Source organism: Mugil cephalus, chromosome 19 (genome assembly GCF_022458985.1).
Source record: "Mugil cephalus isolate CIBA_MC_2020 chromosome 19, CIBA_Mcephalus_1.1, whole genome shotgun sequence".
Classification (NCBI taxonomy): Eukaryota; Metazoa; Chordata; class Actinopteri; order Mugiliformes; family Mugilidae; genus Mugil; species Mugil cephalus.
In genome coordinates, this window is record NC_061788.1 from 18,997,328 (window position 1) to 19,116,662 (window position 119,335).

General features: G+C 41.1%; 2 protein-coding genes and 2 non-coding genes across 6 annotated transcripts; all 4 read right to left on the reverse strand.

Annotated features, from left to right (window-relative positions):
• Nucleotides 1-2,090: 2,090 nt before the first annotated feature.
• On the reverse strand, nucleotides 2,091-20,178 carry man1b1a (mannosidase, alpha, class 1B, member 1a). Of its 2 annotated transcripts, none has more exons than XM_047570482.1 (14): nucleotides 19,919-20,178; nucleotides 19,017-19,154; nucleotides 15,365-15,473; nucleotides 14,862-15,019; nucleotides 14,142-14,287; nucleotides 13,834-13,952; nucleotides 13,243-13,434; nucleotides 12,112-12,260; nucleotides 11,638-11,826; nucleotides 10,938-11,128; nucleotides 9,940-10,060; nucleotides 9,478-9,672; nucleotides 7,637-7,768; nucleotides 2,091-7,414 (listed from the first exon to the last, which is right to left on the reverse strand). In XM_047570482.1, the coding sequence occupies exons 2-14, from the start codon at nucleotides 19,116-19,118 to the stop codon at nucleotides 7,205-7,207; spliced, it is 2,013 nt and encodes a 670-aa protein (XP_047426438.1). In that variant the 5' UTR covers nucleotides 19,119-19,154; nucleotides 19,919-20,178; the 3' UTR covers nucleotides 2,091-7,204. The 2 variants fall into 2 exon arrangements, with proteins under 2 accessions (XP_047426438.1, XP_047426437.1); XM_047570481.1 differs by having other exon boundaries at nucleotides 13,789-13,952.
• Nucleotides 20,179-20,609: 431 nt separating this feature from the next.
• On the reverse strand, nucleotides 20,610-116,497 carry si:ch211-196i2.1 (collagen alpha-1(I) chain). 2 transcript variants are annotated; one of them, XM_047568935.1, is made up of 68 exons: nucleotides 116,097-116,497; nucleotides 89,294-89,441; nucleotides 88,903-89,061; nucleotides 86,829-87,021; nucleotides 83,715-83,846; nucleotides 83,253-83,333; nucleotides 68,029-68,718; nucleotides 66,646-66,690; nucleotides 66,225-66,344; nucleotides 64,232-64,270; nucleotides 64,081-64,134; nucleotides 63,947-64,000; nucleotides 60,540-60,647; nucleotides 60,361-60,414; nucleotides 59,170-59,223; nucleotides 58,752-58,796; nucleotides 58,250-58,303; nucleotides 57,787-57,831; nucleotides 57,648-57,701; nucleotides 57,375-57,419; nucleotides 57,215-57,268; nucleotides 57,091-57,135; nucleotides 56,596-56,649; nucleotides 55,997-56,041; nucleotides 55,851-55,904; nucleotides 54,686-54,793; nucleotides 54,272-54,325; nucleotides 53,011-53,064; nucleotides 52,619-52,663; nucleotides 52,192-52,245; nucleotides 50,631-50,675; nucleotides 49,512-49,565; nucleotides 48,694-48,747; nucleotides 48,554-48,607; nucleotides 47,691-47,744; nucleotides 46,560-46,613; nucleotides 41,928-41,972; nucleotides 41,408-41,452; nucleotides 40,413-40,520; nucleotides 40,182-40,235; nucleotides 40,018-40,071; nucleotides 38,921-38,974; nucleotides 38,447-38,554; nucleotides 37,746-37,799; nucleotides 37,545-37,652; nucleotides 37,358-37,411; nucleotides 37,153-37,206; nucleotides 36,143-36,196; nucleotides 35,992-36,045; nucleotides 34,294-34,401; nucleotides 34,083-34,136; nucleotides 33,916-33,969; nucleotides 33,676-33,729; nucleotides 31,870-31,923; nucleotides 31,490-31,543; nucleotides 31,350-31,403; nucleotides 31,150-31,203; nucleotides 30,753-30,806; nucleotides 30,278-30,331; nucleotides 30,110-30,163; nucleotides 28,279-28,296; nucleotides 27,981-28,034; nucleotides 27,288-27,350; nucleotides 26,954-27,119; nucleotides 25,751-25,860; nucleotides 24,892-24,972; nucleotides 23,911-24,093; nucleotides 20,610-23,563 (listed from the first exon to the last, which is right to left on the reverse strand). In XM_047568935.1, the coding sequence occupies exons 1-68, from the start codon at nucleotides 116,221-116,223 to the stop codon at nucleotides 23,414-23,416; spliced, it is 5,502 nt and encodes a 1,833-aa protein (XP_047424891.1). In that variant the 5' UTR covers nucleotides 116,224-116,497; the 3' UTR covers nucleotides 20,610-23,413. The 2 variants fall into 2 exon arrangements, with proteins under 2 accessions (XP_047424891.1, XP_047424892.1); XM_047568936.1 differs by lacking the exons at nucleotides 83,253-83,333; nucleotides 83,715-83,846; nucleotides 86,829-87,021; ... (1 more) ...; nucleotides 89,294-89,441; nucleotides 116,097-116,497 and adding an exon at nucleotides 76,617-76,756.
• On the reverse strand, nucleotides 65,185-65,257 carry trnav-aac. Its single transcript has one exon. It is a non-coding gene; the product is annotated as a tRNA-Val (tRNA).
• On the reverse strand, nucleotides 65,713-65,785 carry trnav-aac. The gene has a single exon. It is a non-coding gene; the product is annotated as a tRNA-Val (tRNA).
• Nucleotides 116,498-119,335: the final 2,838 nt, after the last annotated feature.

A 119,335-nucleotide genomic window follows, 5' to 3' on the forward strand; every position in this document is an offset into this window, starting at 1 on the left:
TCGTGCTGCTATAGGTCGAGGCCACCGGGGCGCCTCCCATGATGCACTTACTGTACAGCATGTCATGAGATGTGTGTCCATCTCCGCATCTCGTCTCCCTCCATCTTCTTGTGAGTGTCTCTGGCCTGGAGCTGTGTGTTTCTGACCTGTGGAGCTCCATGCTAATCATCCATAGTCATGGTCTCAGTGTCCACAAAGCCCTGCAGCTACCCACTCCTACCTGAACGCGTCATAGTCATGCATTACCGGCCAACTCAGCTGTAATAGACCCACCATCAGCACTGACGGTTTAATGTCCCTGAGCTCTTGTTCATTCCCATCACATGAACGCTCCCGCTATCCATTCAGCTGTATTCATTATCCATCTCAGCCGTACCTTGCGCTCGTGTATGTTTCGAGGGTGCGTGTGCCCTTTAGTCAGATGCACGAGTGACAGCTGTGCGCTCATCCCGTTCCTCCTGCCGCTCTCCTCGTTTTTTCCTCTCTCCGTGAGCCGAGTCCTGCTCAAGGTTTTTTTTTTTTTTTTTTCTCCTACAAGGAAGTTCAGTTGTTTTGGGGAGTTTCTTGATTGTGCAAAGCATCTCGACACAGTCTGAATTTTTTATCGACGCCACAGAAATAAAATTGAACTGATTTGAATTAAATTAACATCCCAAGGCCAATGGGGTTGCAGAGGGGCGTAAAACGGTTCCTCCATTACCCTAAAAGCGCTAACCTGAATCTGCCACGAGTTTGCGTGTTCTCCCTGTTCCTGCGTGGGTTCTCTCCAGGTACTCCAGCTTCCTCCCACAGACTGAAGACTCGTTCGTTAGGTTAGGTTAATTGGTGACTCTAAATCGGAGTGAATGCCTGTGAGCCGAGGCTTGTTTGTCTCTGTGTTTGGGTGCACTCCACTGTCACGATTGCTGCTTTTAACACAGATTAAACTGGTCTCTGATGCAGGAACGCCTCGACATTTCAATTGCGCTAAAATATTATTTTAACGACGCGTCGAGAATCGTCCACGCTGCACTACAACACGTCATTCGTCACTCAGTCAATACTCATTTTCTGTAACACAGAGCATGATTTCTAATTTTGATGCCATCGTGTCTAAGAACATTTCTATGAGTTTAGAATCAGTAATCTGATCCAGTCGTGTTACATTTAATATGCGTCACTGGCCCACGTTCTCCGTGGCCCTGCTGCAAAACAGGAATCTCACAGACGCGTCTGTGTGTGCAGTAAGTGCCAGTTGTGCACTTATTGCTGTCGCAGACTTCTAAAATGTCACCCATGTTGTCGTGGAGGTTGTCAAGAGAGGGAGCGCTGTAGTAGGTGCCACGAAGGCTGGGAATTACTCATGTGAGGTTGCGCGACAGGAGTGGAGGGGAGGGGGGTGGGGCTGTCAGGTTTCATATTTGTTCGAGGGCAGTGGCGGCTTTTTTTTCAGTTCATTTAAGGTTGATACGTCAAGAAGGATGGGAAGTCATCATGGATATCATTGAAGAAAAATACAAATAGCAATCAGTGATTTTTTTGTTTTGAAAGAGGGACAAAATGTTAATTATTTTAATAAAGGAACACGTTTCATCTGTGAAGTTTTGTGTCTTTTACCAGCTTCATACATGAGGCCCCTATTTCCATTACCCTCCCTTAGTACCTGCCGTCAGACGTCATGTGTGCAGACGCTGCCATTTCAACATGAAAAACATTTCCGCGCACAGTGCTGCTTTGTGCATTAATGCGCCACTGCAAGCCTTTGCATTCATTAGCATCATTAGGAAGCGTAAACAGTGATGGATGTATTCTTTTGCCCTCTGGTGCTGCAGAGCTGACGCCATCTTTATTGGCAGCTGGAGTCTCTGCTTCAGGAAGATTGCTAAATGTGTTAATCCACAGTTTTAAATCTAGTATTCCCGGCAGACCCTCCCAGGCACCCACTGTAACGATTCAGCGCATACGCAACAGCGTGAAACTAGTGGGCTTTGACTTTGTTTCACAAGGTTATTTCCATTATGTCATTTCACACAAGTACCGCTGCGGGAGAGGAGGCACCTTATCAACGCGAAGAGACGCACGGCGAAAAAAGACTGAGGCAGAACGAGGGAGACCTTCGCTGAAAATCTTTATTGAAAAATCCCGTGAGCATGAAAAAAGTTCAGTGAACATTGAGATAAGCCACAATTTCAGCTGCAAAGTGCTGAATCAGTTGTACAAACAACGCACCATGAAATAAAATAAAGTAAAATAAAATAAAATAAAATAAAAATCTGCTAAATCTGCGTCAATCCTTAAAAATCACTAGTTTCTGAAAAAAGTGAAATATGCAGATGAGTTATTGACCTAAAGGTTTGTTTTGTCATAATTGAGAAAAGTGGCCACAGTATTTTTTTTTTCTGCCTAGCGTGGCTCAATTACTCCATTCATCCAGCTAAAATAATATCGATCGGCGTCTCCGGGCCGCGATGAGGGGTCGGAGCCGGAGAAGCGGGCCTCTGCGGGCAGGACATATAGTCGAGCTGTCACTTTTCTATGGCTTCATTTCACCAATAATCATCATCACAGGATGGAGATTCAGCCAAACGGCCAACAAAAGGTCAGTTTAACAATTAAACCCTCAAAAAAAAGAAAAAAAGAATCCCTATACCATAATATAATAGCACAGCTTCAGCAGAACCGTCTTTTACTACGGAGACCATTTGATTCAAAAAGGGGGATGAGGCCGCCCACTATGCTTCCTGTGGGGGAACCAGCCGTGAAAATGAATTTGCAGTGGCAAGGCGGGGGGATTTTAAAAAGCCTCGATTGGATTTTGGCCATCAGCTTATTGAGTCACTTCTGGTCTTTTTTTTTTTCTTTCTTTCTTGTCTGTGCCGTTTCCATCATCAACACAGAAATCACAATTTTGTCATCTTAAGGCAGGGTTTTGAGTATCTTATCATCCTGACATTTGTGGATTCTCATGCCAGCAGTAACATCATGTGAGTCTTTCAGATCTCTATGCGGATACATGTCATATTACATCTCCTGTTCAGGACTGGTTCTCTAAGGAGGAAAAACCGGACTCAGTCTTGCGACACAGATATCACTGCATTAGTAAATTCTGAGAAGTGTTTCTCTCATGTATTCATAGCCTGGTGGGCTACAGAGCTCCGCTAATTTCCAAAAACTATTGAGCTTTATGAGACTATTAGAGACTATTATGAGTGAGCCATGCTGTTTGTTGCACTGGGTGACACATGTTCCCTCCTCACAGTGAGAGCACCGTACTTTATTTTCACTAAAATAGTCCCTTAAAAAGCCCCCGAGGTACATGGAGTGACAGTACCCGGCTTTTATTTTTAGAAAATGGACGCGCTTTTTACATAATTACCAAACTATCGCCGGTAGTGGCTGAGAGAGGCACAATTAGGAAGATATACACTCGCTTGCCAGTTCATTAGGCACACTAGTGAAAGGTAAATGCATTCTAATATTAAGTGCTGCATTAAAGTTACATTCATGATGGTCCGGTTTATGTTCAAGCAGCATCAGGAAGATAGTAATTTAACTATGGGAACACTGTGGAGGATGTAGTTGTTTGTGGTGCTGTTAAACTTGGTTGTTAGATTAGAATGCATTCCTTTTTTTGCTACTGTACCTAGTGGATTAGCCAGTGCGTTTACTTTACCTACAATGTCTGAATTACGCAGTTCTTCCATGAAAGTTTGAACCTCGTATAAAATCGCAGGCTGGATACGGCCGGCTGGGATGAAGACTTCTCACCCAGTCATCCCGGCTCAAACGAGATCACATTAACACTCAAGGTTAATAGAGAAACACATAAAAGTGCATGTCTCATTCTACATACTTAAGAGAGCGCGGAAATAAAGGTCCGATTTAATCATCATTCCTTACGCATCACAAATTAAAAATGTTTTAATAAACCATAAAACCCTGCGAATGGCACATTCTCAGCCGTGGAACAGATGTTGGCGTATTCAAGTTGTCCCCTTTGCCGCGCGAAAGAGATTAAACCGCTCAATCCGTCTCCATAAACGTTGCAATGTGATTAATTTGTGATTAATTCCGGCTGCTTGCTTTCTCTGGCGGTCGGCAACAACTAGTTTATGGATTGCAGTGAATGTGTCTGACTTTGGTGAGCTCATGACTTCTTCCCTCGGACCATAATGAGGCGACATTAGATTTTTAATTTTTACCATGAATCAGAAGACCGGTCCTACGACAAAATGGAATAAACTGATTGAAAATAATGTTTTAAATTAGCCTGGAAACTAGGGCTGGGTGCATCGATCTAAATAGACAGTACTGATATCAAGGTGAGTATCGGTATTGCATTAATATGAGATCGATAATTTTGTTCTCTTCTATATGTCCAGCAAATTACTGGAAACTATTTTTTTCTCCGCACCCAAAGCTAGGGATAGCTGGACTCAACCGTAACAACTGTTATGGACATGATGGCACAGAATGTAAAGACCAGAAAGGGCTCAATAATCAGCAGACACACACACACACATTAGAATCAGTAGACAAGATACAAAGAATTCACCCAACATATTTACAGCCATATTGTTTCGTCACCCATCCATCTGGTAAGAACATAATCCAGAAACCACTGAAAAATAAACACCACTGACGCAGCAGTAATTCAAAAAGAGAGCGACCATAGCACGGTAGATAGGCACAGCAGAGCACTGGCGAACGTAGTGCACATTCAACGACGCGGGTCAGTATGGCTCCATGGAGGGTGGCGTTTATTAACAGGTGGAAACGTCTAAAAGTGATCACGCGGAAAAGCTTCCAGTGTTACATATGGATGCAGGGCGTCCCATCGGGCTCGACATCAACGTTTGACAGGGAGCCAGGGGGCTGACAGACAGCCGTGAGTCAACGCTCCCGCACGCATTAAACAACTCAACAAAATGCGACTTCATAAACGAGCTGCCTGTGATAAGAGGACAGACGAACGGCTGCGAGTAGTGAATCAGCCACGGCGACCCATCACCACCACCACCACCCATTTCCAACATTTGCTTCTGACAGTTTGACACTCTTCCTGGTGGTGAAGGTTCCCTGAGATACCACGGCGCTCAAGACTGAAGTCTCTCGTGCACAGGAACAGAAACATCAAGCCATAATTTTCTCACAGCGATTTCTTGGCTGCTTCACGGACTCTCGCCCCGGTTCTCCTGTGCAATAAAAACGCCAGGAGATGCTATGAACTCGTTTTCGGCAAAGCACGTGTCTTCAGAAACTCCTGGTCTAACTAAACGCGACGATCGCAGACTGACGGAGGGACTTCAAAGCACCTGGTACAACAACGCAGCCTTTACGGTGACGGCAGAACCACACACGTTTACACCAACCTTGAAAGCAGGTCTATTTGGGTTATTTGTAGTCAGCTTTGCATCCTCCAGCAGACTGTGTTATTCATGGGGTCACTAGTGAGTCACCACCGCAGTAATGGAGGACATACCAACCTCCCCTTTGACCTGGATTCGTCTCTGAAACCACTGGTCAGCCTTATTAATAGCAGTAATATTAAGGCTACAGACAACCCATAATTCAACACTCTCTGTAGAAGACAGTGTGTTACACCTGTGCTCTCTCCATTTAAAATTCATCATCATCATCACATGTGGTAATCTCGTCCCTGAATAAAACATGATCCTAACCTCTTTAGCCCAATTTCCAGAATAAAATATCATTTCTACTGCTGCCAGTGACGCAGGCTGATACAGGGAAAGGTAATGTCAGTTTGCTAGTTATTTTATCTTCATAGCATCGGCTGATTTACGACTGCACGGCAGCCTTAATTATCCTTCATGTAAAAACACTGAGAAGATTAATGTCCTGGGCGGTCCGGCTTTAGGTACCTGTGGTCACACCTGGTAGTAAAATGCATCTCCACACGCCCCACCAGCCACCGCATGAAATAAACAATGACATACTTTGAGGCACAGCAGAATATTACCTACTGTTGTATCTGAATCACAAAAAAAGTTGTGTGTGCATCATGACTTGGGGACCTGATAGATATTTTGGAACAAGCTGAGAAGTCTCTTTCACCTACTGATTCATTCATTTTTCTCCACCCTGACGTTTATTTATTTTAGAACGCTGCACAGAGCAGAGATTATAGCTGAAAGCCTCCATATGTACCGTAATTTCAAAACTGAATTGCACAATAATAAAGACACTAGTCATTACTTAAGAAATACATAACTTAACCCAATCACATCTATAATTAACCACGTATCAATGTGCTTTTTAAATGAAAGTGCACTGAATATTTAGTATGTTAATTCTGTAATCCATTTGTAGATGAAGTGTGATTCTGTCTGGCACAGTCCTCCCACGATCTGTCTCATGTCGACGTCAACGAGCGACAGAGCTATTGTTCTACTCTGGTGGCATAAAGAAGACATCTAACATCTGGCATGGACGTCTATCTGCCTGAAGATACATGCCTGCAAAACACTGAATGAGGATGAACTGAGGTCAACACCTGGACAGAGTGAAGAAGGATTACCTGGGTGCAAACAACTACACTTCCCATCTTATGTTAAACTACAAATAAGAGTTTAAATTAGTTTAGCTAGCCATAACCATCCTAATACTTGATGTCTTTAACGAATCAAAGACATTCATATTGGAAATACTTCACTTTTCCTTTAGGCACTGATGTGAGACCTGGAACTGATCCACTACAGAAGCTCACAGTTGCTAAACATTTAGGATTTGGACTCACATGGAAATAATGTATAGAGTTTTTACTTCATTTTTTATGCGAGCAACTCCCAATGTAAAGATCAATAAAACGTGACTTAATCACCATAGCAGTCTGCTTACATATGCGTTTCGCTGAACAATGAATTTACTGACTCCTTCGCAGCCATGACACCTGACGACGCAGGGCTGATGAGGCTGTTCACCTCGCATGGCAAATTAACAGACTACAGACATAAACGATCCCACTCACCCAAGAAATGAAGTGGCCAGCTAGCCTGATTTGATTTTTAAAAAATGTTGTCGTTTTTTTTTTTAACATTAGAGACCAGCTCTGTCACAAACGTTTTCCTTAGGAAAAATAAAGAAAAAAGTGGACAGCACAGTTCCGCTTCACTGTTTCACACAGCAGTCCAGCCTGGACGGTAGCTTTAAATTGCACTCGACTGTGTGGCCTTGATTTTTTACAGATGCCTCCCGGAGAGAGACGTCACTTGGGAGGAGAGGGCCATATAGGCAGAGGATGGGCCTCTGTGTTGAAGACATACTTGTCGAGACTGAGCAGCTCAGAGTTGTCAGAGAAGAGAAGATAGAAGTACTTCAGTGTCTCGCCCAGGAAGAAACTCTCCATCTTGTCACGGGGGCCGGGGTTAACGGGGTCACGGACGTTGTTTATGGACGTGTAGCCACCTCCAGAGACCTGCAGGAGAGGATGCATCTGGTCAAGGAATTAATGGGTCTACTGTGAAGCAAGCAAAACTGACACTTGCTCAAAATGTATGATGTCGTATATTAAAACTCCCATCACACAAAGATAGATATTTCTAAAATATTGACTCGGCTGAATGAAGTATGTAGATTTTTTTCATGTAGTCACTTCATAAGTCTTGTAGAGTTAACTTAGATTATTCATATACTGTACCTTGGTGTACTTATTGAAGCTCTGCAGTATTTCCCATCCCCAGTCTCTGTACTTGGAATCCTTGGTGAATCTGTACATGTAGAACAGACTTTCCACTGTTTCAGGTCTGAGCAGGTTGTGCCGGTCTGCAGGCTGGAGGACACAGGAGGAGCGTTGAGTCAATAAAAAAAATAATCAAGAGGATTAGGTGGCGATCATCTTTTCAGTCCGACCCTTCATTTAACAGGGCGGCCCCACTAAAACTGAAAATGGGATGATTTGAAGACCTCATGGGGTAATATCTGACTCTTAAACTTCTCCTTTACACTGTGGCTTCTGGGCGAGCTGTGTGTGTCTACACAGGAATAAACCGTAAATGGTCTTGTATTTATGTGGTGTTTTTCTACCTACTGGTACTCAAAGAGCTACACAGACACAATGAAGGATTCAAGGACACTTGTGCATGAACTCTATGTACTAACCCTCTTCTTGGACAACCCACTCTACGTACATACAGAGCCGCAGCCATCCCAACACAAGAGGCATTCAGGTACGGCGTTAAACGCTGGTTATGCGCATTTTAGAAACACTCAGGGTTCAAAAAGTTACGCTATGAAGGTACAGTGCATGTGAATCTGAAAATAAATAATAAATAAAGGGAAAAAAACACAAACAGTCTTGAAGCCTAAAAATATGAAAATGTCTTTCAGATCATGTCTACACATGATCTACACATGTGATATTTGAGCTGTTATGCTTGCACTGTAGATGGCTTAATTATTATAGAATGACATAAGTAGTTTGACACAAGTAACACAAGCACTTAAGAGAATAAATGCATACCAATCATCTTTTAACCCTTTTTTGTGATATAACTTTCCTTTTTATACTTTTTATTTAGTTTTACTTGATTTTGTTGTATCAAACCTTCTATTACCTGCAAATTGAATCAACAATTATTATTGCTGAACTGCAGCGTTATGAGAAGCACTTGAGTGTTGAAAACTAAAGTGCTCTACAAATAAAGATAGTCCATGTAATTCCCTCTCTATTTATAATAATAGGAGCCTGAGCACTGAAAACAGCGCTTAGTGCAATGCAGTAAAATCCAGCAGCAGCACAAACCGCAGACTTCAAAATAAATTAAGATCTTTGTTTAAACAAATGCTAAACAGTGTTATCTTTATAAAGGCAGAATTCATTGCGCTGGCACTGGATCAGGCAGCATTAGTTTTATCTCGGAGGAAACAATAAATTTAGAACGCGCAGCTGCCGAAAGTCTACAGTCAAACCGCAGCGAAGTGTTGTAATATAATATAAAATAAACCCATTTCCATGAGGTGGGTGCGTAACAGTGGTCTGAGCACTTAAATTAAAAGAAACCTAGAATGTGAATGAGCTCCTAAAATGTCGGAAACGTTTTATAATTATATTTGAGGTTAATGAAGGCAGCAGCGGAGAGATGTGGAGCTGTTAATGAAAAATGGAATGAGCCCCGAGGAGAGGGAGATTAGGCAGGCTATGGTCACAACTCTCACAACACAAGTATTACGGTTTTATTCAGCGGCCTCACTCAGTGTTTTATAGGATCGCTCAGGAGCTCACAGAGGGCTCTGCGAGAGAGGAGCTATTACTGGTTGCGTTCATTTTCACTAAAATGAGGAAAATTAAATCAGAGAATTTCATTTTCACGATTAATTCTCAAAAGCACATTTAGCATCATATTTATTAATTAGGTTAGAACTTGGAAAAAGTCAGCCGACTGTCCATTTTTTGCTGTTCCATTTCATACGTTTAACGTTTACAGTAGCAGACACAAGAAGATGAAGAAGAAGAAACAGAAGCAGACCACTCAGCCTCACCTTCACAACAACATCGCCCCCGTCGCCGGCCTGCAGGTTGAAGTGCGCGATCTCCGGACTGAGCCCGGTCTCCATCTGTTTGTACATTTGGTGACAAGTTTCCATCAGCTGCACAGCCAGCTCCATGTGGTCCTCTGGGAGCCCGTTGTGGACTCCCAGAGCAAGAGTTCCTGGCAGGAAGCAAACCAGGTGGTCCTGTATTGGAGCGCCAGAGGGACAGACACACTCAGCAAGGAAGAGACTAAGAAATGATGAAAGATATTTATGAGAGTTAGAACGGACTGGGCTGAGTGACAAAGACTCAGACCGACTGCTACAAATTTAATAAACGGCTGATTGACTTAACAAGGCAGTCATTGTCTGTGGAGGATTGCTTTTGGCAGAAAACACCCAATCACAGTAGTGTAAGGGGTTTGAGATTTCCCCCAAAATTTTGTCATGACTCTAAAAGAGCATCGGTACCATTTTAGCGTTGAAGCGGTTGTGCGACAACTCTCCGACAAACGTCAACCTGCTGGGACCCGTCTCTCTCACGAGGTGCTTTTTCACGCCCTCTATGGCCTGAAGGTAGTCCTCCAGCAACCTGGACACACACACGAAGAAGAAGAAGTATTAGTTGCACAAATATTATGTTAGTGTTATATCACAGATGTTAGTCTGAAGTAACTTGGAGTGCTATCACAGCAATCACAACTTCACAATCACATCATATTTCTTAATAATGACATATAGTACAAACATACAAAACTGTTCACAAACAACCAAAACACACACAAAACCAGACAAAATTATGAACTGATATTTGATTAGTAGCAGTTGAAGCACAAAAAAATCAAACTGCAACACCCACAACAACTGTCGACTAACATCGACATCTGGATGACGCCATGTGGTTCCCAGCTCTTTCTAAAGGAGCACGTTCTCTGCTCTTTAGAAGGAGGCTCATTCAGCGCGCACGCGTACTCATGCACGTTGGTTCGGTTTCAACCCGAGCATTAAAAAGGAATTAGAACAACAGCCAAATTGCTCCCAAACCAGCCCAAATTTGGTTCACCTGCCAACATCTATTTTTCCCCACAAAATTGAATTCAAAAGCGCTCAATAAGACGTGAAACTGCCCGATCAGGCAACACTGGGCACATTAGACGTTTTCGTTTCGCTCTTATATTTAATCACAACAGGAGACACCGAGTCACGGCCTAAATCCACTAAAGAATTTAGGCGAGACACTTTGATCAAACTAACTGACCAGAAACTTGAAGAAGAAGACACCAATACAACATTTACAAGTACTTCTTGTCATGTCATGTCAGACAAACCTAGACCAGTTCTTTTACGGCTGATATTTTGCTTTTTGTCTGTTAAAGGATTTTGATTTAGTGAATGCAAACGACATTTGTGTCAATTGTGTCATTTCTTTTCATAATCACATGGCAGAAAAGCTGAAAAGCTGTAATTACGCTTCTTCTGTTTTGCCTCCTTGGATCCACTGCTTGAGGAGGTATTCATAGTAGCTGTCCGCCCTGGCACCAAGCGTGAAGATTCCTTTGTGGGTGAACTGGCCGCTGTTGGTGTTGATGAACATGGGAACGAGGCCGTCATGTTTTCCAGGCAGCTTGTGAACCAGCCTCATCACCTCATTTACAACCTCCTGGAAAGTTAAAAAAAGAAAAGAAGAAAAAAAAAAAGAGATGACATCAAAGACTAGACATGAGATAATGATCCCTTGCCGCTGGTGTTTGGGCTAATATGTTTAAAAAATACTGTTGTCGGCGATTTATCATTGAAAAATGATTAGCAATTTCACACTATGACAGCGCCGGGCTCATCAGAAGCTACGTGCTAGCGGGGCTGGCTCTGGTTATGACAGAAATCATGTGTCACACTGGGCTGAACATCTTCAGGCACCGGTTCTGATTCCTGGAATAGCTCATAAACTGACGACATGATGGATCGAAAACAAATCTGGGCCCGTGCCTGTCACTGACTCACGCAATTTTAAAAGACGTGAAAGTCTTCATCTTAAATATTAAAGCGGCTCCAATATTATTTCACTCCATCTCAACAAACATAAAAAAACAAAAAACAAAAAAAAAAACAAATTATGTGACACACACTATAGCAGATTTTATGTAACGCAGCGCCTCCTGGTGTCCTAACCTGGTATTGCGGGTCCTGCGTGAGGTGGCTAAGCTCTCTGAATTCCAGCTGAATGCTGGTTACTTCGGCCAGCGTGCTGTCGGACGTCCATCTTGGAGGGTGCGCTGTTCCCTTTCCGATGTTGACGTCAGAGAACGGGATCTTGGAGGGGGTTTTGAAGGCAGGCATCAACCTGGACCCAAGGTCTTTCTTTAAGTGTAGAGAGGAAAACCCAAATGGGAGGGGAAACACCATTTATGTTATGAATAAAGTCTCACTGAATTTATTCTTTTTAAATGCAACACACAACAAATAGTGAACCTTGTGTTTTTATTGCTAAAAGTGCTCTTAAATTTCTACACATTTCCAAAATCATCCCATCTAAACTGTGTATTAGACCTGGTATTCTGAATGTAAATGTTGCAACAACACAAGAACATTATTTCCATAATCAAATTAACAGTAAAAAAAAAAAAAAAAAAAAAAAAAACTCACAGCTTTTTCTAGGAAGAGGTCGTCTCCTGTTAGGTGGTAGGTGCTCAGCAGACCCCCCAGGACGCGGATTGTTGTTTCAAAGAGATTCACGTCCACATTCTTGTCGAAGGTTAGCTCCTTTTCTACCCAGTTCCTTGCTTCTGCAAATTCTGTGTCAAGTGAGGTGAATAACAACCACGTCAGAGGGAGAATCAGAGGACAAGAAACAATTACATGTGCGTGGGCGACTTTTGCCCAAAGTGACAAGATCAAGTGGTCTAGTAACAAACTCACGAGGCTCCCACTACAAATTTGAAGACACAGACGCGGCAGATGGAGAGTTGTTGTTTTTTTATTCGAGACATTGTTCTTGCGCAATGTAACTAAGTCGCTGTTTGACACTAGTGGCAGCTAACGTAGCTACTGCAAAAGGAAGCCTATGTTACTTGTTCCTTTTTCAAGCTTTGAAGCTCTAGGAGACACACCGAACACTGCTGCCTGTGCATCAACAAAATGCTTTATGCATCAGGTTTAAAGTGTGCAGTAGCACTCCTGCAAACAGATCTATACATGAGTTTTGTCAGGATGAAATGCAAGAGCCAACTTTCTGGGATGATTAAAAAAAATGTGTGAGGATGTAAAGAGATGCATCATTATAGACAGAGAGATGACAATATATATCTATAATGATACGTGTGATATATACTATCACTTTCCATGGTCTAGGTGGTGTGTTCTACACCTGTGTGTAACATAACGTCTGCCTCACAAAGATAGTATTCATGAGTCCTACGCAGGAATCAGAAAGTAAAGTGACCTGCAGCAGTGTGTCTACTTCTAAAAAAAAAATAGTCCAACTTTCTGAGTAATACGATATGTGAAACATTGGTGACGTAAGCTACTCTACTGGGTTCATATATTCGTAAATCTGAATCTCTGAAAGGCTCAGTGCCTCACAAGCCACGTAAGTAAGAGGAGCCTTAAGCATGTCAGGTTTTTACTTTGTAGTCTGTGTTGTCCACGACTAAAAACAGGGCTTGTGTGTCTTTACTTTGGCTGTTGTAAACCACCAGAAGAAAATCTACAACATGACTCTCTGGACCACATATCACATTTCAAATTTAGAAAAAGGGAATAATGGAAACACGATACCTTCTTTTAGCCCCAGTATCCACATGGTGTCCAGAGAATCGATCAGTGTCAAGCCGAGTCCAAACCATTCACCGAAAGACTTGGAGATGGGCTTGAGCTCATCGTGACCCCAGGCGTAGTCCTTATAACCTTTCCACGCATGTCTGAAGGCTTCACGTACTGCCTCCAGTCTGTCTATTGTTCCAGTGGAAACTACCAAGAAAGTCACAAAGTGAATGAATAACTAACTAAATAAATATATAAGGAAAGTGTAATCTTAGGTGTGTATTTCTTCGAGGAAGCTCTTTCAAAAATTGATGTGGCCTTTTCTGATAGCAGGGCTCAGCATATCTGTTCTACTGCTAGCCATGAGCACAGCAGGGCTTCATCCTGCGAGCTAGAAATGTTCAGACTTTAAGACCAACAAAGTTGCTGCCCTTTAAAGAGCACATATCTGTGGAGCTGGTCAAGGCATAAAAGAATCTGTTTGAGGGGGAATTTTCAAACTTTCGCAGTGCACTTAAAAAGTTATGAAAACTTTGCACTCTTGGCTGTGCCGTTTATTACCCTCGGTGAGAATTACAGCTACATTTGAAGGCGTTCTGTGCTGACCTTCCAGCGGGACGGTGTCGGCGGGGTTGACGGGTGCCGGAGGCGCCGCGCCTTCTTTCTCATTTGCCGAGGGTGGAGGCTCAGTGGCCTGGTCAGCTTCAATCATTGCTCCTCTCCAGCTGCGTGACAAAATAAACACCCGTCTGAATTATTTACATCTGCCTCGTTCAAACGTGTCACACAACAGCGGGGAACGTGCAGAAGGAAAGGATTCGCTGAGCACTGTCTCTCTTCTTAACATTCCATATGTTTTACTGGAAGTCAAATCCAAAACCTTCTGAACAAAGTGTAGAGAAAGAACAGATCACCTGACAATTTTCTTTTCTTTGCCCTCCTGCTCGCCTTCGTCCTCTTGAACCACCTCTTGCGCTTGCTTTTCCTCAACGATCGTGTCTGAAACATTTCCACTTTTCTGTAGGCTCGGTGGACCTCTTCTGTTGAGAAAGTGCTTTTTCTGTGGATTAAAAAATTGCTAGAGCTAGGAACAAGGAGGATATCATGATATCACAATAATTATTCAAACAGGTTGTCAGTATAGAAAAAAAAACATTTTAAATTTCACTCCATAACTCCAAATCTTTGGACTGATAAAAGACCAAATCTTATTCTAACATCTTTTGATGAATGATCTGAAAAGACGTGAGACCAGCGGCAGGTTCTTGGAGTCACCTGAGATGTCTGCACCTCTTCACTGTGTCTACCATCAACAACAACTTAGCAGCTTCACGTCTCGTAAACGTATTTGCGAACCCTCAGAATGATCCGTCTACACACACACTTCCACAATCATGTGTTGTAGAGATCAGACTGTGACCGATGCCTTAATGGGGGCCCTGAAGAGTCTCACTCCATTGATTGGGAGCACATCTTGAAATTAACTTGCAATCCTATAAGTGCACTTTTGCAACTCGCAGACACGTTTATGCATAAATAAAGACTAGTTATAAAGACTCTTGCAATAAACACGTATAAACTACATGGCATTAACTTATTTTCCTGAAATAAACAAATACGGATACAACTCTGACCTTGCTGGGCGGTTTGGCCAGGATGGGGATATTTGGTCCTCTGGGTTCTGCCACAGGAGCTGGAGCTTCACCTGCACCTGCACCCAACCGAGGCTTCACAACACCAGCGGGGATGTTTTTTAACCGCACCTCCATCCAGGCCTCCTTCTCAGACATCCCTACACACACACACAAGGATTGAGAAAACACGACTGTGTCAGTTACATTATTTTACTACTTTACGGTTCAAAAATGTCTGACAAAACACTAAACAAGTTTAACTTAACTAAAACACAACCACTGTGCAGCAGTGTCTAGTCAGTTCTAGCTAGTTCTAGTCACCAGAAGCTCAATTTCAGATGTATCTACTGCAGCTGTCTCCGGTGATTCATCGCAATCAGCCATTACCACAAACAGCAAATACGCAATCCAACTCAGGTTTGAACTGGTCGACCAGCGACACCATTAGAATTAATGATAGACTTTTGTGAATGTGAGTTTAGCACTTTGTGGGAACCGTGTACCTCTCCACGGCTTGGTGATGCTGGGATAGGAAAGCAGCCCTAATATGAGCAGCAGAGCCAGCAGGAACAGGATGAGGCTTCGCTGGAGCCGAGACAGCTGCTTCCATTTCTGCGGGCAGATAAACAAACCATGCAAACAGCACTGAGTGAGAGAAACCTAACAGCTTTGAATTGCAATCGCACATACCTCAAAATCAGAATCTATTTCCCCCTCTTAAAATAGCTTCCAAATCTGTTGGCGTTTCATTTAAAACAGCAGAAGAAAAAAGTAGAGACGCGTGGCCCTGCTTACCCTGTAAAAACTCCACATCTCTCCACCTGATGTGACTGTACGCGCACTGACGGCTCACAAATAAATCATCTAACTGGTTCAACCCCAGCAGAGCAGAGGGAGGGACGTGCCCAGGCTCTCTTGGGAGAGAAGACTAACAGGCAGGCTGGTACCACTCTGTTGCCTGCTCTAATTAACACCTGTGCAACACCATGAAACTGTTGAGCCATCATATGCGACCTATGGTGAACACACGACGTCACCTCAGGGGATGTGTTCGTTCTGCTATAGCTCTTTCAACCTCAAAGCAGGTAATGCAAGCGTGAGGACATTTTGTACAGTCGTCTGCTGCTGCTTCAAACAGGTTGCATGTGGCTTTGTTTTGTCCAGTTTAAAAATGAAATGAATGAAATGTAGAGGTTTTGCAAGTCAAAACGGAAAAACTTGCGGACTTCTGAATATTTTCTATTTAAAAATGAAAAATGAAAGCACGATTTAAAACCTGAGCAGATGATGAGGACTGAAAATAGTTCCTGTGTTACGCAAATTACATCAATGCAACCCAGATAAATAGAGCTAGATAAATGGGTCACTTTTAATTAAGTATAAAATCAGCACTTGCCCCGAGATACAATCTTCCCAGTTCCAGTTCGGGAGCTCACAGTGTTTGCTCCAAGTCTGATGCTGCTGCTGAAACTCAACAAAAAAAGCACTGCGTGCCCACTCCACTGTCACAACAGTCTCCCTCTGCATAGCATCTCCTGACAGGCTGCAAGCGGACACCAACACTCCCAGCTGGGGCGTTGGCGTCCGGCTACCAGTTGTTGAGAGCTGTTACAGTTGATTTATGGCATTTTTATCAGGCTTTTTGTGAAGAACAGAATTCAATTTTTTGTGAGACTTTTTAAGACCTGCAATACATGCTCTTTGTGTATTGTGTAGATGTTATATTTCCTTTTCGTAGGTTGATATTGTACCACAAACAAGAGCCAGTTATTCATTTTGAGGACGTGCACTGAGCTAGAGGCAGGGAAACTCCCTCAGCAGCTGCGCTGTATAGCAGGTGAAAGTCATTACTTTAACCTGATTTGCCTGCATTTGGAAATGCAAAGCATTGTAAATAGAGGACAAAATGGAGAGGACGGAGGTCCAGCATGGAGGTTTTTTTGCATTGTGTGAGAAGCAAACACTGAGCCAACAAGCCACTCAAAGGAAGAGGATTTACAGAGCGTGGTTTTCACGTGAACAATAAACCGTCATCAAATTTAACGAACCACAGGTACAGGGCTGTACCAAGGTGGTTGGTATGAAAAGGTTTTATAGAAGTAATGCTGTTGATAAACTGCAGAAATAAAACGTAACAGATCAGTCGATGAGAGCATGTGATTGCCTCTTGAATTCAGCAAAATAATCCATTTAAGAGACACACATGCAGATAAAATGTGACATAATAATGTTGAATTGATGATTTTAAAAAAAAGTTTTTTTTGCCCATTATGAGGGGTTTTGTAGATTGTCTGAAAGCCACATTACGAGCATCTTTTTTTAAAACTAGTACTTTCTGTCTTAGCGGCAACATATTTCCACTTCACACGAAAGCAGAAGTTTTATCACACTTTATCCGCAGAACAGCGAGTCCTGCCTACTCCCTTCTGCTTCTGAAACTCGTAGTACTGCTCCTGTTGCCAATGACCCTGGGCAGTTATTTTGGGCGACCAATACAGGTTAATCTTCTACCACGAACGGGCAAGGTTTTTACACCAACTCCTTTATGGCTCATCAGTCGGGATTACAAATGCCTTTGCCAATTGTGACTGAGCACCTGAACAAATGCCGTGCTAATTTGTGCTATAGTCAGTATGTCAAGAGATTTGTATGCTGTCTGGTCCTTTCACCACATGACCGTACCGTCGCACAACCTCCATTTAGGGTTCCTGAAATTTCCTCTTGTCATATTTAACAATGATAGCTGTGAACCTAGAGCAAACATCAGGTGTAAACAGTACACAGCCAGGGCAGTCTTGTGAGACGGCTGTAGGACCAGTTGCACAAGGATGTAAAAGGAAACCTTGGACCAAAGCACTGAAATTTTAAACTCCTCACTGATCAAGGAAAAACAAAGCTAAGCACTAAACGTGGAATAACAGGATATTCCCGGACATCATATCCTAAATATCGAGACCAGCAATAGACCAAGAGGAGACTGTCTGAATGCACAACGATGTGAGAGAAAGAAAAAATAAAGAAGATTAAAGATTGGGGAGTAAAGGTACAAGGATTAAAGAAAATGTTCAGGGAGCCAGAATAGAGGCAGTGAGATGAACTGAATATGTTATCTGACTGTAGTGATCAGACACATTATGTGCCCAGGGAATGCTTTTATCTGTGGGGTTTGAAAGTTCAAGCTCCTCCACAACAAAAGAGACAAGAGAAAGGACGAGTGAAGCACAGGAAGTAATTTGACATGAAAACAGATACAGCTCATGAAGATGGTGTTAATCCATCTCGACAGACACACAACCGAGCAATCGTTAGCAGAGTCCACTGTTAGTCCAAATTAAAAAGCCCATCAACTGGGACTGAGCCATGTGACATGACGGTTTACTCTTTAAATATAGCTATTAGCCCCTATTCATCATTCATAGGGTGTCAATAACAATCCAACATGCTTTCCAGGACCCAGAGCCTGAGCCCCCAGAGATGTCAAAGAAACAACTTTAAACAGTAAGAAACCTTAAGCAGAATCCAAATCATGTGGAGGAAGAGGCAATCTAATTGAGGCCGGCCAGGTAGACACAAAACAAAGAGGGAGCTGAGCCCGAATAGAAGGTAGGAGAGGAGAAGCGAGCACATTAATTCATACATGTATCTTGATTATGCATGCATGCAGCATATAAAAAGATATAAAAAGACTGCATGCTGCTAGGTGATGTATGATATATGAGAGCTTGTTAGGAGCCAGGATTCAAATTATTGAATCAGTCAGCTTTGACAGTGCAATGATAAAGTCATTGTCACAAGAGTAATCAGGAGCACAGAAGCAAAAAACTATACTGACAATATCATAGACAATATGAATCAGAGCAGCTCCAGTGCTCCTTTTCAATTCAATTAGATTAAATCAAGTTTATTTACCATATATATTATAGTATATAGTATATACTATACTATATACTATAACTCAACGCTAGTTTAGGAACATATCCAGACAGATACACAAAGAACATGCGAAAGGAGACGATCCCTAACAGCAGCCTGGTGTGAAGCACATATTTGAACACAAACTCATTATCTTATGTCAATCAAAGGATTTGTGTGTGAAAGCAGCAGAACCCCATTCCTACAGCTACGATCTGCATACTGGATTACCAGACCACTTACCCTCCAGCAGGACTGTCTCCGGTGTTTGCCATTGTTGTAGTTGTGACTATGCGGGTCGCTGAGTGTCAGAGAGATGAAATCCTTTCTGGACGGTGGATACATCGTCTGGTCGGGGGAGGCAGTTGTGGGTCATAGAACCTGCACCCGGAAAAAGAAATAGCACATGTTGTTTAACCATGGCTATTTCCTGAAAGCTAATGTGGAATCTGAATGTAATGTCCATCCCAGCATTGGGCTGAAAGGCCGAGCTGAAGAATCCATCAACACTGGAAAGTTCCAGTCCTTAGCTATCACATTTGATCTAATAAACTTCCTGGGAACCTAATTAATTTCAATCCATTTTTGATGTTTTGTTTTTTCATAATGTAAAATATGTTTGCATTTATTCGCTTGTTTGCATTTCCTCTGTTCATGTAAGTCGCATTTGCCTTACAGGATTTCCTTGTATCTATATGATTAAATGTATTCCACGTCATCAACCAGCACCATAGACAGTTCATTATACATGCGCGTGCATTTCCTTGAGAGACGTTTAAGGACTTATAACAATATCGTTTGTAAATACAAAGCAAGATATACTGCTGTCCCTTGAAGTCGTCATAGACAGAGGTTTTGTAGGTTTTAAAAATGGTGAAACTGAACATGCAATTCATTTGACAGTTCAACTGGTCTACTGCCAACATAGAATTGACTTCTCCTAGCTGCTTTAAAATGTCAATATATAAGTTTCTGTGCACAAATAAACGAAATACACAGTTGTCAGTTAAAGAAACGAGCATTTTGAGCTAAATAAGCTCGCAGCCCATCCATCTCCCTCGCATCACTGACAGGGCTCTGTAAACACACGAGAAACACACACACACAAAAACAAATCGTAAGTGAATCACTAAGCTCCCCCTTACCTTTGTGCCTGCTTGGCTGAAGCACAGCGACGCTCTTCTCCTCAATCCAAACAGCTAGCCTATAGCTAGCTACGGTTAGCTAGCTTGCCTCTCCTGCTCCTTTCTGAATGGAAAGTGTCACTATTACGATGCCAGGAGAAGAAAAAAATGGAGAACGGACTGTCAGACGAAACGACCGGCTCCTACATGAAATATCCGACAAGTTAAACTGGGAGAAACGTGGCTAGAGTTGTGGGAATGGGCAACTTGACAGGAAGGCGGAAGAGGTCTGACAAGAGGCGACGCTCAACGTCATGTGACTTACGCACGTGCTATCCCATTGAGGAATTAACCCTTAACAACCCAATTATTATTATTATTATTATTATTATTATTATTATTATTATTATGTAGGAATCATTAAGTCATCTAAAAAGTCTACTGTGCTTTGGCGAATTTATGTAACAGTAGACAAAGTTGACAATGCTCCATCCAGTACAATGTAACGATAAAAAAATATATATATACTATAGTATATTGAGGATTCTAAAGTGTGTAATCTAAAAAATGTTTAGCTTGATAAAAAGATTTGTATTAAACTGTCCCACCCATGCTTCTCTCCTCTGTTGAATTTTTACCTCCACATACACAATTACAGTTTCTAAACAAAAAAATACAAAACACACATATAAACACACACATACAGTCCACATCCGATTATGTTTGTTTCTTTTAATTCAGTTGACACAATTATTTGAACAGGCTGATGGAGGGATCACACAAGTCAGATGTCCAGCATGTCGTTTCTTATTTTATGAAGTAATAATTTGTACAAAACAAGGAGCAATGATCAGTCTCAGCCAGCTAAGGCAATCATAGGAAATGCTACAATGAATCTAAATGTGAAAAGAAAATGTAATATTTTAAACACCAGGCTAGAATTGCAGACACGTGGCTAAGATGTTTCAATCAAATTCATCATCAAGTACATTTCCTCACTGTTCCTCTCTGCCATTGATCAGATCAGTGGCAAAATTTTTTTATTACAAATAAATGGAAGAAAATGAAAGTTCTCCAGCTACAGAGCCTCAGGTTTGGCTGTAGACTACCTCCTCACCGCAAACTCCCTGAGATCTTCCTCAAATGCACCTTTAGACTGTACTCCACACTAATCATCAGTCTCTGCTGTCCGGCTCCAGGAAACAAACAATAAAAATACCAATACTGCTGAGGAGCTACAAGGTTTGCTTCTTTTCACTGGACCTAATCACTTCTCTGACTGAATGAAGCAGAAATCCAGGGTGGTAGCAAATGCCAAAAGCTGAGTGGTTAGTAACCAGAACAGTTTTTTTTTTTTTTTTTTTGGCGGGGGCCAAAACAGCTCAGCAGGGACTCAACTTACAATCAAACTAACGCACATCTTTACAGTATGTTGGAATATGTAACCATAATTGTCAGGCATGAAGTGGGGGGGATTACATGATTTACATGAGAATAACTCTTCTGGCACTCACCAATCAAGCATTACATTTAGCATTTATAGTATCAAAGAAAACTGACTAAATGTAAACCTGTAGAGTCAGTATTGTGAATTGGTTAATTACAAAGATGCTGAACATTGTATTAATGTTGCAAACCTGGACAAAACTGTATCTAATAACTTTTGAGATGCAAATGTGCATAAGGTTACGGCTTTGTGGTGTTTTTATGTAATTACCCAGCCAAGAGAGGGAGCATGTAAGCATGTCGTCATGGCAAATTGTGGTCCTGGAGACATTAAACTACTACAAAGTAGATTCTTTGGCTACTGTCTGTCTATCTGAGGACTGAAAAGGACTGTGTCAACATAACAGAATGGCGATGGTGCAAGATGTTCTCACCCAACTTGTTTGCTGTGTACTATCAAAATGAAGGTGAAATTTGAAGACGGGTGTGGACCCAGAACTAAGTGGCAGGACGGTGTCTTGTTTACGTACTGTCACCAAGTGGCAATCTATGGTTATTAATGCTTTGCCAGTTGCGCCACCACTTAGATGTGTGAGGTCCAGTTGAGGATCTGAAGGTTAACAGGCTCTAGTCGTGAATTTCAAATGGGCAGTACCTGCAGATGTATCAACTAAAAACCTAAAATACTCACCAGACATTAAGAACTGAAGAAGCCAATTAGATGAGTGGTGAAACATTGAAAAGGAAACTGATATAAGTCCAGTTCTTTGTTTGTTTTAGTTATTTTTAATTCCACAACTTTAAACATCCCCTTTAAATGCACTATTTTATATGGAAAAAGGTCTGAAATTTCTTTAGGGATGAGTAGGTTTGTTTACCTTGCAAGGAAGCTGAATTCTAGTGAGACTGCAAGACGTTCCCCTACTATGGTTGTAGTTAAACCATGATGGATGGTGATGGTTCGTCCAATCACCTCCCACGCATTTGATTTTTTGAAAAGCGCCAGCCCTCTTCAAACTGTCTCCCAGACGGTTAGGTTGCAAACCATCTGGTGCCTGAGATGATGGGTAGCGACCACGAATCAATCACGGTTTGGAGGTAACAGTCGATTTGTTTTGGGACTATTTTCAGCTGCAGAGAAACACAGATTTCGTGAACGAGGGATTAAGATGAAGATGAATGTGGGATTAAATCTCAGGAAGCTACAGTTTGTGTTTACATGTTAACCACTGGCAACGAAACGACAATTAACTCATATGCCACTGAGGAACATTGAAATATTTGTAAGTAAATCAGTTCATTATTGGATTCTGGACTTTTTATGGATTTGTCCATATTTTTCCCCCATCTTAACACGTCTTATATTATCAAAGTGGAACCTGAGATGTAAAAAAAAAAAAAAAAAAGGCATACATTTATATGAAACCATAACAACAAAAACGACGCTGTATCTCAACACAATGAGGAACTCTGGTCCTGCTGACAACAGACAGCAACAAAGTAAGCATCGGATAATGTGACTGTCCCTTTCTGTTGGTTGTGGGATTATATCAACAGTCTTGATCAGCACCTTGAATAAAAGGGACACATCTGGGTTCCCTTACAGTACTAAAATAGTGGATTTACAGTGAGACTTTTCCAGCCTGGTAACATGCGGCCAATGGGACGATAGAAGCTGTGTACCTGCGCAGAACACATTGTTGAGAGGTCAGTTAAGGCTTCTATAGACACAGTGAGCAGGCTATAACAGAGCCCCTAACAAAAAAAAAATCAACATTACAAAACATTTGTGTATGAAGGGTAAAAAAAAAAAAAGATACATTTTTAAATTATTTAATATAAGATAAATGTCTCTGTAAACAATATTGACTTCTCCATGAAGAAACAGACACTTGTGCCCTCTACAATTCATGGAGTCACTTATCCTGGGAGATCCCCCCGATACAAGAGGGAAAAAAAGTGACATCTTCACAAATTGGAAGAGATGTTCCAGTTGTCCTCTTGGTGTCCGTGTTTTAAACAGAGGTCGGAGCCTTGGACCTGTGAGTCTGCCCAGCCGTTTTCCCACCTCTAGCTGAAACACACCGGCCCGACGGTGAGGCCAAACTGGTGCGTGAAGTTCCCGCCGCCCATTATCGCGACGTCTCTCAGGGGAAGCAGCTGCAGGTCCTCGAACTCCAGCACAGACTCCCGAGGACCAGAAGCGGTCTCCTCTCCAGGCTGATACACAGGACAGAGTACATTTACTGTAACTGTTAGGAGCCATAATCAGGATATCTGATGCTAGGTTTTGTAACAAGGTGGTTGTGGAGGACTCGAACTGCCATAACAAAAAATCTTTTTTAATTTGGATCTAGAATTTTTTTAGACTTACAACAAAGAGTCTCACACATCAGGCCACTACCAGAGTTTCAGTTCCTTATATAACTAGGTCCTCAAGTACCTCTACTAAAATTTCTATTAGTATTTCAAGCATACAAAAAAGCCAAGAACTTAAATAGCAACATGATTTTTTCCTCTTCTACTAAGTAATAAAAATAATTAAAAAGAAACATATTCTTACATACCATACAATCTTTAAGTGTTGCAAGGTAGCTTTGCCTCCTTGTGTCGGTGAGGAATTTGGCTTCTCTGTCAGCCTGGCCCAGTCTGTGTCCTGGGTGGCAGGTGTACGCCACCTTCTGTATAGCAGTGCTACTGTGCAACTTCAGAAAGCGCATCTGGACCACAGTAGCACCTGGATAGTAAAACTAATAAAATGGAAAAAGAAAAAAAATCCATTAAATAAAACATCAATCATGTAAGGCAAAAACTGAAACAAGTAAAATAAAATAAAACCGTATGCCCTGCTGTGACAAATATCCACCCTGGTTTATTCTAATGTGAAACAGGATGTTTGCAGCTGTTTAGCCTCTTTTAGCTCATTGTTTTGGTTCCAAGACACCTTGTTACAAGCTGTGGCAGGCAGCAAAAAAAAAAAAATAAACTGATAACCTCACTGATTGTGCGGACCCAGATAGGACAATAGATGAAAATACGAGTCAGTTAATCAGCAGATTGCCTGATGAGCAGACAACTGTTTGAGGATTCATCAAATGTAAGTCTCCAAATTATATAATTACAAAGCTATTAGTTTTGGAGTCTTGGACTGATAGATGGGATTGGCCAAAAAGGAAAAAGATAATAACAATTTGAGTACATCATACATCTTTAGGATCAGGGATACTGTTATCCATTTGCCATATTTAAGAAGACTGAAGTTGCAGCAAAAATGAGCAGCTAAATAGTAAATGGTGAAAAAATATATATAGCAGCTTAAGTGAGATATCTTCTCTAAATGAAAGCCTGTTGTCATGTTCTTCCTATTCCGTGTTTGTAGTATGCCCTCTAGGCTTTTAATGGACTTCCTCTGTTCCTCCCTGACTAAATTAGTCCACTTCTGGTGGAGTGACATCCAAATTGAGCTCTATCTGTCATCCGTAACTAAGTTAAACACTTTTGCCTCCGTTGTTTAATTGAGGTAGTTTCACTGAGAGGTAGTCACACACCTGAAATCCCCGATCCAGCTTGCTGAGCCACTGAAAAGATCCTTCTTCAGAAAACTCATCCATCCACGCTTTCATGGGCAGCTTCGGGTAGAAAGAAATGAGGCAGACATTTTCAAATATGAACGCATTTGATTTAAGATGGCGAAGGTCAACATTATTCAGGCAGCTTAGAATAAACCCCGGATTGGCATGCAGCTCCAGCACAGACCAGAGGTAAGAGATGCATTCTTTCCTTTCCCACTTGATGCTAATGCGGACCAATTCAGGTCGCTCTTTGGTTGAGCGAGTCAATTTTTTCTGTTGGACTGACTGTATGAGACTGGAGGGTTGGGGGTTGGCGCGTGTGTCGCATATTTCTGCAGACTTAAGCACAGAAAAGGGCAACAGAATAACAACATTCAGTGCCTTTAAGATGAATAGCCTTTCATTTAGTCGTGCTGTGCTCCACTTCATCGTATAAATAGGCGACATTTTTCATTATCGCTTCTGAATTTGTTGTTAAACATGAAGGTCATCAGATAACTTGGAACTCCAATGTCTGCTTTTGTGATTTGTACGTTTATTGAGTTTAAAGGGCCAAGGAAATGTGTTCATTATTACCCCAGCACCACTCACAACTGTGTAACGACAAAATGTTAAAATGGAAAAAAAAACAAAAAACTGGAAGGTTATAGACACACAGGTTCAAGACTAAGGTAACGCACCAGTAGTCTCAGTTACGACTAATAAACTGAGAGCTGACTGAGAATTTCTCAAATTGAGATTCAGGTCCTGCAGCGCAGCAACGTTAGGTCAGTGGCCACATCCTTGATCTACAGGTGCAATTTCCTACAGCCTCCTTCTGGTGATGTCCTCATACCTGGGAGTCCTGAGGATGAAGGCAGGTCTGTTTTGTTGTGGGAGAGAAGCTGCAGTAGGCCAGCAGTGAGTCTGCCGGGCTGCCCTGGTTGGGGTCGATGTAATACATTCCTGTGGAGGAAGAAAAGAGTGTGAGCTCAGTGGGCTCTGCACAATGTAGGGAACACAACTGCTCCACCATACACCCCCACCATAAGAATTTACAGCTAAATAAGAGGAAATCATATTCATGTCTCCTAGACTGAGTTCATCGGTGTGATATAAGATGCTGCTGAGAATAAAAACCATCCAGTATCAGCGGATCCGTTACTTGAGACCTTGGGAAAGACAGATTTTTACGCTCGCTCTCGGTGGCCGTAAACAAAGTGGCATTAAACTGGCACAGCACCCCCAAGACAGCATGAGCATGCAAGACTATCATCTATGTTTATTGGAGAGGCATGGTAAAACCCAGCATTCAGGAGGGATCTTACTCCTCATACTTGAGTGGTTGGTGAAGGAGTGGTGTTAAAAATGAAAGTGTGTGAACATCTAAATAAATGGAATCAGGAAATATGATCATTATTAAATAATTTAGTGGCCATATCTTTATTATAATAGATTGGTTAGGTTAACAAATGTTGCAATATAAATGGAAAAGTGGCCTAGTTACATTATGTACATGATGTAAATAGGTCGCTTTTCCATGCAACATATTTTACTTAAGCTATATATATATGTGTGTGTGTACTATGTACGTACACTTACAGAGTAACAAAACAGAGTAAGTGTACGTACATAGTACACACAGAGTAATATATACGGTTGGGATGTAATGGTACAGGGTATTCATGGTTCTGTATGGTAGACAAACCCGTAAAATTGGATAGTCCTATGAGGCAGAGCCGGTTAATTCTTCTCAGCATATGAGACTGGTAACACACTATTAGGATTTCATTATGGAGCATGTCGCAACTCATAGAGAAAAAAATCCTCAGCACAGCATTGGATAAGTTTACAACCAATAACAAACTATGCAGCATTAAATAAATAACAATGATTAATGCAACTTCAAACATAGCCGACCCGAAAAAGTTGTAGGTGGTTAAGTTGGTCTGGTTGATGGACACACAGCTAAAAGGACTCCAAAACTCCAGTTAGCACAGTTTTTTCCACAACGATTACAATGCGGCTTTACAAGAACGTCAATGTTTGTGGAACTGACCGCTGCTGTATTCAGGGTGACAGAGCCACAGCTCCAGACAGGTGGTGGCAGGGTGCTCCTTGCTGCCGTCGGGGGGATCCACCAGCAGACGAATCTCCTGCTGCAGAGAGTCCAGCAGCGTCTGGATCAGGGGGTAGTTGGGTTTATCCGACACGTACATCAGGTCCTGGACACGGGAAAAGTATGAAACAAAAAACACAAGCAGTTACTCTGAGAGATGAGTGAATGTGAATATGTCTTTGACTTGTAAGCTGTTTTATTTCCTATTCTACACTCACACACACTCACAATCCTTGTTAGGTAACCAAAATAGTGGAGTATAAAAACTACTCGCCTTGAGCTGAGTCAAGGTTAAGTTCAGTGACTGTCCTGGAGGTCCGGGTATCCCAGGTGGACCCTAAAACACAAGGCATCCATCACAAAGGGGCAGACAACAGTATTTCATGTGGATTTTAAGTGAATTATTAACACAAACACAGTTAGCATGTGAAAGTTTAGTTTGCATACTTTTACTTTGCTAGGATTAATAGTAAGAAACTCAAAATGTGTGTTTTCTCCAGTCAGGCACTTTAAAGTGAAGTTCACATAGTTTTATTAGATTGTCACTAATTATTAGATTGTCACTAAGTGCTTAAAGCTCAGGTTAAAGAGATTGCCAGAGAAATTAGTTTGGGATCTAGAGTATTTGGAGGCCAGGTCAATGCCTATTTTTCATGTTTTTTTTTTGTTTAGTTGTTCCTAAATCGTGCGTGTGTGTGTGTGTGTGAGGCTGCATCCTGCTGGGGATGGCTGCTGCCATGAAGCAGTGTCTGTGCTATGGGGTGAGGAGGTCTTATATTGTGACAAAATTATCACTTTTCCTGTCAGTGGTTTTAATGTTGTGGCTGATCACTAGGTAAACTGTTAAATGCTAATGTGATATTATCAATGTAGACATCTTCTTATGTATGTTTTTGGTGAACGGTATCTAATGCACTTAAATGCTTCATTGATTCATAATGTGCACATTCCTCTGTTTTAAACTTACTGGGAGCCCCCGTCTGCCAGGCAGCCCAGGCAGACCTTGGTAGCCTTTCAAACCCTGCAAAGAGAATTCAATACATTCAGCATATAATACCTACGACTCTGCGGATACCGCGCTGTTAAAATACAGTCATGTGGAAATGCAGATTGCTGCAAGATCCAATTACATTCTGTGTGACAGCTTTATGATTATATGTGTCATCAACATGAAAAAAATCCTCCAGGCCGTTTCCTGCAGATAGCGGTGCGCAAGAGTGGATGAGTGTCTGATGTGAGGGGTGCTTGAGTTGATTATATCATACCTTTAATCCAAATAAACCCTGCAACGGAGGCGAGAAAAGAGGGGAAAAAAAGAGGTATTAGTATAATTTTACACTTTGAAAAAAATTTATCAACAAAGGTCTTCCGAGTGTTTTTTTATCAGCTGCATTAAGAACCCGTCTCCACAGCGTCAAAGAATTCATAACCCGAGTCAGTACTTTTTCCTTTTTTTGTTCTTCCAAAGACACTGTCGCAATGTGTAGCTGAGCTCTGAATGATTCAAAAGACTGACAGTTGAGCAAAAGAGTCACTGGCTGACAGATAACAATCTGCACATTACAGGAGTGACAGGGTTATTATGAAACATTAACATTCCCGTCACATGTTCCACGTCACTGCCATCTCGCCATCTTTCAGGAAATCTGATAACAAAAAAAAAAATACCTAAGAGACACTTGAACTGCTTGAAATCTTCCAGACAAAAAAAAAAAACAGAAAAGTAGGAGGTGTATATCCTGTATAAGCTTTGTGTAGCTAGAAGGGAAAAAAGCCAAACAGAGAAGCAATAAAAAATTAATGCACGTAGTTAAAATTAATGCCTCTCAGTTGTGAGCCTCCACCAAGCTGTAAAGTTGGAGTTAAAATGCATTTCTGTCCAGGCTCATATATGCAGTGAAGACTCTGAGTGAATTTAATAGGTATAAATTGTATTTTCTTGGTGAAAGCTATCACCTGAGTGATGTGTGATTCCGGTGAATAATTTCCAGAATTTCAGAAACATGCTGTCTCCACTCAGACTCACGGGAAGCCTCTTCACATAGTGTAGTAACAATCCCCTGAAACTCGATATCAGCAAAAGCAATGAGTTTGTGGTGGACCGCCACAGCAACAGAAGGGTGTTAACCCAGGCTGTAGTGTGAAATTTAATTGAATTTTCAATAAACGCTGTATCCTTGTACACTTCAAACCCCCAAACACACTGAGGCAGAATGAATGTAGCCCGGAAGCCACACCAACTTGGTCCGGCATCTGGGAGCCAGGCCAGTCAGATTGTTCGGGTGAGCTTTATGTGGTGGTGGATAGAAGAGTAACAGTGACGTTGTCATACATGTCATCTCAACACAGGGGAGCTAAATTTGTTAAAAACAAAAGAGAAGTGAGATGTTTGGATTCTGTTTCCGTGGTTGTAGAGTGATCGAGTTGTGTGCAGAGGTATTTTCACTTGCCCACTAATGAAATCCGAATGACTGTTACCAGATTCACATTGTGATAAGATTTGAATCTGGCTACACCAGGCTAGAGAGGAATGTGGAGACTGAGCATCACCTTCACAAAGCGCATTGGCTCAACACAGAAGAGCCAGCTCTTCCTGCCAGGACTGAAGGCTGGAGAAGACAAATGGTGTGAAAGAGGAGTGTAGGAAGCTATGTCAAATTATAAAGTCCCTCTCTGAACATAGGAGGTCAACTGTTCGGTCCTCAATTCACAACACCAGTGTAATGTCTGGCCCCCAAAAGCTGAGACCGAAGTCTGAAGTCTCAGTTCAACCCATTGGTACAACGTTTTCAAGAAAACCTAAAAGTGCAGTTGATGTTGTTCCAGTGTATTTTTTGGATGTACAATAACCTGGATAACTCAGAACCTTCACAGACATATTGGCCATAACTGGCATATGTGTTTTTGAGACATGGCCAGACAGGGATCACAGAGACATTTCAGTGACACGTTCTAAATCTCTTTGGGTCAAAGTGAAAGTTTGTGCCAAATGTCAAGAAATTCCCTCCAGGGGTTTCTGAGATGACGCATACTTGGGAACGGGCACAGCTCTCACCAGCACGTTTACTGTAAACATTTAAATCAGATTACACTTACAGGCAGTCCAGGCATCCCTGGTGTGCCCCTCCGTCCTGGTGGACCAATGTTACCCTAAAAAACCAAACCCATCTGTTAATGTTGAACACCGTAAAAACATTTCTACATATTGTAAGAATCTACTGTATAGCACAACAGACAACAAGCTCTGATCTGAATTCTGTGTACCTGCTCTCCCTTTTGGCCCACTGGACCTGGCAATCCAACAGGACCACGGATACCCTGAAAAACATAATTACAGGGCAGCTATGATGTAATGTCTCCAGTGCTTCTAACGGCTTCAATAACCACGTGGATGTTGCTGTTTAAAATAAATAATTACTCTGATGTCTATGTGAAATACACTACCTTATTAGGTTCACCAGACACTTTGTGTATTTACACAAACTATCAGTATCAGATCTGTATCGCCGATACCAGCCTGAATTTTTACTTAGTATTGGCAAGGAAAGGAAACCGATGGTATCGAACATCACTATTTAACACACTTCTTAACAGAACCAGGGAGATAAGCCTCAAGATGTCGTGGACTTTTTTTTTTCTTAGTCATGAGGACAAAACTATGATTCAAATCTCATTCTTTGCTCTGCTCTACTTCATGTTCATGACATTTTACAGCGCATCAAATCATGACAGCTCCCACCTTCTTGCCATCGACTCCAGGTGGTCCAGGCAGGCCCATGTCTCCTTTCTCACCCTGAGGACCCAAAGGCTGCAGTTAAACATCGATGCCATAATGTAACCTAGCCTAGCTACACCAAGCATGCACATTTCCCTCATTATCCGAATTGCTCTAGCCTACTGTGCTCTTTTATTTGCCATGTGTGCAGCCTTAAATATTCTCATAAATTAATTTTAGGGCTGGATCTTTTTATTACCTCAATGAATACTACTAAATCTAAAAAGTTGATATAGCTATCTTGAGTTAGAAACTAAATTAGAAGTGATCTTTTCAACTGAATCTAAAATAAAATACACTGCTGTCTATTATATTACCACAACAGAACAACAACAATTTGCATTTGTTAATTCTTGTTTACCTCTTTCCCCTTTTCCCCTTGATCTCCCGGATCTCCGCGTAAGCCTTGGATTCCCTTGGTGGCAAAAAATAAAAAAAAATAAAATATGCTGATATCAGTTCACTGGCTGACAACATGGACTCTATTACTGAATTGGGTTACTTTATAGATCCTTTCTCTTTAAACCTTTGAACGGGACAGACCAAAATAAAGTGACTTACGATGAGCCCTGACCATCCAGGGAGACCTTTTGAGCCTACATCTCCCTTATCTCCCTGAGAGACAAGACACAATCTCCTGTCAGATCATACATCGTAACTGCAGCACACAAAGCCTGCGGTCGTGCTTCCACACAGCTCACCTTTGGTCCTCTTTCTCCCCTGGTCCCTCTGGCCCCGGCCTTGCCCCTTTTCCCCTGAGGACGAGTTCGCCATGTTTTACAATGAGGCAAAAGAAAGCAAGAGGGAACACACACAAAACCATCTGATGTTTTATACATGAATGTGTTCATGCGGTGGCTGCGCTTGTGTTTGGCCCTTTCTGATTTTATGCAAACAAGCAAAGATTCTTGTTTTAAACACTGAACGAAAGCTTTGTCTTCGCGAAGGTGCACAAGTACTGCAAACAGAGATAAACGTTCAATATTGACCCTTTTGCTTCAATGCAACTGATTTTCTGCTTCACCTTTACAGTATTTATACCTGCCTTCCTCCTGTAAAAAAAAACACTGGCTGGTCTTACCCTCCTTCCAACTGGACCCGTCTTCCCTGGTGATCCCATCATTCCGTCATCTCCCTGAGAAGGTAAAGAGTAATCACTGAAAAAAGGAATGAGCATCTTTCTGGGCAAATTCTAATTGGACTAGTAGATGATTGGCAGCTTGAATCTTGTTCATGTGTATCCAATCAGAAAACAAATATCTGATATAAAATATATCAGATAAATGATAGTAGAACTAACATCTCCTGTTAACGACTTCAAACTTCCTTCTTAAAACATGACAATGCCCCAAAAAAGAGACATGTTCAGTTTAATAAAGAAGAATTCATGTATGTTGTAGATGGAGCTAGACCATAGGTCTTCAACAGTGGGTACTTGGCCCCTAGGGGGTCCATGGAGGTACTGCAGGAGCGTCGCAAAATCTTTGGTTGATTAGACATTTTACATATTTTTCCCCCCACAAATTTAAATTTCTTTAAATTCACATTAACATGAATCCAACACATTTTAGTAAAGGGATAAGGGATAGCTCAATATAGAATGCAAATTGATAATGATAATATATATTCATTTAGAACACGTATAGTAGGTTTGGGGGTTCTTGGCCTGAAAAACGTTGAAGACCCCTGAGCTGGAGCCCAAACTGAAACTAAAACCATGTGTCATCTTCCGGCAGTCAAACCCAAATGCTGCTGGGAAAATAACTGACCTATTTGATGTTGACATGTAGAGTTAGTCTGACATCAGTGGTGTAACTCTACAGTATAGATGTCAAACGTACGGTCCAGAAATGGCCTGCCAGATTGTCTAATCTGACCCACGGGATGAATTTGCAAAAAACTGCAAAAACTACATTGCAGACGTTAACTGCAATCTTTCCAGTTAAAGTAACTGCTATTTCAAGGTTTCACACAGTTTTAATAAGAGTTGTGGACATAACACAACACTGAGACACAGAACTGTACAGATATATATGCTTCTTTTTCTTAAGAAATGTGCAGTTGTCAACTAAATCTTTGCAATACTGCAGTTCATTAAATATAAACACTTTTATAATGTTCTTCTTTGCAGTAAAATGAAATATTTGTGGTACTGGTCCGGCACCCTTGAGGTCAAACAGGGCAGAACGTGGCCCCTAAACTAAAATGATTTTGACACCTTTAATCTACAGTATTTACACAACAAGGCAGCTCAGCTCCATGTGATCTTCACGGTATTAGTAAGGCAGCTGGATAACCTAGCCCTCCACCGTTCTTTGGATAATCAGATATTTGAAAGTGGCAATGTTGATGATTTTCACTTAGATAAATGTCTGCTAAGCCACCATGTATCATCAGAAGACACACAAATGTGATGCTAGCACTGAAACCTTTATACATTTGCATAATCAGGAATCGTGCGTCTGTGGAGACATTCCTGAAAAAAAAAAAACTTTTGTACTGAGATACTGCTAATGCTTCATAGATTGCTGCTAATGCAGAAATGATCATTTCTCCAGCAGCTTCACATTAAAAACTTTAAACTGGCAACATGACTGATATTACTGAGTTGTCAGAGGAGAAATAATGCGTTTGGTTGTCAGTGAGCTTAGCGCTTGCAATATATCCACAGGAAAAAAGTGTACCCCGCTGTTTGCCTGCTCATGCTACGAGCAGTATAAAAACACATCACACTAGAGCTTTACTCTAGATCATCTTAGACTATATATTTGAAGAGCATTCTTCATGCTAAGGTCAGATAAGGTCAGACGCCTGTCTATATTTAAATATATATCTTTCTTTCAAAAAACAAAACAAAAAAAAAGTCAGGTTAATTTGAGGATCTTACCTTCTCTCCTTTTATACCCTGATTTCCTTCAGGTCCTGGTTTACCGTGCGCTCCCTACAAAACAAAATTGTTGACGTTTTTTCTTCTTGCTTTCAGACGTGCAAGGCAGGCACTGGTTTGTAATGAATGATTTACCACTGCCTATGGCTGCAACACTGCATTTTAAACTCAGCTGCTGAAGACATCACAATCATTTCATTATCTGCTGTATTTGTGTGCTGTACACATCCAAATACTTACCGGAGCTCCTGTAGGACCCTTTGGACCCTGAGGCCCCATGTCTCCAGGAGGCCCCTAAAAAGAAAAGGAAGAGACACGACGAGTGACAAAGTTAGAGAAACATAGAATGAAAAAAACAAAAGATAAAAACATTGTCACTGATAATACATATAGTCTTCAGTTTTCACCTCAAGCCCTGGCAGACCTGGAGGACCTTGGATTCCTGGAAGACCCTCTTCTCCCTGCACAAGTAATCAATATTAACTTTGATGGTTTATTGCACACAACCAAACAATAGAAATACATTTGGAACTTTGTTAGTGGTGCATTGCACCATTCATCTAGGTGCGATAATATTTAGCTATTCAGCAAATGCATATGACACTAATCCACAATAACCTGTTCTCCTGGTGGGCCTGGAGCTCCTGGATCTCCTTTCAGTCCCTGTGTCCCAGGTTCCCCTTTGGCTCCCTGGTCTCCCTGAGCTCCACCTGGTCCGACTGCACCCTGCCATTCAGACATCATAAAAATATGATACAGGCGCCCTGTCAACATTTTTGTGTTTGTTTTTCACTAGTGCTTTTGCAACTTCACCTGAACTTTCAAACCTTTCAGCGCTGTGAACATCAGGTCAAATAAAGAGCCACACTCACAGTTATCCTGTTTATGATGACTAAAGTTGAGCGGAGAATCGCTGACAACGTGAGAAAAACAGGATTACCACCTGATGTGGCCTTAACTCAGTATCTATTTTTGTGCATCACCTACCCATGATACATAATTACTACTAAAACTCAAAGGAACAGTACAGAACTTTTTTCTCTCTCTTCTTTTCTTTAATTCTCTCCAACAAGGACAAGCTGAATTTTGGTAATCTGCCCTGTCCTTGTTAATCATCCCTTTCTATTTGAGACAATAAGTCTTCCTTTAAACACAGAGATTCTTTTTTGTACGTACCATCAGAAACATTTCTTGGGACGCTTACTTGGTTTTCCTTAATTATATCCAACCACCCGAGATGGCTGAACTTATAATAAATAATAATTACTTTCATGACACTTTTTACCCATTATTGAGTACAATGTACTCCCAGTTGCTGGAGACTAATCCATCTCCGTTGCTATGGTTACTACCCATACAGTCTATGTTACTATCCTCTTCAGCTCTCACATAAAATACTTAAAATAAAATACTGCTACCAGTGCCCCAGTGCAGGTACGTCACCAGAAATACCAGATTTCTCACGCTACCACACTGCTAATACAGAAAAGAGTTACCTGGCACCACAGGTGGGTAGGAATGAGTTACATTACTCCTTTTCATTTAGACTACTGGATTAACTTTAATAAAAATAAAAAAAAAATTAAAAAAAAACATGCTGCACCATATTTTTAAATTTTACTTGACTAGATTTATGAAGAAGATTCATTCATTAGATATTTTTTTTCCAAAGAAATGCCCCTACTAGATCTACCACTGTGTTTCACCAATCAGAAGTAGCCGTGCAGTCACATGACATGACATGAGTATTTTATTCTTTTGTCTGCCTGATCATCATTTCTAAAAAAATTTTTTTTTTTTAAATCACCCATGACAATCAAGCAGTTACTCAGTACTTGAGTAGTTTTTCCACCAAATCATGTTTTATTCTTACTTGAGTATTTTTTTGGATGACTACTTTTTACTTGTACCTGAGTAATATTACTTTGAAGTAATGCTACTCTTACTGGAGTAACCCTGAAACCCCTATGGTTGGAATGGACTGCCGCACCAATCAAATCACCTGTAACAATGGACAGAAGAGTAACAGCCACCTAGTCATTCCCATCATGTGATATCTATGGAGCAGAATTTTTATCCAGTAAAATGGCTCTGACTGGCTGTAGGACTGTAGAGGTATTTGTGTCTATGTATCGGCAGAACTCATTTGTAAAGGACGTGAGTATAACGGACGTTCACCTATAGCTTTAGAACTGCAGATATCTGTCAATCTAAATCATTTCATCGTGCAGGTGTGAGAATAACTGGGAATGATTTATTAATATCCATTCCAAATACCAAAGAAAATGATCAAGTTCCTGATACTAGGACACTTACAGGTGGTCCCAGTCTCCCAGAGTCTCCTCTGGCACCACGTAGTCCTCTTATTCCCTGTGAAAGAAGCAAGCAGCACAATTGATGAGTTCTTCTCACATAGCTGTACAGCACGGCGTGTTGAACAACACCTCAGACAGAATAAAATATTTACCTGAGGTCCTCCTGCCCCTGGAGGTCCAGTAATTCCTACAAGCCCAGACTCCCCCTAGAGAGACGTGTGAAGACCTTAAGATACAATTCATTTAAAGTTTCTTATAATACAACTGATTAGGTTCAATCAGAGTCCTGTAGGGGCTAAAAAAACATGGCGTATTAGAGATGAGCCAGACTGTGGCTGCTGAGGCGGGGGTCCTCTCAGTCAGGTTATTACTGAGAAGCTGCACTGATTGAAACCAGGAGCAGTTCACAAAATGACCTTGAACAGATAGTTGTCTTCTGGGGTTGAATGATTTTCTTAATCAAGGAAACTTTACGATGTTCCCTTTTTGCCCTTCATCAAAGAGCAAACTAAATGTCCTATCATTAAAAATTTACAGCAGTCACCTCTTAATCAAACATGGAACGAAGTCTTTTCACAATAACAGAGTAATTATTCAGATATGTACCTGTGATTGTGCTTCCTAAACATTAACACAAACTGAAAGATTATGAATAAATAAAAAATGCTGTAGGCAGCACATCAGTTCAACATAATTTAAAGAATCTTTTTTTTTTTTTTTTTTTTTTTCCCAAAATCCTTACATTTACTAAAGTTTATGTGTCTACTTATAGGTAACTATGAGCATGTACAGCACTGTTTGAAGTAAAGCACCAGGCAAAAGTTGGATACACCTTTTCGTGCACAGCTTAAAAATAAAAACACAAAAAACAATGAAGGAACACATATGGGATCAGGAAGTTAACCCAAACGTGTTAAACAAACCATGTTTTATATTTTAGTATAATATTTAGTAATATTTTAATGATCCTCAAGGGAAATTTCTTGGTTACAGTATCTTAGTTGCACATAAAATAAACACTCTTAAGAACTGCAAGTAAAACGAAAGATATAATAAAATAAAATAATCTTATTTTGGCTTGGGTTATTTTTACATCTCCTTTCAAATCCTTTATTTTTTTTTGTTATTTTTTTTTTTTAACGAAACTTTGATTGTGCATTACCTTCTCTCCCTGTGGTCCATCGGGCCCTGGAGGCCCCCGAGAACCTGCGATTCCCTAAAATAAGCAAACAAATAACAGCACAAACATAACTACACATCAATACATATATGAACAGCGTTTCAGTGAGATTGATAAAGGTTAATACAAAAAGGGGTCTGATAAGCACATGATCAATATCATCAATACAGTGTGAAAATAAACTCACCTGTAACCCTGCCAGACCTACAGGCCCCACGTCGCCCATCGGTCCCGGCTCACCCTGTTCAAGAGGACGAACATGACATAAGGGACAATGTAATCGATGGACTATTGTTTTAATGTAAGTAAAGAAATTGGTTTAGAGTCGCACTTCTTACATGGCTGCTGAAAATCTATCAAGGAGTATGACTTACCATCAGTCCAATGTGGCCTTTCTCTCCTTTTGGGCCTCTGTTACCATTGTCTCCAAGGGCTCCCCAGGAGCCCTCCCGACCGGACAAACCAAGAGGTCCCACCTCACCCTGTCCACAACAACAACCACAGTCTGATCAGGAACACCACACAATGTCCACGATGTCAAACTTCAACCTCCGTTTCCAAGAGGTAATGTTTACCTTCTCCCCTTTAGGTCCTGGATCTCCAGCTTCGCCTGGAAGCCCGACCTCACCCTGCAGAAGAAACGTTAGGTTAGAAGTTGAGCAGTTTCACCAGAACACCTCATTCATTTTTACGCTGCTGGGACATTAAACTAAATTTGATCGATTTTGTTTGCGCGTCTTAAAGTCCATCATCCCTGAGCCCAGGAGAAGGAAAAACCAAACCCACGTTTTATTTTTTTCTCAATACAACAGTTAAAACTTTAATGAAGCCGGGAAGTCGTTTAAAAAGCAATCGCTTCTTCTGCTAGTGTCATGAATAATTTGAGACTCGAGCGACGGTGTTTTGTTTTCAGATGCTTCCGAGGTGGATTATAAATTTACAGATTGCACAAACATTTCATGAAGCTGAGTAAAGACAGTGAGTGCTGAAATGATACCAAGATTTCAAAACCCTCCAAGGACCCTGGAATAAGTATTGTCATCATTACAGTAAAGATGTTTGAATGCCTTTCAATCCATTTTCTACGTGTATTTCAAAAGGCACCAGACTTATGATAGATTGTTTGTGTGATGCCACGAAGAAAACAGAGCGAAGGTAAATTCAGTCACCTCCTGTAGAGGTGCTATATCAACAATGAGATAGCAGCTAAACACAGTGTCTGTTGTCATTTAAGGCGATGCTCATCTCTCAGTAAACAGCAGCTACGTACACCTACCTCTGAGCCGATTGGTCCAGGTGGTCCCTGTAGGCCTTTTGTGCCTACAAGCCCTCTCTCTCCTGAGGGCCCCTGAGGACCAGGTTTTCCGCAAGAACCTAAGTCTCCCTGTCAAACGTGATGCAAAAGAAGACAGGAAATTAGAAATAGCTATTGGTAACAGGGTTTTGGTTAGATGTATCAACTTGCAGACTGTTCCACATCCATAAAATGGATTCAGCATTTCTTGTGCTTCGTATTGTACTTCAAACTTCTCTCAAGTGTCTCTTATCCATAGATGATTAGGTTGATCAATTTGGCAAAAAAAAAAAAAAAAAAAGTTTGAAATGAATGTGGAGATAGGAAAGTAAAAACTACAACTGGCCTCCTGTAACCACTTGGATGAATGTGAAGGATAGACTAATTACCTAAAGTAACTCGTGGACTGAATAAACAGTACTGCAAGGACTTATGAGTGATGCTGTTTTCACTGACCTGGTCTCCTTTCCTTCCAGGGGGGCCCTCAGTTCCTGTTGGTCCAGGCTGACCCTAATGAGACAAAACATTAAAAATTTACACTGATCAGACATAACATTATGACCACCTTCCAAATATTGTGTAGGTCTCCCTTGTGCCTGCAAAACAGTCGTGACTCATCAGAGAATGGACGTGGTCCTTGTGAGGGTGTCCTGTTGTGTGGGTCTGTGTACTTGCTCAGTTTGGGATCTAGTGAATTTGGAGGCCAGGTCAACGCCTTATGCTGTTCTTCATCTTTTTTTTTTAGTTGTTCCTAAACCATATTTATGTGTGTGTCTGTGTCAGGCTGCATCCTGCTGGGGATGGCTGCTGCCATCAATGAGTGTCATTACTATGGGTTGGGGGTGTCTAGTCAGGTCTGGTCTAAGTGGGTGGCACATCTACTAACATCCACATGAATGCCATGTCCAAATGTTTCCTAGCAGAACACTGAATTGTTACAAGGTGGTCAATGGTTTTTAGTGGTCATAATTTTATGACTGAGCGGTGTAGAATGACCAGTTAATCTAACCAGCATGTGTTTTGTATGTTAGAAAAGGGAGAGCACCCAGAAAAAAAACCCAATGCAGGTACATACAGGGAAACATGCAAACTACAAAAAAGCTGGAGCTGGAGAGTTGGAACCCAGAGTGTTCTTTAAGTCAGGAACAGTGCATCACTATGCAAAGGACTTATTATAAAATAGTAAGTTTTTAAAAATGAAATCTAATTTACTATTCATGACTTACCTACCGAGGGAAATTTCAGACTAGAATGTGATGCAACCAAGTGCATTGTCTCATCTTAGTGCAAGAGGGATATTATTATTATCATTATCTTGTTGCTTTGCTGTTTTGCTCTAACAAGGGCTGCATTATCAATTTCAATGTATGTGTAATTATTATTAATTGTTGTATTAATGTTGTTCATTTTGCAATTAAAATTGTTCCATATTAATAATGTGGTAATATTTTTGCTGCCCTATAAAATATTATTTTCAGTTTAGAAATAGTTTACTATTACTTCATAATGTCAACAATAAGACAAAGCCTTAAATAGATCAGCACTATACCAACCTGTTGTCCATCTCTTCCTTGTGGTCCTTCATTGCCAGGTGGTCCAGCTAAGCCCTGGAAGTTTGGTGTCAGTTCAGTAATTGAACATACATGCACGTTTCATGGACAACGATCTCACACTGAAACAAACGTATTGCATCACTGTTATGTGAAGTGTTGTTTACCTGGTGTCCTCTTTCCCCTGCTGCACCTAATAATCCATCATCACCCTGTGGGCCCTGAGGAGACCCAACAAAACACGCTTGTCAGATGTGCCGTTCCATTGTAATGGATCAGTGAAGGATTCCAATGCTTATATTGAAATCAAGGTAAAGATGTATTTTATCTTTCCAGGCTACAAGAAGTGGCATGAACACAAAGAAAAAAAAAACAGTCGATGGTAGGTACCCACTCACTGGGATTCCTGCTGGCCCCTGTGGCCCCTGAGCTCCTGGGGGCCCTTTGCTTCCCCTGGGTCCAGGTTTTCCAGTTGCGCCGTTAGAACCTGGGAGACCTGGAGGCCCCTAAAAATCACATTTGTTTTTTATCAATAACAATCAGTCAGTGTTGACTTCTGTCAATCAATGGTTCGTCAATGTCAATTTAAAAAGACATTGGACAAATATTAGACATGCACATACAAGCACACATGCAAACAACAAACACACACACTGTACACAAACTAGTAGCAGGTTTCAAAACTATTCTACTTCTGTTTTTATGCATCCGTAGAGAGAACGACTGCTGACACTTTTCAGATGTGTTATAAACTGTGGATGATGTAATACCTGCTTGTGTTATGGGGACATAATGAATTAATTTAACATTTTATGTAAGATCAGCACACATTATCTATCACCACAACTGTACACTCGTTATTCATTATAGCTTGAGCCACTCCCAGCTGTAGAGAGGCAGGTTACACCTCTGGACAGGTCTGGACAGTCTACCGCAGGGCTAAGACAGAGAGACAAACATCCACTTACTGCACACATGTCTTTGGACTGTGGGAGAAAACCCACGCAGGCACAGGGAGATTAGAAAGGCCCCAGCCAACTGGTGGGTTCAAACCCAGGACCTTCTTGTGGTGAGACGTCAGTGCTGTACCACTGTGTTGCCCACACAAATGTACACTATTTTATCTAATTCATTAGTACTGATATTTAATCGTGACCTTAGGGTTTTGCTCTAAAGTGATCTGAAGTGATTTGCTTGAGTGAAACAGAGGTAACATTTATAACTAGAAGTATGAGAAAATAGTGCTGCCAAAATACTGGAATAACCCTTTAGGTGTGATTTGTTGACAAAGTAATATAAAAAACTTTAAAGCACCACAGGCTTCTTACTCTGGATAGGTGGTACCATTCAAATCCTGCCTTAGTAATAATACAGTCCTATAAACTTCACTTACTGGCGGACCCTGGAACCCTTTGAGTCCTTCATCTCCATGGCGACCCTGTAGGAAACAACAGAGGATATGCCATGGTTACGCCGGTGAGTTTATCAGTTTGTGCTTGATGGGTTATTTTATGCCTCGTATGGATGTTTGGGATGTTCAGCATGCTAGTGAAATACTAAAACAACAAAAACAGTAACTGTAAGTTGCATTTAGAAATGATAAATATTTATCATTTTATTAATGTATTAATTCATTTTCCACAAAAGGTGCCTTTAATTGCTTCATTCACCTTCTTTCTGAGCACTCACTAACCTGTAAATGATGTTCGTTGCCGAATTGTGTCATGCATTATATTTTCTGATTCACAAATGGATATTATAAGGGACAATACGTAATTATCTTCTTCATTATCTTAATAATTGAATCATCACATCTGACATCCCAGTTCTACTGCACCAGTAACATGTGAGGGAAGCTAAACATTGAGCTCTCTCCGATTTAGAGCACAAACGCTCCTGTTAAATGTTCTCACCTGAGGTCCCCGGGGTCCCTTCTCTCCTAGAGGACCTCGTAGACCCTGAGAAAGAACAACAAGTCAGGGCATGTTGTGTCTGAGCAGTGTTAGAGGAGGAGTGAGTAAAAGAGATTCAAGGCTATTGCGTGGGCTCAAAAATTGCAAGATTTTTTTCTTATTCTTTTAATTATATGTAAGTCCTCTATGGATTGGTTTTGTTGTAATGTACAATACAGAGATCCATGTTTAACCATTCAGGATATTTTTCCAGTATTTAACAGTATTGATATACAAACTTTTCCCTATCCCTCCCACAAGGAGCTTCACAAATTCAAGGCTTCAGTTCTGCCGCTGAGTCCAAACAATGCTGATGTTTTTTTGAAGTGCATTCTTGCAGGCAAACATTGCAAACCATTAATTATGCATACTTTGATTGTTTTCAGGTTAGGCTCATCGTGAATGTACTAGGTAGCTGACTTGCCTTCATTGCTGCTTTTAAAACCAACATCAGGCTGCAGGAAGTTGGAAGTGGAAGTAGTGACTGACTCATCAAAACACATTGCGTGAATAACAGAGCTCAATCAAACGTGTTCCTTTCCTCTGAAGTAATTCCCCCCACTCGTTGAGTTTTTTTTTTTTTTGCATTTGTCAACACTGTATGAGGTTGATGCAGTTATTCTTATTCTTGCAGCTGAATATTTTATTATTTCAGTACGTGTGTGTGGCCATCACCGGCCCTCCCTGGAAGCTACTTTGTTCATCTTCATTGAGTGGAAAGACCTGTGAGGCAGTGAGGACAGTGCTACATCTCAGTAAATAGAGGGGGGAATAAAGGACACAGAGGACGTGGAAGGATGGAGAAGGGAAGCATGTGGTCCTTGTAGGAACTGGTGGAGTGAAGGACCCTGTGCTGTTCCTGTCACCTCACTCAGGATTAAAAGAATCCAGAGGGTTTGTGTGTAGATCTCTGGAGAGATGGGAATCCAGGTAGATGAATGTGTCCCATTAAAGGAGCCGAGTCACAGATAGGGCACAGACTGAAGGAATGAAAGAACAGCTTGGCCCATTTTGGGGAGGATTCATGCCCACCCCCATAGTGCGGGAGCACATGAGGTACCTAGCCCAGAGAGCCACCAGTGTTCCAGGCAGGTGAGGTGAGGTGAACACCACTGAACTGCCCAAGCAAGCGCATGCAAGAGCAGGGGGACGTTTTAAAGCTAAATCCTATGGATGTATAACCTAGCAGCTGTATTTGAGTCAGCAGCTGTGGGCTAATGGGTAGGTGAGCTGCTTTAGGAGTGTAAGGTCACTGTTAGGTACTCACCTTTATGTCCTACACGCCTGCAAGTACACAAGTCTGCAGTAAGTGTACTTGGTTTTAATACATGCCCCAGATAAACTAGTCATATTTGGGTTTTCACTTTTTCCTCTCATCTCATCTCATGTCACTAGGGTCACAGGGGTTGCCAGAGCCTAACCCAGCTGTTATCAGGCGATAGGCCGGGTACACCCTGGACAGGACGCTAGCCTATCACAAAGACAAACAACCATTCACACTCACACTCAATTTAGGGTCATCAATTAGCCTAAAGAGCATGTCTCTGGAGGTGGGAGGAAACCCCACGCAAACACAGTGAGAACATGCAAACTGAAACCTAGAAAGGCCCGAGCTGAACAGGAACCCGGACCTTCTCGCTGGGAGGCGTCAGTGCTAACCACTGAGCCTCTTTTTAAAACAAGATGCAGACCTCTGTCACCTGCTGCTATGTAGATTTCATCTCATGCAGGCTCACAAAGTACAAGCTAGAAGGCCGTTGCTTGCAGTCTGTCCTATGTGTTCTAGTGTAACTGGAATGACCCAGACATAGTCAGCCTACACCATCAGGTGTTTTGGTGTCTGAACCTTTATGTAACTGTATTGTCATAGCTTTAAGGACAGCGTACAGAATGATTATATTTACTATGTATCTGAGATTTTAATTTCTTCTATTTCTTTTATGAGTGTGGCTTCTAAAGCATTCGAGAACCAAAGTCCTGAGTGTCACTCTGTATTTAGTGTTCAGACTCACATTGGTTAAATTCAGCCACTCTGTACTGTATGACTTCAGTCCATGACAGATTGATGGATTTCGCCACAGCAGTGGGCAGCCACGCGAGTGAGCAAAGACTGTGAGCAATGACACTGCACGGAGGACTGCGACCGTCAGAAAATGGTCCCACGTCCATTACCGAAACTAACTTTCGGGATTCTCTTATTCCTAAACTTAACCAACCACATAAGTGAGTAGAAGACTGATTTATTTGGTGGAGAGACTTTTGACATGATTCCAGTTTCTGTGGATAGAGTACGTATTTGCAGGGAGGAGCAAATTCACAAGTCTTAAAATGACAGTGTTAGGCCAAGCTGGAGTGAAGAGTTGACAATCCTGGACTTGATTTTAACAGAATGAGTTCTGTGCTGCTGTTAAATCCTCTGCCGGAGGAGTAAAATCTCAGAGTTGACCGTATCTAACACCACCGTCTCTTGTGTATCGTTAACACTAACACCACTGTGCGCTCACTGGACATCTTTTTCCACAACCAGACAACATTCATGATTCATTATCCCGAATAAACATTTTGTTTACTAACACCATCAGTTGCTTTGTGCAGCAGCAGGTTGCAGTTGTGGAAATATTGTCATTTTGTAGATACACACATCTGTGTATTGCTCTTCAAATTGTGTTAGTGAATTAACTGTCCCATGTGAGCTAAGGCTTGTTATGGTGTTTAAAATATGAACTTCACATGTCAGATTGTCACAATGAAAACGTAAGGCAAAGTGTGATATGTATATACATATATACAGGCAAGTAGTGAAAAAAAAAGTATATATGTATATACATTTGCTTATTGTTTTTGTGCACAGGGTGTAGGGAGGGCATGTTATAGGAGCCTGTTGGGTGAAGACAACACCTCATCCACGGTCCCGATGAATCACACAACATAATCTACTCTGTGTTTCTAAGGCTGCTGGACACTAAAGGCCTGGTACATATTTACTGTTCCTGTAAAAAAGATGCAATGACACATGCATCCAAAAACAAATAAGGGAAGGTGCTGGGTTGAAAGCAAGCATAACTGAATAAATGACTTTTTTCTTGTCTGTTCCTGAGCAGTGGTGCACATCCTATAGAGGAAATGTGCACAAACGCTCAAGAGTTTGCTGAAGTCTGCTAGGAATCAGGACTATTATGAATCATCACAGGTGTTTGATTAAAGGTTGAATGCGACAAAATAGATGCTAAATTGTAAATTGAGATCATACCTACAACTTACCTATAGTAAGTAATGTGACTAAAAGGAAAACAATGAAGATCATTGCAGCCCGGGCCATGGACCACATAGTTGTGTTTTACAAGGTATGTTAAGGTGTATATTATTTATTTTTTGCTGAAGAATGGACATGAACTATCATGCAGGAGCATAGAAGAACACTTAATAAACCGGGAGGGACAATACTGCCTTGCTGTGTTGTGATGGATAGGAAGCTCATTTCCATGCCAGCGAATCATGTCATTGGCAGCTTTGTTTGTATTCACCCAAGAAATTAAGAAATGGAGGCTGTACTGCTTACTTTAAGGCCTCTGATGTCCAAATGTCTTATGGTACAAACTCATTCATGTTGCGCCAGACAGCTGCACTGTACAAAGCAAGCAACACTTATAAGCTGACTCAGTTTTTTATGGGTATTGTCGTACAAGGCCTCATGTAGAGTCTGTTAAACGTAATGTGAAGCTCTTTAAATGGGAAAATTAAAGCTTTTAAATTGAAGTACTTTTTGGTGTGAATATTGAACATAATGGGACGGTTATATTAACAGTGTACATCTTAAATCTTACTAGAATGTAATTTAAGGACACCAGTGATGCTAACCAGTTATTGTCACCCACTGACCGATGTCCATCCATTGTGTTAATATTTTACTCTGTAAGAGTTTGTTATTTAACTTTAAATGTTTCAGATGTATTAAATGAACTCTTTATCTGTTTATCCCATATAAACACTGAGCAAGTGTTAATTTTAAATATGAGGGTGTTAAATTTGTGGTTTCAAGTTTGCACTTTGCTCACTACCTTCCAAAACACCACATCTCAAACCCTTTCTTGCATTCCCCTGTTTATAAGTAAGTCTACAAGTGATCATCCTTAATTAACAATGATATGAGACACAGTAGTGTCAGGAAGTATCCCTACATGAATATATATTATTAAAAAGATGTTGGTATTGAATGGTGACATCGACTGTATCTAGGGCAAATGCAAACTGTAGATCTGAAGTGTCCACCTGGCACTCGATCTGAACTGCAGGGGCCGAGCTAGAGGAGCAGTCTATTCGTCTTTTATCACCGTAAACTGCCGTCTCACTCATTTCACCATTAGGTTTCCTACCTGAAGCCCCAGCAAAATCAATCACTGCCACCTGTTTGCCTCCATAAACTTGCAGTCCATCTCTAGTCTATTTTTATTTACCAAGCCCTCCTTGGTGTGACCCCATCATAGCTGCTGTCTTAATCCAATCTGCTGTAAATTACTCAATCCTCATCTCACATACCCCAAAGAGTTCCCAGAGGTCGGAAGTTAAGAAATAGAATAATATAAAGACACTTACTGCGGGGCCTGGTTTCCCAACGGGTCCAGGTAAACCTCGTAAACCTGGCTCACCCTGGTGAAGAGGAAAAGAATAAAACATTATTGGGATTGTTTGTCATAGTTAATGTTGTAGCCCTGTTTGCTTAAAGGCAGATCTTCACTCCTTTAACAGGAAGACAACACGACAAGAGGAGAAAAATTGCGTTGTTGTTAATCGAGCTATGCTTGAAATTTCTGAATGCAGTTATTGTCCCAGTTTACAAACAGTGGAGAAAAACGAATAACTGACGGGAACGTGTCCTCCTCCCACTGGATTTCTTGGATGTTTTTGTTCCGGGGTCATACATAAGCGCAGCAGTTTTGGTGCATGCGCACACGTGTTATCCAGTTAAAAGTCTGATTGAGCGGATACATGTCGGAAAAATTATCTGCATTATCTGGCTTAATCGGATAAAGAGAACTCCGATTTCAGTTGGAGTAACATGTATACCTGCACTTAAATGGTCCAGTTGAAGTCGGCTTATGGCAATAATTCACTTTTTTCATGTGCATGTAAATGTAATGAACTGGAATATCAGAGAACACCAGGGGAATATTTAATAAAGAGCACGTCCTTGTTCAGGATTTAGTTGTCCACCTGCACCTTAAGGACAAAGGACCACAAACAACTTCCACATTTTCTATGTTAAATTGAAAATAGACTGGGATACTTGAGACTGCCCCACAATAAATCATTAGAGTACCATTTATTGGGGAAAGAAAGCCAGATCAAAACTAAATTCACCAATTACAAATATTGGGTCGTTACAGACATTACAAACCACTTTCAGGTTGGCGACGTCCCAAAGTGTTCCCATTAAAACCCCAACTCCTCACGGGTCATTTAGAACTGAAGAAGATACTCAGACGAAAGTCCCTTGTTTCAGCTTTGTTTTTTGGATATACCATGGCCCAGATGACCGACAACCTTCACAGACGACTCTAACATTTACAAAGTCTGCACTCACCTACACTGTCAAAATGTTAATGAGAAACCATTTCACCACAGACAGTAACATCAGTGACTGTGCTCATTTAAAATAACATCTGGGAAACATTCGTCTTGTCCAAATTAGATGAGGTGTGATAGGCGACAGAAGGAAGAACTTACCCTTTCTCCTATGAAACCTGGAGGTCCACGCATGCCTATAGTCCCCTGGATACCCTAAAGGGTAGTAGGGAATATTAACTATCAAACAATGCCACAAACGGTTATGCAGCACTACACAGCATTTGACTGTAGCATTGGGCTGAAGAGACACTGTTAGCTAATTCTAAAATGGTAAACAACACCTTTGTGGAATATTCCTGCCTTACAGAGTACGGGCAGTCTTTTTACAATAGGTAATAAGTGGTTTGAGTAGTGAGAGATGGGAACAATTACAATCGTATTAATGGTGCTCAGCTGTCTGGGAATTGTGCTTAATGGTTTACTTGCAAACAATTACACGAGCTGTTAGCTTTGCATAAAGTTTGAAAACAGAAAGAGAAGGCTCAATAAAAGGCTTGCCTGGGCAGTAACAGCATCGGACACCCAATAAAATTACAAATGATAATTTCTATATGTTGATCTTTGTATAAATAAAGCATGTGAGATATATTCTGATTTTAACCTAGGAGGTTTTTAATGTTGGAGAACCAGGCTACCTGCTAACAGCCTTTACCCTAAATTAAGCTGGCTCCTTCTGGCTCAAGCTTTTTAATGAGGTCACATAATTATATATAGCAATTATTATGTTACTGAACAAAAGAACAACAGGGGGGAAAAAATAATAGGAAGGCATATGCCTGTTTTTATGAGTTACTCAGATAAAAGTGAAATTAACTATAGTGAACTCACTCTCCACCAGCCTATCCAGAGTCTTGATGTGCAATAACATAGCATGTTGTTCATGTATTGGCATACAGTATGTAATGCAGTGAAAAGTAGTGCAGGTGCATTCCTTGTATCCACCCAGCTGAAGAATCACTTACATACATGCCTACTGGGCCCTGGGGTCCCTCCATGCCTGGCTTCCCTGTAAAACCCTGAGACAAATACATACAGATGAAATATATACGTCTATACACAGGATGAAAAAATACATATGTGAAACCAATTCATTTAAGTGTACCTTTTCTCCAGTGGGTCCTGGTGAGCCTGGAGGCCCTGTCTTCCCCGGTGGCCCCTGTCAGGTAAAAACATACCATGACCAAAGAGCGCAAGTACTTGTCAATACTGTTACCAGGCAACCTGTATGCATTACATCAGCCCATACAGCCCACTGAAAGTGAGGATGAATGAAGACATACCTTTTAAGGAGTTGTTTTGCAAATACTATCATTTATGATTTCAATTGGATTAAGACAACTTCAGTGTGTCTTATTTAGCTTAGCTAGCCTCGCTTGCTTAACACAAAATGTGGCATATGCGCTTTCCTGTTTCTTCTGTCTGCCTTTGTTTCAGTTGCCTCACGGGTAGGGCTGGGACTGGGCCCTGTGTTTGCAATCCATAAAACTTTGACTGCTGCTGGCACGATTTCCTATCCGTGCAGCTGTGTGGTTTCACTGATTTAGCTTTTAATTCTGTTTGCCTGGCCGAGGTAATCTTTTATTTTTATTTTTCTTAGTTAATCACTGTGCTCCAATGTTTAAATAAAGTAGAGTGCGGCCGTGCCATTAGCTCAAACATTGGAGCTAGTCACTGGCCAACAATAGCTGGCAACATCCAACATTACAGATCTCACTCTGTGACATCTTGTCACCAAGGAAAAGTGTCTTCGCTCTGAATAAAACCTGTTGACTTAAGTATATTTGCCTCACACGTGCAGCAAAATTACACTAACTTCAGCTCATGTCTGGCTACTACACCACCGAAAAACTATGTTTCATACTGTTTGTGCAGCCTTTAGTCTTTCAAAAGGCACAACCGTAGAATGATAACGAAGCTTACCAGAGAACCGGGTGGCCCGTCTGGTCCTCTTTCTCCAGCAATTCCTTGAAAACCCTGGAAAAGTTGCAGCAGAGGAAATGAAAGATGCAACCAGAAAAAAAAAAAAAAAAAAAGCAAATCTGTTTAATATAAGTGAAAAAATTTTGTTTTGTTTCCTCTAATTAACAGACATACAATGAGCTGTTGAATTGAATTGAATTATTAGTTTAATTTAGTGGGTTTAGTATTTTACTAATAGTGGTTTAATTGGGTATTTAATAGTTTCCACGTTATTAAACCAGATTTATGAGGCTAAATTTAAGTATGCATAAAGAATTGGTCATTAGGAGTTTTATTTAAGACTCTTTTAACTGTTAACTTGGGCGATCAATAAACTGGTGACTCTGAAAGCTTCTTAGTCAACAGCACTTAATCTGGAGCTCTCCAAGATTAAATCTAGTTTTCTCAGGAGATCAAGAGAATTAACATAAAACAGTTGGTCTGCGTGTGGTTTTCATTGAATTACCAAAAAACGCAGTTCTAACTTTGCAGTAAACGCTTGGTAGAGACCCGTTTGCTGGTCTCACAACACTCCATCTGTGCAGAAGAGCAGGTGCGGTAAAGAAGATTTCCCTGTGGCTGCAACCGGAAAAACAATTCATTTCCCAACATCAGAGCTCGGCTGATCCTGCAACTGAATGGGAGCAAAAATTTTCAGCCAGCTTTTCCAGCTTTTGCAGAAAAATCTGTCACCGCAGCAGATTAATGCTTCGTAATTTGATCGACAACGTCATATTGGCTCAGCGTGTCGGGAATGATTGGATTAATTATGCGTAAGCATCAGTCACAGCCATGACTCAAACGCTGAGTAAACACACCTGATATGTTTCACTGGCTGGTAGCAGGCTCTGCTCTATCTTGTAAAACTTTTTTTTTTTTAAGTGTTTGTTGCCTCATTTATTGCCTGCTCACGCACCTATAAAGTCCTCCATAATTTCATCCCGGGCTCTCTTGTAAAACTGTAACAATGTGATTTTATTCTGTTAAACCCTGCAGGCCGTGGCGAGAAGCCAAAAAAGAGAGGAGTTGAAGGAATGATGTCATGAGCTGCTGAGGTCGTTCTGCGGCTAACCGTCTTACCGGCGCTCCGTTACTGCCTGCGCTGCCAGGTGCTCCAGAGGGACCCTGCAACAGAGACAGACAAAACAAAGACAATGCAATCTTTCCTAGCAGCAGAGGTCGATAAGAGTGCGAGCTCATCTAATTGATTTATTTATTTATTTATTGAGGTTAATCATTATTACTGCGCGCTTTCTTAAAAAATAATGACACGACTAAACAGAGAAGCATAAAAATACACTCTAGACGACAATGATTTCAACTTGTTAGGATTAAACCGACATCACAGTCAGGTCAAACACATTCTTTGAATATACATCAGACTAGCATCATCTAGCACAGACTGTTGGGCACAAGTTTCATTTAAATTGCCAAAGAGTTGCTGTGTAGTTCATTGCCAGGATCGCACAGTTTTTCATCCGACTTGGAGGCTTTCGAATGCCTTTTTGGGCTGGGAACCATCGGCTGTGCCCGGCGACACCGTCGGTTGCACCAGCTCATCTCGAAAAGGCAGAGAAGAGCCAGATAATGAGAGATCTTTACGCCCCCAAGCTTTCTTGGCATCTGCGCCTCTCGTTCACAAGTGTGTAAAACCAGTCCCCTGTGTTACACTACCCCATTAGTTTAATTTAGGTTATAGAGACGCAATGGAAAAACAGTTTTAACACTTTAAACGTCGACACCTGCAGGTCATTTTCTCACTGAGGGGTAAATTGAAGGATTATTTTAAAAGGATTGTCTTATTTTATCTTCTGTCATCTTAATGTAAGTAGTGCATATGTCTGCCAGCCATAGCATATATAGCAAGCTGCAGGACAGTGGCACCAAGCATGTGTAGCTCATCTTCTTTAATAACTAAAAGAAATATTCTAAATAGTCTAAAGTTAAGCCTAGGTTGAGCAGGGGTTGGGCTACTAATGGAGGATGGAACTAGAACATTTCTGCATATTGAGTGAGATCACTGCACCATGTCGGGAGACTGAAGAAACGTGGCCGAAGGTAGGTCAAATTCAGCTTTTCTATGTACCTTGAGAGTTCTATAGCAGGTTGAGAGGCATGTAATTACTAGACATAGTGCCTTTGGTTCATATAAACTAAATTATTTGGTTTTTGTTCTGCTATTTTACATAAAACGCTACCACGACATTGTGCCGGTCTGATGTATAGTATAAAATACAGCGATGCCCTAAATTGGAGAGAAAAAGCATGAGCTCCACACAGTTTATCGAACAGGTTACCACAGGAGCACTGTACTGAATAAACAGTGCCTCCTGCTGTCTGAGCCCACAACGATCACACAAGAGTACCTCTCGCTCCACCTGGGACTCACTGTTGCTGACAGATTTAGGGCATTTCCATCTCAGCAGTCCTTCAGAATGTTACGTTTTAAAATTTGCATTCAGCAGACATATAATATTAAAGAAGGCTAGAGTTTTCATTTTAGCGTCGCTGGAGAACACAAAACTGGGACAAAACCTGTGTCATAAAATGTATGAGACAGGACAACACAAACATAGACACACACACACATAGATACAGTGTTTTCAGGTGATGGGATTGAAATATGATAGAGAATGGGAACCTGTGTACCAGGCTTTCCTTCTGCTCCCCCTGGTCCAGGTGGCCCCGACAAACCCTAAATGGAAACAACAAAAAAACAGACACACACAAAGACACACATGCAAACTGTTCATCCCATAGAAATCTTTCTGAAGTGCAGTACATCTGAAAATTACTTTTTCTCCTGGCAGGTCAGTATGACATATGAGTACCAAGGTACTCACAACAGTTCCCCAACAACATGTATCAGGAAAGAATGAGCCTTAAACACAGACCAATAAAACCAGACCTGATCTGCTGGGATGTGCTGATAAAAAGTACTGGTAAAAGTATGGAGATTTGCTTATATAGATGATATACATTTCAATTGTAATACAAAGTGATAAATGATTGCAGTATTTTTAGCATTTTGAACCAAAGCTACGACAAGTCATAGACTTTAAGTTTACCGATGGGCCCGGTAGGCCAGGCGGGCCCCTTTGTCCAGTCAAACCCTGGAAAAAATAAGAGAAGAAGAGATCAGTATGAAATACTGTAACTGATACTGCAATGCCCATAAACTTTACTCTGGAGGAACATAACTGCCTTAATAAAAATAAACAAAGTATGCCATTAAAGACAACGATAATAACATTAAAAACAAACGTAGGGATAAATAAATGTGATATGCTACAGCCCAGCTCGAGGGCCACAACATAAAGTAGAGTTACAAAATGAAAGGGCTGAATCCGTTTAGAAAAGATGACTGGTGGGACATGGTGAACCACGGTGAGTGTATCCGCACATATAATTTGTAATGGAGCGCTCCTTTAATGACTGTAGGTTATGCATTGTGTTGTACCTTGTTCCCCCTGTGTCCTGGTTTGCCGTTACGTCCATCTGATCCTCTGTTCCCCTTCAAAGAAAAATATATTATTTACTGAGACTGAGCAGCACGTTATATGTCTTACATTTACATATCTTATATATCTCACTATATGCTGTATGCAATATTCATACATCTACAGTACATTAGAACATAAAATCATATCTATATCATTGCATTTACATGTATATATTATAGTATATATACTTTGTATTTTTTATTTTAATTTCATTTTATGTATATTTTTGTATATCTATCTATCTAAGCATCAAAGTCCATCTTAAACTATCCCATTTTGTTTGACAAATGCATTTTCAAATACACAGAGATGTCCAGATTGCCTCATATTATACTATACTTGCGCAGATGCATGATTACAGTGCTTCAATCATAGTCCAAACACAAAGTCTGGATACATTGGCCTCTGCTGCATCAGTCCTGATACACCAGTTTTATTGAAACATAATATTAAATTGCTGTGTTTTAACAGACCATCCATTAACTTCATTTTAGAGGGAAACATAGCAGTGATCCCTAAAAATGTCAACATAACACACATCATAAAAACAAACATACCGCTGTCATTCACAAATGGCTAAAACAGCTTGGAGTCACTAGCGAAACAAGATAATGGATTTACAGGATGGGTTTTAAAATTGTTTCATCAAAATCCCATCATCGAAATCTGTTCAAGATTCTACATTCCCTGTGATCAATGTAGTTGTTATTTTCTGTCTAAATTGATTAAACCAGACTTTATGAATACAGTGTATATATATATTTACGCATGATATATACAGTGTATATATGCAAATACCAAAAAGCGTTCCTAAAATAAATAAATAAAAAAAATAAAAAATTTGATGTGTATTTTAGTGTTTTAGTTTGGCCTGAGTCCCATCCACTAACATGGAGGAGGTGGAGTTTATGACCTATACTACAGTTAGTCACCAGGGGGAGCTCTACTTGCTTTGGCTTCAATGGCTCAATGTTATACAGTTTAAATTTCTTTCACTTGACTATTCACATTGGCTTGAATGCTTCAGAATAACCGTTTCATAAATTACTGGTGGGGTTTTTTCAATTAAATATTTATATGAAATGACCGTTGCTTTGTTAACTCTCCATTCAGGAGGCCACTGAAGCTCTAATGTTTCACAGCTAAACCCAGCGTTTGGATTAACATATGAAGTCATCTGACATGTCTTAGTGTTCAGGCACACAAATCCCCACTGACCTTTAACCCACGGCTGCCTTCTTTTCCCCGAGGGCCAGTTTCACCATTTGTGCCCTGAATGAAGAAATATAAAACCAGTCAAGCTTATCTTGTGTTTCACTCTCACCAGGCACCCTCTTTCCCCAGGGTACAAGTACATGTAATACAACATTAAACTGCAAATGCTGTCGATGATTTAGTTTTCCATGGCCTTCCAGCCTGTTATGCAAAGCTAAAATACATTTCAACAAGCGGTTACAGGTTAGGAATTTCTACATTTACAGTTCAAGATTTAAAAAGCACAGTGATCATCAATAAAAGCATTGCTATTGTCCATTTGTGACCCTGGAAATAGACAATTCATAACACATAAAAAATAAGCCTTTGCATGCAGCTTCTAATGTACATTGTAATCGGTATTTCTGTAGACTGTACCTCGGTGCCACTGGGGCCAGCCTGGCCCTTGGCTCCGGGGAAACCTGGGAGGCCGATGGGGCCCCTGTCTCCCTGAGGACCACTAATGCCTGCTGCCCCCTGAATACCCTGAAACATAAACAGAGCAACTTACTTCAAACTTAAATATTTTCTAACTTGTTAAGAAAAGGCCTTTGTGAGAAATGCATTTGCTTGTTTATTCATTTATTTACATGTAATGTTCTGTAAGAGGGAACATTATGACTAAAAATTATTTAGTATCACATGTTAACCTACTGCTGCTGGGTTGCTATTAGCAACCATCCAATCCTAATATCCGGTACAACCAAGAAGTGTGCGTCACAAATAAATAAGTAAATGAAGTAAAGAAATAAGTGGGTGATCTTCATCAAGCTCCTCAATGAGAAGGAAGCATTGTGATAATATAAATGCATCACTTGCCTTGTTTTAGCACACACTGATCAGCCACAACATTAAAACCACTGACAGGAGAAGTAAATAACATTTGTCAATCTAATATTCTGCTGGGAAACTTTTTGGACCTGGCATCCATGTGGATTTTACTGACACTTCTAAGTATGCTTCTTGTCCACACATCTTCCTTACCAATGACAACAAGAATCATCCAACGGCATGCAAACTACATAGGTAGCTACAATAATGGCTTTCTTTCTTTCAAGGCTGCTGTGAGATTGCAGGTTGTGTTTAACGCATCACTGGGGAGAGAGAAATGGTTCCTCCAATCATCAAGGAAGTTTAAATTCCAGCTATTCCACAGTTATCTGATGGTCCTATGTAACAAACTGGCATGTCAAGATTCCCACCAGTTATTTCTATATAGTCTATATTTATACTATTTATGTGTTGAACACCAGTGTCTAAAGATGACGTCTGTAATAGCTAGAACCACATATTAATACAGCCACTAATACTCACATGAGCAAACTTCACAGACAAAAGTAAGTGAAGTTTAGGATAAGACTTTAAAAATCTTCAAAAGGGCCAAATTATAACCATTTATAACAAATAAATGATAATATGTTAGCTACTGAGTTGTAGAAGCTGCTGTCTTCCACATAAAGAAATGAGAGTGGTATCAGTCTCCTGACATAAAGGAGTAATTCCTATGAATACAGTCTGTTCTTTCAGCGTTACTGCTTCCTACTTTGTCTCCTTTAGGTCCTGGATCTCCCTTATCCCCATCTGGTCCTCTGTGACCCTGTTAAGAAGGAACTCATTAGCAAGTCGTCTTTTTTTTTTCTCTCTTTTAAAAATATACGCAGTGACTATAAATCTATCACGAACACCTACCGTTATTCCAGGGAAACCCATGTGACCCTGTGTCCCTGGTGGACCCTGTACAAAATATGACATTGTACGGTTTTAAATTAGCAGTGAAGGTTAAGTAATTACTAACAATAAAACCAAAGATTAAGAAATCAACTACTGAAGTAAGAATAATGACGAAAACAGTATTAGATTGCTGTGTATTAGTTGCCCACACAGAACTAACCCAAACAATATATTGAGTCAGAAGATGTTTGTACATATCATATCTCTAAACGAATAAAAGATTAATCTATGGTTTGACTAAAGCCCCGTAAACTATGTAACACACAGCATCCTGTTATGAGACAAGCCAACCAGCAGATGGCATCGTGGGGCTGTAACCTCACAGCATTGTGCTTTTAGATCCCAGTGTGAAAATAAAGTGATGTATATTTTACAGTCTGCATGAAAAGCTGCTGCGGAGACAGAAGTTACAGCACCACTTAAAAACCCTGCAGACCACTGGGACTCTCTGTAACATTCATACATAAATCACACCTTATCTAAAGCTGCGATCATATGTAACGTAATGTGTCTCAACATACTGTAAAACCCTGGAGTAGCATTTAAGTGGAACTCACCATGGGCCCTTCAAAGCCAGGTTCCCCTCGGGCGCCCATGGGCCCCAGAGGCCCCTGGCATAAAAACAAAGGAAGCAAAACAGATGGAAAAACAACAATAAGATAGTGTTTGAGCCTTTACTGTACATGTTTATATCCACCAGCATGCCCATTAAGCTTATAAAAGTTGATTTAGTATAAAATGCAAATCAAATGCATAGAATAACATGTGTTCTAAGTTAAAAACACTTAGTTTTGAACTTCTCAAAAGGGAAGGAGAAGAGTCTATAAAATCTTTAAGTGCCTAATGTGGGTCAGACTCAATAACATCTTTAAGTAGACACTGTCTCTTCAGTCACGTTGTTCAACATTTTTCAGATTTTGCAGCATTCCCTTACATGATTCTTATACTAAACCAGTCCAACATTTAATTTATTCATTTTTCTCAAATCTAATTTTTGTGTATTTGAGGTGTGAAAATAAGGGACAAAATGAAACACCTGGCAACAAACTTACAGGATCTCCCTTAGGCCCGGGAGCACCCATCAGTCCTTGATGTCCCTGTGGAAAAGTACAGATTAACCTCCGTGATTTACTGATAGCAAAGCTCCTATGCGGTCTTGCCTTGAACTGCACTCACTTGGGTTCCTCTGAGCCCCGGAGGCCCCACCTGTCCCTCTAAGCCTGGAGGTCCCTAGCCAAAACAAAAGGAAGTTAACTCATTTCATGTCAAACACAGCCTCTAAGCATTTCCAAAAGGAAAAATAAAAAGCGCATAAATAACCAAACAAAATGCATACCTGTGGGCCTTTGGGGCCAACACTGCCAGCGGCGCCCGTGTCCCCCTGAAAGAAACAACAACAGTGATGTATACACTGTGGAGGTATCGTGTAAACTCTATCTGGACATTCAGTTTGAAGGAACTGAAACTTTCCAGCGAACATCAAACTAAAACATCAAATGAATAAACTCCTTTCTTCTTATTTTAAGTTATTCCAAGAAAACACATTAATGACTGAAGAAAAATCACATTTAACTTGCAGATTATAATCAGTACTTAAGTGTAATCGTACCCTTGAACCATTTACTCCCTGAGCGCCAACTCGTCCTGTAAGGCCTGCTGCACCCTGGGACACAAAAACCGAACATGTGTCATACACGCAGTCAGAGCAGACGCACATTTTGCCTGACTTAATCTGTCCATCTGCTTACCGGCGGCCCTGGCAGACCTGGTGGGCCGTCCAGTCCGCTCTCCCCCTGACGACAAGAGCAAAATTCCATCAGATCGTCATCCATCGGATTAGAGTTTCTCAAAAAGTAAACAGTTCTGGACATTAATCACTTGCTAAAAATTTGTTCTTAGTATATTGAAGTCTGTATAAAAGTGTGTTGTTTATTGTGTGTTTGGTATTTAGCAACACGCGCAACTGTTTCAGTTGACACGTTCAAATAATCTATTAAGCACATTACAAATCTATCATAAAGCAGTAAAATAGCAGCAAGTTTTTAAAAAAAGATAACCAAACTAAAGACTGAAATACTACCATTTGTACTGACAAAGGTAGGTTGTAATAGTGAAAGGTGCAAACAAAAAAAAAAAAAAAAAGACTGCTTTTCATATAAGAGCCTAATTTAAACTTCTTGTCGAACTACATTTGTACAGCACATCACTCACATCAGGGCCGGGGGGCCCCTCTGGCCCAGTGCCGCCACGGATCCCCTGAGGTCCCTGCAGATAAGATTAAACATGTCGGTGACATAGTAATGTCTTTAAAATACACTGCATTCAAAGTGAGACGATTAACAGAGATTACTGCGTGATGGTGAGGGAGCCTGCGCTAACGCTCAAGTAAAATCAAAGTAAAACCGAGAAAAGAGCAGCAGTAAAATAGGTCAAAGCTGGAGAACTGTAAATTCAAAGGCGGACTGGATTAAGGATTAACATCAATTGGATGGATTAGAATTGGATCACACAAGAACAGCTGTTTCTGCCATTCTGACTCTTTTAATTGCTCCTGTAATGTGCTGGTGTGTGTGTGTGATGTCCGTGCCACTGTCATTGTAAATTAAGTGTTCTGATAGAAGACAAGTCACCTACTTTCTACATATGGCAGATTTATACATTATTTAAAACTGAAAATTCTGTTTGGTTGCACATATAAAACAATATCACTCACCGGTGGTCCGACACGCCCAGGTGAACCAGGAAAACCAGTAGCGCCCTACACAAAGAAAGAACACAGGAACATTACAGCATATCTGTGCAGAAACAGATGTCATAAGAGCTGTGCTCTGTCTCTTTTAAAGACTTTCCCCTTCATCGTACACAGATGTTCCAAAACAGCACGACCGTTCCTGCCAAGCATGGAGTTGCCAACATCCTGTGTCTGGTCAATCTCCTCAAACCACTGTGTTTTATAGGCTATAACCGTGCTGTGCCACAGACAATTCTGAGATAACAATCACACATTCATCATATTGGTTTGAATCTTCCGCGCATTTTGTAAGAGCAAGTCACAGTAGACCAGAGTGTTATCAGTTCAAAATCTTCTTAAACTTTTAACATAGATGACAACTGAATGCATCAGAGTGTACCTTCTCACCCGGTTCACCAATGTCCCCTCTGGGACCCTTGAGGCCAATGAAACCCTGGGGAAGGACGCAAAAAATGCACAGTGTGAAAATAATGTCTTTCATGCCATGAGTGTTGACTGATTTCATGTCATGACACCATTAAAAGCTGTAAGTGTTTTCTCCTTGGAGAACAGCTGCTTTGATAAGGACCTCATCAAATATGGATTTAAAGTAGTAATAGTAGTCTCCTGCTGCTCTCTTCTCTCTGGTCTCAGTTCTACTCAGCTGGCCTCCAGCAGATGGGTCCCTCCATAAGAGTTGGGTTCTGCTTAAGGTTTCTTCCTGTTAAAAGGGAGTTTTTTCTTGACACTGTCGCCCTCAGGCTTGATCTGGAGGTTTCAGGCCAGATTTTGTAAAGCGTCTTGAGGCAATTTATATTGTTACTAATGCTATATAAAGTGAATTGAAGTGAATTAAATTGAATTGAATTGAATTGCTTGCAGCTTGATGTGCATCACTCAAAATGATAAATCAGTACCACTTGCAGATGCTGTTAAAATGACTTAACAGTTTATGGGGCCCACATTCAAATATCCACAATACTAATCTAAGTTTAGCTGAACCACAATGATTCCTCACCCAAAAATATACACATCTCTAGCATGACAGTCATGACATTTATTTGTTTATTTATTAATACTGATACTCAACGTCTTGCCAGAATATTGTTTTTTTATTCCTTGTTCAAATATTGATTTCGATGCTGTTGCCCATTTTGTTTTCAGACACATTCCTCTTTTCATTTATATAAATCACACCATCACAATCATTTCATAGGAAGAGGAAAAATGTGTATTTATTCCAACTTTATGGGCTGTGTCCAATTATGAACTTCTTTTGTTAAAAGAAAACAAAGCATATAATATATCTCAAAGAAAAGTAGGATAAAAGTACCTTTGTTATTGGAGGCAAATCTGACGTTGTACCAGCACAGCACCAAGCCTTATTAAAACCAGTTTATTTTAAGCGACCATTTGAATAAAAAAAAAAGCAACTAAATGTACAAAATTAAAATTTCAGGCTAAAAGGTTACAGCCATGTGTACTTGACTCCACATTATAGAATGCATTACTTCATATACAATAAATCAAGCCTTCAAATGTCACAGACTTTTCTTCTATACAAAAGCAGCTGTGCTGTTTTATTCCTCACCTCATCACCTTTTTCCCCTTTGGACCCTCGTTCTCCCCTGTATCCCCACGGACCCTGGCGTCAATGAGACACAAGGTGGACATATTTCAGCAGATGGAACAAGAAAACAAAAAACATCATTTATATCACACTCCTGCTCGACATGCATGCTCTGTGTTGAACAAACAGAACGTGCGCACCTGTGGTCCAGGATCGCCGGGCGTACCGGGCTGACCGTCTTCTCCGTTGTCTCCGTCTCGGCCGGGGGTCCCAGCTCGTCCCGGAGGGCCCCTAGGACCTGGATCCCCCTGTCAGACAAGAGAAATGAGAGGGGGGATGATGGAGGTGAGCCACTATCGAACGTGACTCCTTTATCGGCATGTCAGTGGAAAGCCGTGACATTTTTATATGATGCATTAAACCTGAAAACAACATGACGGAGTTGAATATAAATGTATATCTGAAATCGAGGAAACGTGAAATAAAACTCTATCATCTACAGACATAGGGAGCCTCACCCTGGGAGCGCTACATTATAAATTACAAGTGTGTGCAGTGAAGACGCTGGCCTTTTCCACCACTCAGTACAGCCATTCATCACACAGTCAGGGCATCAGCCGAATAACAACACACTGTCTAAAAGATTGAGGTGTGCAATAGATCTGCCTGAAGACAGGTGGAAAAACATGGACAGATTCGTAGTGAATTGCTAAACCACCTGTGCTGGCTACATTTTAAACAGCAGTGGATGATGGATACAATGTAGGAGACCGACATCATGAATTATTTAACCGGGGTAACTTCACTTGAGAGCAAGGACATACATTTACATACAAGGTTTTCATTGGTACTTTAAGCCCTGTTAGAAACACGCCATGGTCTGGTTGAACACACGGTTCTGAGTGGCTGCACAGCGTCCATCGATTCCTGGTAAAGGAGCAGAGTGGACTAGAAATAATCTGCTGTTTGTCCAATCCATAATCCCAAATATATTCAGTTTCCAAGGATACTGAACAACACAAATTGAGTTTTTGCATCATTACACATACACTCATCAACCACAACATTAAAACCACATGACTAATGCCGCTAAGTTCTCCATATTGCCTCCCAACGCGCATTGACACAAGCCTTCTGAGGTTCCCCTATCAACTCTGACACCAGGACATTGGTAAAGCGAGTTTATGGGTCATGTGGGTTGAGGGGAGGGGCCTCTGTGGATCAGACTTGTTCAAGTGTAGTATTGTGGTGTAGAATGCCACAAAAATGCCCTGCTGGGGTTAACTGCTGCCATGAAAGAGTGTATGTCTATGGGGTGGGGGTGCCTGGCCAGCAACAATGTTTAGGTGGGCGGTAAGTGTCTGAGTAACATCTAAATGAATAACAGCCCCATTGCATTGCAACAAAACTAATATTTCAAGATTTAAGATTCAAGAATCATTTCTTGTCATTATGTGGGCCCCTAACAATATTTTTTGAATGGTAGCTTCTGAAAAGGTAGCACCCTAAATTTCTGGCCGCTGAGCAGCTTCACAAGAGCACTCCATTCATTCGTTTTCTACCTACATTGGGGTCATCCATGCAGGGAAGGAAACTAAAGCCAACTGCAATTCCTTGAATGGCCACCTGAAGCTGGCTCAAAAAGTGAGGCTATTTTCCATGTTTAAACGCCAAATTTTACAGCAGATATAAACATGTTTACAGCCTCATTAAAAACAACACTTTGCTCTGAGGGTCAACTTAAAGCGGGCTGATTTTTTTTATAGAACTATTTAAATGATATCAAGACATAAACGTATGCATAAATAAGCCAGTGTGCGAGAGTGACAGTTGGGTGGCCTGGATGTCAGTGTCCCCCATCAGTTCCACTCACACTCCACCTCCTGATTTTGGCCTTTTCTGTGTGGAGTCTGCATGTTGTCTGTGCCTGTGTGGCTTTTCCACAGCTTCCTCCTGCAGCCAAAAAACATGCTTATTAGGTTAACTGGTGCTTCTAAATTGGCGGAAGGTGTGAATGCTTGTTTGTCTTTCTGCATGAGCCTTGTCATAGATGAGAATAAGCCATTATATATTGTATAATGGATGGACGGACAATGAAAAAGCTCTTTGGATGGGACCATTCCACAAAATAACCTTTATCTTCCCATGCTTTCAACTCAACCTGATGATTTCACCTCCGTTCCATCACCTTTATTAATTAGAATTTGGATATTCCTCCCCTGATTCGAACACACAGTATACTGACTCTACAGATGCACTGTTGGTGATGTGTTATTATTTTTGCCCAAACACAAATGTACTTTCACTTGTGTAGACTACACAAATTCTCAGACACAAACACAAAAGACTGATATTTCTGGCCACATGGGTTGTGACAGAACAGCGAACAAAGGCAAGCGTTCCCAGGCCACCCTGTTTCTCATTACCAAGCTGGGCCTCACACAATACATGGCACTGGCTTTCAGTTTCCACATGGTCACAGTAGACTTCCAGGGCTCGTGTATTTTGAGATGGACGCAACACAGTCAAACTGACCTCTACCTTTAAAAAGCAGCTCTCCCAAACAAATTAAGTTAGTGGTTTACAAATTGAATGTAGCTCAGAAATAACTGGTGAAAAGCGAGGCCCCTGAGAGAGAATATGGAACACAATATAAATTTAGAAAAGTCGATCCACTGTGCCTCAGTATATTGAAATACACTTAAAAAAACTTCTTAATTCAGCAATAAAAATAATTTCATAGTTTAGTGTCTCTAAATATGAGAATGGTGACTTCATAGGGAGTGTCATGCATAAAGGGTTTCCAGACACCCACTCCCTTTAACCACACTCACTCTGCTCCACCAGCTATATTAAATTCAGCTGAACTCAACACTCAAGGACACATTATTTTACAATATCAGATAAGAATTGGAGGGAATTAATATAATTTTTACAATGCATCCATAAGACGTAACAATACACTTATTTTGTTACCTGAAAGCATTATTAAGCTTTTGGTGAAATGGTAGAGAAATTAAACGTGAAATAGGACACTGACTTTAATTGTTGGAATAAAATGAGGGAAATCAAGATGTATCATTTACATTGAGTTTATGTATGTATGTATGGAAAAATTGGAGTGTGGAAAAGGTCAGCAGGTATCTATGAAGTGAACTTCTGGGAACTAGGATCACAGAATCAGTTGTTGGCTAGATGGTGCGTCTGAGTTTTCTGCTGAGGTCAGCACAGGTATAAATATAATATATAATAGATAGATAGATAGATAGATAGATAGATAGATAGATAGATAGATAGATAGATAGATAGATAGATAGATAGATAGATAGATAGATAGATAGATAGATAGATAGATAGATAGATAAAAATGAGGGCAGGAAAGTTCCATCTGCATTTAAATCAAACCCATTGTTTTTAATACGGAAGGGAAGAAGGGGATTGATATGGCACCTAAGAACTGCTACTAAAATACAAAAATTGCATCTTAAAATTGAAGATACATGTTAGCATACATAAGGCATAGGTTGATTTTTCAAAGTGAAAACTTATTTTCGTTGACTTGATTATAATAAGTTCAAAATCGTCAATCACCTGCCTGGCTTCTTACCATGTCTCCTGGCATCCCCGGTCGTCCTCGTTCCCCAGGTTCACCTGGTGGCCCCTGAGAAATAGGATCAGTGAGATACATGTATTCATGTTCATCTGATGTGTAGACAACTGTAAAAGGAGCCCATCTCTAACCTGTATTCCAGGCTTTCCCATCTCTCCAGGTGGTCCAAGAGGGCCTTCTTTACTCTGCAAGCTCACAAAAAAGAAACTCAGGTTCACAGGACACACACTAAAAAAATAACTGTCCGCAAAGAAAGGCTATTGATGGTTACATCGTACTTACAGGCCAACCAGCACGGAGTAGCTGGTAGAAATTGGTTTGCTATGGGAAGAATAGAAACACGGGATAAGTTACAGATCCAGGAAAAAATGTTACAGAATTAAAATTACACCAAGCATGATGCCAACACTCACTGCTTCACCTAAAAGGGAGCTGCTGCAGTTAAAAATCTATCTTTGCCTTATCACTGACACTCGTTTTGAATGAATAAAGGTTTGCGAATGACCTTTTCGGGATATCCACACAAAGTTCAAAGCACATACAGAAACAAATCGCCTTCACAAACCACTAACAGACTTTTATGTCTGTCACATTGTTTCAATAACGGACTTAAAGTTCTCCATCATGCTGACATACTGTGTGTGTGTATTATACAACCTACAGCTGTGGCCAGAGTAAAAAGATCAAACAGATGAGGACAGAGCATCAGCTTGCACGCACAATAACTATAGGGTCGAAGGTTTTGCAGATCTTATGGGTCTATACCTATGGTGACTCACCAAGGCAGAATAATTCATGTATTGTGTGACTTGTCTCATATATCAATGAATTACACACTGGATAAAGAAATACTTTATGTGCTGTTAGCTTACCAGGATTTAGATAAAAAGTATAGGTCATATTGATGTCAAGTTTCTGCTGTTCGTAAGGAAATCAGAAACTTGGCCCAACACAATGACCAGAAGTAGGGGAAAAGTCTGGCTTTCTCAAGGAGAAACAAGTGATCAAACATTTCTTTCTCAAGAATGTTATCTTGTTAGCATACCAGTCCAGTTGTTTCAAATTAAATATACCAAATGCATATACAATACTAAGTTCTAGTTAAACCTTTACATTACAATTTGTATATATTTATACAGAATGTTCATTCATAAAACAACCGCCTTGGTCGTTAGGTGCTTGCACCTTTGAACACTATTCCAAAGCTCCTCGATATACATATAATAAAACAGACATGTTCCCGCCCGGTCTCGAACCGGGGACCTTTCGCGTGTTAGGCGAACGTGATAACCACTACACTACGGGAACTTGACATCTATACGCTAGTTAGCATGCTAGCCTGCTGCTAGCTACTCGATTTTAAACAAACAAACAAACAAACGAGAAACACTACACTATGGGTACTGATATGGCACGCTAGTTAGCATGCTATAATTTCAACTTTCTGCTGTTCGTAAGGAAATCAGAAACTTGGCCCAACACAATGACCAGAAGTAGGGGAAAAGTTTGGCTTTCTCAAGGAGAAACAAGTGATCAAAATTTTCTTTCTCAAGAATGTTATCTTGTTATCATACCAGTTGTTTCAAATTAAATATACCAAATGCATATACAATACTAAGTTCTAGCTAAACCTTTACATTACAATTTGTATATATTTATATGGAATATTCATCCATAAAACAACACATAATACCGCCTTGGTCGTTAGGTGCTTGCACCTTTGACCACTACTCCAAAGCTCGTCGATATAAATAAAACAGACATGTTCCCGCCCGGTCTCGAACCGGGGACCTTTCGCGTGTTAGGCGAACGTGATAACCACTACACTACGGGAACTGATAAGGCACGCTAGTTAGCATACTAGCACGCTGCATTTCAATTTGTTTGTTCTATTTCAGGTATTTCATCAAGATACACAAACTGATTTTGATTGTCTGATGTTGGCTCAAGATCCTAGATCCTAGTGTATGTACCAGCTATGACTGGAGTTGGCTGGAGTATGTAGAAATATTTCAGTTTGAACCAATGTGAAGAACTAATCAACTGACAGATGGATATTGCTATCCCTAAAGCTACTGCCAATATGGCTAAAAATGTAAAGTGTATCAATGTTAAAACTAATAATAATAATAACAATGATTAAATTTACAGTGTTTCCATTTACTTTCTATAAGTAGCTATTACTCTTGTAGACTTTATTTCAAGCTTAAAGAAAGGTAGGGAGAGGTAGGACAAGAGTATTTACTAAGCTTACTGTGATTCATGTACATTGTACCTGAAAAGCGGCCCATTCCTCAGCAGTGTTCTTCCATAAGTAGAGTGTTGGTAAACCCGGTGGTCCAGGAGGTCCCATCTCCCCCCTTTTTCCTGGATTCCCTTCAGTCCCAAGCTTACCCTGTAGACATTGAAAAGGCAGTTGTGTATTTATGCAAGACAAATCAATTTATGTGGGATAGAAGTACTTGATTTTCAGGTCAAGAAGTAACATGATACAACGTTGGGGCTCTGTCATAAAAAACAAATGTGGGAAGAAAGGTTTATAGCAGTAGGCATAAAAATGATGAAACAGAGCTTTAAAACAATATACCACCTCAGATACTATTTCAGGGGTGTACTAAACATCAGTTCACTTAAGACTAAGGAACAGAGTGGACACATCATCATAGGTCATTATGTTGTAAACCAGGTTCTGTTACCTTATCACCTTTAAACCCAGGAAGGCCAGGCTCACCAGGACAGCCCTGTGGAAACAATTAGCCTTTCAGTCCACATGATGCAAAACAGTACTCACAAAATGATACACCGTTCAAAACAGTGCCACATGGACTAAACTACTCTGCTAAAGTGACCAGAGAGATAAGCTGGAATCCTCATAAAAGAGTTTATGGCTCGTTGAAAAGGAAGACATTAATTTAAAGTCTCCCTCCTAAAACAGTTAAATTGTTTGAAAGTCTGTGGGTCTGGTACAGACTATGTTGTTTTGATGTTGTTTTAGTGTTCACATGCAGTCACTGTGGTAATGTTGGATGACGGAAATAAGCCATACTACACAATGAAAACCGCTATCTGTTGAGCCCATTACTTTATACCAGTTACAACTTGTAATTACCCTGTGAGGCAGGTGGATTCTAACAAAGTTTACAAGACTACAAGAATTTCCATTTTGCAGCATGCTTTGAGCAACGTGCCTGTGGTTGCACCATAATGGTTCAAGCAATCAGCATCCTGTGGGGAAGTAAGTGTGGCATTGTGGTATATAATTTTCATACAACTTTTCATTTTAAAATTCTGTGGCTATGTCATAAAAATATATTTACTTTCCTCAAACATGATTTTTGATACATCAGTAGTAAATAACTTGAGACAACACTCGTAAAGGCTAATTTCTGAGATGCTCTAAATTAAGTCAGAGAAGCCAAAAGAACACCAAGCTTCTTTTTCCCTACAGACGTGTCCAATCACAGAAACTGTGTTGAGCGATCCTGTGGATTTTATTGCAGCAGGACTCCAGACATAAAAGCATGTGTCTGCTTTTGATTCGATCTACATTAAAGTCCCCATAATGACCACCTCTTTAAGCAGGTACACCGTCCGAATGGATAGAATGAATTCACTTTACTCCTTTGCTCACATAACTTGGCGGCCAGAGGTTAAGACTGTCATATCAAGCTACGCTATGATAAATGGCTGAGGCTGTTTTCAACCATGTGGTTTTCTGAGTGCTCACATCAGGCCATCAAAGACATGTGGATCAACATATGTTCGAGCAACTTGCACCCTTGATCAGATTCAGATGGCAACTGATAGAGAATTGCACTTGAAAATGCAAAGCATAGACAGCCATCACATTTTTTCATTCACAAGGGTTGCCATTGATTCCTTTTTTTTTTTTTTTTTATCTTATCCCCTGACTGCTCTGACATGACACAGTTTACTGTTAAATCTGTGGGAAACAAGCACTTTCTTTGGTTATCCTAAGGGTTTTTTTTTTTTTTTTTTGGATGAAAACAATATGCATTGATATACTAAAACATATACTTAAGGTATTCTTAAAATAAGAACCACATAAAAACACTTACTTCCTGCCCCGGGGGACCCATTCTGCCTGGTGGACCTCTCTTGAGCAAGTACCTTTTGCCATCTGAGCCCAGGACCAGGTCTCCATCTCTGGATACAATGGTCACAATTCCAACGCGATCTTTGTCTGGTTGTTTACCATCATTCTTGGTTCTGCGATCGACATGTGTGATTGTCTGTGTGGACATGGGGCTCCCTACTTCATTTATCTTTGTAGATGACTCAGAGATAAAGACATGAGGTGTAGGTGAAAGAGTCCGGGTCTGTTCATCTGTCTCTTCTCTTAGTTTATTAGCATCTGTGGATGTTCTGGGACCTGAAGGGATCTTAACGGGAAATCCTAGTGAGGGCATCTTAGGGGAATGTCCGTTATCTAAGTTAATGATTTCATCAGAAGGTTTTCCAGGGAACAACAACGGAGTCCTCCCATTTGAATCTGTCTTCTTCTGTGTAGTAATGTTCTCTTCCAGTTTTTTAGATGATTCAGATTTTCCTTTTTGGCTCCCCTTCAGTCCGTTCCCGGAAGGTTTCCATTCAGGGTTCACTTCTCCGCCATTTTGAAAAATTGGATCGAACAAGTCAGTATCCTCGTCCACCAGAAATACATCCCCACGACCCACTGTACCTTTCTGACTGGGTCTGGCAGGCACCGTCCCATCCCCTCGAGAACTCCCTCGTCTGCGGAAGAGATTCTGTTGAAAAGCAAATCAAGAATTAGAGCTATTCATGATTTTTCTCTCAGATTATTGCTGTGGATTTCTGTTTTGGATTATGGCTACAGTTAAAATCTGTTTGGGGTATGGATCTCTTATTGTGAGGCTGTCTGTTGTTGTGTGAAACTGTCAAAAATAAAATAGGTCTACAGTTGAAAAATGTCACAAGAAAATTGGGGCTGTATGATTTTTTATTTTTCAAATGAAAAGTGTAGTTATCTATCCATACATCTATATAAAAAAAATTATGTGAATGATGGAAAAGAACATCTTGATTTTATGATGGTCCAACTCTTACTTAAAAATTGTTTCCCATTACCCAGAAAGAAGACACTGCTGCTGACTTTGGCATCTTCACCAGTGTTATCTCTTAACTGACATCTGCTATCATTTCGCCTGTCAGTTCTTGTGATCGTCTTACATTTCAAGACAGTTACCACTGACCCATCTGTCAACCAACATCAGTGATTTTGTCATTTCTTTTCAAAACATTCGAATGTGCTGTCTCTTATTAGAATTTCAGTGGTTTGCATTTAGCTCCCTGTTGAAGCCAAACCAATAGAGTGTACATGAAAGATGGACGCAGCCGCAGTGATGTCATTGTTTTGTGGACTACCGTTCTGAAGTCTATCCATCGCCATCTTGGGTTTTGTTTGGAGCGGGAAGGGACCATATTTGGATAAGACTGAGTAGCTGTAGAAGAATGACGGTTAGATCTTTACTAAGCCTCTCATTGGGGCCTGATATTTACTTCATTATAGAATTATTTTTCAAAAGGACCACGAACAGCAGATCAGATCAGAAGAGTTCCTCTCAGCTGAAATTACTTGTGGGAAAAAATGTATCGACTTAGGATTGAGAACGTAATGATTTTTGAATGTTTGTTAAAGCCAGACATGTTTGGAGCCAATCCTTGACAACCAGACGTGGGAGTGCCACTTCAGCATTTATATTCATTTTCACACAGAGTGGCTACACCCACCCTACATATACTGCCACTGTGAGTCAGATGAGGGAGAACTTCATTTTACTTCTCCTTGACCATTATTGTAGGTCAGGTATCATATCTTCATTTATAATTCATTGATCCTTGATGGGGAAATTCATTTGGATGTAAGCCACCCATTCATTTAGACAACAGTCTGTACACTTGGGGGGATTTGTAGCCTTCAAGATGTTTCACCACTCATCCAAGTATGGTAACCATAAAGACAGCTGTGGAAGAGTGAATAGAGAAGCAGCTTTGGGACTGTAATTAGGTCTCAGATTTGTAATGGCTATGCACGTGGCTGAGGTACATTGACCAAGCACCTGAACTTGTAGAGTTCTTTAACAACCAGTTGAGGCTCAGTCAGAGGCTCTAGTCTCAAGGAGTAAGGTTTGGTGAACATGGATAGGGTCACGGTCTCCTCCAACGACCAGTTAACTGACACTACTCATGCACGTCTTATCGAGAAAATTCCACAGGTCCAGGGGCTTGCTCAAAGTACCTAACCACTCTTCCACATACCCTTGTGGCTGGGATACCATTGCAGTATCCAAAAAACTTTGTATTTGTGTTCTTCTGTAAACATTAACCATGACAAGATTGGGTTGTCTAAGTTGACAGGTTTCATTTCAATTTGCCCCGCCTCCTGTCCCATTTTGCCTTGAACAAAGTAGTGCGCAAACCAAAGCCCTAATTTATACAAAATAAAACTATTGTTCTCACTGTAAATCAGTCTGTCAAAATGTGAAGTTATTATTACAGACTTTCATAAATTCACAACCCCTTTCTAGCTTTTTTTCTGTCCAACAAACACTGCAGCTTCTGTGGCATCCAGGGGTGACAGTGCAAAATTAACAGCACATAAAACTCAATGACCCAGGCCTTTCAGCCTTGCCCCTCACGTGGCAATACATACACGCACAACAACACATAGCCAAATGCTGGGCCTCGGGACCACGGTGGCATGATGAGAGATGCCTTTCAGATGAAGGGACCAAAGGGCTATAAATTTAGTTTGATGACCCTAACAGGCTGAAATGGAGAGCACTAAAGTAGAGCTGAGAGGCATATGGAGAGCAGGAGGACAGGAACAAGGAAGAGAGGCACGGGTGTGCATGACCTGAAAACAATAAACAAAATACCTTTGGGAGAGTATAAGTTTGTCCAGGTGAAACACAGTGTTGCACTGAAAAACATGTCCTTTTTGCTCTTGTGATGTCAGTTTTCCCCTTCTCTCTTTTTATACCTGTCGTTTGTTGGGAACATGGGGGCATCATTTTGAGTGAGATCCCACACAAGCGTTGTGCATTTGTTTCTTCTGAGGTATTATTCAAGTACTTAGTACAAGGCTGGCTCTACTCTACGTTTGCACCCAAAGAGCTTTCACTCTACAAAGCATTACCAACTTAATAGTTGGTGTTAATACACATCCAGCGATATAGATGTGATGTGTTGATCTCTTTAATTGTGCATGTGTCCAGTCCTTCAGTTACTACTATTACTATTTAAACGCTTAATTGGGTTTATGTCTGCAGACTTTTAGTGCATGTCTTCATTATGTCATATTTTCCCACATCTCAACTGAATAAATCCTGCTAAGTTAAGGCCACTTTAATGAGTAAAGGTATAAATATGGTTTGACACAATTTCAGCATCTGTGGTCTGTGACGTCTGTGGTGATTTTAAATAGTTTTTAGGGTTCCAGTTACACCAACAACAGTGGTTGAGAGTGGCTGAATCCCATTCCTCCGAAGAGCTGGAGAAATAACCCATAGACCGCATGGATCAAACACATTTTATGAATTAGTACAATTATTACAGAAGGGATCTCAAAATTTCCTTTGCGGTTACACACATTTGTCAAGGCAAAAATCAATTGAACATGCTCTGAATGTGTTATGAGAAAAAATTATATGCCCTAACATTAGCCAGAACAGATCAAATCTGTATGTACGATGTAACCCAAACACAGTGTCATGGCATGACACCGGGTTTTATTTTTACGCCCTCACTGTTTTCTTTCATTTCTGTGGCTGTCTTCTGCAACTTTCAAAGCACACTTTCAAAGCACACTTTGAAACACGTGGCTCAGGCAGGAAATGCATTACTACCAAAAATATATGATTTTCAAAAGGTGCTCCGTGGTTTTGTGGGACATTAATAAATTGATTGCCTTGAGACCAGGCTGAAAACCCAGCAACTATGCACCCAGCCAGCCATGCCAGTAGAGGTCTAAGACACACAGGAGACCCAAGCAAGCACCAAGCTAAAAACAAAGGCCCTTTCTGTCTTTCTTATCCAAGCCCATATTCAAGCAACCGGCCCCAGCTGATAGGCTGACACTGGATCTCCTCTGGTCAACACCGTCCCCTCAACTTATCTCTCCTCCAGTCTGTGAGATATTCCTATGAACACCAGCTGGCCAGGGCTACTTAGCATACTTAGTTAGAGAAACATGATACATTGGCCAGTCAGTCAGGAGCCCACAGCTATCAAAATGTTTTCAACAAAGAAATGCATGCTCAGTGAAATGTCCCTATTGTGTAATATATCTGCAGGCATTCATAACCTTATTCATTCTGTGTGATGGAGAACTCAACCAAAACATTAGGGCACAAGACAAATATTATTCAAAAAATACATGGCCAACCTTTGCCGGACATGTGGAATCGTTTCTGGATTCCTGTAGTGTGATAGTGTTTTGTATTACAAGTGAACATATGCATTGATTCCCCACAGAGTTCATCTACGTCTGAAATCACTCCCTTGTTCACTCATAATGCTGTGCACTCAATGGCTTTATTGATGATTTTATGATGGGCATTAAAGTAAAACTCCAGACTTTGCTGTACGTTGTGTGGCACAATGTGGTGGATACATTTACACTACATCCAGACACTCAAATAAAAAAGAAGCCAATATAACCAATTTCATGACAACACTTTTGAGCTCAGGACTGCTCAGTCCACTCAGTCTGTTCATCCATGTCTGTTGGCATGACTGAACCAAGCCTCTGCTATTATTCAAAAACACATTGGTGAGATTAACTACACGCATTGTAGTTTAAATTAAGGTCTTGAATTTATCTAGAAATTTTCTGGTACTCAAAGAGCAGTTACAGTGGCACATATATCCGTTCGCTCACACAAATATTCTCACACCCATGCTTAGCAATCGGGGTTCAGTAAAATTATAAAAATAGTCCCCAACAACTATTCATTTCTGTTTGTGTAGCGTTTTCTTCACATCTTCTATGGAATCCTGTGAGGATGGGTGCCTCCACCAGGGTAAATAAGTCATTGTTAGGTTGTGGTCTTTTTAAGGCGCCTGCTTACAAGGATCAGCAAAAATATGCAACAATACTGCAGACGCCCTGTGGAGAAGTTTATGGTTTATGGTTCAACGCAGAATTTGTTGAGCTGCTTGATTCATTTTTATTAATGAAAGGAGAGTAAATCTCTCTTTCATAGATCAGCGCCTTAATCATACTCACACAGTTGCTCAGTACAGCTCTGAGTTGTATCTGCTGGTCAATGTGCTGCTGGGGTCAGGTCCAATGCACTTCAGTAATGTCTCTGAACAGATATCTGAATATGATTATGCAGACTCTGTAAGTAATGAACAGGATTTTGGTATCTAAAGCGTTTCTATTTGTGCAGGTGGTCGTGACAAATCGCATATCAGTAGCGTTTGGATGCATGCTGGGCTGGAGGTGGGAGTCTTTGACCCCGTTTTGTAGAGGCAGAGTATGAGTCTGTCATAGACACTTCTCTGATTAGCCTGTAGCCTTTGCAGCGTGCACCTGTTTGCTCCAGACACAGGTGATGTGGGTCAATGTCACAGTCAACGTTTTATGTTCCTTTGGTGCATCTGTGTCATGTCGCATTTGTCAAGCAAATACCAAAGCTGATATCTGGAGGTGACACCAGAAGCTCTGGCTGTCACTCTCAGAGGTTAAGCATTCATGTGACAGCCAATGGATTCCCAGAATGGCACCTCAGTGGCACTGTGGCTGCAGCAAATATGGTTATTTTCAAGTCTTGGAGCCAGCTACACCACATAATTTTATGTGGAACAGTTGGTCAAGACTTGATATCCTACAGGAAACATTCAAGACATGGTCCCATGGTCCCAAGTTATTCACAGATCAGGCATAACATTATGACCACCTTCCTAATATTGTGTAAGTCTCCCTTGTTCCTCCAAATCAATTGTGGCTCATCAGAGAATGGACATGGGCCTTCTGAGTGTGCCCTGTGTCTGCTGACAGGATGTTGTTAGTGGGGGCCTTAGGGTCCTATAGCTAGAGGGGAGGGGCCTCCGTGGATCAAGCTTGTTCCAGGCAGCGTGCCTGGTCCGGTCTAGGTGGATGCTACATGTCTATGTAACATCTACACGAACGCCACATCCAAGAATTTCCCAAGTAGAATACTGAATTGTCATAAGGTGATCGATGTTATTCACTTCTCTTTTCAGTGGTTTTAATGATCTACTCTGAATGTTTATCTGTATTATTAAAATAATGATCACAACATTGGCGCTACATGAGAGGTTGAACCACGCCTGAGAGTCAGTCGTCGGGACATGATTTCAAACACTACTGATGTCTCCATAAGTAATGTTAAAACACAGCAGCTTTTAAAGAAACAGAGCAAACTTACACAGCTCGTGTTTGAGTAGTAGTATGCTCTCAAACAAAACTTAACTAAGCCCAGAAAATAAAGTTCTGTGATTGTACATCATGTGCCAAGACTGTGTTTACATTCTTTTGCTATCTCATTCTAAAGGCCCTCTAGTAGCAGGCTCAAGCAAGTGAGCAAGTCTTATCATCCTCACAAACAGCACTTCTATTGCTGGAGTACAGAGGCACCATGTGAAAATATACGTCTTGGTGCTATACTGCAGATGATTGAATGACAGTCGGGGTTTCCAGTGGTTCAGTTTGTGTCAGTAGCACGCATGGCTGGAGGCTACTAATCAGACAGAATCATTTTACTGGCTCCCATTAAACTTTCTTAATACTCCTGTCAAATGATAACTCTTTTGCCCCTTTTTTGAAATGAAAGCTTTCATATGTTCTTTATAACCCCAAGGCCTCTGAAATCCAGTTTATTATGATGACACTGTTCTTCTCTCATAGGTCATACCACTTATTTTGGTTTCCTTAGAGATTATTATGGGGTTTGAGGTTGTAAGTAATGACAAATTAGATTGTCTTCTTTGGTTTATTTTGGAAGTTCATTGCTCAATCAGATGACAAATTAAGACAATCTATCAAGTTAAATATTTTCTGTAAAGACTGACATTATGACACAGAATTCAGTGGATTTGCGAATGCATTCAAGTATTAAGAGTGCGTCTGCATTTCTTCTTCAGTGTGCTTTTACAGCCTCTAAGGCGAGTAGGCCTACTGGTCCAGCTTGCCAGGACTTGAATCATTCTAATTGTTTCAGTTACACTATCAGACTGTGGTAATGCAGCTGGCACGGTGCGGTTGGGACAATCGGTCCGATTACATCAGCTCCTTTAAAATTCACGAGCATTGCTTATCAGTACTGACAAAAATAAAAGATCATGATTCACCTTCTGTGCAACTCTCATCAAATACTTGTGGGAAACTGCAGTAAAAAAGAGTTAGGGGGACATGTTGACAGGGCACACCTGGCTTAAATTAATGGTTATTGCTTGATCACTGTATCCCTCCATCAGCACAAGTCTCTTCAGGAGGCTGTCTGTATGTGGAGCAGACCCTCTGTATGAAAAATGAAAAACCTACGGACGTCTGACAAACCTGCTGCAGGCTACAGAGCTATCATCTACACACACACACACACACATGCACATACACAGACAATGATCACTTGCTCCTACAAAAGGGCTAATCAAATGGCAAGGTCCGTAAATCTCGCCAAGACACAGGTATGTAGACTGGCTGGGTCTTGCAGGCAGCAGTAGGCAGTTTTGGCCTGTTCATTTCAAAACGACGGTAGTCTGATGTTTCAGGAATAGGGACAGGAATGCTGCACACAGTAGAACTTGATCCAAAAGTGATAACAATCAGGTCTGTCATTATGAATACGATAGAACAATTAAACTTTGCAGCTAAGGCCAGAAATTTGAAACACACAGAAGGGAAACCACAACAGTAGCCTGACAGAGACAAATGGCAGGTCAGTGTATTCAGTTGCGTATCTGTGTCTGTCTTTGCCTTCGAATTCCGCCAACACTTGCACAGTCTGAGGTGATGCAAGGCAACGCAAGTTAACACTTGTGAGTGTATGCAAATGTCTTCATGTGATGTTTGCTCGTTGTCGTGCGGGTGCGAGTTAGTGTGTGACTCTCTGTGCCAGAGCTCAGCAAATCAAGTGTGGCTTAAATGTCATGTCATGGTTGAGGATTTTATCCCCAGCAGGACCACCCATGTTCGAAATGCCACAGTTAGTCGGGATCAAAGCATTCACACACTCGCCAGTGGTGGTCCTGGCATACACAATAAGATCAAGAAGCATGTAGGAGTGGAAGGGAAACATTTCTCGCAGAATAAAGTTGCTCCCACTTCTGAGATAGCCACTGAAGAGCCTTTAAATGGAGCTGCATCTGTAATGACTGGAAGTCTATCCTTTTTACTAAATGTGTTCTGCTTGTTTTACCAGGTTTGCGATGTTATATTTTGTGTCATGTCTGGTACAATTCAAAGCACTTGGTTGAAAAATAAGAATCACACAGCAGTGTAACCTTGTACTTAGAGTAAAATCAAAAGAACCAAAACATCCAAAACAGGCAAAAGTCTTTTCAGTGCACCTGACCGCACAGTCTTCTACAATATACTTTGCATCACTGCAAAAGAACCAAATGTCTGTGTGTGTGTGTGTGTGTGTGCAGCAAGTACCTTTTCATTCTGCCGTCTTTGACCTTGCACATTCAACCCCTGTAAATCCAGCACCAGGCATCCCAGCAGCAAGTACCACCCAGCATGGTAGAGCATGACTGCAGGAGACACTGCAGGTCTGTCTGAACTTCAGCTCCGTTCACATTGTGCCCACAGGCTGACACAGGAGGCTGATCCAGCTCCCAGCAGACACACCCACACACCTACCGGGTTGACACCCAGCACACAACCACACGTCTTGTATAAACAATGTATCTAATCATGCGTGCAAAAAGACCATACCCCAGCGCATTAGCCCTCACTGTGAATGGGGTGGACGTTGGAGCTGGCATTTACTACTGTAATGTCAAATCTTCGAATCAACCGCAAGTCTTTTAACTAAATCTACCCTCTTTTGTACATTCACAGAATGTGGGTGCATGTGTCAGATGTTTTAAACACATCGCTTCTTCAGCGTCCAAATTGTTTGGCAGCCCTCAACTAACCAAACTTGGCTGAGGTTGGGAGCGAACATCTGATCATGGCGAGCAATTGGCACAAAACCGTAACCACAGCATCACGGGCAACTGAAAATGTGCCTCAGAGAATGACTGTTCTTCCCAACTGAGGGAAGCACAATGAAGAAAACAGGGACGAGGATGATGTGAGGGAATCCCCACTTCCTTCACACATAGATGGAATTCGTTTGAGGGAGCCTGCACAAGAGAGAAAAAAATATCTCTGAAGTGGAAGCCACAGTGACCAGATTTAGTGAAATTACCACAGTTGAGAGAGTATTTGAAGGGAAATATTCCCCATGGATTCTCTGAGGTTGGCTTGATTTACACAGTCACGTCAAAGTGAAGAAGAGACCTCCCTTGCATGAAAGTCAAAAACGGCGGGGCAGCTCCTTCTACCAGGAAGCATTGCTTCATGTCTAATAGGAACAAAAGGAGAGGTGGTCTAGCATAAACAGCAATATAAATAAACGAGAGCAGAGGGAGGTTGATTCAGAGTGAACACAACCTCTGTGGGTACTTTAAAACTGGCTGGCAGATGTTCGAGGGGAAATCAGTGATGTCTTTTTAATTTTAAACAACTTCCCGGCACGTCTTCGTCCTCCCCGCTACATAATGACTTCCAGAGGTCTCTGCTGTTTCTGCAGAAACCATAATTCGCATTGAACTTTTACTTTTGGGAGGGTTATCTGTCCTGGTGGAAGGTGATCTGCTGATGCAGCACACTTGTGTCAACTTTCCATAACCTAGCATTTAACCTGATCTGATTTATCTTCACAGCGTGGGTACCCCCGTTCTAAATTATCGTTTTGGAGAGGAAAATTATTAGTATGAGCGTGCTGGGACTTCTCATCTTGAGAAAATTGTTCTGAAGCTCTTAGTTACAAAGAGAAAGAAACAACCAGGGCAAGATGTCTACCTCTCCTCTGTAGTCATATACTTCTCTAAATCCTTGATCTCCCTGAGCTTCACCTCTTTTAATAACCTGCTTCCTCTTGCACTCCATGATTTGATGGCGTCCTGTCTGTAATTATTTTATTTTATACTGAAACCCATTATAAACCTCACCAAGGTGATGAAAAATGACTCTATTGTGTGTATGATAATGCACATAGAAGAAAAACATTGTGCACAACTATCTCGGTGATTTAAAAGCAAAGCCAAGACATTCAGATGTTGTTGTTTTTTTTGTTTTTTTCCAGCACAAATACAAAGAATGTTTCTTTGTCCTTGTACTCTAATTTACCAGATACTTTGCACGCTCTTTAAGGCTTTGATGCCTCACGCAGCTCAGTTGAAACATCAGTATCCATCCCACCAGATGGACTGTAGGGGACGGTTTTAATGTTCCTCATTCGAGGGGGAAAATTAGTTTTGTAGCCCATTTGTTTTGTTTCCTTTCTGTGGCTTTGCTGACATTGTTGTGTTGCCGCGTGTCATCTTCTCGCGATGCAACAGCTTTTGCTAACACGAACGCAACTCAGAATGTTTCATGAGACGATAAGTTTACTGACACTGACCTTTCAAAAATAGCTCACTTAAATCATTATGGAACTGTAACTCAAACTAAAGCAGCAAGCAAACATATCTGAAAGGCTGCCGTGGCGACAACCTTTTTTTGGTTCTTTACTGGGGTTAATGTAAATTCAGGATATACCTTTCTTCTAATCTTGGAGCCATGATCATAAATAAAAACTGACAACCTGGTTGCTGCGTTGTGGTGGAGCTGTTTTTTTATCGTCGGAGTCAATGACTTGATTTGACTGTCCATAACATGGACCTCTGTTGCTAGGAAAACTGGCAAATCTGTTTGCGTTGAGCCACCTGGTTGGTACCATACAAGATTTTTGAGATCACAAACAACACATGCCCTCGTCACAATCCACCTCGTCAGGCCTCAAGCTATGCGCATGTGGTTAATTCATAGATTCATAGATGTGAAGACTAATCAGCATCCTGTGAGGAAATATTCATGGCTGTGGGAGTTTTTTAGTGTAAAGTAAGCCTTTTCTGAGCATAATTTGCTTACAAAGACAACAAGAATCATCTGCCAACATACATGTAGCTACGTACAAGGGCTCAAACTGTGACCTGTGTTGTACAGTGTTCTGCTACAGGGGATGTCTATACACACAATCTGTTTCACAACCAACCAATATGACTGTGAACTAATACTGAGTTGAAGCACTGTTGCTGTGTTTTTCTGTGTCGATAAGCTATTAGAGTCCCAAGTATCATTTTGCTTTTGCATTGCCCTTTGCACATAGAAGAATCCCAGATGGTTCTCTCACAAACCATGTGGTGCATCAGGTTAACCTTGCTCCCCAGGGCTACCTTTGTTGGAGATCAGGGGCAGAATTAAGTATGACAACAATGTATCCCAGAGAAGATTGCCTTCTATGATAGTAAAGGATCATTCTTCAGGTTTTTGTCAACACGCCAGTGCACGAATTACACAGGTTCAGCTTTTCGGAGGAACTGATAACAAAGCATCCAGAGTTCAGCGAAGACATCATAATGACGGCTTTGTGGGAGCAGCTCATGTCCTAATTCCTTGTTCTTTGACAAGGATTGAACGATGGCTGAACCGTCCATGTCACGCTCTCTACAGCTGGATGACTCTGACCTGGCCCTGACCCCTAACCTCGTCTTTAGCCAGCTGCTGCCTCCGGCCAAGTGAGTGGCGTGGTCAGAATGTGAGAAATAGTTGTTTACGTTCACTTGTTGATCCACTAAGACATAAGATACAATGGGTAATGGGAGTACAAACCTTTTAAACAAGAACCCCTTTACCTTTATCAACACTTACACAACCTACGCTATGGTATCGCAATTTCACCTTGGGTATATACATTTAATAACCTCAGAGGATTGACAGAATCCTGGAAAGATGTCAAAAAGATCAGTTCCCCCCTCTCTTTTAATCCAAGGTTGCCATTCATAAGCTACTGATTGACAAGTTTCATTAAAATTATTGCCTGGAAGCCAGAGCATCTTCCACACTCACAAATGTTTAGCGGTGGAAAGTTGGTCTGGAGTCACTCCGTTGGAAACCGACTAAGCCCCAGTAACAACCAGCCGGACCAATCAGATGGCTTGAGCAGCTTTATGTGGTGACGGAGAGAAGAACAGTAATGTTGTCATCTGAGTGCTGTGGAGCTGATTTATTTTCATCAAAATGGCTTTTGATTGGTTGCATGGCCATCCGATTGCACGCAGAGGTTTTTAATTTTTCTTTGAAACACGCCCCAGAATGAAATCCATACCCGGTGCTGCGGCAGGCTATTAAAAGGCTGTCTCTCTAGAAAACACCAGGCGAGTCAACAGGCGTGTGAGTTCCCTTCTCTCTGTGACAGATGCAGCTTTTAGTGATCAGGTATAAGTGGTGTTATAAGTACTAATAAAACAAAAAGCTCTGCAACAGTCTGCATTTAGTTGCCTGGTGACGTTCAGGGGGGGAAACAATCAAAGACAAGCTATGTCATGCTCTTCTCTCTCCTTCTCTACCATTGATGCTGGCATCAGACAGCAGACAGGAGTCTATAATGATGTCATACAATCCACTGTTCACTTTTTCATTTTCTCTTTTCATTTCAATTCCTTGTTTACACTCTCATTTGCACACTGGTATTTGCACTAGTTATCATATAGTTTGTGTTATATGTATCTTTTGTATATTCTATTTCTAGAGTTTTAAAGTGTTTGTGTGCCAAACAAAAGTCTGGCAAATACGTCAAGGAACAGCAGCATATCCCCACTTTTAAGTAGCTGTAAACGACAAAGTGAATTTAGATACAATTATGCTACAATTTGCAAGCTAGAGGAACTCTGACTAATGTGGGACCCCTTGATTCTTTCAGTTCAAAGCCATCAACATATTCCGAAGTTCATAGTTCTGTCTTTGTAATTATATGTTTAGCTAAGGTCCCTGACCTCCAGGAGTGTTTAACATCTTTGCAGATTTGAGGAGCTGCAGATTAACTGGTTGAAAGCCACGTCTCTACGGAGAATGCCTGTCAAGAGAGGCCCCAGACAGGACGTGCATCAAAGTCAGGAAACGCCAACTACGCGGCCTCACATCAGAAATGTTACGTCTCAGAGGCGACAGCAGCAGACCTTTACCCAAAGAGAAACGTGCCTCGCAAATGTAGTAGAGTTGTTTAACTTTTTTTTTTCTTTTGAAATGGAGCAGAACCAGAGACAGGGCAGCTGTACGGCCACAGGTCTGGTTCTCATGGATTTAATGAGAAACATAGTCTGCAGGGAAAAAGGACTGTGTCAAGAATCTTTGTCTGATCCTCTAATTTACTACTTCCTACAAGACTATTCATCTGTTTAGTATTTTTTCCATTTAATCAATAAACACAGTGATTAAATTCTCCTTCACCTGGTTTAGTCTTAATTCTAGCTACATTCAGGAGACACATGCTCGATCTAATTGGGATACAGCCAGGGAGGCATGCTCTTCAGGTCCCTTCTAAATAAGCAGTAACACTTTGAAATGAATTTGAACACACAAAGTGACAGGCGTAACAGACGTGTGCACCGGCAGGATAATTTCTGGAGCAACAGAGTGACACTAATGTTTAGAGGGGTAGTGACACACAGAGGGACAGAGGCATCCAGACGAGACAGAATCAGACACTTTGACAATAAAAATGGAAACAGACGACCGGAGAAAGACAGATAAGAAGAATGAGCTGCAGCCAAAGGAGATTCACACACCATTAAGACTGATCTGGTGCAGCTTATTCCTCCGCAACACAAAACAGCAGGACAGCTCTTCGGCATCTACATCATCACAAAGGCATCCCAATTTCATCCTGATGCAGAAGACTCTGCATGGTTGTGTTAGGAGGATGGAAAGGCATGCTCTAGGTTTTTTTTTTTTTTTTTTTTTTACCTTCAAAATTGTGGTAGCTCTGCTGGCTGTGTGCACTAGCCCATACTTTAAAGAAAAACAGATCTTCTCTGATTATTATTGTTCTATAGACACAAAAGTTTTAAGTGAAACCAGATTTGCTTCTATCTTCTACTTTATTTCTAGTTTAAACATGTGCAGATCCCAGAAACATGGCTAACTCTCCAAGCGCCAGTTTATGTATATCAAGAATTAGACTTTGTTTGGTCTGAACTACATCAGGTTCATTCACAACAGAACCAAATACACTGTACAAGCTGGCATAAGGAAAACCATTGTGGAGAAGCAGATCAAATTAAAGCGCTGATCATCAGCAGCATGGCGATGAAGTAGAAACAAATGCGTTGGGTTTTATTGAGAATAAGGCAGCTCGATCTGATAAGATGCAGACAAAGGCAGGGACTTGTAATTGGAGCTTTTACAACTGAATTAGCATCGCATTTTAACGCCACTTGTGTCTCTGCCCTGCTCACCACTTGTGCTGTTTTTCTGCCCTGGGGCGAGCTGCTTTTGTTTGATACTGATTATCACCAAACAGTTAAACTTTTTAAAATAAAGCGGAGAGCTGATTTTGATTTAGACAAGCTGCAGATTTTCCTAAATACAAATAAGTAATAAAGAAAGGAAAATTATAGAGCGGCTGCGCTGCAAAGTTGTTCCGTGCAAGTTATGTGTCAGATTTTTCCCCCAGTCCGTTTCCAGATTGCATTTGGTAAAGATTAAAAGAAATTAGCCTGTGCTGTTATTTATCGTTTAGCTTTAGTGTCCAGATGAACCCTTTTCCAGGCCACAACAAAGACAAGACACTGACTGATGACAAAGGCATGTTACAGGGCATCTACTCACATTTATTCACTCACTGTACCAGTTAACTAAGGACAGGGGGGTGGGGCTGCTGGATGTGGCCCCTGACCCTTGAAACTCTGCACCACAACACCAATAAATGACACTGGACTAGTGGTTTCACATACACAGAAACTCATTCCAAAAAAATGAAGCAAGTGAAACCAGACCAGTGGTTGGTTTATGTAACTGCCGGCCTGTCCACAGCTGGGTATAATTACTGTGACGACTGGTCAGCTGCACACACTCTCAAACAAGAGCGTTGGGACACAGCTGTGAAACCAAGCAACTGCATGTTTGTTTATTTGTTTTTGACACCCAATTGAACAGAGAAATATTCTGGGCAATGATTCAGATACTAAATGTCCTACTTACGGTCTGGCCAAAGCTCAAAAAGAAGTCATCCTTGGGATCGCCCAACAGGTCTTCCAGGTCATTTGAGGACAGCAACAGATTCTTGTGGAAACAGAGACGACAAATTCTAAATTTAAAAACCACAATCAAAGCCAGCTCAAGGCTACGGCGATGAACAACCAAACACCCCGAGCTGTTAAATTCACCAGACTGGGTCACAACCACAGGAGTCAGCAAAGATCTTCAAATTCAAAATCCTCCGATGAGCTTTTAAAATGCTTATACCATAGTATTTAACAGGTGCTGCTGACAGTGCAGGAGCCTGCGTGTCTGCCCTGTGGGCTTTAAAGACATCAGGCTTCTCCTCAGTGACAAGTCGGAGCTTTGCTGTGTACACAGCACACAAGTCAAAACCAAAAAAAGATGCAAAGAGCTGATTTCTCTAGTTTTCCTGATCCTTTTTCTTCAGGCGTCTCTCCTCACCTCCAGAGCGTGGTCGGTGCGTGGGGAGCGAGGAGGCTTGGGGGCGCCAGTGCACCGAGGTGGGTGGTGGCTGCAGTGCTGCCGGGCGGCGTCTGGGTCACCCATCAGGAAGGCCAGCTGCCGAAGGTGACCCTGCGGAGGCAAAGACATTAAATACTCAAGTCAAACATGAAGAGTGGAGGCAAAACATCCTCATCACACAGAGCATTAAAAATGCAAATGTAACTTAATTTCCTGGTCGTTCCTAAAATGGAATCTGGACATTTGGCTTGTTACATAATATGAGTTCATTTAACACATTTTTCAGGATGATATTGAGTTGATTTATTTTTCTGCAAACAATTCCCACAATATATATAAAAAATCATAATAATTGCAATGCTAACTCAGGATGCACAAAAACAATAGCAGCAACAAGAGTGTCGGTGACTACATTTCAACAGGTTCCTACAGTAACTGTCATTTGACTGAAGTTCTAACTTTATTATTTTTGATATTTTTCTGTCCTGCGGGTTGCCACTAGGAAATTACCACAAAACATCAAGATTTTTTCTCCTCACGCGTCTACAAAGAGCACTGATTATTTTATTTTTATTTATTTATTTTTGCCTCATTGCCACCAATCATTTATTCACTGTTGGTCAAACCATAATAAGAGTTAACGATAAAATGTAAATATGCAAAAACTGAACCAACATGAACGGGCAAAGGCTGTGTTATATCTGCATCTCGAGGACAAATATTCTTACAAATGCACACAAATATACAAAACAGGAGGACGGGCTTTGACACACACACCGGCGGTTTACTGCAAGTCATGCATTTCACATCAGTTCATCAGGCCAAGCAAAACATCAGCAAACCTCCACCCTTTGACAAGTAACAGTGTGGTAAAAGAGTACCAGCGTAGTTCTTTGTTTAAAGGCAGCTAAGCATTACGTTAAGATAAGTGAAACCATACATGTGTTAAATAAACTGTACCACAATGATACAATGACTTATATAAATGTCTCCTCATTCAGCCAAATCCAAGCAAGCTGGTCCACGATTACGTAATGAAAAACTAATTTCAACAAACTGAAAGTGGGAGACATACTGTACATGATGACTTTGAGGGAACTCCACCTGAGAAGTGTTATTTTACTTTATTTTATTTTATTTTATTTTATGTTTGTATGCAGAGCTACATCACTGCGTATAGTTTCTGAGGTGTTTCATGTCCTCTGCAGAAGAACCAAGCCGTAACTACCCGGAAATGAGCTGGATCAAGCACCACATGTCTACTGAGCACATGTGTACATGTGCTGAACACGTTCATGCAGGAAAATAAATGTTTATTAAGACTTTTGTGATTGAGCCAAGTAAAAGGTTTCAAATCAAACACAGACGCAACTGACGGAGCAGCATCACAGAGAAGCACAATGAACTAGCCATCATCTAGGCAAATGTGTTGATTTGTGTGGAACATGTCCAATCGTCGCAATGTGTTATGCTCATCTCCGCTCAAGCTCTGCTACAACTAAGACTTAAAAGAGTTGAAACTCTCTCAAAAGATTCCTTGTAAAATAAGTACTTTGTAAAAGAAAAATAACTGTCTGGCTTCCCACCCTCAAAACAACAAGCAGCGTCAGGATTTGGAATATCGCTGCTATAACTAAGCAGTCACTCTAGAGCAGATGCTAATAGCTGGTATGTACTGTCGCCCATACAGTTGGAATAAGCATTTTTTTATGTCGTTTTTTTTATGTCTTCTCATGACAATGGGATTTGTATAGGAATAAAAGTGGGGTAATAAAATGATTCAAACTTTATGAGCAGCAGTGTATATGGCTATGCAATGTTTTCCAATGCATTTGCAAGGTCTAAGCAGCTTATTTGTGCGCATACACCACTGACCTATAAAACTGAACAATGTAGCGTTTCATTAAGCTCCAAGTTTGGTGCAGGCAACCTTTTGCAGATAAACAATACAGATGAATTTCCAGTTACAAGGAAGTTCAAGTTAAATCATACTCAACACCCTCTTTGCTAATTATTAGCAGAACATAGAAGTTGATACAGCTTTCCTAAACATGTGTTATAAGTAAAATTACGCGTGTTTGGATCAGTCAACTACTACTTCATTCTAATTTAGCTGGAACAAAATAAGCTTCCTGACTAGCTAGCCAGAAATATTCAGCACATATAGCTGAAAACTAGCTCCCATTTTGTCTATGTCCTAGGTTTCTTCTTAATATCTCTCAGACCTGTGGTTAGAGTTCCAGATGAGAGTCAAGTACAGTTATATATAGTTTAACTGTGCATTTTACACCAGATTGTCCCAAGACAAGCCTGTCGCCACCTCCGAGTGTGGAAGTGCTTTGCCCTTGGAGCGCTGTAAAAACCTGTCAGCACGGGATATACGCAAACGGAGCATCCATTTTATTTGAGACTAAGAACTAATCCAGATGCTGCTTCTATGACGCTCTTCATCACCCCCACTGTGATACCGTCGCACTGCTCGCTCCAGTCCTCGGGCTACACGTTTACAGTAACTGAGACATCCACAAAGGAAAGCAGCGTGTATAACAGTAATAATAAAACCAACCTTTAATGGAGGAGTTTCAGTTTTTGCCCTGGAGATCAAGTGTAACTATGGTTACATTTGTGGATTGGAAAATTCTAAAGAAAAAGTCAATTTATAAATTGTCAGCTTAAATGTTAATAGTCCTCTGTCCAAACACTTGTCAGTGTTTCCTTGGGGGTACTGGTGGAGGGCTTGCAGTTGATATTTGACAATGTTACATGGATTTCTAAGAACACTTCAAAACAAACACATGGTATCTAAGCATCACTGGGCTACACAATTTGTGTCTGTGATGAGAAGGGAATAATACAGTCATAGGGCGCCTTGTGTGTTCATGCCTTTGTCCGTAGGACCATAGATTGTACAAATATGGACAACATGTCTCCACTTCCTTGCACTGGCCAAACTGACGCTATTTTGCCGGGGATACGGGCGGGATCACCTTGTTAGTTTGGATCTAGAGTCTGCCCAGTATGGTCTGAGAGTGCTGCCACTTTATCAATGACCCACCCACCCTTCCCCAAGATGAAAAAAGAAAATCTACGTACCTCAAATGGAGTCTCAAAGCCCTCAATGATGCCTCCAACCATGAGGAGCCCGTCGGTGCTGACCCCCATACCATGGTACACCCAGTCCACACTCTCCAGCAGAGAGCAGTCCACGTACAGTGCCAGCCGCACACTAGACACACTGACAGCCACATGGTGCCACTCTCCGTCGGACAGACCGCTGACTGGGAATCTGGCACAGACACAGACATTATATAATTGCACGTCTTGTGTTTAATGTGTCTTGACATTCTTTCAAAAAGAAACAAAATCATAAGTTTAAGTAATCTTTGGGCACTGGGAATATTTGGATTCTGCATATTCCAATGCAGTTCAGCTAAACAAATATAAAATATATCTGTAGGTGGCCATTATGTTTTGTAGTGTCCACATGTGGAGTGGGTATGTGTGTGCCTAGCCCCATTTATAGAATAAGTAGGACATAGGAGTCCACTATGTACATGTAAACAATGCCCACTTTCATCTAGAAATATCTGTTCAAAGCGACCATTTTTTAGACCGCCAAAAGATGAAAGTTTAAATAATTCAAAATGAACAGAGACATCTGAGTATGTTGTTGCAAAGATATCTGCTGAAGTTATCATGCTAACCAGCTATGCTTACCACTTTGTCCCATAAGATGGGGTAGGAGTCACCATAGCCAACATAAAAAGAAGTAGCATAGCCAGAGAAAGTAGAGAGAGAGTTTTTATTCTTAGCCTAGTGCTGTTGGCTAGGCTAGTTAGCTGGTGTCTAACTAGCCTACCTTGTAGCATCGTTATGAATGCTTGCTGCTCCAGTGTTCATGTGCCACAGAAATGACAAAAAGTCTGGGTAACAATCAACCATAGCACCGTGATATTCTTATTTATTAGCTAGTGTTTTTATAATGGCTCCCCTCTTTGCTTATACTCAAGTTTAAGCCCTTTGAGTAAAGTAAAAACACAATATCTGGTACATCCATCACATCACGGCTCATCAGTTTCTCAGGGGTATTCAACAGAAACTACAGCAATCCCTCTGAGAAAGGTACTGCATAAAACACATTTTACACCTTAAAACTCGATTATTGGCCATATTAAGAGTCGTGGAGCTGTAACCTTGACTGCCCTGAGGGTAATGTTGTTTTTTTTCTGGAGAGATGTTGCAATAAGTTGCTAGAAAGGAATCAACAAAAATGCAGATACTCAACTAAACAACATTAAAGTTCCATTAACAGATTTTTGTTTCACTGAAAAAATAAATAAACAGAACGGCACACAGTGTTTGTCAGAGCTTGTTTGCTCAAAACAGACTCCGAGTGGAGACTTATTTTTCACACCACCAATTCTTTCAGACAAGTTGGTTTTGTTCTTTTATTACATCAGCACTCCCCAAGATGTAAAGATGGCGTGCTGATGTGTAAAGTCAGTGTAAGGATTCATGTATAATCTGTAAAATGTAGGAGGAGGAGGAGGAGAGGAGCTTTCACATCTAAAAGAGTCATTAGCATTCTATAGAGGTCTAACTGGAAGTCACGTTTCATATGTGGAAATCAAGCTTGACGGACATGCGGCATTAAAATAAAACCATTCATTTGCTAATCATACAAGATAAGTACAATATCTCTGCGTGTCTATCTATAGGCCCATTTCAGTTTGCTGTCTTGCTGTGATGTATTGCTTCGAGCTATGTGGTTCCTGAAAAGGACAAACGTGCCAAGAGACACCTAATAAATCATTTCACCAAAGAGACAAGCTGAGTCGTAAAGCTGAAGCGCACACGCTGCAAACAAAAACACATCCATAGAAGTTTCCTCCATGTATGCAAATGCGTCTGTGCGGAGCCAAGAAGCAGGACTGGGCATGAGCCGGCCTCTATCAACCTGAGACATATTGTAATCATCTCCACATCTGGATTTTTTGGATATTAGATAATGAATAAAAAGCATGCAGTAGTTCAGAGTTATCGCACGGGTGAATAAAGAGCCCTTTGAATCAATTAATCGTGAATAAAGAGACATTTCACAACACTCAACACCCAATCTGTATTAATTTGGGGGTTGGGATAAGAAAGGGGGGTGAAGTGGGCTTACTCATAGTGTCGCTGCTGAGTTCCTATGAAGATGACGGCGTACGCGCTGATCCGCAGCTGCAGCATAACGTGGCTGTCGGGGCTGAGCATGGTGAAGACGCTGTATTCTTCTCTCTGAGGACTCCGCAGCTGCATCAGTAAACTAAACTCATCTGCAAACCTGAACACACACGCACAGCATCTGACATGTAACTGATGCTCAAAACATAAGTAGAACCAGCAGGTTTTCTTAAATAAGCTGTAACCGTGGGAAGGAACTATACTATAAACACAGTCACATCATAAATATAAAGCACTGACTGACGTTAAGACTGGAGACAATTATAGCCTTTACTTTAACATTGTAGTATGGCATGTAAGATTCTACATATGCGGTGTAGAAGAAACCATACCCATCAGTGAAGATGTGTCGCAGAGGGAGACCCAACGTTGAGTACTGTCCAACATGTAGAATTGGACACTTACTGGCGTCCACAGTCAGGGAGGCATTGGTGCTGTTGGACACTTGATGAGAAAGCTCCAGCAGAATGTTCACCTCATCTGTTTTGAGAAACAAATAAAAGCAAAAATGTTCATTAAGTGTGGTTTCCCAATCTCCCCAAAAGAATCTGTTAGGAAGCTTTAAATACTATAATTATTTTAACATTTTAGCAAGTCCATAAAAAGTATGGCATAGCTATTAGTAGTTCCTTTTACCCACAGATATACATACAACTACCACATATTACCTGTTGTTGTTGGCTAGGCTAGTTAGCTGGTGTCTTTTTGTTGATTGCTAATTGGTAGCTGTCTGCTAGCCTGCTGGTCAGTTTTTGAGTTGGACTTGGCTTCTAAATATGTTTTGCCTCGGATCTTGGGGCAAGGGATTGTAACATTTCATCCTGTGTATTAATGGATGTCTATGAAGGTTCTCCATCATCCAGGTCACAAAATAAAGCTAGCAAGCAAGCAAGCTAGCAAGCTAACAAGGGAAACTATACTTGAAACGTTTCACCACTCATCTAAATAGCTTTTTCATTATAAAAACCAAGTGGGGAGTTGGGTTTTTAATGGGAACATCTGTCCATCAGAATATTGCATGACTAGGGTCTGTTGACTACCAGAAACTTACCTGTAGCTGGAGGAAGCTGTTTTGATCTTGGGTTTCCTTTAACTCTAAAGTACTCTAAAGCTGCATTACTGGCCAAAGACTCCAGCCTCAACTTGTTAAAACTTCTCGGGGTACAGATGTTGGCTATGTAGGCTGTGTTGGAAAATGATTGATTATATCTGAGTTGTCCTCCTCTGTTCGGAAAAGGATTTTCCAATTTGACAAAGATCGCTTCATTGACTCCTCTCTGAAACCATGTCACATGTTCCTATTTAAACCCTGACTCCCCACCAGTCTTTTACAGCCAAAGAAGCTACTTGTATGAGTGTCAAAATGTCTTCATTTGCTCTTGTTTTTGGAAATTACTTTGATACTGAACAAAACATACAATTGTGGTGATTTTCAGACAACCATGGGAGTGTCTCCTGTTCGGTTTCTAAGCTGACATCACTGGAAAGCTCACACTCTAGAAATGTATGTATCATGTCAATTTTGAGTTATGACTTGGCGAAGGAGTGTAGATTTTGACACAAATTGTTCCACTCAGTGTGTTAATCAAAGGTCTAAGTATCCAACCCAGTTTCACGATCCACGGTGAGACCTCGTGGAAGATTTTTGTTCAAATAAGGGGAGCTGACCATCAGAGAAAGGTGATGGCATCACAACCACTGCTGTTATAGAGTGTCTTTAGGACAAGGAAAATAGGAAATCTCTACCTTTATGAACATGTGGTACATTTATAAAAACACTTGTGGTGCACTTGACTTTTAAAGTTGCAGAGAGCTGCCACAAATTCCATCCTCTTTTCTTCTTTTTTTTTTTCTGTGCCCTGCAGTCACAAATGTTATTCTACCCCTCACCCACTGGCTTATTTCCTGTCACCACATAAGTTATACGAGAGCCTTTTATTTTTACCACATATTAGCCATTCGTCATGTCTCTGTCCACAGGTGGGTTTGTTGATTACCCTGCGCCTGAACAACTTCATTCTGAGGATTATGAACGCAGCTTTTCATCGTGTTTGGAAAAGGTGAGTCACGGTTTAAAAAAAGACCCGTATTGTTGTAGGCTGATCGCACTCTAACCTGGGAACTGACCGAGACTGCTCTGAAACAAAATGCCAATGTCATTATGTAAGAGGTGGGTCCAAGACTACTTGGGCTAACATGGGAGGTGCATTTGAGATACATGTGAGAAAAAAAATCCCTCCGACTAAAGACCATTGTCAGAGCAGTCTACATGAGCAGCATGGTGTCTACAGATTACAATGGCAGCACTTATACATAACCCTCTGATTTAACCACCACAGTATGAACATGTTTCTGATTGCCTCTGGACAATTTCCAGAGTTACAGGATTGCTCAAGCAGATTAATCCCCTCTCATCTCAAGCATTTTAATAAATGAATCACACCTGTCAGCGGCTTTACAGACGTTTGCCCCGTACAGTCTTTCCTGACAGCAGATCCAGACAGATCACTGGTCTAGAGAGAGCAGAGTGGTCACACTCAGCAGCTCTAAGGAATTGCTCGAGGGAAACATATCGTGTATCACAAGAAACATTCTATCATAACAACCTTTCTGGTTCATCCAAAGATACATGGCCAACAAATGAAGGAAACTATAATAACAGACTTATGATTGTGTGATTCTTGTACGCCAGTTAAACAAACTGGAGTTTATATCTATGTATGACTGTCCAGACTTGTATGACATATGCTGTGAAGGCTGAAGGACTTTGCTAAGTGTTTTTTTTTTTTGCAGAACATTATGATGTCACAGTGAAGTTAACCTTTGACCTGTTCGATAAAAAGCATAATCCCTTCATGATTGTACTGTATTATTGGTGTGGAATTGATCTTTAACCATCAAATTAAATCAGCTCATCCTTGTATGAAAGAGCATTAGGGCCACCCACGAGAAAAAAAATAAAAAATCTATCATGCACTTGAAGAAAAAAGGTTGAAATTTTAAGAATAAAGTCAAAATTTTGAAAAGCCAAAAGTAGAAAGTAGACCTTTAAACTGGCAGTACTGTATGCAAATGGTATTGGGCCAAATTAATAATTAATAGTAAGAATTTAAAATTGTATTATAATTTTATTTTTTTTTATTTATGGACTGTTGCATGTGAACAGTAGCCTGGATATTGTCACACATAGTTTAAAGGTTTACTTTCTACTTTTTACTTTTTCTACAAAATTTTGACTTTTTTCTTTCTTGGGGAGGGGGACTCCGTATCGTTGAGTCCAAGTGAATAAGCCACATATAGAAATTCTGCCAGAGTGTTTCTGAGACAGCAGGTTTACAGTCTGAAAACATACACGCGGCTGCAGATTTTGCTAGTCGGCAGGAAAACAAACTGTCTCGTTCCAATTCAGGGACACAAGACAGTGCAATCAAGATAAAGTTCTGACCAGCCCTCAACATCGCATTCTTGTAAACAGTTTTGTCATGATTTTGCAGGAAATATTGGATTTCAGGAAATCAGGGAATAATCTAAAAATGGAGCAGCACCAGAAGCAGCAGCAGCAGCAGCAGCAGCAGCAGCAGCAGCAGCAACACTGCCGTTTCTTTCTGTTCTCTGGTTCATGCACCAGTGTTCTGTATTTCGACCACATGTTCAGTTTGATTAAGCATCTAGGCTGTGTGTGGAAAACAATGTTTATGTATAGTTAATGAGAAGGCGCACTGCTGCTACCACACACATCTGTCGTGTGGCGCAAATAAGGTATAAGGTATTTGTACTGGGACGTGTGTTTACGCTGCAAATGAACCGCTCCGGGGAGCAACTGCAAGAAGACTGGGCCGCCCCTCTATCTGGGCTCAGCTCAGGTCATTTGTTCAGGAGTTGAATTGAGTCACACCAGTCCAAAAGAAAGTTGTGAGTTTAAAAAGCTGCACTTCATCAAGGTTCAAATTCACTATGAATGTCTGCAGTTTGAGTTAAAAAATAACTTGCTGAACTTGAGGCTCGGATGCATTCTGGAAAATATATGGAGCAATGCCTTTAAAACACAATGATTCACTCGTCTGCTCATTTTCTGCAAGTGCTTGTCCTCTAGTTGTGGGGGGGTCGCTAAGGCCCATCACAGCTGGCATTGGGTGAGACAGACAGACAGACAGACAACCATTGACACTCCCACCTACGACCAATTTAGTATCACCAGTGAATCAATGCTAACCACTGCCCCACTGTGCCGTCCAGTGATTCTCTCGATAAAGGGATAACATACTGTATGCATGAAGTGCAGCAGTAATGTTAAATAACTATTTTATTTATGGCATTTTTTTCACTTTAATTTCAATATTTCAACAGCACAGAACGGGACATACTCTTCATTACAGGTCTAGATGTAGTTAATAGTATGAGGTAGCCTCTATGAGCTAACTGATTTGTCGCTGAATGGCCATGTAATGCTCGAGTAATGCTTAATTTTTTTTGTCTTCGAACTTGTCAAAGACATTCAACGTAAAGCACACATGAATACATGCTGTATAGTTAATAAGAAAATCTCTAATTTCCGGATGTCCATTTTGTCGTACCGTGACATAAGCTTGACACAATTTACAAATTGCAGTGAACCATGATAACATCATTAGCATCCGTCACACAACCCACTAGTTCCTCTGTCCCACTGAGGACTGTGAAGGACTGTTGATGCCACAGTATCTAAATGAGCAGTAATTTACAGCCCCAGGAAGTGGAAAATGTTCTCACACACTTACTGATCTAATGCTTTGATGGTGTTTATTAAGCCCCACTTGTGTGGGAGAGTTCATGAAAGAGCATTTCACGTGCCAGCCCGTGCCCTCAAGGAAAACCTAGGAATACACTCATGTGTTTTTCCCCCCAACTCTGTAATCAAAGGATCAAGCCATTAAGATGTGGGGGGAGCGAGGGAGGGAGGAGGGGGCTGCCAATCATGCTTGTTCTGTTTCCTGCAAAAGTAAAACAGATGTTGGAGTCCTGTGAATGTGTGAACAGTGAGGACTTAGCGCAGGCTCAGTTGCTCAGGGACTTTAGCAGCAGCGATCATTCTGACTTGAGACTACTTGACTGAACAGTTTGTTCCAGCAACGTGTGATCATATTGAAGATATGAACATGCCAAGTGTTTTTAGTTAATCGGGCAATTAAAAGATTTGCATATACCTTGATACTGGATGAAGCCAAAGTGGAAAAACATATAGACACCCAACGTTGTCATTCTTATTGAATGAAAAGTCATGCCTTTGTCTGATGAGTATGGGTTTAATTATTTGAGCCAACCAACTGTGGGTGAAAGACATGGTTTAGGAGACAACACTTTTCACGTGCATCCGAGGCTCACCACGTCCCATTTGTTGTCTTTTTGATGAAATGAACCCTTTAGTCTGTCGTCATGTCTCCGCTTTATGTCGCAGCGCTCCAGCCTGGTCGTAACAGTAGTATGTTTTATGGGGCTGTAGCAGATGTGATGTTTTTGCGTTCTGCTGTCGTTGCTTAAATACCTGTGATCTCCCACAGCGGCCGACTCATCTGTAACGGAGCTACTGCTGTCACTGACAGTTTAATGCCACTGTGCTCTTGTTTGAGTAACTTTATGAGCACCATGGATACCCTCGAAATGTTTCTACAATTAACATTTTAAACACCATTTTTTATTTATTGTCAGTCTCTCATGTAACACGGATAAGCGGGATCTTGCGCTTTCTTTGTACCATGATTAGATTCCACATGTACGCTTTAGTCAGATTTATGTACGTATGACAGATGTATGTATCATCTGGCTCTGGCTCTTCCTACTGCTCTCTCCTCCTTCTCCTCCTCCTCCTCCTTGTTTCTTGTCTCACTTTTTCTGTCTGCTGGCCTCGAGCAGATGGGTCCTGCCACATGAGCTTTGTTCCTGTTAAAATGGAGTTTGCCCGTGCCACCTTCTCCTCTTTACTTGCTCCGGGTTCTGTAAAGAGTCTCAACACAATTTCTATGGTTATTGATGCCATATAAATAAAATTCAATTGGATTAAATACACCCCCTCCAACTGTGATAATTTAATATCAGACGCCGTAGCTTAAAGGGACATACGGAGTTTAAACGGTTACACAACATCACCCTTCATGAAGCCAGGCCCCTGACCCACCATCGGTGCGGCCATTCACAACAGCTATAAACACTTTAGCCTTCCAAAACTTAGTTTGTTATAAGCCGAACCTCTTTCCTCACTTTCAGCTGTGACTGCAACATAAAAGAACCCAGGGCAATGAAGTCATTATACAACATGTCAAATATGAAATACTTGAAATACTTTTTGGCAATATCTTCAAGCGCTAGGCCGAGACCAAACAACATCTATATGTTGGAGAAGAACACAAATGTCCCCCCGGCCAAAGCAATCCCTCAAATCAGATTGTATCGAAAGCCAGAGACGTAAACACAAAGAGTTGAGCACCCAGAGCGTACAGTGTAGCAGGAACAAAAAAAGAGTTCTGAAAGTCGCAAACCCAGACAGCTGCGTGTGATCCTTTTTAAATGCCCCCAGTCACTGCAAAGCGCCTCATCTGTTTTTGTTAGCGTGCCACGTTCTGATCCTCCCCATAAATCTGTTGCCCTGTGATGAGGGAAAGTGAAAATCTTTATAATAAACAAAAGCCTTCATGACGATCCACCATTGTCACACTAAAAAAATACAAAAGCCTTGGGGGAGACACGCAAACAAATCGTCCAAAAACACCACACTAATCCTGTATTTACTCTTCTTCAATGACTACTACATTTATTTGCTCCTTTGATTTGCTCGACAACACTAAGAACTTTACAATACAGAAAATCAGTTTTGAATCATCTCACTCTACAGTTTAAACATCTTATTATGGACTATATGTAAATCACATATGGCCCTGTTTCCATATTGGTTTCTGTTTATGAGACGCACATACGGTTCTCATGAACTCTGCATTTCGCTGTTATGCAACATCATTTCATTCATCCAGCACATTTCTATACGTGATTCTGAGACTAGCTATGAAACAATGGCTGTTCACTGTCTCTTACATGCTTCGCGCAGATTTGCATATTTGGACCTGCTTTCATACATTCACAATAAAGATAATCAACATATTACAGAACATATTCATTTTAATTTAGTTCCTCTTCAGCTGTAGAGTGTTTAGGCAACAATATGGTTACCCGCTGGGACATGCTTCTCTGTCTGCATAGTACAGTAATGTGAAATAAATCTATATGAAATTTTAAAAAAAGAAAAGAAAAGACAACAATCAACAGTATAATCTGTCTGTGTTCCTGCAATGGTTTTTGGATGGAGTCCATTGTGAAAGCCCCTTAGACACACACTGTGCACTGTATAGCTGCTGGCTTCACACAGCGTCTCTCCAGTCGAGTCTCAGTAACCGCAGCATATAAATCATCCATAGACTGTACCCACCTAATTAGTCTGAAGAAAAGAATACCGTCTACAATGCAGTCATGCATTCTTTGATAAAAATCACATTGACAGCAATGAAAAATGATTCAATGAAATTTTCAACAGATGGAGCAATTTAAAACCAGAAACGTTTTACATAACTGGGGGGAAGAAGAAGAAAAAAAAAAACTTTGAACATGTTTCTCATTTTCCAGAGCGAAAAACCTCAAACATTCAAAAATTTCCATTACATACGGATGATGCTTTAGTGTGAACATTAACACTGGAACATGATTTTCTTTTGGATGTTATTCTTGAACTGTGAAGCAGAGTGAGGCACACTCAGGAAAGCCCTACGCTCCACACCACCACAGTCCAAATCCTTAATTCCAAAGTGTGGATACACCTTTTTTTTTCCTTGGCTCAGACATCAGTAGGGAACTTACAAGCTTAATAATGGTTTCTTACTGTAGTTACCAAAGCTCTCTGGTCAAAGCATGAGCCAACATTAGAGGATGGCCAGAACAAAGCCAGTTTACACTTCCTCTACTTTTGTAACTCTCTAGAGTTGCTGTAATTATCCGTGTTGGCTGGATTCAAGCTCTGAGTCAGCCCACTGCAGTCATATGCATAATCAGAAGACGACTGACTAAAAGCTATTTAAACAGGTTGAACAATGAGGAAGTCACAAATTACATATTATTTTTAGATAAATTAGTCAGGCATGGGTTTGGTCATTACCTGAATGTGGACCTTTGGGCGTATCTGACCATTTTCCAAATAAACTGTAACATGGTGTTTAACAGTTAAAATACACATTGGCTCATTTAGAGTGTTCTCTTTTTTATTTTATAGTTAGGAAACTAAAACAAGCGATTAGTACATTTATTATTCAGCCTCATTACTGACTGTAAGGAGGGAAAAATAGTATGATCTGAAACAGGTGGTAACTGATTTGTTTGAATAAAACATGTTAAAGAAACTCAAGACTTGATCATGTACATGATAATGTGCTACATATCCAGATGAACGTCCATCAGACAGAATTTGATGGGATAAAGTGCAGGTGTGAAGGTAAAACAGCTGCCAGTCAGGGTCAGGCATGTAGGGGAATGAGGGTCACTGACACAGGATACAGGTTCCAACTTTCTCTACAGCACATTGACTTTGTGATCTAAACAGCGGGGCTCGTTTCATCCTTAAGCCCAGACAGGCACGTTTCTGCTGTTTACATTTTGAGCGAAGTGTATGAAGGAAAATACCAAGGGACACCGAAGCTCATACTGAAGTCTTGCTTGCGCCAGAGCATATCGGACGCAAAGCAGCCTGAGCAAAGTGATTTGTGTTATCGCTGAGACTAAAGGCTGTCTTTCATTTAGACATTTCTACAACAGATGTCAGTGATTCATTGTTTGTAAATTCATTTCAGATTCAGTATCTTAATTGACTATATAGATAAGAAAACCATAGAGCTGACCCATTGTAACTCACCTGCCAAGCATTAAACAACGGCATTTAGTTAGCAGCTGGCTAGTCAGGGAAGAGTTGGTGGAGACAAAAGCCATCCCTTAAACATCTGGAGATAGTCTTATCACAACTGACACTTGTGCCAAGCAATGGACTGAAAATAACCAAATGACTGCCAACAACCTAGACCATAGGTCTTCAACAGGAGCTCCATGACTCCTAGGGGGCCGCGGACTACTGCAGGGGGCTTGTAAAATCTTTGGTTGATTATACATTTTTTTTATGTATATATATTTTTAAATTTTGCCCCACAGTTTTCCCCCACAAATTTCAATTTCTTTAAATACTACACATTAACATGTATCCAACATATTTTAGTAAAGAGATGAATGGAGGCAGAAGACACTATCTTTAACTCAGCACTCATTCAGTGATACAGGAGCTGTCTCAACAAGGCATTCATATTTTTATCATGCAAAATGATAAAAAAAAATGTATATTTATAAATAGCACTAGGCAGAGTTTAATATGGAAGGAAGGGGGTCCCTGCTTAATCTGTCCATCAGTTTGTGGGTCTTTGGTCTGAAAGGCATTGAAGACCCCTGACATTATGTCAATGTAAATGTAAATCCAGAAGACTAGTCTCTTTACTCTTTCACGCTTGAATGTGCATTTTTAGTCGCCCCGCTAGATTTATGCTTTTATTTTTACCACGAGCGCTCAAGAGAATTCACTTTACACCTGCCCGAGACTAGAGTTAGAGTTACATCCATGTTGTGCAACAGGTATTAATTCAACTTAGGTCTGCATTTTACACCTACACTACTCGTAAGATTGCCAGCTGGTGCACCCAGCCCCAGGAACCCTTCAGACTGATGATGATTCAAAAAATGTTCTCCTAGTAGGACATTTGTGTCAGACAGCCCTCCCATGTGGTTTGAAAATCAGCTCTTGTGCAACTTTAATTGTGCCTTGTTCTTCAAAATGAAGATTTATTATTTCTGTGAGTCATTTCAAAGCAGAAGTCCTTTGTTCCTGAAGAAGCATTGATTAATGGTGACTGGTTACTGTCATGATAACTCCAGAGACATGATAAGACATTCTTCCCTCAGTCTAAATCATACTTTCTCCACGTCCTGGTCTGGCTGACTTCCATCAGCTATAATCAGGGGAAGTGGAGTCGGCTGCCACACTGTCCTGTGGTGGGATCACATTACGATAATAGGCCGGGACGGACCAACAGATAGCTCAAGGTACAATTACTGGCCCCTACTCTGGTAAAGGAGGCAGCCCCAACAGCAAGAAGATTAAAGACTTCCACCTGGCCTGGTTGAAATCGAGGGGGGAACTCACTAGACCAGATAAGTAGGAAATAAGAGATGGAAAATTGGAATGTAGAGTGGAAAGTACGAAACTCTCTGTCCCTAACCATCTCAATCAGTCAATCATCAGTGAAGCCTTAAGTGATGAGCACATCTACGGCTACACTAAGCTTCGACTCCAGTGCAGATTGTGAAGTGCTCACAGATGTAGCACCCTAATGCAAATACCTTGTGTTAAAACAGCCAGAGCCTGCTGACTACATGTGGACTGACCATCATATTATTTCAACAGGTGATTTAATTTCAAGAGTGGTCCCTTACAGGGGATGTAGAGAGTTTACGTGAAATCTGTGTTTGTCTGAAGACAGGCTTCAAGGTAGTTAAGTGGACTGAATGAATATAACAGTCATAGTCTGTATATAAGTCCAGATACATGGGTCATCGTCTTGAAAACCTACCTATATTCCTTCATGTAGAAAATGCAGGGAATATGTGTACTATGTGTAACTGGGAGTACAGTACCTCTAGGGTATGTTAAGGACTTGTGATATTAAAGATCCTCAGCTACAGGAACCCTAGAGATCTGGACCCTGATCAAAGCAGAGTTTTATCAGCAAGCAAAAGACATTCAGCATATACACTACATTACATTATTTACAGTGTGAACATCTGGAAACACTGCCTCCACTCCAGTTTAATCCAACTGATCATATGATTATAGTGCTAAACTGAGACATTGTACAATGCTGGGGGAACCCAGTAGAACCCACTCATGCTCTTATATAAGCCCTGATACAACAGCACCTGACACTAGTTTACAATAACGCATTACTCATAGAATCTGAGGGCATAATATGTGACCATCATTCGCAACAAGTAGTTGACAGCAGGTGCTGCAGGTATAGAAATGAGAAACATTCAACTTATTTGTTTGTATTCAAGCAAAATAATTGTAAAGGACCTTAGCCTTTCATCGGGTAGACATGTGAGATGCAGGATTAGGTCATTCTCTCTCTGTATTCAGAGCGGTTATCTGGAGAAACTAATTACTTTGTCCTGGAGGGGTTGAGGGAGACATAAAAACTTCCTGCTCTGCCTTCCTTTCGCTCAACTGCTGTTGTAATCCCTTCAAAGGGGCATTAAGAACACTGGAGCCAGTCTACAGCAAAATAAATTAAATATTATGGTCGTATAAAGACTGACTACAGCTACATGTGCAGGTTCCTGTGTCTACACTTCAGTTCACACGCAGCTGTACAATTTGTATTAAGTCTTATCAACCTATGAAACATATGAAAGCCACTTCATACTAATATGACAGAATAAGAGACAGACTAATAAACATCTTCACACTCTCATGTCCAGTTCCACATTTCCCCTCTGTAACATGAGTATTAGTGTGGGGTAAATTCAAACAGGAAATTCAACATTTAGCACCATTTGTTAAAAAAAAGAACAACCACGCTTACAGTCTCTCAAAGGATTTCAGCAGCAGCTTCCCTGAGATAATGCTCTCCATGCTTTCTCCAGAAGTAAAACATAGAAGAGCAGCATTCATCGGTTTCCCTGCTCTGCTTTTAGTGTTTGGAAAGTGATCAGAGGACACCAGACGAAGTGGATGGCTTGATGGAGATACCCCCAAATCAAATTCTCTGCTGGACCGACCAGCACTGATGATATGGGCTAAAGTGATTCACAATGATGAATTAGTTTAGGTATTTAAGTTTACACCACAAGACCAAGTAACGTTCTGTTAACAACTATAAAGGATTATGTGTATGGGTTAAAATATTAACTGTATGAACATTTAAAGATTTATGGCATGAAAAGTGCATAGAAGTGCTGATGCCTCCCAGCGAGAAGGTCGGGGTTCGAGTCAAGCTCAATTTTAGTTTTAAGCAACTAAACCACCTGACTAGTCTTAAGAAAGGATCATGAATTGGGTTTAAAAAGGCAAATTTTCCTCTTCCTCTGCTGTCTGTTGATGGGTTGTACCAGGTCAGCAGGTTTACTGTATATACTATAGTACATGCACAAGAAAGCAGAAAGACACATGTCTTTGTAAGCACAGATCATCTCGTCAATTTACAAAGTTAAACCATGTTGTTTCTGGCGAAGGTGCAAATCCAAAACGTACATCAGACTCCAGCTGATTTAATAACGCACTGACGTAAACAGGCAGCACCTAAGGATATGTGAGGCAAGTTCCACTGAGCTCCATGTGCTGAACTTGAGACATTAAACAGTCAAATGAGACAGATTCTGGAGCGTAACATTAGCTTCTCATGTTTACGGAATGACATTAGGGCAGAGGGCAGGAGAAAGACAGGCTGACTGTTGGGAATCCAGGCCATTAATCAGAACTTTGTTCCACAGTTTGACAGTCTCCCCTCTAAGCGTTATGGCCCCAGGTCACCGAGGTGGAGGTCACTGTTAGTGGGACTAAAAGGACAACTGAAGAGGGTTTTAGGTTTAACATCAAAACCTCAGACGGTGTGATGCATTAATATACCGCAACATGGCAGGTATAGATGTATATAGCTGTTACTACTACTAAAGAGGGACATTTCTCATAAATGTCTATATGAAAAACTATTAATAGGCTGTGAGACCCAATAAGGCGCAATTAGACCTTCACGCTAAAAGCTACGCAGGTTTTGTGTCAAAATCCAGAGAGTTTGGCAGAGACAAATAAGCCGCGTGTTTTGACAGATGTGAGGCCGAGACGTTTGCTTTGCATGAGAGATGTTTCATTTCTCACCGAGTGGATGCACAGCGAACGGCCAGCTCCAGGGACAGGCTGCGTCACCGGGCCCCACCTAAGCGGGCCGCAGAACAGATGAAAACGGTGAAATCGTCTTAGCAGACAAATTACAAGTACATCTGGAGAAGCTGACTTTACAGAGAGCCAGCCTCTTACGCTGGACTCTGACCAGACACATAAACAACACCTGTAGTGATCGGCCGGCTTCCTGCAACCAACACAAGATGTCCTTTCAGGCGAGATTTACTGTAAGGCTTCAGCTTCGGGAGCACAGGAATTATTTGTCATTACGTGCTCATTAGCTCTATTATGACACTATTGTTTCTTCCCAGCCATGTTCTGACCTCCTTTTTTTTGGGAATTCCAAGAACTACATGGCCAGACGAGGAATGTGTCGGCTGAACCTGCAAACACATGGCGTTGAGCAGAGGGAGGAGGAGGAGGAGGAGAATGGGGGGGGGGCGTCATGGTACATGTGTCTTACATACCAGTTAGAAAAATAAAGCTGGGGAGGGTGGAGAGGGCAGGGCGGCCTGTAAATTAGCATTTTACATGAGATGAGGAAAGCAGAGAAGGAGGTTTGGGGAGGCCGAGGTGAGTCAGGTAATGAGTAACACATCACAGCTGGAGTGAAACCGCGTGAATGTTGGCCAAAACACCGGCATCCACCAAGACACGATCAGGGGATGGGAAGAGAAAAAAAAAAGCCTTGTTCCGAAGAAAAGAGGCCGCTATTTCCAGAGAAAACAACAACATGAGCGTGAACTCTTTCTCAACAGACCGAAATGAAATTTTAATTGTCAGCACACAGAGATCTGCAGATTTATTTTCATGAATGCTGTTGCCCGTGGATCGTATAGCCCTGAGCCGCACTAGAACAACACATTCCCACGGTTACATAACCGATTCTGTATCTACTCCATGTTTCATGTTACACCGAAAGCATGTTACAATGTACGCAACCTGAGGAGGGTGTTTACGTTCTGAGATGGGGCACGGGTGTGTCTTTAGACTGACAAATTAAATAGGATCCAGGCCTGTCAGTCAGTGGATGGGAACCTCCACCACAGCCCAGGCACAGCGCCACATAACGCTGCTGCTGTCACCTCTCTGCTAACAGCCCTACATGTCTGCTGTGTTGCGTCTGTCTCAAACACCATCTAAAACACTGAGGACTGAAGGTTAACATTTAGCCAACAGACTTGTTTTGTGTCAGGCACTGGTGGCTCTGCTGTCAGACAATAACTCTCATCCCCAGCAATGTTCCTTATTTAAGTTCACAGTTCTCAGCTTTCAGCGTCGTGGCCACGTCAGTCAATCCATCACTTTGTTTCCAGACCAGAATATCTCAGCAACTACTGGACGGATTGACACGTCAAACACACGTATGTTTTCATTCATTCAGGGAAATATCTCAGCGTCTGCTCCATTTTGTACATTCACAGTTTCTGGAGAATTCATCTTCATGACTTTGGAGGACCATTGTCCGCGTTGAAGACCTGTGTTTCAGAGTGAAGTGTCTCAATAGTTACTAATGGACGATGGACTGACATGGGGATGATGACGTTTCTATTGTTGAATGTTGTGTTTCGCTGATTGAGTTTTGCTGATGTAGCTTTGACTGAGTACAGTCACACAGAATCATTAGCACAGCTTTTAATTTCTAATTGGCATTTGGAAAACTCAGTTCTTCCCTGGTCATGTTCTCCATTTCTTTTGGATCCAAATAAATAACAGAGAACTGTGAATATTTGGAATTGGTCCAATATTGACCAATAAAAGTGTAACAGTGATAGCTGTTATTTAGTTGACAAGAGAGTTGTTGCGGGAAGACGACATTGTAAACACGTGAGTTAGCGAATGGGAAATTTTACCCAAAAGATCTAAAATATAAAAATAAAAAAATATCAAATGGTTTGTGTGTGCAAATTTCCAAATTGCAGCAACACTTGTCATAACAGACTGCCTTACAGGGCAAATTTATACATAGTTGGGAAACTAATGGATGAAAACAGATTTTCTAATAACCTGCACCTTGCAAACCAACATCGTTGCAATGACCATCACTTTACTGTGATTACTACAGTATAAAGTTGTCAAGAATGTCCCGTTTCTTGGGTAATTACAGTTAAATAAACATTTAAAAATGATAAAGTTTGGCCTTCTGACCTCCAAAGTCTTCACTGCTGTCATAACCGCTGCCCTGTCTTGTTAGGGTCGTCGCTTTCGTGCCGGCAAAGGTGGATGGGGTAAGAAAACACCATAGTTACATTGACAAAGCCATTAAAGGCCTTGTAAAAACCTCCAGTAAAAGATTTTTACAAGACTTCCCTTTTCCAACGCCTCGTATGAATCCTGACAGCAGAAGTGCAGGTGAGCTGGTTGCTCTTCATGTCTCCAGCAAACCAAAAACCATTTAAAGGTCTTCACCATTAGAGGAGAATTGAAGCAAATCTATGTCAGAACAAACCAGATAACCACATCAGTGAATAGTGTTCACAGAAAATCAAACAACTGGATGTTATTTACACTTTTATGATTTTCAAAAAACCTTTTTTGCATAGACTGGTGGAACCTCAATCTACAACAAATCCGAGGCCTGCAACATGGTAACAACAATCATGCCCAGACATCCTGAGAGGTATTTGTCTGTGAGTGAAGGCGCCAGCGACATAGATACCGGTGGTTTTCTCCTCATGTCTGTCAGCGGCATGAACCGCAGTTGATTACGTCACTCTCACTTAATCAACAGAGATGGGAACATGGCCGGGTCATGAGAACAGGGCTACGCTCGCAAAACTTAGACAGTAAACAAGTGCAACTGTATTATACAGCTGCAAAAGACACTTGTGTTTCAGCATTTCTGAACAGCAGATTTCAGATCAACGTTTATGTAACTTAGGTTTCAACCTGGGAAACAAAGGAGAGGGGAATACCGACTGGATTTTTATTTCTCCTGATTAATTCATAGTCGCATCACAAGATGATGAGTTTAGCACACAGTGCGGCTCAAAGTCATCACCAGTGCTCCACGGTGTGCCAACAGAACATCTAGTCCAATCTGGGAAGAAAAGACAAAGGTTTTACAGGTAAACACATGACCAGTGGCTGCTTCAGGTACAATACACAAGGTGTGAGTTTTCCAGCAGCTAGTTAATCATTAATCTTTCTTTAAGAATGAGATAAAGAGTTCATTACTAAGTATTTTTAATATGTTTAAGTATATCTTCTCTTCATTTAGAGTACTGCTTGGAGAGGGGCTATGACAATGATTCAGTGGACAACAGGCTGCATAATTTCTGCCCTCAGGGAAGAAAATGTTAGGATCCACTTGGAGGATGCGCCTCATGTGGACACTGACCTGAGGTAAAAGGTCCCGACAGGAAGGAGAAACAAATGTGAGTATTGGAATGAAAAACATAAGGGTTCTCTGCCCACAATATGTCTGCAACATTCAACATTCTTTGTAAATAATTTGTCAGTGTGATGCCCCATGCCGCTGGCTTTTAAAGCTGAGTGGATGGTCCAGTGTTGTATAAAGCATGAACACTAAGACATGTAACATCAGGAGTGAAGACAGATAAACTATTTGATGAGTATGTTAAGAGGTTTATTTGTCCATCCTAGGACCCAGAGTCTAAGGTAACATTCTCAAAAATCATGATCTGCTCCAGCAAACTGCAAAAACGCTGATTCATTTGCCATATTTTGCTTTGCTCTCCACTTCTTGTCATACTGTATGAAACACATAAAGGCCCATAACAGATATCCCTGCGTTCAGGCTCTTTCAGAATCCTAGCTTCTTCTTTTTCTTTTCTTACATATAAACTGCAAGACAGCATTGTCGGATAGTAACATGATGCACAAGCACGCAACTGTGCGGGCAAGACTCTGACAAGTGGGTGTTGTATAGAGGGAGGGATCCCAACGTGACATGATGTTAATGATGATGGATGACAGAGGATTTCAGGGTTATTATCCATGAAGGCACGTGTTTGAGAAACACTCCCATTTAGGTTCGGCTGCAAAATGACATCATGTGAGATATCTGGTGGAGTGAAGAACACTAAAAAAGCCCTGCGGAGAGGCCACCTCTGTTTATTCAGCACAACTGACAGATGAACGGCAAATTATCATCTTCAGCAAATATAACGAGAACCGCTTGGTTGGTACAACCCATGCAGACATGCGAGCAAACACTGCTGAATGATCTCTGTGACGTGTTGGCTCATATTCAGGAGGAAATGTTCCAAGTTGTTCTATGTATCTTATTAAGAGCCATGTGGACCTGACTCAGGAAATATGGATTACATACCTGGACTACATAGATATCATGTAGGATTCCAGTTATAAAACAACTTATTTCATGTACTAATTATTTTATTCTTTCCTTTCTGTATGTAAACCACATATACCACGTTTCCGTGACAGGAGCTTCTCACAGGTGACAAGAACTTTTGGAGGTAGACAGTGCATCTTCATGGACCAACGACTAAAACTTAATTCCAGAGGCACTTTTTCGTCCCCTGTTCTTGGGGTAGTACTTCTCAAACTAAGGGTGGGGTTCACTGTGCTAAACATTTCTGCTTGTTGAGCACTCACAGTATTTTTGTATTTCAGACACAATTTTAAATAGCTGTGACTCAGTGAACAGTTTTAAATCACTTACAACCAACTTTTGTCTTGGAGGATTTGGTCCTCAGTTTGTTTTTATTTAAATCCCCTGCATTGTTGTCGTAACCCTGTGCACGAAGATATTCAGTAGAAACAGACGATACCTTTTCATACATAAGATGATTGAGTTGCCTAATCTTTGGACCTTTAGCCTGCGGTGGACTGACACCGACACTGACACTATCTGACGCACAGTAAGATAAGGTGGTTAATGTCGTAAGTATGAGAACTGAAAAACCATCAGCCTGTAAACATTAGACGTTTGCATGTCATGGAGTGTATATAAAGATTTACAGGCCCTAGATACACGTACATTTCCTACATCTGGGGAAATTGGCACTCCTATGCTATCAAGCAAGCAGTATCTGATGAACCAGAGTCTGTAAAAGTAAGAGTATGAGATATGCTGTATGTGTACCATATGTAACTTAAGGTTGCAAAAAATGTGACAGGAATGGAGCTGGCTGAGTCGTTATCTGTAACATGTCAGTCTGCACATTAACAATCTTGTGTCTCGCAGACCTGGGGCCAAACGAAGCAGCTGCCTCGTGTGTTCTGTCTTTACATTGCTCATAGCTTGTTTAGTTTTTTTGGCCACATACTCAAGAACATTTACACTACAGCTAATGAGTAGAACAGTAGGATGAATGCCAAAATTTTCCATTTCGATCATTTGGACGATAACACAAAAGGGGTCCCTGCAAGAAACCCCGTCCCAGTGAAGTCACTTTTGCCTGTTATCGAAGCTTTGAAGCTTCGCATCTGGCACGGCAGGGAGATAACTTCATTCATCTTTCAAACCAGAGCATCTTGTGTCAGGTATTGTGTTGCGCTGAGCTCCAGATTTGCTTATCACTTGGACACTGACGTATGTAGCGGCTGGGGCACTGATTATCGACTGCTTCTTTGGATTAAAAAACACAGATAAACCCGTACGCTTAGAAACACGGAGGGACACACTCTGTTACACAACACCTAAAAGAAAAAAAAGAAAAACAAGGTGCTTGAATGTCTGTGTTTGGAGGAACTGACTTGATTAGAGTGGCACTGTGCCATGCAGGCGCTGAATAAAGCCAGATTTTGTTCCCCAGAAGCAAATCCCCCAAGGCTGATAAACCTTGAGCGGTCCAGGCTAAAATGTGAGCAGTGAAGGTGACATGCTGAACTGAGCGGACCTCATAACAAATCAATCACATTAAAGTAAACAAAAACGCAACGGGCTGGACAGTTCGTGACAGACAGCGGATGATCGGCTAGGGCACGGTTCACCCACGGTGAAAAAAGGAGAAAAAAAAGAGAAAAAAGAAAGAAAAAAGAAAAAACTAATTTGAAGCTTTTCCCTCAGGCTGTCCCTTGTAGGATCTGCTCTACTTCTGTTAGTCATAACAAAGTTGTCACCTCAGGTCCTTCAGTCAAGTTCAGCCAAACCAATAAAGATAAGGATCTGCACATGTTCATCACAATACGTTCATGAACACGCCGAGGGCCCTTCACTTCAAACCAACCTGTTCAGTTTATCAAGCAGTTCACTCCCAAGAGTGGTCTCAAGAGACAACTCTGGGACAGCTACAAACTATTTTATCAGTCAGTTATTTATTTGGATTCATCTCTCGGTTATTTTTTAAGTAGTTGCTTAATCCACTTGTTAATTCAACATGTTGGACCATACATTTTCATGTATGGTCCAACATGTAGACCTTATTAGGAAAGGTGTTTTTTTTTCACAGTCTGCCATTAATTAGCAAAGAAAATGCTGAGTACGATTTAACTTTAACTGGAAATGCAGCTGCAGCATTCATCTGCTGCTGTAACGCCAATGGAATCATTTCGTTTTATAGCTCCATATACGCACAAACAAACTTGTAACTAACGCTGGGAACCACCGTTGCTGTGCATCTGTTCCATGAAATATTGGTTGAGTGCTTGATGGCAGACAAACCGCACCCCGGCACTGAACACCAACCAAGAATCAGAAAATAAATAAATAAATAAATAAATAAATCGCCATGATTGACCAAAATCTGCATCTCACCGTTGTCTCAAAGCTTCTCTGCTGAGATGCAGTGGTAGCCTGTTCCACTTCTACGCAGCGTGTATCTCATTAAGCCTAGGTTTAAAGACTTGCTACACTTTTGATGATGGGGTCTGGGCTTTTCCAAGTTGTTTCCAGCGCACCTGGCAGTGGGGGCATAATTGAAGATGAATGTATACGCTGTTGTGACATATTCTACACAAATCATGCAAGTCGCTGATTATGCCAACATCTGAATAGAGGAATCTCAGTGGGCCTCAGAGGAGTCTTTGGGCCTTTAATTAATTGATTACATCACTGTGTCACTGTACTGTACCATGGGGCTATATTTTTATTCCACAAATATATTATCCATATAAACAGCTGTAATGGTGACATACTGCTTCATTATAATGGCCAAAGTAAGTGACCTAAAAATTAACAAAAGCATAGAGGACAAATTGAAATGCCATTTCTCAGTGTCTTTGCTTTTTAGTTTTTAGCGTACCGAAAAGCTCATGAAATAACATTTTGGAGTCAACCGAAAAAAGTGAATGAATGGCATGTTTGACAGAGCGCTCTGTTTATTTTACCATGCAGCGCACCTTACTGATGTCACACGGGGTCAAGGAAAATACAGATGGTTTCTGAACAGTGCGTCTGTGTTGGGGAGTCTATGAAAGAGCCGAGGCATCACAATAACTGCCTGCAAGTGGGTTTGTGTTGTTTTTTTTTTTTTTTTATGTGGCAAAAAGGTGTGTGTTGCGTGTGTGGCAAGGACAGGCAGCGAGCGTGCGTGAGTTTTTCGTGCGCCTCGCTGGTACAAGACGACATTGCATCACCTGGCATCTATTTTGTGGAACACAACCGTATTAAGGCGGTTGCACATGTCACAGCTGCGGCAGTTAAAACCGGCCTCCTGGCTCCACCAGGACTTTTTTTAACGATGAATTACAATAATATGATAGTTTAAAAGTGCCCCACGGGGCGAATGGTTGCCAAATAAAGTCGGGCCCTGCTATTAGACACCCATCTGTGCCAGACTTCAGTTGGATGAGCCAGACGCATGCCAAGTGCTGTAACTGAGCCCTCTGCTCATAATCATTGTTTTGGGGCAGGAAGACGGTGCGGTTTATTTTGGCACAAAGAGCAGAGTGACACGACGAAACAGCAAATCACCCAGCCGCCATCTGCCAGACACAGATGTATGAATGCAGAGCTGCTAAATAAACAAAGAACATGGCACCGGCGTTTCTTTGCATACACCTACAATCACTGACGGGTTTCGCCACTTGAGGGCAGCAGAAACAAGTTGTGACCAATAGCATCATCCCTTTCAGAAAACCTTTAACTAAACAGTTGCTTATTTGCTCGTCCAACATTATAAGCATTTATTAGGAGGCTTTTCTTGTAGTATGACTTTTTGGCTGCTAAACGTTCCACTAGCTAGTCTAGATCTGTCTTTTCTTTGTGGATGATTGAATGGATGATTGAATTTCTACATTTAACAGATAAAAGAATGACTTGAAACTTGCTATGAAGCTCTGTCTAAAATAAAATAGACAGAAAAATATATAAAAAACAAAAAAACCTGCAGCAGCAGATTCTAGTAGTAATTCCCTGCCACTGTATCAGTCTTTGTTATGTTGCTGATAGACTACATTAACCAATATATGTGTTTTATTTTTTTTCCTACATTTTAATTGAGGATTAGTTCCAACAAGGTACCAACTACCTATTCTGTACATCTAGTTTCACTTTTTAAGACACTGGCACGGCGTTGCAGAAAAGAAGAAGTTTTTCTTACAAAGTCCAATGCACAAAAGCATGTGCATAAAAGCTCTACGAAAAAACAAACAAAAAAAAAACATTATTCCAAGCGTTGACATGTTGTTTGTTGCACTGTAGCCAGTGCTATGGTAAAAAACAACCAAGAAAATAATAATGTGCAATCCATCACCACCAAAGCTTCTTTGTACTTTAACAGGAAACTCAACAAGTAAAAATGTCAACTGACACACTGCAAATAAAAAGCAACATTGCTGCTGGTACTACCTGTAACACCAAGTGCACTATGGACAAAGAAGAAGTGTCATCAGCATTTTATGTCTGAACCACAACGCAGGTGTTTAACGTTTGCGTGCTAAACAAGTGCAACGCGTAGAATGGACACAATTATGTGTCAGCATTTTAGACAAAATGGAACCGTTTGGGAAAACAACTACATCATTACATTACCCTTCCCAAGGAAATCTGTGCCTTTTTATCGTGCGGGCTCTTTGTGGTGGATAAGCAATGGGGGACACACAGAGAACTGACACTACAGAGTCATCACCGAAGTAATGCTGTCCATGGTAGAGAAAAAAAAATAAAAAAGAAGAGAATAAATAGCCCTTCCTTTACTTCATCTCTAACACTGAACATCTGAGGAACTTTGTCTGAACACGATCAACCCACTCCATCTGCCATCTGGTTCCAGTTGGCTGGAAAAGAGATTGCAGACGAGGAAAGAGGTTCTGGTCCAACATGTGGTTTGCACCTAGCCCACTCCACCCGCCTTTGTTCACACGGAGCACACCACAAGCTGTGACCTGCTCCGCAAGCAGAACCAGATCGATGACCCAGTCTGCGTGGACTGTGGGGTGCAGAGCAACGCACGCCACAGCACATGTGGGCCTCTGTGTGGTTAGAGGCTGGCTAATGGGCCCCAGATCGGGGCTCACCAAGCACTAAGGCCCCGAGATCGCGTTTCATTGAATGCAGATGCCTGGTTATGGATGTGGCATTATGTCGGCGATGACATCATGAGCTCAACCTGCTGGAAGGGGCATGAGTGTCCCAGGGACCTGGCTGGTGAGGAGCGTTTGATGTGTCCTGACTCAAGGGCTTCTTGATGCCACAAAAGCGCACCAAAATGAACTTGAATGACAATGATTCTCCAGTGGAAGTGGTTGAAAAAAAATTAAATGCAAGCCTCTAGCGTAACCTCATCTGATTAGCGAAACTTTTAAAGAAGCCTCTAAAGGAAGTCTTCAATGACACAAACCGGAAGAAACTCTCCCCGAAATAATTACATTTCTTATGAAATTAGCTAATGATTGTCTGCCTCTCTGTCTTAGCCCTGCGATAAACTGGAGACCTGTCCGGGGGTGTACCCTAGCTCTCACCAAATGACAGCTTGGATAGGTTCCAGCCCCCCCGTGACCCTCCAGATGACGAGCTGTTCCAGGATATGGTCATCCTCCATTCTATCGTGAAACATTGAGATTCATCCTCTTTGGACCATGAACGCTGAACATCGAAAGGAAACGCTTCACTACAACACAGTAATATTATGAATGAAGTGTTAAACCAGTCGTCATAACAGCTCTAGTCTGGAGTCCCTTGACTACCACATGGAAGTCTAGTGGGGAACTTTGTGGGATCTCTTCAGCTGGGGTTCAAAAGGCTGGATCAAACGTATCTCTTACGCCCCCCTTTCAGCCAGTTTTTTTAAATCAGATTACCTAAACCACATTTTGGTACAAAAAAAAACTGAAAGATTTAAAACCATGTCTGTTAAATGATGTCTCCTCAGAGTGCCCCACTGCTGGTCCTCCACCGACACCCTCACACAGAAGGTCAAGATGGTTAGTCAGCGATTTCTACTCCTGGAGCGAGTGAGCGAGTCCTTGGATAGCCGTTAAGTGAGTGGATGAGCGGTGCTGTCGAGTACGGTGACACTCAGACACAAGTATGAATCCTTTGTGCATCACAAAACCTTTTCCAGCTGCTGTTCTGCATACTGCGCTTTAGTGATAGGGATCTGAGAGGAGGTCAGGGGTTACACTAATCTACTCAAGACGTATGGAAGCATCACAGCTGGATGCAGCTGGCTGGAGGGATAGATGGATGGAGGGATAGATGAATGGATGGATTGGAGATGACAGAACACCCCGACTCAAGCCGCCGTAGAGCTATGGGTGGGTGCACAACTCTTTCTTCATTCATGGTTTCTCTTTTCTGTGAACTGTAGGAACTACATCTAGGAAACAAGTTTCACATTTGAAAAACTTAACGTCTCTCGCTTTATCTGTGGAGTCCATGAAGTAACGGGATTGGTGTAAAGCAGAACAAAAGTACACATACTGTAGGTAGGTGGAGGGTTGCCCACACTCCGGTCAATAAACGGTAAATCAACAGGATTATAAAGGTCTGTCCACATGGAAGAATTAATGTGTTCACAAATGTCACGTCAATCCTGCTATTATGTCATTGGTCCTCTTGGTCTCAAAGAGTTAACACTGTAGGACAAAATATAAGTCTAAAACGGAAAAGTTAATCTAGAGAGCATGAATATCTGCAGAAATAACTGTTTACCAAAATAAATGTTTTAGCGTCGAGTATAAAGGTGAAATTTTGGTGCTGGGGGAAAACACCGAGCTTCATCCTGCACTGAACATGACCTTTATTAAATCTGTGTTTCCAGAGAATGACACTGTGTATGAACAAGCCCAGAAAACACTACTACTAATTCTTCAAGAATGGTTTTGAAGCTCTGGACTCTGCCTAAGTCCTGGCTGATTCAAAAATGGGCAAATAAGCGGAGTCGGAGCGGAGCTGAGGTTGAGAGGTGATGAATCTGAACTAAACGTGGCCACAATTGTAATTTCAGGGCTTCATCGTAAACGGGTATGTTGTACACAAAATAACACGCTGTGTAGTTGTGATTACAATAGCTACAGAGACCAATTCGCGCATTAGGCCACAAACATTTCGATTCCTACTGTAAAGTTGGGCGTCCAGCCTCGACGTCCATGTTCATTTTTCAGCTCTTTAGACTTCTGCTGGGTTACAACTTGCAAAACATTCGGGCGGTACTCTGCCTTTCAGGTTCACATCTGTCTCTGAACTAAATCATCATCCTTTTAACACGTATGGGCTATCTGGGGACATTCACAGACTCATGTCAGATGAGATTAAAGGTGTGTTCAGAGTTATTTATGCACCACCAGTCTCATAGGTGAACACTGTACACTCTAATCTAAGCAGTGTTGACAATGACAGTTTTTAGGGGACATAAATCATGTACATAGGAATTTTTTGAGGGGTTAGTAGTAATTGTGTAAATGAACGCTATTTATCAACTCTGAGTTGTACAGTACATGTGATTTGTTGCCGTCACATGTGGTTCCGATATGAAGGTGAGAGACTATTTGGGAACACACAACAAGCGGAGGATATTTGCTGAACTGGTCCCTGGTTACTGTTTATTCTGTCCTATCCCTTGAACTGCCATTACAGTTTTATTGTTACAATGTGTTGGAGGGTGGATTTTTTTCCCCCAAGTCGCTGGGAATCGTTTAATCTTCGAGTCCAAACTGGACAAATATGTTTGCGTAAGTGGAAATGGAGAAACGCGCTCCAGAGCTCGAGAGGTGCTTGACACTCGCTGGAGATGGCGGGGTGGATGACTCTGGTCCAAGAAAGTCCCCGGGATGTTGTATATTTCAGCCAAACGGTTTGAAGATTTTCATCAGATTAAGGCGACGTGGAAATTAATCTTAAAGGCGGACAATGTGATCTCTAAATAACAGAGATGAGGGTGCACGGTCCAGGTCTGGGATGGGTGTCCTCAACGTCCTGGTTTTCGCTGCTGGGGTAGCATGTATAGCAAATGAACAAAGTGAGCACCCTAACAGCTTTAGGTAATTAGCTCCAGGAGAACTTATTACCACTTACATCTTGTGCCATCTCGTACTCAGGTGTTGATTCATTGTATAAGCAGAAATGACAAATTCCCAAATAAATTCGGCAACATCTGGCGCGAGGCGAGATTCAACAGCAAACTGGAAGAGTGTATACACTAGGAGATTATTACGTAATCGGTCTGTCCAGTGGTACCCAGTGAGGGAAATCTGTGCCATGTACAGTAACAGAGCGAAAACATTCAGCAGGCTGGCTTTAATCAACGCGCCGCTGGAGTTATGTGTCACCTCACCGGCCTAATCCAACCTCCCGGCTGGGTTCCTGCTCTCAGACGTCTCCGTTTGAGTTGTGACGAGAAAATGTGACAAAACCAGAGAGCAAACAACGCGCGCCGCTCTGGATTCCAGTCACGACACACTCTCGCTCCTGGCGGAGCTCCAATGTAAGATCACTCTCCACAGGTCTCCGTCGGACTGAGCGGGTCAAAAATACAATGTTGTCCCGCGGCGCGTGCACCGCTGTCACTGGACCGACCCCACTGACAAAGCAAAGAAGATCCAGACGCTGATGAGAGAACAGGGCTGGTTGTGGAAAACGATGTTTTGATTAACCGAGTCTGCTTGGCACAGTAAAAGCATTCCATGCGATTCAATAACTGCGGAGGACTTTTGGCTTGGGTTTCCACATGTGTTTTAGGCAAACCAAAGACATTTCGTGTGCATGATGTATCCGTCGAGTCCAAACGTCCCTTTTGGGCCGCGTAAAAGACGTGAGTCGTGGGTGTCTACAGAGCTAGCGTCTGGCCTTTCATTAGAAGGATTAAGTACTGGCATAAATAATAAAGGTGCACATAAAGAGGCCAGAGAGCAGCTGTAATAAAAAAATGAATGGATGCAAAGTGTGTGAAACGTTTCACTGACTTTAAGGGATTCAGACGTGTTGATGCAGAATAAATATCAGAAGGCTTCTATTTTGAATGAATCCGTGCTCTGAAAACACTTCTTAATTGGTGTCTTTCTTCTAGGAGGAGCTGTTAGACTAATTTAAGAACACAATTAAATGTAAATGACCTGCAGGGAAAAACAGCTGCAGCCTTATTTTTTTTTTCACTGCGGTCAGAGTTTAGGCTTGGCCACATAGAGTTATCCTTTCGGACCACACGCTTTTGAAAGAAAATAAATAAATAAATAAATAAATAAGTAACAGAGAAGCTGGCGAGTGTCTGAGGAGCAGCTGATGAAAAGTGGAAGGTTTTCATCTGGATCCAAACTGCACTGAACAAATGATGTAATGTGATCTAGGTGACAAAAGCTGACTAATACATATACATCAGCCTGCTGCTTTTCCTGCTGCATTTAAAAATGCCTCAACAACGAGGGGATGCAGGTTTGTTGTCGGTGCATCAGAGGAATTAACAGTTTAAGGATGAAAACTGAAAACTGAAATTCACTTAGCTTCGGGGCTGAAGTTTACAGAGGAAACGCGGATATTTGCACATGTGTTAAACACGTGCCCATAAAAGGCTGTCAGCATTTAAACGTACAGAAAAGGCTTTCACTTTTTACTCCTAACTGCTCGGACTCCTCGTTGCAGCTGATGACTGGTCACGGACACACGTGTCACGCACGAGCAAACTTTAGTTTTTGATATGAAACTGATGCACAGAAGGCTTTCACTTAGCAAGTTTCCATAACCTAACATCTTGCTGTTTTTATTATAACTATCATTATTATTCCCCGCTGATCTCTTCGTCCACAGGTGTCTGCTGGCCTCTTACCTGGCTGCAGCATCCCGGAGCCGGACTCCCCTCCGGAATCCACTGGAGCATCGTCAGGTGAGAGGCTGCTCGTCGCTGGGAGGCCGAGGAGGCAAACTGTCCATTTGATCAACCAACACAGCAACATCTTCTCTGTGTATTCGGATTTGCAATACGGAGCTAAACATGTGCAAACAAATAAATAAAGAAAAAAAAAGCGGGTAAAAAAACAAAAACAAAAAATAAGCTCCAGTTAATTAAAATTTAAAGTGAGCGACATTGCTTCAATGCACTTTATCTCTTGAAGCTCGAAGCTGTTTTTAAGGAGTGGAATGGAGACTGACTGACTTCTCATCCTCTCCTCCTTCTCCTCCTCTTCTCTCAGCGGCTGCATCTCAGCACCAAGGCGCCGCAAGAGCCGACGCAAGCCCCGCCCCCTTCCCTTTAATGCGGACCAATTAAAAACCCGCAGAGCCTCTGCCCAATTTGTGTCAGAGCCTGTCTAGCACTTAACTTTTTCTTATATAGACTTAAAAAGAAGACGCACAAAAGAAAGACATGTCCTCACTACCATGCCCAGCAGCAGAATCCAGGGAATAAATTATAGTCTACTTGAATAAAATATGCACATATAAAGTTCCAAACAAAGGTAGAGTCCAGGATTCAAGCAAGGCCACGAGCAAATAGATAATACAGATAATCTGGTAATAACTAGACAGTGGACCACTTGTAATAAATGCAAAGTGGACCAAATGAGGTGGTGCTTGTTCTTATTAGGTTATTACTCTGATAATAGAGTGGAACACTAGGGTCCACTCAAATGTGATAATTATAAACCAAATGTCTATTAATAGGTTGAATTCAGGTTTATCAGGACATCAGAGAAATTGGAAAAGCATAAGGGAAAACAAAACTTTAGTTACATGAGTCCCTGAAAAGTGTAAACCAAAGCAATTGTGGCTGAGACCCTGCTATGGAGGTACGTAACTCACATCCTGAAAACATCGCTTGGGGACTGTGACCACATGACACGTGAACGGTATCAGACTTTTTTTTTTGGATTTTTGTGTTAGTAGCCAACTGCTTTTATCAAGCAGTGATGTAGGTGCCCGCTGAGACAGGTGTAGCAGTATCCTTGGTCTCTATTCATGATGAATTTAAGGCCTGTTGCAGAATGACAACAACATTTGGGAAAACTTCACTTGGCTGCCATTTTGGCTGTGTTAAGTCTATCTCCACACAAATTTTGAAATTCAAAAAATAAATAAATAAAACAAAAAAAAAAATAAAATGCATTCTAATAGGCCGACAGAACACTGAAAACTTTACCGCCCTCTTGTACCCTAAGTGGACAGAAACATTCATGTCCAAAAACTGGTATGAACATTTAACAGATTTTTATTTTTTCTGCATAAAGCTCTTAAACCACTTCAGCACTTTACAAAACTACCAAAAATTCAATCATTTTGAGGAATTTTGACTCCTGTACATTATAACATTTGATTACTTGAAGTCACTGTTGTTTTTACAAAAAAAAAAAAAAAAAAACATGAAAAATTTGTTATTTTACGTAAAACTAACTAAAACTAGCCGTTGGGGGCTGAGGCATTTTTTTATTTTTATTTTTTTTTCAGATCAGTCTTGGGTATGACCAAGACTATCTAAATTATTGACTTGATTGCATTATTTTTGTGTAGCATCTAAGTTTACTATTTAAAATTTACTATCCTCTTGCAACCTGCGGACAAAAATGTCCCATTGACTTCCATTATAACTACATTTTTTTAATCTCTCCGCCATGGCACAATGAAATCATTCATTCTGGAATATTATGGTTTCATTTATGACAAAAATGGTCAAATGTGTCAGTTTAGGTGTTCCAACATTAAAATAAGCCATTTCCCCATTAGAGGCCCTGTCTCCAACACTGCCAAACATTTGAAGTATTTGAACTACTGTTAAGACTAAAATGTGAATAAACTAAAATTGAGTAAATTGCTGTTTGTTTGGAAAGTGTGAACTTAAGCTGGAATGAACAGATTGTATGAACTGTGAGTAACCTCCCTGCTGTCATCACGTCGGCCTTGGCTGAGAACTTTAGAAACAAACTTGAAATTTATCCTTTTATCTCATCGTTAAGTGTGTTTTCATCTTCATTTATTAACTGCATGTGGTAGCAATCTGTCATTCTGCCATTGACATTATTATAAACTCTTTAAAAACTGCTGCATCTCTTCAAACATCACCGTGTCTCCTGGACCTTCATGTACATCTCTGACTCTCTGTGCCTCACATCAGAAATTTGGGATCCAGATCTTCTCCTTTGTGACATGTGTGTTTTGTACCTCATGCTGTTTCCTGGTGGAAAGAAGACTCAGGTCATACCTCAACTCCTGGAAGTCTCTTGCTGCTGCACGTGTGTGGGGTCCAGAGGAGGGATCTTCCTCACTTCGTCTTCGTGACGCCCATTCACAACACATTCAGTCTCCAGACACCTACAAGTTCATAATCATACCTCTTTATTCAAGGACTTATATTCATACAAAATCTATAGGTACAGCCCAAACGACTGTGTGAGAGACAGTCAAGTAACAGATCAGGCAGCGAAGGATTGAGCCACTCCAGAACCTCTTTTCTTCTTTTCTCTCAGAAAGAACCTTGTTTCCATTTTGGTGGTTCCGTTCGAAAACGTTGTTCAAGCTTGTTTTATTCTATTTTATTTTTTCTTTACCTGAAACCGATACAATGTGTGTGTAGATAATCGGAAATTACAACCAGGAGAGAAACTGAACAAATCATGGACTTGAATGACGGCAAACTCTTTTTGTATTTTTTCCACATGCACATCGTCTTTTCAGAACATGCAAACAGGACATGTCCAGAGGGAGGGGGGGCAGTCATAAAAAAAAAATGGAGGAGGAAAACTCAACGCCCTGCTCACGTGAAGGATTTTTTTTTTCAAAAAAATAAATAAATAAAAAATCTACTGTAGAGACACATGTCTCTGCTCCAATATGGCAACTTACAATGAGACCACAAGAAATGTCTTGTTACCTTGACAAAGAAAACCAAACCTACTATTAGACCGTACCGCTTTAAGGTCTAAATCCTGGTACAGCCATCAAAAAGACTCCACAATGATGAGACAAACAAAGGGAACAATCAGACTTGGGTTAAAATCTTCGCAAATATTTTACATGTGCATTAACATGCCAGGAAAACACACTGAGCTGTATGTTTAAAAAAATAATAAAAAAAAT

What these genes read in the sequence shown, in the direction of transcription:
- man1b1a (XM_047570481.1), bottom strand. Translation starts at nt 19,118, where the DNA reads ATGTATCCACCGTCCAGAAAGGATTTCATCTCTCTGACACTCAGCGAC. An exon ending in AAAGAAAAGAAAATTGTCAG is followed by an intron (nt 13,953 to 14,141) that starts GTGATCTGTTCT and finishes TTTGTCACGCAG; the next exon opens with CTGGAGAGGAGCAATGATTG. An exon ending in GGGGCGATGTTGTTGTGAAG is followed by an intron (nt 7,769 to 9,477) that starts GTGAGGCTGAGT and finishes TGTGTCCTCCAG; the next exon opens with CCTGCAGACCGGCACAACCT.
- si:ch211-196i2.1 (XM_047568935.1), bottom strand. Translation starts at nt 116,223, where the DNA reads ATGTTGCTGTGTTGGTTGATCAAATGGACAGTTTGCCTCCTCGGCCTC. An exon ending in TGGGAAAGCCTGGAATACAG is followed by an intron (nt 64,001 to 64,080) that starts GTTAGAGATGGG and finishes CCTATTTCTCAG; the next exon opens with GGGCCACCAGGTGAACCTGG. An exon ending in AAGGGGAAAAAGGTGATGAG is followed by an intron (nt 59,224 to 60,360) that starts GTGAGGAATAAA and finishes GTCCTTCCCCAG; the next exon opens with GGTTTCATTGGCCTCAAGGG.